General features: G+C 35.5%; 11 protein-coding genes across 27 annotated transcripts; 5 read left to right on the forward strand and 6 right to left on the reverse strand.

Annotated features, from left to right (window-relative positions):
• Window positions 1-1,153: 1,153 nt before the first annotated feature.
• Window positions 1,154-5,473, forward strand: LOC122314800 (probable serine/threonine-protein kinase PIX13). 2 transcript variants are annotated; one of them, XM_043130397.1, is made up of 6 exons: window positions 1,154-1,425; window positions 1,754-2,094; window positions 2,713-2,848; window positions 2,948-3,087; window positions 3,216-3,339; window positions 4,492-5,473. In XM_043130397.1, the coding sequence occupies exons 1-6, from the start codon at window positions 1,353-1,355 to the stop codon at window positions 4,974-4,976; spliced, it is 1,299 nt and encodes a 432-aa protein (XP_042986331.1). In that variant the 5' UTR covers window positions 1,154-1,352; the 3' UTR covers window positions 4,977-5,473. The 2 variants fall into 2 exon arrangements, with proteins under 2 accessions (XP_042986331.1, XP_042986332.1); XM_043130398.1 differs by having other exon boundaries at window positions 2,951-3,087.
• A 29,649-nt stretch (window positions 5,474-35,122) lies between these two features.
• On the forward strand, window positions 35,123-54,501 carry LOC122315630 (NPC intracellular cholesterol transporter 1-like). 2 transcript variants are annotated; one of them, XM_043131658.1, is made up of 39 exons: window positions 35,124-35,321; window positions 35,879-35,955; window positions 36,274-36,373; window positions 36,669-36,776; window positions 37,084-37,200; window positions 37,710-37,860; window positions 38,622-38,869; window positions 39,021-39,209; window positions 39,878-39,954; window positions 40,034-40,151; window positions 40,440-40,523; window positions 41,034-41,129; window positions 41,294-41,395; window positions 42,038-42,106; window positions 42,678-42,773; window positions 42,862-42,969; window positions 44,550-44,663; window positions 44,858-44,941; window positions 45,097-45,225; window positions 45,477-45,675; window positions 45,793-45,936; window positions 46,096-46,139; window positions 47,185-47,268; window positions 47,380-47,448; window positions 47,538-47,614; window positions 47,932-48,001; window positions 49,469-49,618; window positions 50,334-50,399; window positions 50,545-50,689; window positions 50,847-50,911; window positions 51,006-51,071; window positions 51,371-51,464; window positions 52,171-52,207; window positions 52,333-52,390; window positions 52,503-52,613; window positions 53,246-53,313; window positions 53,674-53,740; window positions 53,834-53,902; window positions 54,036-54,501. In XM_043131658.1, the coding sequence occupies exons 1-39, from the start codon at window positions 35,250-35,252 to the stop codon at window positions 54,123-54,125; spliced, it is 3,912 nt and encodes a 1,303-aa protein (XP_042987592.1). In that variant the 5' UTR covers window positions 35,124-35,249; the 3' UTR covers window positions 54,126-54,501. The 2 variants fall into 2 exon arrangements, with proteins under 2 accessions (XP_042987593.1, XP_042987592.1); XM_043131659.1 differs by lacking the exons at window positions 52,171-52,207; window positions 52,333-52,390; window positions 52,503-52,613; ... (2 more) ...; window positions 53,834-53,902; window positions 54,036-54,501 and having other exon boundaries at window positions 35,123-35,321; window positions 50,847-50,907; window positions 51,371-51,469.
• Window positions 54,502-55,734: 1,233 nt separating this feature from the next.
• On the forward strand, window positions 55,735-58,240 carry LOC122315374 (pentatricopeptide repeat-containing protein At3g24000, mitochondrial-like). Its single transcript, XM_043131246.1, has one exon. It carries the CDS (start codon window positions 55,928-55,930, stop codon window positions 58,076-58,078), a length of 2,151 nt encoding a protein of 716 aa, XP_042987180.1. The 5' UTR covers window positions 55,735-55,927; the 3' UTR covers window positions 58,079-58,240.
• Window positions 58,241-58,996: 756 nt separating this feature from the next.
• On the reverse strand, window positions 58,997-65,087 carry LOC122315373 (protein NLP4). Of its 5 annotated transcripts, none has more exons than XM_043131242.1 (5): window positions 64,478-65,087; window positions 63,087-64,100; window positions 61,708-61,755; window positions 60,791-61,622; window positions 58,997-60,380 (listed from the first exon to the last, which is right to left on the reverse strand). In XM_043131242.1, the coding sequence occupies exons 2-5, from the start codon at window positions 63,948-63,950 to the stop codon at window positions 59,515-59,517; spliced, it is 2,610 nt and encodes an 869-aa protein (XP_042987176.1). In that variant the 5' UTR covers window positions 63,951-64,100; window positions 64,478-65,087; the 3' UTR covers window positions 58,997-59,514. The 5 variants fall into 5 exon arrangements, with proteins under 5 accessions (XP_042987176.1, XP_042987174.1, XP_042987179.1 ...); XM_043131240.1 differs by having other exon boundaries at window positions 63,087-64,105; XM_043131245.1 differs by having other exon boundaries at window positions 60,791-61,619; window positions 63,087-64,105; window positions 64,478-65,085.
• Window positions 65,088-69,105: 4,018 nt separating this feature from the next.
• LOC122315685 (catalase isozyme 1) lies at window positions 69,106-73,514 on the reverse strand. Its single transcript, XM_043131760.1, has 8 exons — window positions 73,372-73,514; window positions 73,045-73,141; window positions 71,692-71,969; window positions 70,495-71,271; window positions 70,240-70,329; window positions 69,783-69,850; window positions 69,587-69,680; window positions 69,106-69,448 (listed from the first exon to the last, which is right to left on the reverse strand). Exons 1-8 carry the CDS (start codon window positions 73,384-73,386, stop codon window positions 69,389-69,391), a joined length of 1,479 nt encoding a protein of 492 aa, XP_042987694.1. The 5' UTR covers window positions 73,387-73,514; the 3' UTR covers window positions 69,106-69,388.
• On the reverse strand, window positions 73,373-82,549 carry LOC122315687. Of its 10 annotated transcripts, none has more exons than XR_006244086.1 (5): window positions 82,336-82,545; window positions 79,500-79,892; window positions 79,307-79,390; window positions 78,092-78,244; window positions 73,373-73,662 (listed from the first exon to the last, which is right to left on the reverse strand). XR_006244086.1 is itself a non-coding variant. In XM_043131763.1 (5 exons), exons 2-4 carry the CDS (start codon window positions 79,864-79,866, stop codon window positions 78,118-78,120), a joined length of 573 nt encoding a protein of 190 aa, XP_042987697.1. In that variant the 5' UTR covers window positions 79,867-79,892; window positions 82,336-82,549; the 3' UTR covers window positions 73,373-73,662; window positions 78,092-78,117. The 10 variants fall into 10 exon arrangements, 8 of the variants coding, with proteins under 8 accessions (XP_042987697.1, XP_042987696.1, XP_042987700.1 ...); XM_043131763.1 differs by having other exon boundaries at window positions 78,092-78,239; window positions 82,336-82,549; XR_006244084.1 differs by lacking the exon at window positions 73,373-73,662 and adding an exon at window positions 75,850-76,339.
• A 733-nt stretch (window positions 82,550-83,282) lies between these two features.
• Window positions 83,283-87,250, reverse strand: LOC122315684 (catalase isozyme 3-like). The gene is made up of 8 exons (XM_043131759.1): window positions 87,092-87,250; window positions 86,052-86,148; window positions 85,222-85,499; window positions 84,321-85,097; window positions 84,098-84,187; window positions 83,941-84,008; window positions 83,745-83,838; window positions 83,283-83,632 (listed from the first exon to the last, which is right to left on the reverse strand). Exons 1-8 carry the CDS (start codon window positions 87,104-87,106, stop codon window positions 83,573-83,575), a joined length of 1,479 nt encoding a protein of 492 aa, XP_042987693.1. The 5' UTR covers window positions 87,107-87,250; the 3' UTR covers window positions 83,283-83,572.
• A 7,051-nt stretch (window positions 87,251-94,301) lies between these two features.
• LOC122315178 (U-box domain-containing protein 15-like) lies at window positions 94,302-97,642 on the reverse strand. The gene is made up of 4 exons (XM_043130967.1): window positions 97,062-97,642; window positions 96,845-96,961; window positions 95,820-96,245; window positions 94,302-95,581 (listed from the first exon to the last, which is right to left on the reverse strand). Exons 1-4 carry the CDS (start codon window positions 97,410-97,412, stop codon window positions 94,526-94,528), a joined length of 1,950 nt encoding a protein of 649 aa, XP_042986901.1. The 5' UTR covers window positions 97,413-97,642; the 3' UTR covers window positions 94,302-94,525.
• Window positions 97,643-113,233: 15,591 nt separating this feature from the next.
• LOC122315563 (BTB/POZ domain-containing protein At2g30600) lies at window positions 113,234-119,761 on the forward strand. 2 transcript variants are annotated; one of them, XM_043131542.1, is made up of 13 exons: window positions 113,234-113,399; window positions 113,959-114,859; window positions 114,976-115,305; window positions 115,946-116,176; window positions 116,546-116,707; window positions 117,249-117,461; window positions 117,558-117,605; window positions 117,709-117,767; window positions 118,118-118,250; window positions 118,389-118,463; window positions 118,548-118,628; window positions 119,199-119,267; window positions 119,430-119,761. In XM_043131542.1, exons 2-13 carry the CDS (start codon window positions 114,062-114,064, stop codon window positions 119,646-119,648), a joined length of 2,418 nt encoding a protein of 805 aa, XP_042987476.1. In that variant the 5' UTR covers window positions 113,234-113,399; window positions 113,959-114,061; the 3' UTR covers window positions 119,649-119,761. The 2 variants fall into 2 exon arrangements, with proteins under 2 accessions (XP_042987476.1, XP_042987477.1); XM_043131543.1 differs by having other exon boundaries at window positions 114,015-114,859.
• Window positions 119,762-121,867: 2,106 nt separating this feature from the next.
• LOC122315565 (small nuclear ribonucleoprotein SmD3b) lies at window positions 121,868-124,387 on the reverse strand. Its single transcript, XM_043131544.1, has 5 exons — window positions 124,136-124,387; window positions 123,112-123,164; window positions 122,928-122,994; window positions 122,783-122,839; window positions 121,868-122,168 (listed from the first exon to the last, which is right to left on the reverse strand). The coding sequence occupies exons 1-5, from the start codon at window positions 124,292-124,294 to the stop codon at window positions 122,106-122,108; spliced, it is 399 nt and encodes a 132-aa protein (XP_042987478.1). The 5' UTR covers window positions 124,295-124,387; the 3' UTR covers window positions 121,868-122,105.
• Window positions 124,388-134,428: 10,041 nt separating this feature from the next.
• On the forward strand, window positions 134,429-141,650 carry LOC122315999 (1,4-alpha-glucan-branching enzyme 1, chloroplastic/amyloplastic-like). The gene is made up of 14 exons (XM_043132396.1): window positions 134,429-134,640; window positions 135,122-135,238; window positions 135,445-135,655; window positions 136,041-136,110; window positions 136,208-136,477; window positions 136,774-137,680; window positions 138,165-138,281; window positions 138,578-138,640; window positions 138,874-138,981; window positions 139,453-139,554; window positions 140,058-140,125; window positions 140,263-140,344; window positions 140,463-140,579; window positions 141,199-141,650. The coding sequence occupies exons 1-14, from the start codon at window positions 134,575-134,577 to the stop codon at window positions 141,424-141,426; spliced, it is 2,526 nt and encodes an 841-aa protein (XP_042988330.1). The 5' UTR covers window positions 134,429-134,574; the 3' UTR covers window positions 141,427-141,650.
• The last annotated feature ends 822 nt before the right edge of the window (window positions 141,651-142,472 follow it).

A 142,472-nucleotide genomic window follows, 5' to 3' on the forward strand; every position in this document is an offset into this window, starting at 1 on the left:
TGATTAACAAGAAAAATAATTTTTTGCGCCACTTAAATTCATTGTAAAAAATACAAAACGCATCCTTAATAAATAATCGCAACTATTTTATATTTTTTTACGACGAATTTAAGTGACGTAAAAAGTTATTTTTCTTGTAAATTATTTCATCTAAAATCCAAAAGGATCAGCTTAGCAACAAATGAAAAGATGAAATTATTTATATGTCCTTCATTTAACATGACATTCTATCGACTAATTACATCCCATGAAATAAATCTCATGTGCCTTTGTTATTACCGAAATTAATTAACTACTGCTCGATCGTTAAAAGAGAAACTAATGTTACAGAAATATTATTTCCTACAAAATGTTAGCGGTGCTAATGTTTTTTTCCTCTTCCCCTCCTGCACTCGGTCCTTCTACCGACGACATTTGACTCATGAAGGACTATTTAAGTACTTCACAACTACATGGTACGGTGTTGCGTGTTTATAGGACATTACATTATATATATATATACACATATATATTTATATGAATAAGGTGATTTGAAACTCAGAGCACGTAAAAATTTAAATTAGCTATATATTGATGTAGGCCTATAACCAAGAATAAAGAGAGATCTAGAGATCAGGAAGTGGGCATTTTATCGGCAACCTATCCAAAATAACAAAATGCAGCGTATATTATCCAATTGTATATATATAAGAATAATACTAATATGTATTCTCGTTTTGTCGGCTCATATATTTAATTTTTTTAAAATTTTTTTATTTCTTAATTAAGAAAGTAATTATTAGTGTATTTATTTTTTTTTGAAATATTAATTTTTTTTAAATATTTAAAATTTTAAAAAAACGTACAATTTGGACGGCGGGACAGCTATATAAAGGGGACCAAATAAATTAATTGGTCTCAAATACATGTTTTTAATAATGTATATACTGTATATTATCATAATGCTTAATTAGGGCGAAAAATATTGGGATGAGCCTTACAATTAATTAATGGGCCCAACTGCTCAAGAGATTTTCGCTTAGCGATTGGTCCGGTGATTAGACTTTCTTGGTGTTTATCTTTTATTATTGAAAGGGACTTCCCTCGTGCACCAAACCGGACCGGACTCATTTTCAGGTTTCAAGTGTGTACTCTCCCTTGATAAATGATTTGCACGACATAACAATAAACGACAAGAGAGAGAGAGAGAGAGAGAGGGAGAGAGGTCCAAGCCCAAGGTCTCCCTATACCAGTTTTCTCTTGCTTGGTAATTTCTTGGCTCTTGCTTCTCTCTTTGTAGGAAGTTGGAGACTGCGGAGAACTGCATAAGTACCTGAGTCGAGAGAGACTTAAGGCGAAAAAGAGTTATCGTCATGGGAAACTGCTTTGCAGCTCCGGTGAGTAACCACCATAGCCCAGGCACCACCAAACCTTCTAGCCCATCTGGTACGTACCCCTTCTGAATTTACCAATCAATTCTCCCTTTCTCCTTTGTCCTTCCATAATCTGTCGGATTCTCGATTTCCGTTATTTTTTGTGATTTTTTTTCTCGGATATCCTTTGTATTTCTTCACGTAAATTTCTCAAACAAAGTATCAGATCAGTTTCTAACACTCACGTTGTCAGCTTTGTCTATTTTGTACGTTGTTAATTTAAAGGTTTATATTAATATAAAAATAACAAGAATATCATGGAAAGTTCGAGGTAGCTTTTGAAGCGCCCGAGGACTCTGCTATTTAACGCGCACTTTTTCCTTTCCTTTCATTTCATGCAGAAGTATCAAGAAACATTAGCAAAGAAAGTGGGCGATGGACATCACGAAGCAACAGCAATGCTACCCAAAATGGAAACCTCGTTCAAAGCAACTTGGAGGAAACGACGCCTCAGACCGGAAGGGTCATAACCCCGAATCTGAAAGTGTTCACTCTTGAGGAGCTAAAGAGTGCGACACGAAATTTCAGACCGGCTACGGTGCTGGGCGAGGGAGGTTTCGGAAGAGTTTTCAAAGGTTGGGTGGACGTGAACACGTACGCGCCATCCAAGGTCGGCTCTGGCATGGCTGTTGCCGTCAAGAAATCGAACCACGACAGCCCCCAGGGGTTGAAAGAATGGATGGTAACCTCCTGATCTAGTCGTCTATCTTTTCTCAGTGTTCGTTCGCGATACCATTGACTGACTGACTCGGAATGAATTAAAATTTAAAAGAAAAGGACGATTTTTCTTTTAAAGTTTGGCAATTCAGATTTTTCAAAAGAAATGGCTTTTATCTGTACCATTTTAGAGTTTTTGTCATTCAAACTAACTATTGGGAGGCCCCGCTGCACTGGGACAGTTTTTTCAACATGTCGAGTTTTCCACGAAAACTTTTTTGAAATTTCATCAAAGTTGTTAAAGTTTGTAAACAATATTCTATTCATCGTTTAACTTTTAAAATTATTTCATCTTACCGTCTACCGAAGCCCATAGAGAATATTTTGACTGGGCATGTTTAAGCACTTTTCTATAAGATCATTTGCTTATGCCGGAAATGATGAGAGCCCAGAAATTTGTGGGGTTTTAGGTGACACAAGGAGCTGATAGAAATGGATAGACAAAACAATAATATTCTGCCTACCTACGTCGATTTTTTCTTTTAAGTATGCCATTTGTTTATTAATTTGTCGAACCGGAACAGTAATTTTGACCCGGAAAATCGAACCATTTTAGACCTTGTCATTGTGTTTATGGGCACAGGCGGAGGTGAAATTCTTGGGGAAGTTTTCCCATCCGAACCTAGTCAAGCTCCTGGGGTACTGTTGGGAAGACCAGGAGTACATTCTTGTCTACGAATATATGCAGAAGGGAAGCTTGGAAAACCACCTTTTCAAAAGTAAGAACTAAGAACCACTTCCAATCGATCACAACTATGGAGTTTTCCATGCAAATTTTGCTTCATTTCTTTAAATCTGTATACGTGTGCCTGCCTTAGAAGGAGCTCCAGAACCACTTTCATGGGATAAAAGGCTTGACATAGCCATAGGAGCGGCTCGGGGGCTGTCTTTTCTGCACACATCAGAGAAATCTGTCATCTATCGCGATTTTAAGACATCCAATATACTGCTGGATGGGGTAAGGTTTACATTGTGATTTGAAATTGAAGCCACTTCAACAAATTTATTAACAGTTGGGGTGGTTTTTCTTTTCTTTGCCATTTTCTTACTTGTTGCTTTGATTGTATGTTGGGTTTCTTATCGTAGAACTACAACGCAAAGCTTTCGGATTTTGGGCTGGCAAAGTTGGGCCCGTTAAATGGCAACTCGCACGTGACAACGATTGTCATGGGCACTTATGGCTATGCAGCTCCTGAATATGTTGCTACCGGTAATGCCCCAATTTTCAATTATTAAATGAGTTTTGTGAAATTAAAAGATTGTCGATCGATTTCCCTTAGAAAAATGACACTGTCTTCTCTTAATGTATGTCCGAAACTCCTTCAAAAGAGGGGAAAAAAAAAAAAAGTGTACATTTAAGAATTAGTTAGAGCCATGCACATAAATTACACTCAACAGTACTCCTAGTCCTAGAAACTGAGACTCAATTTAGAAAGATTAAAAAAGTGTACATTTAAATCTGAGTATAAAAATTGTATTTAACGTGCATAGATTATTTTAAACAATACTATCATTCATTCCAAATTTTATTATTCTCAGTCATGTTTGTTGATGTGATACATTATAAATAGTTGTTTATGTAGATAATGGACATGTAAAACCACTTCAAATGCATTGTATCAATAAAGGTCCATTTGAAACCAATTTAGTTTAATTTTAAGTCGAGTTTAACATTCAAACATTCAACTCTCAAATCACTAAATTCATCTCAATTTAAAATCTTTTTACATATGGAACTCACAACTTTTTCAACTTAACACATCTTTATCTGCGAGATCTATAACCTTTTTCTACTTTTTATAAATATATCTAAACTCATTTTAATATCCAAACACATCTAAACTTATCTTAGGTAGATTCCACAAAACTCATTTCATAATTGCAAATAACTACTATTCATAAATGACTCAACTTATCTTAACTCAGCTCAACATTCAAAATAAAAAATCTCATCTTTTCTCAAATCATCTCATCATTACAGTTTTTTCAAATTTTCACATAAAATATAATAAACAATTCAATTTTTTTAAATTTCAAAACAATAATAGTATTAAAAAATAATATTTTATTCAACTTTCAACTTTGATCTCAAACTAAAACATCTAATCTCAACATCCAAACCTAACCTAAAGTGTTACCGAAGATAACAAGATATTACGCAAAGAACAATTTTATTTCTTAATTATTGAAGTTGCATAGAGTTATAATTTTGAGATAGAGATTTAACTTTTCACTTGTAACCATTTACTTCAATACTCATGAATAGTTTATATCTCAAGATATGGGATTAACATAAAAAAAAATAAGAACATAATTTTGATCATCCCATTCATTCATATTCTAACAAAACCCTTATCAACAGGTCATTTGTACGTAAAAAGTGATGTCTATGGATTTGGGGTCGTATTGCTAGAAATGCTGACAGGCTTACAAGCATACGACACAAATAGGGCCAGTGGCGAGCACAACTTAGTGCAATGGACTAGACCCTCTATGTCCGACAAAAAGAAGCTCAAGAAAAAAATGGACCCAAGGCTACGTGAACATTACCCACTAGAAGGTGCATTCCAAGCAGCTCAATTGATACTAAAATGTCTCGAATCAGACCCCAAAAATCGTCCATCCATGGAAGAAGTATTAGAAGAGTTAATGAAGATAAGTGCAATTAAAATGACAGCGAAGGAAACAAAAGCCAGTGCAAAGCATGGTGCCAATAGACGCCAAGAGGTAACAAATGCCAACCATCGTCGGCCTCCCATTCACCATGACTCCCACCATGGCAATCGGTCTCCCATTCACCAGAGGCACGGTGCTATTGGCAGCGGAGTTGGAGCTTATCGTCACTAGCTCCTCCGGCTTAGATCAGATCTTAAGTATTTCTTCTATGTAGTTTTTGAGTTTGTAACATACACGTCCAAGCTTGTATTAGAAGCTTATCTGAAAGCACATTGTTGGCATCTCTAGTTTGTGGCTACTTCACCCTGAAAAATGTCTTCAACGAAAGGTAACTACAACAGAAAGTTGGCTACTTCCTCCTGGCAGCGACGCATCTGCTTCGGGCCTTCGCCTCCGTCACTCAGTCTACTTAAACATTGGGTCTATTGCCGGTCCATACGTATGCTTGGAGTACTGAACACGACCATGAGTCCATATTTTCCAAAAGCGCTCGCTTTGGTTCTCATGGAAAAATATCGCTCAAAGTTGGAAAAAGATAGTTATATCGCTCAAAGTTGGAAAAAGATAGTTATATAAAGTAAGTTTGAAGTATAAATCTATGCATCTTTTTGGACATAATTATATGTTCAATAAACACTATAAAATCTATTTTATCTGTTTGTCTCTCATTCCGTATTTGAGGAGTATGTTAGAGTTCTATTTAGATTGACTCTCTTACTTATTAAGTTTTGATAAGATCTTATCTATTAAAAAGATTAGATTTTATCTGTTAAGAAGTTTAAATTTAAATTTAAAATAGGGGATTAAGAGTTTCATTTTAAACAACTAGTAATAGATAAGCCATATCTATTACTTAATGGAAGGAATAGTTCAAGTCTAACTTTGTTAGAGGGTCCCTAGCCTAGCCTATAAATAGAGGGTCTGTATACAACATCAGTATGTCAATCAAAAGGCATAGGCCAGAATATTCTCTTCCTACTCAAATATTTCTTTATCTTTAAGGGAGTTTTCTTTAGGCTCTTACTTGTTCTTGAATCACCATGACAATAGATATGCAATTTATTATTTTTGTTGTTGTTTATTCAGTATGTTATTATTCTTACATGTGGTATCAGAGCCACCTTCACGCATGTCGATTCAGATTTTTGAAATATATGTATTTTCTTGTTTGAGCATGAAAATCTAATATTATTGTGTTTTCTTTGTGAGATTATATTTGGTTTGATATGAGAAATTTTATGACCTATTGCTGTGGGAGTGTGGATACGTACAGTTTAAGACAATTTTGTCTAAAAGATTGGAACTTAAGTGGGACCATTGTGACCCTCCACTCTTTCCTGTGAACCTTGAAATTCTGTCTAAGAAAAAAGAATCTTTTCTGCGAACTTACTTAGTACTACTATTTATTTCTACCGTAAAATTCATCAAGGCATTGATCAGCACTGTTTAAATATATATATGAACCTCAACTATGGATTTACTTTTTGTTTGTTTTGGTCTTCTATCAATTTTGGCCTAATAGCGTTTTAAACTTTCTTGGCCTTATTAGGCCTTCGCTATATGTTCAATAAGTATTGATCCACACAAAACAATTTTGATCAGCCCAATTTAAATGAATAAAATATTTATTTATTTTTTAAAAAAATGGTTTTATTCTTGGGCTTATTTTTGGATTGTTTGTTCATTGTATGAATTTTGGGTGGATCAATATATATTGTTTTTCCTATGGTAAGATGCTAGAGGATTATTTGAAATATTTTGGGAATAGCCAAAGCATCCCTATTTATTGAAAAATAATCACATAAGGCCGATTATTGGAATATTTTGGGAGTAGCCAATACATCCTAATTTATAACAATAACCATATAAAGTTTTAACTTCATAAAAATATATTAGCATCTGTATTGTAATTAAATCATTATTTTAGTGACGCGGCCCCAAAGGGAGTTATTATTTTGTGGTTTAATTAGAATAAGATAGATGGTTTCATGTTGGTGATAGATTTTCCTATGCCCAAAGGTATGGATAATTTATTCATTAACATTGAATTATTCACTAGTCTTATTATTTATATATTTAGTAAATTTTTTTGTGATGTAACCACTATTTATAGTTGGTTAAAATTTACTATTGGTTAAATTAACATTGGTTGATTTAAATAAAGTTAAAATTCATAGCATTAAAGTGTTTTATTGGTTATTGCAATTTTAACATTTCCCACTTTACCTTTTGATGATATTATTCGTATTCTAATGCTAAATGGTGAATCGGTGATAATTTCTCTGACTGGAAAAAAAGATTTCTTCTAAAATTGGGGTGCTTAGAGCTTGATACTTGATATGACAATTTGTGTGGATGAACCACCCGTCCTAAAGGAATCAAGTACGCCAATACAGATTTCTAATAATGAACGGTGGGAGCGATCTAATCACTTATATTTGTTGTTCATGAAATCTCACATCAACAAGAGCATTTAAGAACCCCTGAAACTGATAAGGCTAAGGCATTCCTGAAGGCTAGTGAGGAACAATTTGTTCGTTCTGACAAGGTTTTAGCCAGTACCCTAATGAAAAAACTATCAAGTAAGACTTTTGATAGTATTAAAGGTGTGCATGAGCACATTATGCAAATGAGAGACATGAAAGCTCAACTTAAGTCCCTAAAGATTGAGATCTCTGAGTCATTCTTAGTACATTTCATTCTAAACTCTCTCCATTTTGAATATAGTCATTTCAAAATCTCTTACAATACACATAAGGATGAATGGTTAGTTAATGAATTATTGACCATGTGTGTTCAAGAAGATAAGAGATTGAAAAATAAGAGGCCTGAAAGTGTTCATATGGCCACTCATACTAATGGAGAGACCAAAAAAGGCAAGGATGCCCAACTGCATAAGCACAAGGTGTTATTTAAAATGATAATAAGAATTCTTGTTTCTTCTATAAAAAGAAATGGCATATGAAGAAAGATTGCCAAAAGTTAAGATATGGCTCGAAAATAAAGATAATCTCCTTTTTCTAGTGTGTTATGAATCATTTTTTGTAGAAGCTCCTCGAAACACGTGGTGGATTGATTATGGTTCTACAATCCATATTGTTAATACCATGCAAGGATTTATCAAAACAAGAAAGTCGAAACCAAGTAAACAATATGTATATTCAAGAAACAAGATGCGTTCACAAGTGGAGGCTGTTAGAATCTTTAGATTTTTTTAAAAAACTTGTCTTGGACCTTGAAATTATATTTTTTATTCTTGATTTTTCTAAAAATTTGGTTTCAGTTTCAAAGTTGATTGGGATTGACTTTGAGTTTAGATTTGTTAATTCTACTTTCAGCATTTTTAAGAATAATGTTTACATTGATGGTAGCATAAAAGTTGATGGTTTATTTAAATTTGAGTTAGATCCCAATTTTGAAAATAATTAATTATCCTTGTATATTGATGTCGGTATTAAACGAAACATCATAAATGAGAACTCATCCATGTTGTGGCATAGGAAATTGAGACATATCTCCATAAAGAGAATTAAAAGGTTGGTGAATGATGGAGTCTTACAAACTCTTGGTTTTACTGACTTTAGGACTTGTGTGGACTGCATAAAAGAAAAACAAACCAACAAGATCATTAAAGGTGCCACAAGAAGTTCGAGTATTTTAGAAATCATACACATTGATATTTGTGAACCTTTTCCTACTCCCTGCCTAAATGGTCAGAGATATTTTATCTCATTCATTGATGACCATATAAGGTATATGTATCTCTACCTTCTAAATGAAAAGGCTCAAGCACTAAATGCTTTCAAAACTTATAAAGTTGAAGTAGAGAAACAAAAAGAAAGTAAAATCAAGATCGTAAGATCTGATATGGGAGGTGAGTATTATGGTAGGTACATAAAAAATAGACAAATGATTGGTCCATTTGCAAAATTTCTTGAAGAATGTATTGTTGCACAACACACAATGCCCGGCACATCACAACAAAACGATTTAGTTGAAAGGAGGAATCACACGCTTATGGACATGGTAAGAAGCATGATTAGTAATTCTGAGTTGTCATTATTCTTGTAGAGTGAAGCCTTGAAAACCATTGTATATATCTTGATCAGAGTTCCATCCAAGACTGTCTCGAAGACACGTTTTGAGTTATGGACTAGACGAAAACCAAGTTTGAGTCATTTACATGTATGGAGTTGTCCTATTGAAGTGAGGATTTATAATCCTCACATAAAGAAATTGGACCCAAGAAAAATAAGTGGTTTTTTCATTGGCTATCTAGTAAACTGTTGAGATATGTACATATGAGTTAGTTAGAGTTAGTTAGCAAGTTTTCATTTTAATTATAACACGTGCTGTAATTAGTTTTCTGTATAAATAGGACATAGGTCAGCTTTGTAATACACGGAATTCTTTTAATCAAAAGCAGAGGAAACTTTCCTTTTTTGCCTTTTAGGTTTTATGTGCGTAGTGTGAAACCATCTTTTCTACATGGTATCAGTGAAAGAGAAAATTACAATTCTGCATTAAATGGAGTCTTCTTCCTCTGAATCTCCTATCAATCTTACGGATAATTCATCCAGTCCTTATCATCTCAACAATGCCGATAATCCTGGCATTGTGCTGGTTACGCAGCCATTAACTGGAGATAATTACCATGCTTGGTCTCGATCCATGCGAATTGCTTTACGATCTAAGCACAAGCTTGGTTTCATTGATGGAAGTATTACCTTGCCATCTAATGTTTCTGATCCAGCGCATACTGCTTGGTTACGTTGTAATGACATGGTTTTCTCGTGGTTACTCAATTCTGTATCAAAAGAGATCGCAGCCAGTTGTATCTACATCAACACAGCACGAGAACTTTGGTGTGATTTACAGCAACGCTATTTGCAAACTAATGCGCCTAGGATTTTTCAGCTCCAGAAGGAAATTGGAGATCTGTTGCAAGATGATCTGTCTGTAAGTGCATATTTTACTCGATTGAAAACTCTTTGGGATGAATTGATGAATTACATGTCTTTACCTTCTTGTATCTCTTCAAGAAATTGTAATTGTGAAGTTTTAAAAGCTGTTCTTGACCACCGGCAACGAGAATATGCAATGCGTTTTCTGATGGGACTTAATGACACTTTTGCAAGTGTTAGATCACAAATTTTGTTGATAGATCCATTTCCTGATATCAACAGAGTGTTCTCTCTGATCTTGCAAGAAGAAAGACAGCGTGGTATTCATTCCATTGTTAAATTTGTGAATAATGATTCTGCTGCTTTGGTTTCCACTACTCAGCAACAACATCCTCATAAATTCACTCCAAGGAATAAATTTTCTTCGAAACCTAAACCAATGTGCAGCCACTGTGGAATAGTGGGCCATACCAATGAGAAATGCTATAAACTCCACGGATATCCTCCTGGATACAAATTTACCAAATCTCGGATTAATTCTGTCAATGGTAACCCTTCTGATAATGTTTCACAGGAGGCACACACTTTTGAAGGATCTTCATTACCTTTTACTCAAGAGCAGTGTCAACAACTGCTTTCTATGCTTGATTTACACAAATCTTCAACCAAACCTCCAGTGGTTTCACCCGTAGGTACTCATCACAATCCTCAGACATTCCTTCATCAGTCAGGTATATTACCATTTCCCTCACATAGTGTTTTTACTGCTCTTAGTTTTCAGCATTTTTCATCCTTCATCCATAAAGTTGAAAATCATCCTTCTAATGCACCTTGGATCATTGATACTGGTGCAACTGACCACATGGTCAGTTCTGTTTCTTTCTTAAATTCATACTCCTCTGTTCAATCTACCTTTGTGACTCTTCCAAATGGTCACAAAGTCAGTGTCACACACATAGGCATAGTCAAAATTTCTGATACCTTAATATTGACTAATGTTCTATGTGTTCCATCTTTCTCCTTCAATCTTTTGTCAGTTAGTAAACTTGTTCATTCTACTAACTGTGCTGTGTTTTTCTTGAACAAATCATGTATCATTCAGGACCTGTGTGCATGGAGGACGATTGGTCTGGGTGAACAACGAGATGGACTTTATTACTTGCTGCCATATAAGACATCAACCCCTGATGTAATTGATGATTCTGTTTCTAGTGTATTTTCTAATTCCAATAATGCATTTTCTGCTTCCAGTATTCCTGCACCTCTTGTTTCAAGTCCTCAAACTTTAGACATATGGCATTATCGTTTAGGACATCCATCCAATGCTAGACAATGTTTGTTACATAAACAAGATTCTCTTATCAATTCTCCTTGTACAAACATCTGTGATATATGTCATTATTCTAAACAGGCTCGTTTATCTTTTCCTCTGAGCAATTCTGTCACTACAGAACCATTTGATCTCATCCATACTGATATATGGGGTCCTTTTTCTACTTCCACTTTAGAAGGTTTTCAGTACTTTCTTACAATTGTGGATGATTTCTCACGAGCAACTTGGGTCTATATGATGAAAACTAAATCTGAAACTAGACCTAAGTTACTTTCATTCTTTGCTCTTGCTGAAACACAATTCAATCATAAAGTTAAAACCATTAGAAGTGATAATGGTCTAGAATTCAATATGACCAATTATTATGCTTCTAAGGGAATCATTCATCAAAGGAGTTGTAATGCCACTCCTCAACAAAATGGAATTGTGGAACGTAAGCATAGACATTTGTTAGAAGTGGCTAGAGCTCTCAGATTTCAAGCACATCTTCCTTTATGTTTTTGGGGTGATTGTGTCTTAACAGCTGCTTATATCATCAATAGATTACCTACTCCACTTCTCTCAAATAAGTCTCCTTATGAATTGCTTTTCTCTACAAAGCCTTCATATTCTCATTTCAAGGTATTTGGATGCCTTTGTTTTGCTAGTACTCTTTCTGCCCATAGAAATAAATTTGACTCTAGAGCAAGAAAGTGTTTGTTTCTTGGTTATCCCTATGGTGTAAAAGGATATAAACTCTATGATTTACAATCTCATACAGTTTTTCTATCTAGGGATGTTATTTTCCATGAACACATTTCCCTACAAGAAAAATCTTGTTCATTCTTCCTCACAACAAACTGTTATACCTATGGAGTCTTTTGTTCTTCCAGTTCCAGTTTTTGATCCTACAATAGATTCCACATTCTTTTCAACCACTATACAGCCACCTCAAAATCCTACTCAAAATATTGATTCTACAAATGTTTCTTCTCTTAGAAGATCCACTAGACAGAGACATCCACCAAACTATCTACAGCAATATCATTGTCATCTTACTTGTTCTCCCTCAGATCATAGTTCACTTGCTGCAGCATCCTCAAAGGTTAGTTCTCACTACCCTTTGTCTACTTATCTTTCTTATTCTAAATTGTCTCCTGCATACAAAGCCTACACAGTTTCTTTGTCTTCCAATTTTGAACCCAAATCATATTATCAAGCTGTCAAATTTTCACATTGGCGTGATGCCATGTCAGTTGAGTTAACTGCTCTTGAAGAAAATCATACTTGGGTTCTTACTAGTTTACCTCCTGATAAACATCCAATTGGTTGCAAATGGGTGTATAAGATTAAATATAAGTCAGATGGTACCATTGAGAGATACAAAGCTAGGCTTGTAGCTAAGGGGTACACTCAACAAGAAGGATTGGACTTTCTTGATACATTTTCTCCTGTTGCCAAGCTCACCAGTGTTAGGTGTTTGCTTGCCATTGCTGCTGCTAAAGGATGGTATTTACATCAGTTAGATGTAAATAATGCTTTTCTTCATGGTGATTTAAATGAAGAGGTTTACATGACACTTCCTCAAGGTTATGGAAGTGAGGGGGAGACACGAGTATGCAAGTTGACTAAATCCTTGTATGGACTCAAACAGGCTTCTCGCCAATGGTTTCACAAGTTATCAAACTGTCTTTTAAACCATGGTTTTTCACAATCTAAGTGTGACTATTCTCTGTTTACTAAAGTCACTACAAGTTCATTCATTGCCTTGCTTGTCTATGTGGATGATGTCATAGTAGCAAGCAATGATATTCAAGCTGTGCAAGACATCAAAAATATTCTTCATGCTGAGTTCAAGATTAAAGATCTTGGAGAATTAAAATACTTCCTAGGATTGGAAGTAGCTCAAACATCTAAAGGCATTTCTGTTTGCCAAAGACACTATGCTCTTGAAGTGTTAACAGATTCAGGTTTTATTGGCTGCAAACCAGCCAAAATACCTATGGATCCTAACCTGCGCCTCATCAATACAGATAGTGGTTCATTAGAAGATCCCACTGTCTATCGAAGGTTAATTGGAAGGTTACTCTACTTGACTATTACAAGACCAGACTTGGTATTCTCTGTTCACATTTTGGCTCAGTTTATGAATAAACCAGCACAAGTTCATCTTGATGCTGCATATCAGGTTTTGAGATATATAAAAGGAACTCCAGGGCAGGGTATATTTTTGCATGCATCTTCATCTTTACAATTGAAGGCATTCACGGATTCAGACTGGGCAACATGTCCTGAAACAAGAAAGTCAATTACAGGCTTTTGTGTTTTCTTGGGTGAATCTCTTATTTCTTGGAAATCCAAGAAACAAAGCACTGTGTCAAGATCATCAGCAGAGGCTGAATACAGGGCTCTCGGTTCCACAACATGTGAATTAATTTGGTTAATTGCCTTGCTTAAAGACTTTGGGATTAATCACAACTCACCAGCATTACTTTACTGTGACAGCAAAGCTGCTCTACATATAGCAGCCAACCCAGTGTTTCATGAGAGAACGAAACACATTGAAATTGATTGCCATTTGGTTAGAGAAAAAATTCAAGCTGGAATACTGCATACTCTTCATGTGAATTCAAAGCATCAGCTGGCAGATTTTTTTACAAAGGCTTTGGCCTTCCCTCAGTTTACATTTTTCCTTTCCAAGATGGGAGTAATAAATATACATACTCCATCTTGAGGGGGAGTGTTGAGATATGTACATATGAGTTAGTTAGAGTTAGTTAGCAAGTTTTCATTTTAATTATAACACGTGCTGTAATTAGTTTTCTGTATAAATAGGACATAGGTCAGCTTTGTAATACACGGAATTCTTTTAATCAAAAGCAGAGGAAACTTTCCTTTTTTGCCTTTTAGGTTTTATGTGCGTAGTGTGAAACCATCTTTTCTACATAAACTCCAAAGGTTTTAAGTTTTATTGTCCTTCAAATAGTCCTAAAATTGTTGAGAGCATAAATGCCAAATTCCTTGAAGATGCTGAACCTAGTGGGAGTGCTTATCCTCGTAAGTTACAATTTGAGGAAGCACAAGAGCAAACTAAAACTCCTTCATATGAAAGACGTATGATTATGTTAAGAGAGGATCAAATTAATTGCTCTAAACAACAATCATTTCTAGAACAGTCTACTAATGAAGAACAAGTTCAAGCAAAACCTACTCCTAGTTTACAAACTACAGAGGAAGTAGTATTAAGAAGATCCTCAAGAGTAAGGAAACTAGCAGTTTCTAATGACTATATGGTTTACCTTTAAGAATATTACTTTGATGTTAAACCTAAAGAAGATCCAAGCTCGTTTTCAGAGGCCATGAGTGGAGATAATTCCACATCTTGGTATAATGCAATGAAAGATGAGATGAAATCCATCGCTAAAATTAAGTTTGGGATCTCGTTGACTTACCTAATGGAACAGTAACCATTGACTACAAATGGGTTTATAAAACCAAAAGGTATGCTTCTGGTAATGTTAAACTACGCAAAGCCAGACTTGTAGCTAAAAGATTTACTCAAAATGAAGACATTAACTACCATGAAACTTTCTCTCCAATTTCTAAGAATGATTCATTCAGAATATTCATGGCATTAGCAGCTCATTTTGATCTAGAGTTACATCAGATAGATGTGAAAACAACATTTTTAAATGAAGATCTTGAAGAGGAGGTATATATGTTACAACCTGAGGGTTTTAAAGAAAATAGTCATTGACTTTGCAAATTAAAGAAATTCATATATGGACTTAAACAGACCTCCCGCCAGTGGTATGTAAAGTTTCATAAGGTTATTAACTCATTTGGATTTATTGAAAACCTTATTGATCAATACATATACCTTTAAGGTCAGTGAGAGTAAATTTATTTTCTTAATCCTATATGTAGATGATATGTTGCTTGCAAGCAGTGATTTAGGCTTGCTTTACGACACCAAGCAGTTTCTTTCTCAAAACTTTGAAATGAAGGATTTAGATGAAGTCTCTTATATCATTGGCATAGAGATTCACAGAGACAGAGAATAAAGAATTTTAGGATTGTCTCAAAAGGCCTACATTGAAAGAGTTTGGGAGAGATTTAACATGAAGAGCTGTAAGGCTTCAGTGACACCTATTGTCAAAGGGGATGCATTTAGTAAAATCCAATGCCCTCAAAATACATTGGAGCAGGAGCATATAAAAGGGATACCGTATGCATCTGCAATAGGAAGCCTAATATATGCACAGGACTGCACTAAACCTGACATTAGCTTCGTAGTAGGATTATTGGGTCGATATCAAAATAACCCATGATTGGGTCATTGAAAAGTTGCAAAGAATAGGGGTGTAACCGGTCTGGTTCGGTCCGGTTTTATACAAAATCTAGGACCGAACCAGTAGGCACCGGTTTTACATTTTTCAAAACCGATTACGCACCGATTTTTTTCCTAAACCGGTATTCCGATTTTACCGGTTTTCGGTCCGGTTTGATCCTGTTTTCCGGTTTTAATAAAATACAAATTTTTTTATAAAAATTCTGTTTAAAAGAAAAAACTGATTTAAAAAATTCTGTTTACCATTTACAAAAATCTGCTTTGCAAAAAAAAATCTGCTATGTAAAAAAATTTTGCTATCAAAAATCTGGTTTATAAAAAAAAAAATCTGCTATGTAAAAAATTCTGATATAAAAAATCTGCTTTATAAAAAAAATCTGTTATATAAACAAAATTCGCTATATCAAAAACTGCTATAAAACAAAAACTAAAATAAGAAATCTAATGTAAAAAAAAAAATCTGCTATAATCCTATATTAGACGATTAGTATTAGTATATATATATCAGTATTAGTTATAGCTATATAATATATTAGACAATATAATAGTATTAATATTAGACTATTAGTATAGCTATATGTTAGTGTTAGTTTTGATGATTTAGTATAACTATATTAGTATGAGTATAACTATAATCTATATTAGAATATTAGTATTAGTATATATGTGATTATTTTTTATGTGATTAAAAATTATATATAATATAAAATATATTATATATAATATTAATATATAAATAGTACCGGTCCGGTCCGGTTCGGTCTGATCTAAAACTTACCGAAACGGAAACCGGACCGGTTCCGGCCGGTTTTTCATTTATGAAAACCGGTTCCGGACCGAACCGGTCCAAAACCGGCACAACCGGTCCAGTTCGGTTTGGTCCGAGCCGGTTTTCCGGTTTATTTTTACACCCCTAGCAAAGAAATTTATACGATATTTACAATGTACCAAGGATTACAGATTGACCTACAAACATACTGACTGATTAGAGGTGGTTGGTTATTCAAACTCGGATTTTGCCTAATGTGTAGACACCAAAAAATCTACTTTGTATTTTTCTACTTGCTGGGGGTGCTATATAAAAGAGGAGTTATAAGCAAACTATTGTTGCTACGTCTACTATAGAGGCGAAATTCATATCATGCTGTGAAGCTACTACACAGGCATTATGGTTGAGGAATTTCCTCAGCAGTCTTAAGATTGTTGATTTAGTGGATAGGCCACTAAAGATCTTCTGTGATAGTATTGTTGCAGTGTATATAAGTACTAAGTTGATGATTGCAGATCCCATGACCAAAGGCTTATCGGTACTGCAGTTCAAAGGTCATGTGAACAATATGAAACTTGTCAACTTATTTTATGTTTAGTTTCTCTTTATTTGGTCTATAGACATACAATATTTATTTTATTTTGGAGAATAAAATTGTTTTGCGTATATTATTTTTATCCATGGGGATTACATAAATAATGGCTCGAATGACTTATTGGAAGTTCATTCATAAAATTATTTGCTCATATGGTACTTATTTAAGGGAAATTGTACATGTGATACATGGAAGGGATGACTTAACTTTATAAAGGCTTTACCATCATGATTTGTGTATAATTTTCTTTATCTGACTGTGAGTGTTTTATAACTAGTTGAAATAAATAATGTTTGGCCATGTTTATTTTTTTAATCACCCTATATGGAAACTTGTGTGACATGATGGCCAAGTGGGAGAATGTTAGAGTTCAATTTAAGGTGACCCTCTTGCCTATCAAGTTTTGATAAGATTTTATCTGTTAAGAAGTTTAAATTTAAATTTAAATTAGGGGAATAAGAATTTCATTTCAAACAATTAGTAATGGATAAGCCCTATCATATTCTTTGATGGAAGGAATAGTTCAAGTCTAACTCTGTTAGAGGATCCCTAACCTAGCCTATAAATAGAGGACCTGTGTATACCATCAGTACGGCAATCAAAAGGCATAGACTAGAAGATTATCTTTCTAGTCAAATATTTCTTTATCTTTAAGTAAGTTTTCTTTAGGCTCTTGCTCGTTCTTGAATCACCATGACAGAAAGTATGTAATTTATTATTTTCACTACTGTCTATTCAGTATTTTATTATTCTTACAAGAGTCCTAATCTTTAGACATTGGAATCTTGATCTCCTCCTTGAAGAGAGGTTAATCTCTTTTAACCTTTAGGATCCATCAATCCCTATTGAATTAAAATCCGATGATCACGTAGAAGATTCTGCAGCAACTAAAAATCAGGCTGAACCTCAACAAGCAGAGAAGACATAGCAATAATCCTGGACCTTTATTTTCGGTTCTGTTATATGCCGTGATTTATGTTTCCAGATTCTATTTTTTGAATTTTGTATATCACTTTAGTAGGCGTCAGTTACTAATAGGTGGATTATAAATTCATATACTCTGTACACAATTACACGATGAAATATAGAAACTTTTTCAGTCATCAATTTGTTAAATCCTACATGGTATCAGCCAGAACGACTAACGTCCTTTCCTAAAATTCTTCCTCTCTGCTCCGACCTCTCCTTTCTTCTTTCTAAACTTCTTGCCTGTTTCCCCTCGCAGCCACCATGGCTGCCTCCCCCAATTCTTCCTCTACTTTTGATAACACTCCAAACACTCTCCCTCTCTTCAATCCTTCCTCTAGCATCAATATCACTAAACTTACCCGCACCAATTTCCCAACTTGGAAAGCAACCATGCTTCCCTATCTTAAGGGTCAGAAAGTGTTTGGCTATGTTGATGGCACTATTAAAATGCCTGCACAGAAAGTTCCTCTTAGTGATGGCTCCATGCAACCCAACCCAGCATTTGATATTTGGGAAACTCAAGATAATCTTCTTCTCAGCTGCATTAATGCCTCTCTTACTGATGATGTACTCGTGCAGGTGGCACAATGCACTACTTCTCACGAAGTCTGGACATCACTCCACAATGCTTTTGCTACACAGTCCAAAGCCAAGGCCATCCAAGTCCGTTCGCAGCTTGCTACTGCTCGGAAAACCACTCAATCTATCACAGACTATTTCATGTATGTGAAGAAGCTATCTGATGACCTTGCTATGGCAGGTCAGGCTCTTAAATGTGATGAGATCATCACATATCTACTCGCTGGTCTAGGACCCGAGTATGATTCTCTTGTCACTACAGTCTCTGTTAAAGACAATATCACTCTAGAAGAGGTGTACTCTATGTTGCTCACTTGTGAGGCACGTGTGCAGCATCACCAACAAGCTCTCTTGTCTGCCACACCGTCAGCCAATGTTGCTACCAAGCAACAATCTTTTTCTGGATTCCGTGGCCGCAACAACAATTCCACCTCTCGAAGCAGGGGACGTGGCCAATCATTCTCACGTGGTAGAGGTAATTTTCAAACTGTTTCCCGTCCAAATAATAACTACACTAATATTTGGTGTCAGCTATGTGATAAACCTGGCCATACTGCGGCTCGATGCTTCAAGAGATTTGATACTCAGTTTCTTCCACAACCTCCTCGACCCAATCCTCAAGCCAACTTTGCCTCCAACCAACCCACTCAGCACTTAGTGGAGCAAGAATGGCATGCCGACACTGGAGCTACGCACCATTTGACTAACAACTTCAACAATCTTAATGTTCGTAGTGAAGAGTATGCTGGCAATGATCAGATTCAAGTTGGAGATGGCACAGGTTTGCCCATAACTCACCTAGGCAAGGCATCCTTATCCACACACTCTCACTCGTTTGTTCTTGATCAAATATTAGTTGTTCCTCAAATTACTAAAAATCTGATTTCCATTAAGAAATTCACTGAAGACAATCCTGTCTATTTTGAGTTTCATGCTTCCTTTTTTTTGATCAAGGATTACTTGGGGAACACCCTGCATAAGGGTATCGTCAAAGATGGTCTCTACTGTTTTTCACAGCCTCTTCAGCATTTATATCCCAAAACTCTTGTTGCTGTCCGTGTCTCAGTCTCCGATTGGCACTGTCGTCTTGGGCATGCATCTTACAACACTGTCAATCATGTTATCCGTGCAAATCAACTTCCATTTATTTCCAATAAAAGGCACCGAATATGTCCTGAATGTGAGATGGCTAAAAGCCATAATTTACCGTTTTCCATTTCTGTACCTCATGTTACGAAGCCCCTGGAACTCATTTATTCAGATGTATGGGGGCCTAGTTCCGTGATTTCGAGCTACGGCTCTCGTTATTATGTTTGTTTCTTGGATGCTTTTACAAAATTTATTTGGTTATTTCCTCTTAAGCAAAAATCTGATGTTGAAAATATTTTCTTACACTTTCAGACGTATGTTGAACGCCACTTTAACACCAAAATTAAGGCTATTCAAACTGATTGGGGAGGTGAGTATCGTAGACTAAATACATATTTTTCTAAATGTGGTATTCAACATCGTCTAGCTTGCCCATACACGCATGAGCAAATGGGATCCGTTGAAAGACGACATCGCCAAATTGTTGAAATGGGTCTCGCTTTATTGGCCTATGCTAATCTTCCAAAACCATATTGGGAGGATGCGTTTTTAACTTCTGTATATATAATTAATCGTCTTCCCAGTAAAATTTTGAATCATTGCTCTCCCTTTGAAAAAGCTTACAATAAAAAACCAAATTATAACTTTATGCGTGTTTTCGGCTGTGCTTGTTGGCCAAACTTACGTCCTTATAACAAACATAAATTTGATTACAGATCGAAAACATGTATTTTTATTGGCTACAGTCTCTCACATCAGGGGTATAAGTGTCTCGATTTGTCTACTGGCAAGATCTTTGTGTCCCGTCATGTCATATTTGATGAAGCCTTTTTTCCTTACAAATCTCCCACCTCTACATCCATAGTTACCGAGTCAGACACTATCACATTACCTTCCCATTTACGTCCAAGTGTCTCGAATTCTCTCACTCTACATGCAGGTGATATTACTAGTGCCAATCATGTCTCTCCACATGCATCTGATCTTATGCCAGCTGCTGTTCCTACAACTGTTGTTTCGAATGCGATGCCACCTCCAGCAATGCATGCAGTTCGACCTTCACTTGCTGATGCACCTGCTCCATCCACTATATCAAGAAAGATGACTACCAGATCTCAGACAAACTCTCTCAAACCGAAGCAACCATATGTTGGTTTCATCAAATACCCACTGCCTCAAGCGCTTATTGCGCAATCCTACCACGCAATGGTTGAACCAACCTCCTTTACTGAAGCTTCAAAGGACCAAAAGTGGAAGGAAGCAATGAATATGGAATTTAATGCTCTCTTACAAAATAATACTTGGGATCTTGTACCAGCTAAATCCAATGTCAATCTAGTTGGCAATAGATGGGTTTACCGTGTCAAAACTCACGCTGATGGAACTGTGGAGCGTTACAAAGCACGACTGGTCGCTAAAGGTTATCATCAACAGCATGGTGTTGATTTTCTGGAAACCTTTAGTCCCGTCGTCAAACAAGGAACAATAAGGTTGGTATTGTCTATTGCTCTCTCAAACAATTGGTATATTCGGCAACTGGACATCCAGAATGTCTTTCTTCATGGACTGCTGGATGACGAGGTCTATATGTGTCAACCTCAAGGGTACGTTCATCCAGATTTTCCCACACACATATGTCGCTTAAAGAAAAGTCTATATGGCCTTCGTCAGGCTCCCTGCTCTTGGTTCTCTCGGTTGACAGATCAATTGATTCAATATGGTTTTGTTGGCTCAAAATCAGATCCTTCTCTTTACATTCTACGGACTGAAAATTTCCAGTTACTCATACTTATCTATGTTGATGATATAATAGTCACAGGTTCTCACTTTGCGGAAGTCACCAAATTAATTTCTTATCTTGGGCGTGCCTTTCCTGTCAAAGATTTGGGTCCCTTATCCTACTTTCTCGGAGTTGAAACTCTACGTGATAGTGGTGCTCTTATTTTGACTCAACGAAAATATGTCATTGACTTGTTACGAAGACTCAAGTTAGATAAGGTAAAACCTTGCAGCACGCCAATGTCTACAAGCTGCAAACTGTCCAAATTTGAGGGTGTTGATTTCGATGACCCCCATTTATATCGAAGTACTGTTGGTGCTTTACACTATCTTGGTTTTACACGACCAGACATTGCGTTTGCAGTTCATAAAGTGAGCAAGTTCATGCATCAGCCCAAAGATGTTCATTGGCAGGCAGTAAAACGAATACTTCGTTATCTCAAACACACCGTAAACTATGGTTTACATATTACCAATCAGTCAGATCATATTTTACAAGGCTTTAGTGATGCCGACTGGGCTGGTGACAATGATGATAGACGAAGTGTAGGGGCATATTGTATTTTTCATGGTTCCAATTTAATTAGCTGGAGCTGCAAACAACAGCAAACGGTAGCACGCAGCAGCACTGAATCGGAATATAAGTCACTAGCCAACACTGCTGCCGAATTACAGTGGCTTCAATCACTCTTGAAAGAACTCCAAATGCCTCTCCAACGTTGTCCCACTCTTTGGTGCGATAATATTGGAGCAACTTATCTTTCCTCTAATCCAATGTTTCATGCTCGTACGAAACATATTGAAATTGACTTTCATTTCGTACGAGATCAAGTTGTGCAGCAGAAACTTCAAGTTTCTTTCTTGTCTATGCGAGATCAGCTTGCGGATTTGTTGACTAAACCTCTGGCTACCGCACTGTTTAATAATCTAAGAGCCAACCTTCATGTGCAGGAGCTGCCCATTCGATTGAGGGGGTGTATTGAATTAAAATCCGATGATCACGTAGAAGATTCTGCAGCAACTAAAAATCAGGCTGAACCTCAACAAGCAGAGAAGACATAGCAATAATCCTGGACCTTTATTTTCGGTTCTGTTATATGCCGTGATTTATGTTTCCAGATTCTATTTTTTGAATTTTGTACATCACTTTAGTAGGCGTCAGTTACTGATAGGTGGATTATAAATTCATATACTCTGTACACAATTACACGATGAAATATAGAAACTTTTTCAGTCATCAATTTGTTAAATCCTACAATCTCCTTCCAGGAGATGGGGTCTGCAGCCTGCAGCTCCCTCTCCCACACCTCTATCCGAATTTCCTATAATTTAGGCAGGAGACTCTTGAGGCCTGAGTCCATTTCAAACATTGTTTCCTTGTTCACCAAATGGATCTTGCTTTTATTTAAATCTATGCATTATTGGGGGTTCATGATTAATGAAACCGACCAACTTTGCTATTAAAGTATAACTAGCTCCTAATCCTACTAGAGATCCCTAAAAGAGTTGCTATTTTCCATAGGCATGACACAGGAATATTAATGGTTGAAAAACCTTAAACGGTCGAGGCCTTAGATTGTGTTTATTCCATCTAGTTTATTATACAAAAAAGGTATAAAAAACTTCAAACTTTCACGAGTTCCCATCATAAAATGAGATGTTTTCGTTAAGGCCCATGCTCCTACACGTGGAAACCTTACTTACAAAAAATGAAACCGAAGTAAACGCGATTAAGAGACATGATTCCACATGGCGCACGCCGATCTCCACTAAGGCAGGGCAAGCTTTTTAGTTGGAGTGCTACCATTTTTTTTTTCAAGTACTCGATCTCGCATATTCCATGCATGGTGGACCACCCCGGCGGCTAAACAAATGGGCGTGAATGTGAAGTTCCTCCGGCCGCTGTTTTCTTTTAGTATCGTTAGCTTTAATCATGATTGCATGATGATTATAATGAATTGATGGCCAGCCGTCTTGCTTAGACTTCATTTAATTAGCATGCAGGATTTGGATATCTTTCGGCTCTACGGGAGTAGATATGTTGAGTTTTTGCTGCAAAGTTCAATCAGTTAGCTTGGGATGGTGACACTACTGCTAATTGTGGGGAAACTGGAAATCTCCTAGGCGTCTGATTGGGTTCAAACTTTTAGGTGCTTGTATTGATCTGCATCCAGTGCAACAAATAATCTGTCTCTCTTTTCTTTTTAATCTACAGTTCATGCGAGTTTAGATCCCATATTTTTTACGATTTACTTATTTGGATATCTAAACTTCATTTAATATTTATTAATCAGTATAGATTAGCACTTAATAAAGTATTAATATAGTATAATTCAATTTAAAAAATAAAGTTTAAAATTTAAATCCCACTATCAAATCTTATATGGACGGTGTTCTACCAGCTTGAGAACATGACACCACCTAGAACGAATGTAATCTTGGGACTCCCGGGGCTCACCGCTCAAGATCGATGCAAATGGACACGCAACCCTATATAAAATTTGAATAATGACAACCTTACTACTATTTTACCACTCTTTTACCATTTTTTTTTATTTTTTATTTTTTAAAATTTTTTTTTTTACTTAATGATTAAGCAAGTGACTATCACTAAAATTATATATTTTTAAAATTTTTTTTTAATGGCTAAGGATGTTAAAAAAATACTTAAAAGAAAATGATAAAAAAATAAATACACTACAAATAGTAAAATAGTGATAAAATAGTGGTAAGTGTATCATTACCCATAAAATTTTCAGTAGCACAGGACCCGAGTCCTTGGATCTCTAGCAAGCAATCCCTTATCCCATGTTGCAGACTGTGCTGGGACCACTTTTCAAAAAGAACATCAGCGTATAAATAAAAGTGAACAAAAGAGATATAAACAGGAAGTTTAACTTCAAGGACCACACTACTACTACTGCTAGTACGAAAGGGTCCAATTCCTCCTCTCCTTGTATGCTTCGTCCTATCCATTTGGACCTTAGGTTTTTGGGCCATGCAACGTAATTAATCATTTTGAGAAGGGGAAGGACTTGTAAAACAAAAAGAAGCTCAGTCCTCTCAAGCACAGTAGATTTGACATTAGCTTCAAATTATTAGTTGTGATACAGTAATTACTTCAACAACTAACCTTATTCACATTGAATATTGCGCGATGTTGATGGTAGTCCAACGTATCTAGAGAATATGGTTGTCCATGACTAGGATTGGGTAGGATTTGTGAGGATGCAAATTGATTTTATCATCTTTGAATAATCTGACATGATAGGGAAGTTTTGTCCATTACAAGCATTATCCAAGGTACTTTGCTTTTCCATCAACATAAACTGGTTGGCGGAGTTTTGGTCTACATGTTCGGTGCATTGTGTAAGAAATTCGTTTATATTTTTCGTGCATCTTTGTCTCTTTTTAGATAAGATTGGTACATTTCTTGGCTACGGGCCCCATAGCTGGTATATTTGTCAACGTTAACGCGGTATGACCCATTTCTTATTCCTATGTGCTGTATTTCGGCCATTGGGTTTCGTAAATAAATATCTTCTTCATATGAAAATATCGTTGATGGAATGAAACTTATTTCTTTGTTTTTGGAATATATTTAATATGATTTCACGAGTTAAATAAAATTAAAAAAAAAAATGAAGTTCGATGTCTCAATTTAGAAGCGTGTAAAAAAAAAAAATGATACTGCCATAAAATATTTTTATAAAAATAAATTTGCAAAATTGTCATACAATAATAAAAGTAAATTGCAATCTGTCTTGTATGGGCGATAAGTTAAATCTAAGAATAAAGCTACAGTCGACAAAAGCTATCAATTTAATTTTTTATTTAATAATTAAATAAGTATTTTTTTAATATTATTATAAATTTTTTAAAAATGTTTAATAATATAAAAAATGTATGGAAAAGCAAATGATTTAGCCTTATCAGTAAAATATCTCGCGCAACACGACTCTTAAGGCTCGATTTAAATATAAAATGTATCTAATCCATCTTATTTTATTTTATTTAATTATTATAAATTTGTATATAAAATATAAAAATAATTTATTTTTTTAAATTTTAAAATAATAATAATATTACAAAAATAATATTTTATTTAAATTTCGACTAAATCAATATCTCAACAGCACCGAATTAAAATATTTGTTATCAAATTTCTCAAATTCTTGGGAAGTACGTTCACTTGTAATTGTCACAGGCTTCTGCCTCAAGTTGAGTGGCGCAGCTGTCCTCGGTCTGCCGTGGCCGTCCGGCTTGGATAGTGATATTTTTAAGGCTAAAATATAAATAAAAGTTCAAACAAAGTCTTCTTTATCTGGCAAATTTTAAAGGTGCACAATCGCATTTGGGACAGGGAACCACTTTAAAGCAGTGCAGAGAAGGGGGCTGGTTCTCTGTCTGGTCACCAAAAATTTCCATCTTAAATATAAAATTTTTATTTTATTATTATAATTTTTTTAAATTTTCATATAAAATATAATACATAATTTAAATTTTTTTATTTTTTAAATTTTAAAATAATAATAATATTAAAATATAATTAAAATATTTAATTTTAAAATTTAAAATTCTTATATAACAAATCTCAATAACTAAAGAGAACCGATTTGCTTGTGTGTAAAATAGGTTGCGTTTGGTCAAAGTCGTCACGGTTGAACGTGCAATTGATGATGCAGGGGACCCTTCTGTTCTGTGTATCCCCCCCCCCCCCCCCCCCCCCCCCCCCCCCCCCCCTTCTCTCATCAAATACGAGGAAAAGTATGATTTTCTCCGATTTCTTTCTGAATTTATATCAACTTGGTTGCGACGATGTTGTGAATAAGTAATAATAGCTGACACTTCCCAAACACTGCAACCCTTTCACTTAGTTACTTCAATTTTGCGTATCATTTGACCAATGACTTTTCTTTCTTACAAGCCATTAAATGATCCAACGCTGGTGACAATGACATGGCCTGATTATTGCCGTATGTTCATCTGCTCGCTGACGTATATTTAAGATCATAGAATGATGTGTGAATAGTCAAGTCGTACGGTGACCACCATAAATGTGGATAGTTGGGCCTCGAGGGAATGTAATTGTAGTCCCCATTTCGAATCCTTTGCGGCATTAGTATGGTCAAATTTATTTTATTTAGTTAATATTAATATTTTTTTTACTTTTATTTATTTTATTTAAATTCAATTTTTATATTAAATTAACTATTCATTTTCTATATAATAATAAAATAGTATTAAATTAATAATTTATTTATTTATTTATTTTAATTTATCACATTTTATAATTCTATTAATTAAATATTAATCATAATTATATTCTAATTAAATTAATATTAAAAAAAGTATTATTAAATTTTAATAATAATTATTATATTATATCAATATTATTATATTCTAATTAATTAATATTAGAAAAAGTATTATTAAATGTTAATAATAATTATATTGTAATTAAATTAATATTAGAAAAGGTATTATTAAATGTTAATAATAATTATATTATATTATATTAAATTAATATTACAAAAAAGTATTATTAAATGTTAATAGTAATTATATTCTAATTAAATTTATATTAAAAAAGTATTGTTAAATGTTAATAATAATTATATTATATTCAATTAATATTAAAAAATATTATTAAATATTAAATTTTAATTATTTTTTAATTAATTTAATTTATTTGTTTGGAATGAAAAATTAATATTTTAATATTTGATGAATGAATAGTAGTCTTTTTTCTTTAGCCAACTACTGTAATAAAAATTCAAATTATTTTAGATTTGTCCAATCTAATATAAGAGATTTTTTAGCCAAATTATGTAAAATTTGGCCAAGCCAATGAGGATACCCTAAGGGTAATGATACACCAACAATTCATTTATAATTTATACATAATTTTAAATATAATAATATTTTTTATTATATTTAAACACATCAAATTAAAAAAAAAAGTTAAAGTAAAATTTAAAATAATATTATTTTATCACATAATTGTATACAAATTATTAATTAGAAGTAAGTTTATTATTTTCCGCCAATAATCAAGATCTTCAATTAAAATTTATAAGTAACTGTGGATGGTATTTAAATAATTTTTTAAAATAATACTAATTTCTAGGAAAAAAATTATATAATGAACCAAAAATAATTTAGCTTATAAACAGACTTCATAAAATAAAATTTATAAAATAATGTGACTTAATAGGATACATTAAATTATAAAATTATTTAATTATTTTTATTATAAAATTAAAAAAATTAAATATAGTGTGGAATATATAAAAATGATGATGAATAAAACTCAAACCGAAATAATCAATTAAATGCGGTAGTTAGTACAGAAGTCGTGCCAGCAGGCTTTAATTAATTAGAACGACAGTTCATATGGGAGGGGCAGGGGGCCAGGGGCGATGGGAAGGGGTTATACTTTTAGACAAGCACGTTGGGCTGGAGAGTAAAGAGGGGTCTGAATTTTAGAAATTGCGGATCTAAGACAAGAGCTTTCTTAAAGCAGAGAGAGGTAAAGCACCAGTACAAAATATTATTGCACATATCTCATAAATCATAAATGTGGAGTGATGAAAGATATCGATCGGATTTGGTTGAAACTGCAGTAATTCATGAAATAATTTTGAAATAATTTTACCCTCCTCTCCTGGAGTCGAGTGAAAAAGGTTTAAAGGTGGATGGATGATGGATTCTGCTACCAAGGAAATAAAACTATAAAAATAATCTCTGGCCATTCATAAATCATTTTAAGTACTGTATGCATGTGGACTTGGATCAGTTTACACTATCACAGCTCCATGCCCTCGTATTAAATCCATCTTCGAAGGGAAGGCCATAAAAAATAAGAGTAAGTACAAAAAAACCCGTCCGGCATTCCCACTTTTGACTTGCACTGTGTGTGAAAGTTGAACTGAGAGTCTGAGACCCGTTTGGAAGAGAGAGAGAGAGAGAGAGAATCTGCTTTATTTTTTTAAGGCCATGTCTAGGTCCATTTGGCGTGTGGCAGTTTTGTATGATCGAGGCGTGGCGCCGAGCATGATGATGAGAGCAGATGAGTGACAATCATGACAATGGATGGGGTCTCGACTCTCACTCTCGCTTTAGGCTAATCTAAAGGACACCCCACCCCACCCCAAAAGGCCAAGCCCCGCGGGGAGTGTTCTACGGTGGGTGAGGTGCCTCTTCTTCCCTTTACCCGCCCAACTGGCCCCACGTCTAGAATCTCTTCCCCAATGACTTTTGTATGCTAGTTAGTCCCCACCATCACAATCACCATCATTACTCCCACTCACTAACCCCTAACTGCTAATTACCCCATTTAATATGTCTCTTCAATTGCATCCAGCTTTTCTTTCTTATTTTTCTAAAACTCCCGTCCCCATAAAAATTTAAAACAATATATATCCGATATCGTACTAAAAGCTCAAAATGATTGATAAAGCGACTGTTTTCATTGAATTCTCCTATTTCAGATCGAAACATCTAAATGGGTTGCAATGTGCATGTTTTTGTTCTCGAGGTAAAAGACGCATGAAATGAGCAATCAAATGCTAAGATCCAATGAATTATTGCCCTTGCCTTCTTAAGTAGTAGTATTGTTCTTTTGCATCGCTTCCTTACTTGCCATCCTGGGGGTTTATCAGCATTGAGGTGTACTGCTATATTATTCATTGTTCGCGGGAAACTGTTTGGCTTGGAAGAAAGAAAAGTGGTTGACTCCTTCCGTGCACACCTCTTGCGTGACTATATTCAGATGGCTATGCATACGAGAATCGAAATTGCTATGTTGCCAAATAAAAAAAAACAAAAACAACAAAAGTTGGTGCAAATGATAGTCTGGGGGATATAAAGATTATTAACAATGATGAGTTTTTTGCCATGGGATATAACTCTTATGATTTCACTGTCTATATATTTGACTTTTCGTCATTTATATATTATTAGAAGCCAGGAAGATTGAAGAGCTTCTTCTTCCGTTCAATGAATTTCCATGACTCTTGAGTCCACTTCAATGCAGTCCTAGCTGCGCACGACAGCACATCCAACTTCCCACTCTCGGAGTGGGGGGCATTAGACCGAGAATAGTTTGTTTCATTGGAGACATCATTTGAATAAATAATAAATCAAAGCGAGGTCTGGTCGTGCCAGTTTCATAACGATTATGATTGAAAGTTATAAAGAAACAGCACTTCTGTACAATTGTTTTTTCTGTCTTGTTTTTTTTTTTTCTAAACGTACGTATTTTATAATTTGTTTACTACTTTGTTTTAAAAAGAGAATATTCTTACAATTCTGTTTTATAAAAAAAGTCCTTCTATTTAAAACAAAATTATTAAAAACAAATAATACTAAATACAATATTAAATATTGTAAACGTTAATGTTTAGTGTTTTTTTTTAAAGAATTAGAACACACGATTAAAAAATGAGTTTTTTTTTTTATATTCATTTTATATTGGTTTAATTTTTTTAATAGGATGGGGAGAGATTGCATGCAAATTATTTTGTAAAAGAAAAAAGCTACACAACTTCTTATTATTTATATAACTTCCATACATTATATTTTTTTAATTTTTATTAAATATTTAATATATAGATAATGAATAGAAGAATTTAATTAATTTAAGAAGAATTAATTTAAAAAAAATTAAAATTTTTAAATTTTTTAGAAAATATAGTGTATAGAGATAAGAGTGGCTGAGTAGAATTTGCTCACGTTGGGTAGAAATATCTTTCGTTACTTTATTTTCGTCTACGGGAACTATAATAGCATGTGATCAACCGGAGACAACAATGTCTATCTGGAGGCTGGTGTGAAAATCAAGAAAAATTCTACGTAATTTTGTACTATTCATACAATCTCTACATATCATATTTTATTATTTAATATTTAATATATTAATAATGAATAGAATAATTAAATTAATTGAAGAATAATAAACTAAAAAAATTAAAAATTATTAAAAAATTTAAAAATTTGAAAAAAAAAAAATGTAGAGATTAAGAGGTGGCTTAGGATTGCTCGAAAATCAATGCTTTCATTTGTGGCCGATGTAAAGAGCCTTGTAAAAGAAGGAAAGAAATTAGAAAAAGACTAGCTAGCTAACGGCCAATTTGATGACCCAGATGAAGAATCTGGAACGGAAAGGAGGATCCTTGTGACGACTGACGTGATCTAATTGCTTATTTTAGATATTCTGTTTGAACAGAACAAAAAGGAGCAGGCTGAGACACTGAGTCTGAGTTTAGATATTGTGTTGAATTGAATTTATTTTATGAATATTAGTGAGTTAAATATGTAGATTAAGTTATGTGATATTTATTTAAAATAAGTTTAGATATATTGAAATTTTAAAATAAATTTAGTATTATTTATAATAAATTAAAAAAAGTTTTGCATCTGATTTATAAAAAAATATTAAGTTAAAAAATGCAGCAGGTTTTCACGTAAGGAGGTTTTGACTCTTTGAATTAATATGTATTTAGTAATTAAAGAGTTAGGTATTTAAATATTAAATTTAATTTAAAATTAAATTAAATTGAGTTTATCTCAATTGAATCTTGCAACTAAACGAAACTTTAAACATTTTCATCAGCTAAAAAATAAAATAAAAAAGAGAGAATTCTGCTTGGTCACTAAGATTTTTCATATGAGAATTTTAAGTTTTAATATTAAATATTAAAATATTATATTTTAATATTATTATTATTTTAAAATTTGAAAAAATAAGAAAAAAGTTGAATTGTTTATTATATTTTTTATGAGAATTTGAAAAAGTTGAAATAATGAGATAGAAATTTTATATTTGAAATGAAAATTTTTTGTGACCAAATAATACCGAAGAAGTTCGTGAATGATTGAAAATGGCAAATACTAACGAAGTATTCTGCTCAATTTTACTGTAAACGAATCATGCGTAATTATGTCTAAATTGATTTTTTCTTGATATTGGGTGAGTGTGTCTTCAATGATTGGGAATGGCAATATTGCTAACACATTATCAGTGATGGGATACCTTAAGTCGGGCATATTATTGTTTCTTGCTTGAAGTAATTAACTTCTTGGTGGAGTGTACATTTACGTGTTTTTAATTCTTATAATTGTGGAAATTAAGAAAAAGTTTATTAATTCATGTCCTAATCGAAACGTGAATGGGGAATTGATAATTAAGAATGTCTATTAACTTAGCAAATAATCAGGAAAATGGGTTGAATTAATGATTTGAGACCCACTTCCTAAGAGCATCCCCATCTGGGTCTGCATATGGATGTTTTCCTTATAATTTAGAGATTTTTTTAGGATTTTGTCATAAAAACACCCCACATCCCGTTCCCCATTTTACGATCTATGTTTCCGGTCTGTACAGGAAATCCCCATCTTTGGGGACTTACTGTACATCCGCATCGTATATTTGGCTCCTGTTTTCCCCTTCCGTCCCGCGTGTTCTTCCCTCTCGCTAGGGTGAACGGTTTGCTTCCTCCCTCAACCAGATTCCTGACTTGTAAGTTCCGTAAATCTGACAATGGAACCATCCAAACCACTGGTGAGGTTTACAATGGGAAAGCAGTCGTTGCTGGCGCCGGACCGGCACACGGATGACGAGGGGTCAATTACCGAGAATGACGAAGTTGCGGAGGGGATCGATCCGGGGGTCTGGTTGATGTACCTGGCCAATGGAGGCGACCTGGAAGGGATCCGCGAGCTCCTCGACTCCGGCGTTGACGTCAATTTCAAGGACATCAAAGGTCGGAGCGCTCTTCATGTCGCGGCCTGCCAGGGCTTCACCGACGTCGCTGCGCTCTTGCTTGCCAGGGTACGATACAAGCCTGCAACTCGGCGAACTCGTCCGCTCCCCTCCGAATCCGGACGAGAATCGACGTCTCCTTCTCCACTTAGGCGTCGTGAAGAACCCTCTGGACGTCGCTCTTGCCGTTCTTGAACGGGGCTGTGAAGAGGAGGAGCGTACCGGAGGTTCCCATTCGGCGGGAGGAGGAGTTGCCGATGCGGAGGTCCTCGACTATGTCGCCTGTCTGGAGGAAATCGCCGGTCCGCTCGTCAGCTTTGGAGCTGCCTTTGAGGCACTCGATGGAGAGGACGGTTGGGGAGGACCTTGAGTCTGAGACGGGCTGAACTCGTCTATTTGGGAATACGACCCACTTCCTTCCTCTACTGTTTGGGAATCCCGAAAATCATCCATGATAGATCTCTAAAAAAATATTTAGTAGAATTTGATATTTGGAAAAAAAAGATAATAAGACAAAATAGTTAGTAGTTAAGATTGTAAATGGAAGAGAGAGAAAAAAATAATAAAAAAATTTTTAAAGATAGGGATGGGGAATGAGATGTAGGAGATTTTTAAAAAATAAATAAATTTTAGGAAATAATTTAAAAAAATGAGTATTTGAGTTAAATTATAGGGATGAGGATGAAGAACCCAATGTGAATGATCTAATTGGAGTCCAGGAATCTCCTTGCAACAAGGGAGCTCAATACGTGTGTACTTATGGTGGTGGATGGCTAGTACTTGTCTTCATCATGACGCCTATGATCGTACTTTTTTATTGGACGACAATCTAATGACTAGCTTGCTTCGGTCGATTTCAATGTGGTTTAGTTAGAAGCTGTATTTTCAATAAGGAAATCAAATTCGAAAAGAACCTAGTACGTACTTATTTGACTGTTTATGTGTTCCTTAGATCACTAGTCATTTTCAAGTACAACATTTGGATAGAAATTGAGGATCTGGTTTAGCCAAAATTGTTAAAAAAACTAGTCCACATTCATCCATTCTAAAGTTAAAATAATAATAAAGTTATGTTATACACAGTTACTTTATGTATTTGTTATTCACTTTACTGATATGATTGATTAAAACAATTATTTTATATTTAAAATAAACGATGTAACTAATCACGTTAGTAGAGTTCACAATGAATATATAAAATGATTACACATAAATTTTTTTTGATAATAATATAATATTATGTATTTTAATAATAATAATTTTTAAATACATTCCATATATTAGTTAAGAATTTGATTTTTATTTAAAATTATTGTTTCTTAATTATTTTTTTCCACAACTTAATTTTCTAACATTATATTTTTTAAATATTTTAAAAATAAATAGTAGCTGATCAAATTTTAAAATATAAATAACTTTACTATAACTTAAAAGTAGAGTCTTTATATTATATAAATTGAATGCAGATAACTTCTACTCAAATTAGTCATAATTTGATTAGACATTAATATTTAACCATATCAATGTCAGAGCTATAAGGAGTGCTCGTTTAGTTGTGCTTTTTTTCTGAAAATGAAGATTTACTGTGTGTGATGAATCCTCAACTTTCCATGACGTAGATAGGCCGTGTGGACATGTCTTTTTCGCTTACCGACCACACTAATTAGAATCTAGTTCCTTCCTAATGACAACAATTAGAGATGGGCAATTGTAATCTTTCCTGATTATCTGATTGAATTATAATATTAAAATATTACAAGATTTATCTTATTTTGATATTCATTTGGTATTATATTGGGAAAATTGGTACTATGGCTCTAATTATGTATATCTACTCATATATATTTTTTATTTTTTTAATAATTAAAGAAGTAACTAGAAGTAAATTTATATATATATTTTATTTTATTTTTCAATAGTTAAGGATGTTTAAAAACATTTATATTTTTAAGGATGTTTAAAAATAAGAAAGCGACTAACATGTTAGTATGTATTATTACGTAACTAAAAATTATAAATGCAAATAATATTTTTTCTATATTTTACGAGTACGATACATGCACAATATTTTTTTTATAACTCTTTTTTATATAATTATATTTTAAAATTAGGATATTAAGTAAAATAATATTATTTTTACAAGTTATTTTTATAAAAAATATCTCTCACTTAAATGATAATTGTATAAGAGATTATAGAAATGATTCTATGTCTATGATTTTATTATTTTTATACCCGTGCGAGAGAACTGTTGTGCCACGTAGTGCACTGCACCGTTTAAAGCTCGCATGATTCTGTCTACGTAGGTTTCGGTCTCCCCAATTGTCGTTTGTAAATTACTAAGTTCTACCATCACTACTAACCTGAATTACAGGAACACCCTTAAATTGACAATCCATAAAGTACTCAAAGAGCTCAATGAAGGGTCGGCTACAGGAATAAACCACCCGACATAACGCCTGAAAGCAAAGGCTGATATTGTAAACAATATAGCATGTGGAAAATATATAAATTCCCTATAATATAATTAATATTATGAAATTTTAGAAGTAAGTGAGAGATAAAGAAACAAAATAATAAAGACTTATCGCCGTCATTTTTAAGAGGATTTAATTTAACAAATAAGACTATAAAAAGAAGAACTTTGCTACAAATAAGTCCACATATCACACTTTATTTATTTATTTTTATTTTTTAATTTTTTTTAATTTATTAATTTAAACTAATTGAATTCTTTTACTCATTATTCATATACAAAATATTTGATAAAAGTAAAATAAAAAATAAAAAAATAAATATGATATTGCAAATGTAAATGAGAAATTATATTTATAAGTCAGTGTTGATAATATATTTAGTAAAATACTTACATGATATATTTTAATATAAAAGATAAATTTTAAAATTTAAATATTTTAAATCAAATATTACTATTTAAGTGACGTAGAAGATATACTGTAAAAATTGGTTTGAGAATAAAATAATTTATTTTACTATATAGTTGTAAAATATATTGTGAAAATTTGTATTACTCTTTATTAAATCTATTATTAAATATGAAGTTTAGATTTCAACCGTTTCAATTCTTAGAGAGGTCCAATATTTATTGAAATTGAATCCGTTAAATAGAAAGCAAGCCATGAATTAATATATCTACGTCAAAAGGACAGCCTGCTTGGGCGGGTAACTATAAATACGGAGTTTGACTCTCCCACTCTGTATACAACCGCAACGCCTCTTCGCTTTTACTTTCGTCTCACACTCTTCACACACTCTCTCTCGCACACAGACATACAGAAGGATACGCATAGCTCGCGGTTTATCTCTCCCAGATGGAACTCTGGTGCAGGAGTAGGACAATGTGGCTTCTTCTAGGGTTTCTCATTTCTGTTTCTTTGTTCCAGGCAAGAACTCCTCTGTTCATGCTCCCTTCTTCATTTTCTCTTCCTCCTTTACTTTTTCTCCCAACTTTTTCCCCCATTTTGCTGCGATCTCTTTCCCTTTTTCTTTTCGTAGCTTTCTTCCTTTATTCGTTTTAAGAGGATATGGTGGAAAAGGAAACTATGAAGAAAATTAAAATTCTTATTTCTTATATTGGAAGATGTTGTTCTTTTTGGAAGGAAACGGAAAATTTTACCTCTGCCAAGCCTTCTACTCGAATTTTTAAGCGAAAGCGGAGGACAGAAGCCAGTTTTTTTTTTTTTTTTCTCCGTCTTCTTTTCGTCTCTAATTTGTTAAGTTTTCATGTATTTTTAGAATTCTTTCGTCCTCTTCTATTCTCTTTTCTCTTCTTCGCAACCAAACGAAGTTCTAAATTATATGTAACTCCTGACTGTCTAATTTAGGCAGGTTTGATTTTAAGTATAAGATATAGATGTAGAGTTGTTCATAAGATGGAGATATGCAAGGGAATGGGACGGTCTCTTTGATTAATTTGTCCGAATATGGATATTATGTGCAGGTCTCAATTACCTTATCTGTAGTGAACGCAGAGATGTCAGACGCGCGGTTTCTTTTGACGTCCGCTGCCACATCAGGGTGAGGAAGTCATTTCTTTTGTTCAATCACCGCAGATTATATACAATCAAATTACAATGGTTAGATTTATGATAGAACCAAAAGTTGCGATAGCGGCGCGCCCTGCTTCTGTATGGTATATACTCAGTGTTGCGTATACTGACATGAAGTGAATTATTTGCGGTCAAAAATAACGAGCGTTTTCTTTCTTTGCAATTCTGAAAAGTCGAATTGTTCTTCCTTACCGAATACTTCTCTAAATTTGATGAAAATAACTTGATTATGTTTGTTTAATTATATCTGGATGCTTGAGAATTTATAATTCTCGATGTTGTTCAGGGAAAGACATACTGAAGACCATTGTGCGATGTATGACATATGTGGAAAACGTACGGATGGAAAAGTTTTGAACTGTCCTTTCGGTTCCCCTGCTATGAAGGTATGGTATAATCGTCTATTTCCGTCCCAGTGTTTGCTCGGCTGGATTACTATTACCACAGCGACCGATATAACTATTGTTTTCTTATTATCTAATGTATGCATATGTCTCACTTTATTATACAACATTTTTGGCCTTGTTTGATTACTGGGTTAATCCCTGTTTCGAAAACAGGGTAGGTGCCAGTCTAACTTACCTCCAGTTCTGCTAGTTCAAGTTTTCTTTTCTATATTTCTTGAAGCCATGAAGGCTGTAATTACCTGATGATTACGTAATATGTTCTCATGCTTACCAGCCAGATGAGTTGCTTTCGTCAAAGATCCAAAGTTTATGCCCAACAATCACTGGCAATGTTTGTTGCACAGAAGCTCAGTTTGACACATTACGAACCCAAGTCCAGCAAGTAAGATTTTTATTGAATCCTACCATTTGTGCCCAGTCTCATTTTTCTCTCTTTTTTTAATCAATTTTGTTAGTTTGGCTAAGATGGGCGGTGGCCACTCCTGTATTATTTGGTATTCAATGTGATAATCCATATTTCTCATTCGTTCATGAAGCATTTGTTGTAAATTTTTTGGTAACTGAGCCTGAGGTCTGCTGAGTTTTAGAGCTCTTCAGATATGTTTGCCCATCTTGCTCTTTCTTTTTCAAGCTCTTCAGTTCCCCCAAAATACTGTCGTTGTGTTTTATAACAATTATTTTTCTTGCAGGCAATTCCTTTCCTTGTAGGTTGTCCAGCTTGCTTGAGAAACTTTTTGAATCTGTTCTGTGAGCTTACCTGCTCTCCGAATCAGAGTTTATTTATCAATGTGACTTCTGTTTCCAAGGTCAGGAACTCCCACTTATCCTTCCTGGTAATGAGTGCAAAGGGTCTTATTGTTGTCATTCCGTTGTGCCCCTTATCAGGCAATCTTGTCTTCCATAACGTTGGAAAGGATAATAATTTTGCAACAAGTAACATTTTATAAGATTGGCAAAATTTTATACTCTTATTTGGAATCTTGTTATTTATAAACAGTTTCTTGTTTACTAAGTTTGAGTTGCCAAAGCACCAGTTTTACCAGTGATCCTATGATCTTTGATATTCTCCTTAGGTATAGATAATGACGTGTACAATATCTATAGTAATCCATGTAGCTTCCCTTTCTATCTTATTGTTGCTCGCTGCAGTATCTTCTATCGGATACAAGTTTGAAATTGCTAAAGCAAATTTTAAACAATTCGTTTTTATTTGAGGAAGTGATTGCCAGAGGAGTATATCTCTTATTGGAGAGGCACATAATGTTGTATATGAATGTGTATATCTATTTATGTGAACTTATTAATTTTTTTTCAGGTTAATAGCAATTTGACCGTGGATGGGATTGATTTTTATATAACTGATGCTTTTGGTGAAGGATTATATGACTCCTGCAAGGATGTAAAGTATGGTACCATGAACTCCCGAGCTCTAGAATTTATTGGTGCTGGTGCTCAAAATTTTAAAGGTATCTGATCCTTTTGAAATTGGAACTTCTGTGTGTGTGCGTGCGCGCCATACGTTGTATGCAGTAATTTTATACTGTAGTGGGGTTGAATAACAAATATCCAATAAGATGCCTAATCTATTAATCATGTTTGTGAATGTGAAATCTTGAAGGCTATCCAAATCCTTGACTATTGTAAATAGCTTGGGTGCTGTCTATAAATCCCACAGTTTTTAGAAGGAAATTATTTGCTGAAAAATTTATTTTAGATTGGAAAATTTCTCAACTTCCTCTTTAAAGGATTGTATTTGGATGCAATCTCATCAATTGGTTTTTTAAGGTTTATGTGGCTGCATAGATATATAGAGGCAAATATATAATTATTGAGAAAGGAAGAGATGTATTTGTTCCTAGGTATTATGAGGCCTCCATGACTAGGAAAAATTATTGCGGATAGGTTTTTTATTTTTATTTTTTCTCAAAATGATAGATGAAAAAATGGTGGAAATCCCCGCATTTTATAATAAAAAAATATGTGAGGTTTTAGAAAGGAAGTACAATATAGTTTTAAAATTTTTTCTGCATGTACAGGAGCAATATTGACATTTAATTTTTCTTCTTCTTTCATGCCATTACTTCCTTACTAAGTTGTTTACATTTTAATCATTTTAGTGGCAAGGAAGAACGTTTTGGTCTTTGAGGTGCTAAGTGCTTTTACATGTTTTGTAATTATTCATGCTGTTCTATATGTTGTACTGCTCATACTATAATTTTTGTGGCAGAGTGGTTTGCATTTATTGGTAGACAGGCAGGGCTAACTTTGCCAGGTTCGCCATATGCCATTATGTTCCGTCCAAATCCTGCCGAGTCATCTGGAATGAAACCTATGAATGTTACTTCTTATTCATGTGGTGATATTTCAATGCGCTGTTCTTGTGGTGATTGTCCTTCATCTCCAGTATGTACTAATACTTCTCCTTCTGCTACCCACAAAAGTGGTTCTTGTTCAGTGAGAATTGGGTCTCTTAAGGTGAGAGCCTATTGTACTGTAGTTCCAAACATTGGCAGCTGCTTTGATTTATATGTTCATTCCAATTCAAATTCTTTTTGGCACTAAGTCGTGTAACCTCATATAACAGAGATGACTTCGCTAATATAGTTTCTCTGTTTGCCAACTGCAGGCCAAATGTATTGACTTTGCATTAGCAATCCTGTATGTCATACTGGTTTCTATATTCTTAGGATGGGGTTTATTTCATCATACAAGAGAAAGGAACCCGCATTCTAGAACAAAACCAGTGTTGAATGCAATGGATGTTGGTCAACTCCATTCTGTTAACAGGAAAAAGGATGAGAACTTCCCCATGCAGGTACAGGCTGATTACCTACCATTCCCAGTAATTAAATAATCATCCGGGCTAAATTAGTCAGATATAATAATATAGCTTGAGGGCAAGGCTCATTGGTCACTAGCTGTTTAAACAATGAAAAGAAAAAAAATACTAATTCATTGGCCTCACCTAGTTTAATAAAATTACTATTTACTGATAAGAAAAAAATCCTGTGGCTTGTTTCTCTCAGAGGAGTTTATGTGTTGTGTGTGTGTATATTTGATAAATGGGGTAGATTTTATTCAAACTCGAAAAAGGGAATAACTAGAAAATCCTAAAAACCATAAGCAAAAGTTTGAGTTGCCACCTTATAATCCTAGACTCTCATTAATTTATTAATTGATATAGATTTTCCTAGCCAAGGACCAAAAAGAAAGGAACCTGAACTCACTGGCCACACTCATTTACATGCTTTTGCTTTTTAACGTTCTTTTGTCTGACTGAATAAGTACCGTACTAGCAACCACAATACTGCTCAGCTTTGCTCATTATCTGGCTCATGATGGACTTGGACATAACTCTCTTCTATTATTCCTCCATTTTTCTATTTCCTACAAAAAGAATTTATGCTCCATTTTTTTAGAAGTGTACTTTCTGTTCCTTTCATTTTTTGGCTAATCTTATCGCATGTTTTCTTTGAATATCAGATGCTTGAAGATTCTCCTCAAATTAGAAATGGGGTCCGGCTTTCAGTCGTGCAAGGATACATGTCAAACTTTTACAGGTAACTGTCATTTCCACTAATACTTACGATTCTAAAAGCAGAATGATTTTTGACATCGTGTACATGTTTTCATGTTCAGGAGATATGGAACATGGGTTGCTAGAAATCCGACCTTGGTTTTGTGTTCATCATTGGCTGTAGTTCTTATGCTTTGTTTCGGTCTAATCCGTTTCAAGGTGGAGACGCGGCCTGAGAAGGTATTGGTTTGGCACATAAATGAGCTTTATTTTCAGTGGAATACCATCTTTGTTAAATTGTTTGTGGATTAATATTCTCATTGTTTCATTCTGTATACATGGATTCTCAAGTGTATATTTAGCTTCTTGGAATCTTTTATTCAACATTAACAGCTTGATCCTATCTCTAGCTTCCTGAAGGGACTGGCTGTTTCCACTATCTAGTACAAAATTTTTACTTGTATTTTAACGTTGTTACTATATTTGTGTTGTCTACATTTATGTCATTTGATATATGCACTGTTTCAGCTATGGGTTGGGCCTGGGAGTAGAGCTGCAGAAGAGAAGCAATTTTTTGACAGCCACCTAGCCCCTTTTTACAGAATTGAACAGGTTCTACTTTGATGAGCTTAGAAGTTTCTTTTTTCACACCTTATTTCTTTGAGCTTCTGTCATTGTATTCAATGGATCTAGTTTTCATGAGTTTCTTGTATCATTTTCTAGCTCCTAACTTGTAACTAGGTGTTCTCTTTTGTATACTTCCCTGTGTACTTAGGCAATGCCTGGTTACCTGATTCAAGAAAAAATTATTTTACTTATTAAAAAAAATTTGTCACCTTATCTAGTCTTTTGTTATACTTATTATAATTTAACTAGGTTTAATAACTATACATTTACACGGAAATACTTTATTTATGGCCTTAAGGAGACCCAATGTCAGTTTTCACTGATACTATTCATGGATGTTTCCCATCACTGGTGGAAAGATCCTGACTCCGCCACTGACCAAGGAGTTGATAACAGTGCTGGCCATTTTTTACTTCTTACGCAGCACCATGGTGGGGGATTGTGGTATTTATTTCACTTCAAAGAGCTAATAATGTTCTGCATTTTTCTTTCCAGATTATATTAGCAACAATCCCAGATGCTATGGATGGTAGATCACCAAATATAGTGACTGAGAGCAACATTAAGTTACTGTTTGAGATACAAAAGAAGGTATACATTGCGGTGGTTCTTTTTAGATGTGACTTGCAATGGACTATGATTTTATTTTAATTTTCTTTCTAGATATTTTTTTCTTCATTTTCTTTATAAATCATTTGTGAGTGTGGCCATGTAATTTTTTCCAATGTCACTTCTTTTTTTTTTCTTTTTTTCAGGTTGATGGAATTCATGCAAATTATTCAGGATCAATGATAAGCCTCAGTGATATTTGTATGAAACCACTGGACCAGGATTGTGCCACTCAAAGTGTTTTACAGGTAAACTTGGTGGTCTGTGCTTGGGTACCGCACGCTATTGGATCTAATGATGGAACTCATAAAATCTTTTTTCTTTTTATGTTTGTGTAGTTAAAGTCCATTTTAATAATACTTTTTTCCATGTTTGTTATTGGGTGCTTTAAAGAAGTCTAATATGAGAAGAAAGACTTGATATGGTTACACTAACCTAGTTTTTCTTTTATACATGTATATATGCCAAAAGAACTGACCTAAAGGCCCTTTATTTCTTTATTCATTTGTTTTTCCTTCTGTTCGTATTGATACATTGGCAAGTTTTTGTGTAGGACACTTGGCATTGGTGAGCAAAAATTAATTAATTAATTTATGATTTAGAATATAAGGTAGCTATTTCAAATTGTTGTTGGGCTTCCATCTGATATTGCCTGTGTTATTGTTTCATTGTGTAACAGTTAACATATCTCTGTTTTTTTTTCAATTTGGCATTGCATCTTGCTAAGATTTTCATCTGTTGTGATCTGTTTTTGTTGAAGTGCCATGTTATATTAATTCTAGTTATGGCTAAAGCTCCTTGATATCTACTGTCATGATTGGTTTTTTTTACAAGTATATCTAATGTATGAGATTAACCTACTTTTTCCTGTTTTCTTCTCTTCGTGACAGTATTTTAAAATGGATCCTGAAAATTATGACAATTATGGGGGAGTTGAACACCTTGAGTATTGTTTTCAGGTATGCTTTTTTGGTAATTTCCATCTTCATTTTGTATAAAGCTGTAGAGCTTAGCTTTGCCGTGTCCGTTTACACTTACATTCCAAGCATTTTCATGAACTCTTTTTAATCCAATTGTTTATGATACCTACTATTAGCGCATTCGTATCTTTTTTTTTTTTCTTCATAGCAAATACACACGCACTCACACACACACAGACACATGCTCCAAAAACCAGGTGCCAGGGAGTTCATAGGAGAGAGAAGGCATGGGTGAATATGCTTCATTTGTGTTTAAACACAGTATATTAGTTGTTCAAAAGTAGTAACTTTCTTTTGGAGACATGATGCTTTCTAAGGTGACAAAAGATTATGGGACGAATGGAACATCTAAGTTATGATCTTCATGAGCTTAAATAGTGCTATAATGTCAATGTCAGATTGACCAGCCTCAAACACTAATGTGCTGACATTATATTCGTAGGGTCAGTGTGCTTAGATTTTGATCCTTAGCTATGATGAAACAATTATTTGGCATCATGGCTAGAGCTCTAAACTTTTTTTTGCTCATTCTGTACCTCTATTCTTTCAGCATTATTCCTCTGCAGACAAATGCATGAGTGCATTTAAAGCTCCTTTAGATCCAAGCACTGCATTGGGAGGTTTCCCCGCAAACAATTATTCTGAGGTAGTAATCCTTTTCATCCCTTTTAATTTGGCAACTTAATTGGATTGTGGGAGCATGTGATAACCCTATGGTGATGATTCTGTGACAGGCTTCTGCATTCATAGTTACTTATCCTGTAAATAATGCTATTGACAAAGAAGGAAATGAAACTCAAAGAGCAGTGGCTTGGGAGAAGGCTTTTATTCAGTTAATGAAGGTTTGTTCTTTGTACAATTTTCCCTTCAATGGTTGTTTCTTGTGCAATTGTGTTTTTTCTGAAGTATTGGGTTTCTTATTTCTTTTGTTAAGTAAGTTAATATTAATAATTGAGTGGGGGGAGCAACCTGTGTACAGAGAAGTGTACTAACTAGAAGTTGAAAAAGAACACGAGTTCATAAAATCAACAAAGCTAGCAAATTGCGAACTGTTGTGGGCAGCCATTCCCAACTATGAAGAGATTTGAGCATAATCATAACTCTAGTATTATCTTCTCACCATCCTCAAGGTTCTATTATTACACTCCTACCAAACGCACCACATTAAGCACAAATGAACTTCCTCCAGATTTTGATGTTACTGTGGCTCCCCAAAAGGTTTTTCTAACAGGCCGGCATCTCCACCACACAGCTGAGGCATGATCCAGTTGTATCCAAAAGATGAAAGATCAAAATGTAACTCCATAACCGCCTCATGTTGAATTAGGAGATGATCGATGCTTTCTTTGCCTTGTTTGCCCATACAACACCACCCCATTATGGTGATCAGTCTTTTTCTCAAGTTGTCCTCCATAAGAATCTTCTCAAGGGCTTCTATCAAACAAAAAATGCCTCCATTAGCTCTTTCAAAGGAATGAACCTCCAGCTTGAAGGATGAGCGCGTGGTAGAAAATTTAACCTCGAACGTCTTTTTTTTTACAGAATATTACTCGATGCAGTAATGAAGAGATATCCTCCACCTCCTGGTCATATGCTGATCTGATAAAAATAATATTTCACTGCAGTTTGTTGTCAGAAAACTGCATAAGTTCTGCTACTGAAGCATCCTTACAGCTTGAAATGCTAAACAGAACTGGGAATACTACCTTTGAAGATTGATTTCTACACCAAACATCATACCAAAATCTAACCTTCAATCAATTTCTCACCTTAAAACTGACGAAATGTGGGTGTTAGCGCTGTAATACTATATCTGTAAGTCCTAATTTATCTTTGTGCTTAGTCTAAGAAATTTATTAGTGAGGGTGTTATTGTTTATTTGGTTTTTAGTGACTTTCTAGGTCATCTTCGAGAATAAGTTAGAATAGCTAGTGAAAACCATGTTTATCCAGGTTAAATATTTAACTTTTTTCAAGACTATAAATATGGCTTCTAGCAATTGCAGAAACAAAGCTTGGATTTGCTAGTGCCATCCTAGCCTGCAGTTGGTCTTAAGATATGAATGTGTGGACGTAACCAAGTTCTGCACTCTAAATGTAAACATCCCAACTTCTGCATTGCAAAAAGGAAATGTGCCATGATTATGAGCAAATTCATGGCAGCCTATGATAAAAACATCTGGCCCTAAGTGGTCAAATAAGTGGAAATGGATTTAGTTTGCTGACCCAAGTTGTTGGGATAATGTTATCATCTTGCTGTGCTGCTTTAGAAAGCAAGGCTGCCGATTTTGAACTGTTGATGTGATATGATTAGATACATATTCCCGCATTAGCATTACTAATTTGTTGGTGGTTGGAACTCCTTTTTATTTTTATTTTTTATTTTTTTTAATCTCTTCTACTTAATTTCTTGTTTCTGTTAGGATGAGTTGTTGCCGTTGGTGCAGTCTCAAAATTTAACACTTTCTTTTTCCTCGGAAAGCTCTATTGAGGAAGAATTGAAAAGAGAAAGTACCGCAGATGCCATTACTATAGTGGTCGGTTTTTCTTTCCCCCCCTTTTTCCTTGAGTGTGGAAAGATTTGGAAACAACTTTTAAAATATTCCCAAACTCATTTATTTTCTTCATTGTATAGGCTTGTGGCTGAGCCATTTTTCTTCTATTATCTTCATATGTACTTTTTAATCAAGTTACAATTTCTTGTCTATATTTATTACTTTATTTTTTGCAGATAAGCTATCTCGTGATGTTTGCTTACATTTCTCTTACTTTGGGTGATACACCTCGTTTATCTTCTTTTTATATTTCATCCAAGGTATGGTCTCATCCTTGGTTTAATTGTTCTTCTATCTTGATGGAATTTTTGTTTATTCTGGAGTCCTGCTCTTTAGTGTTTGGAATGCTGAATATCTGCATAGGAAGCTTACCTTTCTCTAATACAATTGATATCATATGATGGGTGAATTCCAGATGTTGCTTGGTTTCTCTGGAGTCATTCTTGTCATGCTGTCCGTTCTTGCATCAGTCGGATTCTTTAGCGTCATTGGAGTAAAATCGACACTGATCATTATGGAAGTTATTCCTTTTCTTGTTCTAGCTGTAAGTTCCTTCCCACCTGTATCTTTTAAATTTCATGCGTTATTTCTACAACATTGTGATTACCCTGTTCTTGACTGGAAGGATATACTCAATCCTGTTTTGTTGTGCAGTAGCTGCAAAATGTTCATTAAATTTGTCGCTCATCTTGCAGTTAACTTTTCATCCATTTATGGTGATGAACCCCACCATTTTTCTCTCCCCATTGTTGTGTCAACATCATCTTTATATGGTCGATCTTTTTTTAATATCAGGTGGGGGTGGATAATATGTGTATACTGGTGCATGCTGTCAAGCGGCAACCATTAGAGTTGCCTTTAGAAGGACGGATAAGCAATGCACTTGTGGAAGTAGGGCCATCCATAACACTAGCCAGTCTCTCAGAGGTTTTAGCTTTCGCAGTTGGAAGTTTTATTCCTATGCCGGCTTGCCGTGTGTTCTCCATGTTTGCAGGTTAAAAGTATTCATGCATTTCAATATCACCTGCGAGTATGCTTTCATAATTTTATCATATCATGATATTTCATCCCTGGCAATATGTTTAAACTCTGTTTGCACATTCTTCTGCAGCATTGGCTGTTCTTCTCGACTTCCTTCTGCAAGTTACAGCTTTCGTTGCTTTAATTGTTTTTGACTTTCTCCGAGCTGAGGATAGGAGGGTTGATTGTTTTCCATGTATAAAAGTTTCTTCATCAGATGTGGACTCTGATAAAGGTATCCTTGGTACTTTTATAATTTATGGTTAATTGATGGACAATCCTGATTCTCTCAGATGATTGTAGATTGCAAAATATTAGCTTCTTTTTCGTTTTTAGTGGTTTACCTCTTCTTGTACACTTAAATCTAATTGAAGGCTTTCTTATGGAAACATAGGCATTGGGCAGAGAAAGCCAGGATTGCTGGTTCGTTATATGAAGGTAATTGGCTTTTAAAAAATTATGGAAATTGTATTTTTTTAATAAAATTGCGCTAAACTATAATCTGAATGTATAAATAGGAGATAATAGTTCCCCAAAGTAAATAAAATTTGAGATTGAAAGGAATTATAGAAGTAATAGGAGAGAATGAGAATATTCAGGGGTTGCTTAAAACATCGTGAACTGCAATATATCAGAAATCTTTTGCTAACATGGGATTCCTATAACTGAGGAGAAAGCGCTCTTACCTCTCCTTCTTAAGCCTCATGGTATGTATGCCCCATCCCTAGGCCAAACGGAACCAGGTCAAATTTTGAACGGTTGCAGCATGTCTAGTATAATTAGTTGTCTCTATTTTGGTAGGCTTTTCATGCTCCTTAAGCATAAGCCATAACTCTTTTCATGCCTGGTTGATCATTCAGTTTGTGGCACGTGTAATAAGTTTCTGATATTGCTCAATGTATCAATATTATGCAGTTCAAAGCAATTTATTGTGTATCCTAAAGATAATATTAAGTTTTCTGCTGGTAGATATTTTCCAATCCTAGTGGAGGTTTTTCCTAGCGTGCCTCACTTAGATGTGGAAGCCTTTACAGACTTATACTATATATCTGTAAGGGACCATAAATGAAAACGCATAATTTTTAAACATGAATTCTAGTTTTATTATTCAATTACAAACTCAAGCACTAAAGGCACGGCATACTCTAAAAGTTTACAACTTTCTCATGTGGTGACAAATAGATCACAAATGATTGCATCAAGCTCAGGCAGTCGGGGAAAGGGTATGATTGCTTCAAGGTCAGGTAGTCAGGGAAAGGGCATGAGGCTTTGTTGAGTAGCATGCTAAATGTTATTGTACTTTCAGTTACTAATGGTGGACATTGTCCCTACTAATTCCAGGAATTGTTCGTGCTAAATATTTTTCCTTTTAGAAAAGGATCATTATTGCCTGGTGGTTTGAATTTCTTTTTTCTGGTTACAATCTTGGTGTTTATTGTTTACCCTACTTTCTAATCTTGTTGGGTTCCAATGTTCATTTCAGGAAGTCCACGCACCCTTCCTCAGTTTTTGGGGAGTAAAAATAGTTGTCATTTCAGTCTTTGTTGGATATGCATTGGCTAGTATTGTAAGTTTATTTTTTCCTTGATCATTTTTTGGCATTCTGTGAGATTATGAGGATTTATCTGTTTGTTTCTCCTACTTGTCTGAAACTAACCTCACTCTCTCTGAATCTCAGGCATTATGCACTAGGATTCAACCTGGTTTGGAACAAAAGATTGTTCTTCCTCGAGACTCCTATCTTCAGGTTGAAGTAATTGAAATGTTTTCGTTACAAATGGATCATAAGAAGAAGTATTTACTCGTTATGCTAAGACTACATTTCTATTTCTACAGGGATATTTGAATGATGTTTCAGAGTATCTCAGAGTTGGACCCCCGCTATATTTTGTTGTGAAGAACTATAACTATAGGTATCTTATTGTCCTTATATTCCCTTTTGCTGCCAAGTTGATCGCTTTTGTAGCTATATCATTAGTCTTGTTATGATACCCTTGCTTCTTTACCTTGATGAAAAGAGGAAGGGATCAATTTCCAGCTGCCTGTTTTGTTTTTATACAATATGATGAAGAGGAAATTAAGCTTTTAATCATGATACCATTTGATTTTAACCTGTATGTCTCCATGATGTGCTTTCATGGGAGAAAACGTGTCGAGGGATGAAACTTGATTTTGATTGATGTTTGTCACCATGTTAAGACTGCATTACTGATGTTGCTCTACTCCTCAGCTCAGAATCAAGACATACAAACCAGTTATGCTCCATCAGCCAATGTGATTCAGACTCCCTTTTAAATGAGGTAAACCTTCCTCTTTTGACACATATGTCTTAAGCGCTATTCGATCTACATATCAAATGCCTCCCATATTCTTTTGATAATTTCTTTTGATCCTCAAACTTTTGCACAAGGTGACATATACGTTCATATTATTCTCTACTTATTTGAGCCTGTTCTTTTCGGTACATCTTTTACATTCCTCAATTTCTTTCACCACTTTCTCACTTATAAAGAAAATATATCTTTCACATTTTTCAATAAAAAATTATTGTATATATTCATGTTAAACTCTCTTTGGCTTTCTATCCGTATGATTTTAGAAGCTGAGTTTCTTCGAAGATTAATTTATTCTAGAGGCTCAATAGCAAATTACTTTGCCATGTAGTGTTTTTTTATTGGCACTGGGTCCCAAGAATAACGTCCTGACTAATCCTGGGGGTGCATAGGCCATCGGCAAGGAGTTTCCCGCAAGTGCACTTCGGGTAATTTAAGGAGAAAGTCCCTCTGTCCGATGTACCCTAAAGATTGTTTGCACCCAAGGGGATTTGAGCCTTAGACCTGGGGGGAGCATACCCCCAATCCTAAGGCCTTTACCACTTGAGCCAACCCCTAGTTCTAAACAAATATAATTACACATATTGATAAATGGTCCAAATTTCTTATAAAAAAGTAAACAAATATATGCAGGGAGGCATATTTGTCATTTGATTGTAAATTTATCCTTTTATCTTTAGTATTGAACAATTGTTTGAAGAAAAATTGTAGTTATTATAGATTTCCTCATATCGTATTGTATTTCCACCTTTAAAACGTTGGACTTTTAAGGGGAATCATTTAATGCATTGTCTTTGAAATAAATTTACAAATTTAAATGAGCAGCCCCCCTTAATTTAAACTCAAATAAAGCAAATAAAAAGGTTTATTGACTTTTCAATGAAAGTGTAAGGAGAGTTATAAGAATTGTGTTTATTGACCCTTCTAAGTGGATAATTACTTGGTATATCCCAAAACAGAATAATAGACAATATGAGATGAAGATAGCACACACATATAGTTTATCTAGCTAATTATGTCATTATATATTAAAGTATGCCTACAAAAAATATATGTGAGTATATTTTATATTTATCAACTATATCAGAACTCGGGTGGAAAAGCACAAGTTTGATAGCCATTTTTAAAAAAATTGATATTAAGGGCCTATGGTATTGGATATCACATGTTAATAAGGTTGTATATTACTCATTTTAATTCATTCATTATCTGCTAGGACCATGAAAATATGGGATTAATGTATTATTGTTCAATGTGTTATTCTTATGACCCGCTTTATTTATTTCATAGAGCACATTCATGTGAATATGAATCTTTTATAAAAGGTGAGATATTGACTAGTTTGGTTTGTTGGACGTTTGCTACTCATTTATCTTTGGTTGCCCACTTAGTTCATCCTCTTAATTTGAATTATTTGTCTTTTTGCTTCTTTAGATTGCCAGAGAATCCTTAACACCAGACTCAAGTTACATTGCTAAGCCAGCTGCTTCATGGCTTGATGATTTTCTTCTGTGGATGTCTCCAGAAGCATTTGGGTGCTGTCGAAAGTTCACGAATCAGAGTTATTGCCCCCCTGATGACCAGGTCTTGATCCAAATATTCTTAAAGTTCTTTTTCTTTTTTCTTTTTTTCTTTTTTTGGTTGATGTGGAATCTTACCAAGGTAGTCTGTCGGTCCCTTGGACACCCCACCCATAAAAATTCGTGTATTAATCTAGGGGAAGTCCCACTGTGCAATCAAACTCAAGATGTCTGAGTCTGCATCTCATCTCAATTCCACCCTTTGATTACTAGGCTGCATCTTGACGGGTCAATCTTTCTTAGAGTTATCGCTTCTTTTTTCTAACATTAGTATGAAATTTTGGGGTTTTATTTTTCTAATTAGACTGCTTTAGATTAGGCTTAATCATATTACTTATAAAAAAAGGATTAGGCTTACTCGTGTCTATAACATTAGACTTTGATGCACAGAGGTATTGGAATTTGGACTGAATAGGTTTGAAAGGCTCAGGTCAAAATTATTTCTCTCAAAACAGTGAAAATTCTTTCCACTTCAAAAATATAGATCTCAGTTTTCTAACATTTTTGGTAACAGGCCTCCATTTTTTAATTATAAAGCAATGGGCTTTTTTGTATTCAATATCTTGCTTGACTATGTATGAGCCACATCATGGTAACGGTGATCATGCAATAAATCAAATCATGCTTTTCCTGTAGGTTTTTGGACTTGGCCACTATTATTAATTTTGTTCTGTGTTGCTTTCATACCATTGTAATCACTGAAGTAAGTTCTCTTCCAGCCTCCCTGCTGTTCTCCTAATGAAGTTTCTTGTGGCCTGGATGGAGTATGCAAAGATTGTACCACGGTAATTTACAGACTATAGATTACAGAAAAATCTTTTGAATGAATCTTCTGCGTCTTTGCTTTATACTATTACTCAGTCTTTGTTTGTGAAATAGACATTTTTAAATTGAGGGGTCTTATTTACTAACGGTTTTGGAGCTGTCCAGTGCTTTCGTCACTCAGATTTGCATAATGACCGTCCATCTACAGTACAATTTAAGGAGAAACTCCCATGGTTTCTGAATTCCCTACCCTCTGCTGCTTGTGCCAAAGGTGGCCATGGGGCTTACACTAGTAGTGTGGAACTGAAAGGTAGGTAGGATCAAATGTTTTTCTTCCATTATTTGTCTTCTTTAAAAAATATCCAGTATTTAGACATGTAATGGTTTACTCTTTGAGCTCATAGTATGTGGCCCAAAATCTAAATTTGGTATTAATTATATAATTGTTATTAATTGCATATTAACAGGATATGAGAATAATGTTATTCCAGCATCTTCATTCCGTACGTATCATACACCCCTCAACAGGCAGGTACGGCGGTGTCTTTTATCATGAGAGTCAGACTGCCTTTTGTTGTTTTTTTTAATCCTGTATTACAGAGGGGCCCCACTTTGTTATATTTTAGATCGACTATGTTAATTCAATGAGGGCTGCTCGAGAGTTCACATCAAAGATTTCTGATTCTCTGAAGGTAATATCAGTGCTCCCTGTCTCAATTCTTTCATCTATCTTTTTGGAACTAATTATGAAAAAAGAATTCTCAGTTAGTATTAAATTAATTTTGCACCATTGTCAGGCGGTTCTCACCAATACTATTGACAGTAGAATACAATGATAGTTAATCACTTTGACCCCTACAATAAACAAGAATCCCTACAACATTTCATATAAGCCTCTTTTCACCTTATACAAGAAAAAGATTTTTTTGCAGAATGCACCGTGTAATAGTTTATCTTGCACATCTGTTAATGACATTTCTTCTTGCTGCAGATTGAGATCTTCCCATATTCAGTCTTTTATATGTTTTTTGAGCAATACCTTGATATATGGAGGACAGCTCTGATCAATCTCGCTATTGCTATTGGTTAGTGAACTTGAGGACTGTCAATGGAAAACTGACGTGTATTTATGTTCTCAGGACAAATAAATGTGATCTATGAGCTATGCTACTAAGTTATGGTTTCAATAGTCTCATTTGTTTTTGCACAAAGGACTTGGTTGACCATCTAGAAGCTACGGATATTTAATTGCCTGCTACGTATATTATTGCCATGATAACCTTTGGCATATTTGTGTCTGTGCCCCTGCATGTGTGTGTTCTGTTTTTCTATTTTGTGGGATGGTTGTTGCCAAGAAATATTACTTCCCCCTTTTTTGTAGATTTCTGTATAGTTCGCCATACTTTTTAATGCTTAATGGAAGAGGATGTTTCGTAGGCTATAACATCATTCTTTTCCCACCATGTAGATTTTTCATATAGAATAATGACTCAATGTCTTTTTATTTAAGTTAAAACCACAAGCATGAGGCAAGGGATGAGTAAAAGTTTTTGGTTAGCTGTCTAACCCCTTTGACTATCAGGCAGCTTGGGGCTGAGATTTTGAAGAGGATACTATTGTTTTATTTGTTGAATTAAATAAAAAGGATTAAATTCTTTTGATAATTTGACTTTTTACATGAGATTTGGATTTCAGAGTGAATATTAAATAATCTAGCATAAATGTACATGATTCAACTCATGGTTATTTTGACTAACAAGAATTTTAATTAGATATGTTTGATGTAAACAGGTGCAGTGTTTATTGTTTGCTTAGTCATCACATGCAGGTGAGTATTAATGCTATTAGGCTATGCTTTAGATAATAGCTTTCTTTTCTCCTTGTCAGTGATGTTCTATTCTTTCTGAAATAACTGAGAGATCCTGTTTCTTGTTCTTGACTTATCATTTGTAGTTTTTGGAGTTCAGCAATTATTTTTCTTGTGTTAGCAATGATTCTCGTAGATCTCATGGTAATTTTCTTCCTGTATACCTGGTTTTTTAACTTTGAAATTGTGATGTTAACTATTACTTAATTAATTTGTTGTTTTCCTTTTGCTTCGCTTACAAGATTACACTGTACAGGGTGTGATGGCAATTCTGGATATACAATTGAATGCAGTCTCTGTAGTTAACCTTGTTATGTCAGTGGGCATTGCTGTTGAGTTTTGTGTGCATATGACACATGCTTTCTCGGTCAGTATCACTCTTTCATTCTATTTTCTGCTTGTAAAAGGACATTTCCCCATTGGTGCTTGATCGACCTGTGCAAACTTAATTTTTTCATACTACATTATGTATTTGTTTCAATGGTATAAAATACATTTTGTTGAAATCTATTCCTTTTCCCACACATGATTTACTTGAATCTTAATATCAAGGGGAGAGAGGCCAAGCATATACTTGATACCATTTTAAATAAGCCACAAAATCAGACCAAAATAAAATGCCATTCTTGATATCATTACACTTAGAAAGGAAATGGGAATGGCCTAGATGTGGAGCTAAGCAGCGCAAAAGAATCCTTTTATCAACCACAATTACATGGGATTATGGTTTACTTGATTTGAGTTTCAATATCGCTACAACCACATTCTTGCTCATGGAATATGAAGTGTTAAATAATGGAGTGTAGTAGCAGAACTTTGAATCTTTTAACTATTTTTGTAGTTGTGAAAAAAATTAATTTGTTTTGAGAGTTATGGTTGGTGAGTCACCCCCTACTGAATGCTAGGACATTGTCTCCTCTTTCTTCGGCTTTATAGTTTTCTTTAGTGCCACGATAAGGAAATTTCTTCTGTTAGTCTACTCATATATTTCTTGTGCAGGTAAGCAGTGGAGATAAGGAACAACGCACTAAGGAAGCTCTGGGTACGATGGGTGCATCTGTCTTCAGGTGCTATTTTTGTTCTTCAGTGGCAACAGAGATAATGTCCAGGATCCCAAAGAAACTGCGCATTACTCTCTGACATATATAAATAGACTATAGTGTACTTCCTCAAAATAACTGTAGTATTCCATATTTCTATTTTTAAAAAATAAAATTGTAGACATGAATTCAGCTTCTAATTGTAGTCCAGGCTCCTATTTTGTCCAGATAATGACATTTCAGGTCCAATGTCATTGTTGTCTTCTTGACACTGCTGCCAAATGAGTTTTGCCCTATTTACATGCCACAATTTCAGCATAAAGTTTTTTCTGTCAACCAGAAACTATCTCAAAATTTAAATAATCTGTCTTCAACATAATTTTGCAGTGGAATTACGCTGACAAAGCTAGTTGGGGTGATCGTTCTTTGTTTCTCAAGGACAGAAATTTTTGTGGTATTAATCCCTCTCTAAACTTCGCTCTCTTAATGTTTTTATGGTCAATAATTTTTGGTGTCTTTAATATGTTCTCTGCCTATGTCATCCCAGGTCTATTACTTCCAAATGTACCTCGCATTGGTCCTCCTTGGTTTCTTGCATGGACTTGTTTTCTTACCTGTACGTCCATAATATTCCCCTTATTACAATACCACAATGTTTTTGTCCTGATGTGATTCCCATTTGTCTACCAATCGAGAGAGGTGAATAATGTGAGGAAGTCACGTCTCTTCTTGGCTTTTTATGTTCACAGGTATTTTTGAGCATATTTGGTCCACCGTCAAGATGCGTGCTTGTGGAGCAGCTAGAAGATCATACGTCTTCTTCTTCATCACAGCTGTAGTCAGACTTTTTTTGTAGGTTATAATCCTTCCCTTTGAAATTTCATGTATCATTAGTGCAAGAAAATATCTCCAGTAGCTTCCAACACGTAGTATATAAGGATCTTTCGACAAGGAAAAATAAAAGGGGACAAAAAGGCATCGAATTTTACCTTTTATGTCACTTTAGTAATGGGAGCTATGGAAAGAGAAGTAAATAACTTTTGTTTGTCTTTTGGTCCATCAAGGTTGATAGGTTCTTTTCTGTACGGCTAATGGCGGTGACATGCACTGACCCAGATGGCAATTAGAGCACTTCTTGATGTACAATTTAGATGAACTAGAAAAAAAAATTGTGATAACATCTATGAAAGAATTCAAAAATGAACATTGAAAGCATGAGTTTAATCTCTCTCTCTCTCTCTCTCTCTCTCTCTCTCTCTCTCTCAGTTGCAAGTTTTTCTATATCCTCTCTGAGTTTAACAAGAAAAAAAAGAACATTGAAAGAATGAGTTTAACTGGACGGAATCTCTCTCTTTCTCAGTTGCAAGTTTTTCAATATCCTTTGAGTTCGTCCATGGACTTGTATGATCGCAACTATTTTTAATGATCAATTTTATAGACCCTCTTTGGTGGAGCACCACCGGCAAATTTGGATCAACATTTCTTTATAATCTCAACATTAGTTTCTGATGATCGGGGTTTAATGTTGATTAGGTCATTCTTGCAACTGAGAATAAGTGGATTAAATCAATGATGCCCTTTGGATACGTTTAAATAAGTAGAGGCAGATGCCAATTTCTGGACATGTATTACGTTTGGATGTTAAGATGATATGTGAATAATAATGAATAGTTTGTAATTGTGAATAGTAGTAAACTGTTTGTAAACAGTTGTGAAATCGTAAAAAATTAACGGTTTTGAGACACGGCACTTATACGACCAAAGTCTCGTGAGAGGAAAGGTGGTCCTCATATCAAGATCTCCTGCACTTATAATCTAACGTTCAAAATTCATGATGAATTGACCCATTTTAACAGTAAAAAAGGTGACTGGAATCTTGAAAGTTGAGCAGTTCCACCATTACATAAGTAGGATATGCGTGAGGCAGAGCACTTTGACGAAGTGTGGGCATTATTTTATGTTGTTTGTAAGATCTAAGAAAGTGCATGCGTGAGCCACCAACGTTACACATGGAACGATGTTGTTGTGCCCCATCGAAACAGCAGTGACTTGAGGTCGAAGTCTGATTTTGCACGAAGAGGAGAGTGATTTTGACGCCACAGTTTCAGGGCTGAAACTCACCCTCAGTCTTTTTTATGCTTGATGGCTGCAGACGATGATCACACACTAATCGAGTTGGGTACAATCATTGCCGGAATGTTCATCATGCAACCATGGCATTTCCAACTGTAAAGTGGGTCAGGAATTTTGTTCAACCCCACAAATAGTGTTAAAATCGAGTCTCATACAACTCGAGCAGGACCACTGGGATACACACCTACCCACTTTACTTTTTGTACTTTTTTAATCTGCCCGCCCGGCCCATTGCACGGGCGGGACAGGCCGGATAACCCAATTCCTCTGTCCCTCTAGATTTAGGTTCGCGCCTTTTAACTGTTTTTTTCAATGGCCTCATGTTTTGAAATGAAGCAACTTGGACCCTTCATTTGTAAGTGCTTTATTAAGTATATTCTACCCCTGACGTAAGAATAGAAAATTTTTCTAATAATGTTGGCAGCATAGAGAGCCCTGCCCTGAACTTGTCATGTTCCGTTAAGTATATCTCGTACGATGCGGCCCTCATTCACTCTGTAGTCTTATTATGAAAGTTCCATTACGTCTAGAATTCAATAAAATCGACACAATCTTCCACTCCACTCCGTCTCCTCTCAATCTCTCCCACCAATCATACCGCCAAATATCGTTTACCCATCGTTCCACTAATCTCAACAATCTCCTCAACGCCACGCTACACACCAAGCACCTCAAACATGCCACCCAAATTCACACCCAGATCATCACGAACAACTACACTTGCCTCCCTTTCCTCCTTAACAACCTACTCAACTTGTATGCTAAATGTGGTAACATCAACCGAAACTTACTGCTTTTCTCAACTAACCATGGTGGGTTTAAAAACGTTGTCATTTGGACCTCTCTTATTACCCAGTTATCCCGCTCTAGTAAACCCTTTAAGGCTTTGACGTTTTTCAACAAAATGAGAAGCACTGGTATTTATCCAAACCACTATACCTTCTCTGCCATCTTACCTGCTTGTGCTGACTCCATGATGGTCGAACATGGTGAACAAATGCACTGTTTAATTTGGAAACATGGGTTCCAGACCGATATATTTGTTGGCACTGCACTGGTTGACATGTATGCAAAGTGTACTGATATGACCTCAGCAGAGAGAGTGTTTGCTGAAATGCCTGACAGAAACCTTGTTTCTTGGAATTCTATGATTGTTGGGTTCTTGCAGAAAAAGTTATATTATCGGGCAGTTGAGATTTTCAGGGAAATTCGTAGGCAGGTTTCGGATAGTCCTGATGAAGTGAGTTGCTCGAGTGTGCTGAGTGCTTGTGCTAATATAGGCTGCTTGGAATTTGGGAGACAAGTTCATGGAATTGCTTTCAAGCATGGCTTGGTAGCATTGACTTACGTGAATAACTCATTAATGGATATGTACTGTAAATGTGGATTGTTTGGTGATGCTCTTGAGTTGTTCAAGACCATAGGAGATAGAGATGTTGTTGCATGGAATGTGGTGATAATGGGGTGTGTCCACTGTGGTAAATTTGAGGAGGCTTGCAGATATTTTTGGTTCATGAGGACGGAAGGTATAGCACCTGATGAAACTACATACTCTTCTGTCCTTCATGCTTCTGCTAGTCTTTCAGCACTGAATCAAGGCACTTTGATCCATGATCAGACCCTAAAAACAGGTTTTATGAACAATGCATGCGTTGCAAGCTCATTGATTACAATGTATGCAAAAAGTGGGAGCTTGGTTGATGCCAATCGCATGTTCGAAGAGATTCAGGAACGAAATTTGGTTTGTTGGACAGCGATGATTGCTGCTTGCCAACAACATGGCTGTGCAAACCAAGCCATTGAGTTGTTTGAGGAAATGCTTGGGAAGGGAATTGAACCTGATTACATTTCGTTTGTATCTGTTCTATCAGCTTGTAGCCATGCTGGTCATGTCGAAGAAGGATTTGTTTACTTTTCTTCCATGACTGAGGTTCATGGCATGAATCCTGGGCCTGAACACTATGCCTGCATGGTTGACTTGCTTGGTCGTATCGGTAAGTTGGAAGAAGCTAAGAGGTTTATTGAGTCAATGCCAATCAAACCTGACTCGTCTGTTTTGGGAGCCTTGCTTGGGGCTTGTAGGAATTATGGCAATCTTGAAATAGGAAGAGAGATTGCGAAGAGACTTTTTGCGTTGGAACCAGACAATCCCGGGAATTATGTGCTGCTTGCTAATATGCTCATGCGGAAAGGGATGATGGAGGAAGCTGATGAGGTTAGGAGGTCGATGGGGATCAATGGAGTAAGAAAGGAACCAGGATGTAGCTGGATTGATGTTAAGAACATTACATCTGTGTTTACAGTGCATGACAGATCACATTCTAGGACAGACGAGATATATGAGATGTTGAGAAAGTTGGAGGAGTTGGTGATTAGAAAAGGTTATAAGCCTGAAACGCAATTTGCAGTTAACAGTGTGGAAGGATACAAAGAGCAAAGCTTATGGTATCACAGCGAGAAACTTGCCCTTGCACTTGGGCTACTGGCCCTTCCAGTAGGGGCTCCAATTATAATAAAAAAGAATCTGAGGACTTGCGGCGATTGTCACACGGTTATGAAGTTTGCTTCAGAGATATTTGGGAGAGAGATTATTCTAAGAGATATCAATAGGTTTCACAAGTTCACTAATGGTTTGTGTTCTTGCAAAGATTACTGGTGAATGAATTCTGTAGAATTTGAATGGACAGAAACATAATTTATTGTCTTCCCCCTCTGTATCCAACTTTCATTTACAGGGGAAAAAAATTATTTTCATTAATGTTTTCTGCAACTTATACAGCTAATTCAACTTTGGGTACTATAATCCCCTTGTGGTGTTTCACCTCGAGTATCTTTTTTTAGTCCCTCGTACATTTATTTTTCCCAAGAAACATTTAAGACCTCGTTATCAACGTTTGTGGTGCAATTCCTTGGTGTGCTACTTTGTCTTGAGTATGTTCAAGTTCACCCTTAATATGCAGTCATGATTTAAGAAAGAAAAACAGTAAAATTTGGAAACTTTTTCTTATAGGTAATTGCTAGTTTCATAATACACCTCTGCTCTTGTTTATATAGACAAGTAGCACACTTAGTATGAAAATACATTACGAGGGAATGCACCCTGGGGGAATGATGGGGAACTTCTGGAACAAAAGATGGATGATCTTGGTGATTTGGGTTAGGGAGATGATGGAAGGTGTATCTTGACTCAGCTTTGTTGTTCTGACTGCACTTGGAACTGTTTGGGCATGTGCATGAGTTACGTTTGGATCCTTATTAGGCAATGATACAACAGTAGGGTTCGAACTAGAGGAATTTCTGGATGGGCAATCAGTAATAAAAGCTTTTAAGCCGAGCTCTCTCCTGATCGGGAATGGGAACTGGTATCCTTTACATTATTGTAAGAGTGAAAACAAATATATTATATATATGAGTTCAAGTTACACTCCAGGTGTACCACTTGTCAGGTCACATTCCACAATTATTACACAAACAAAATCTTCACCTGCAACATGGAGACTTCAAAAAGTAAGAATGAGTGGAGAAAAAAGAGGGGGGAGGGGATAGACTCTCCACTTGCATCCGTCTACAATCTACATTTCCCAAAAAGGACAGATTTCACTTTCATTTCAATTCTCGACTAGTACACCATTCCATTAAAATATACAATAACTAATCAACTGGTAAAGAGAGAACATTTAAGTTCCTTTTCTCGGTGAGGTTTTTCCTCTTAGAGAAAAAGGAAGAATGTTTGATTCTACATGCTACACTACTGAGGATGTGCTATGATTTTGAGTCGACTCTTGAGGTATCTGATTAAGATACCACAGCTGTTGTGGCTCACAGTGAACAATCAAGATTCACTGCTTCCAACCACCCCCCCACCCCTTTCCTCCGGACATTCAATGGCCACTAATTCCAGTCACCAGCCCAAAATCACTGGAAGGATTGGAACCATCGTGAACTGGAATTTCTGAAGACCTCATCATCATACTCAGATCGTTTTACAATGAAGATTGGTTACAGCCCAAGGAATTTGCTAACTAATGATGAGAAACTTCCATTTTGAACTTGAAACTCTGCAGACCTTGTCATGACTACTCAGGCATTTTACAATCAAGAAGGGCCGCTGATGCCTAAAGACTTTCCCAAATGATGATGAGAAACTTGGAGGGAGAGTTTGATAGTGTGGCTATGTGATGATTGGCAAACATCAATACATTCCTCCCAATCAGCATCACATGTTAATAAGATCCACTCAGCATCATCATCCAAGTACTTGATATAAAATCTACTCATGTCTTCGATATTGTATCGCCTGGCAATCTCTAGCAATAAATCTGTGTAACTCCAATTGTTTTGCATGCGAAAACGGACTTTCTCGTCTCCATATGCGACTTTTATTTTCGGAGCAAATCCTTCTTGAAATACCCTAGCGCTATTTTTCAGTGAGGATGTAAGGTTCTTGGCATTGAGAGATTTATGGCTCTGGGATCTTGGCAGGAGCTTTGGTCCTTGATTTGTGGCCTGGATCTCTGCTTCACTACTGATCCTCCTTAGCAAACCATCACCGTGGTTTTCTCCAACCACTTCACAACCACCAACGTTACACATAGGAGGATGTTGCTGTGCCCCACTGGAACAACACTGACTTGATGTTGAAGTCTGACTGCACGAGGAGGGTGATTTTGACGCTACAGCTTCAGGGCCGAAAAACTCATCCTCAGCCTTCATGCTTGATGGCTGCAGTTGATCACTGAGCTTTGAAGCTGTAAGTGAGCAGGTTCCCGATAATTTTGGAGAGGTTAGCTCTGTGAAGTTTGTGTACAAGGGATTTATTTGAAAAGCACCAGATGCACCCTGGACTGAGTCGATTACAAGTTGGAGTTTCTGTAAGGAGTGCCCAACCTTCTTAATTTTTCGAGAAGGCCACCGTTTAATCCCATGTTGTCGGCAGATTCTTTTCAAAGTCGTTGGACATACTGGAAGTAAATAATGGTTAAAAATGTCAAACTCGAGACTGATAGTGGAATTTGTTGACACAGCCTACCTTAAAGGGGGGGAAATATCTAGAATTCTGAAACACCAATAAGGTATTGAGCAATGCAACTGCCAACAAACCTGATACTAGTGATTCTATATATGGGAGAAGTTACTTTGTTGTATGCAAACACACAACTTATGCAACGGACCTTTCCTAGGATAGGTGCAGAACAGACTCATAGTGTGCCTTCCATCTTGCTTCTCCCTTATTGGGTTAAATTCATATCGTTATTGAAGATAAGTGGTACTTCTTTTTTTATTTTTTGGTTTTGTATTTTGTTTTAACATTTTAAGTCACCAACAATAAAGCTTCAAAATAAATATAGCTTCAGTTGCAATGAAGCTTTACCTCCAATACCGTTTGCAGCATCTTTTAGACTGCCAGCAAAATATTGCCGAAGAACTTCTAAGGTGATGTTTTTCTCTGCCTTGGTACGTCTTTTCTCTCCTGCTTTACCCATACCCATACCCATACTTGGGAAGCTACCCTTGTCATATGCAGAACACTCTTCACCAAATTCAACATTTCGTTTTCGGCTAGAATCTGTTTGACATGGCCAAAACTCTGTGGACTTCTCATGTAACATATCTTCTGTACTAGGTTTGCCATTAACAGGCAAATAAGTATCCTCCTCTAGCTCCTTATCTGTTACAACCCGTAAACTCTGGCAAACCTGTTGTATAATAATGGACAATGAACTGAGCATATTCTTTTGCTCCTCAGGATCAGTGCAATTCATGGGCAAGAAGAACTCCAAAACAAAGTCAGCTGTACCAGTGTGGATGCTGCGCAGGTGTATGGCAACAGCAGCATGCAATCCAAACACCCTTGCGTGGTGAGACAGAGGGTACTCTGTCTTGCTAAATGATGTTATGTCAGTTGAGAAACATGGTTGATTTGTCCTAAATGCTCCCCCAACAATGCCTTGACCCTTTAACAAATGATGCTCAGAGCAAGCCTCGTGAAAACCCAGCATATTGGGATCAGCTACAATGCAAGCATGATCCACTGTGGAAACACAATCCACATAGTTGTCATCAGAGTGCCGGCAGCCCTCTTTACCTTGTTGAATGCACGGAACCCAAGTTTGAGCTAAGGGCAATCTATGTGTCTCACAAGCAGATCTCAAAACCTCTTGAATCTCAGGTAATGCAGCTTGGTAGGCCGTGTTGCATGCCTGCTAAAGAGAACCCCAACAATGACATTAAAAGAAAGAATTGGATATTTCTATTAACTAATTTCCTTTTGCAACAATTATCCAGTACCTTCACATTATCAGTGCTCAAAGTATCAGAACCCCTAAGATCAACGGCCTGCAAATTAACAAGTTGCTCCAATCAGAAAAACAGTAATGTGAGTTCAGCATTGAACTTGCACATTAGGCATAAAAACCAGTTAATTATACAAGAGAAGCTACAATCTACTGTAGTTTCAGATTGAGACCTATCTTTGGTTTAGAGAATACAACACAAATTGAGACAATAAGTAACAGTACAGTCTCTCCTAGAGATGGCCAACACGAGACAAGTCACCGATATTCACTATTGAATACAAATTGATGGGCCTTAAGGTGGACCGAGTTTTAAAGATTCCTTGCAAGTTCCAGATGGGCCAATCACTAGGTCAAGAGCTAAGAAAAATAAAGAAGCAATGTAAGGATTGATGCAATCCACTTGGGACAAGTTTAGCAAGAGCCCAACAATCAAGATGAACTTGAAGGATGAAGAACCAGTTTTGATCCATTTGATACAAGTTATGAAAGAGAACAACATGACTTAAAGGTCTTAGGCAATTGAAGGCTTTCAACTTGTTTAATTCATTTGAAGAACCTATTTTATTAGTTTAAAATAATTTGGTTTATTATGATAAGGACTTAAGGGCATATTATGAAAGTTATTATTTTGTTGAACTAGGATTTCAAGAGAGTTACTGTAGCTGCAGCACTATTCATGCAGGGGCATTTTTGGAAGATGGAGCTTTATTTTACCTAGAGTTTTGTGAGGTTTTAATTTAAATACTCTTAATTGCCTCATTTTGAAAACTGGTTCTTCATCCTTCAAGCCCATCTTAATTGTTGGGCTTTTGCCAGACCGGTCCCAAGTGGATTGCACCAATTCTTGCATTGCTTCCTTATTCTTCTTAGCTCTTGACTTAGTGATTGGCCCATCTAGAACTTGCAAGGAATCTTTAAAACTCGGTCCACCTTGGAGCCCATCACAAACTCATTCCTAGATTTTACTCATCTGCAACCATAAACGTTTTGAAGATCAAATTGTAGATTTAAGTTCTTAAATGCCACGACCTCAACAGAATACACAAGTCCTTATTTACTGGGCATGGCTAAACAAGATATCTCCATTTGACACCACACCTCAAACCAAAGAGAGGGAGAAACTGAAGATCACTACTTAAGCTGTCCTGTATCTTCTAGTAAGTTCTGCAGTCTTCTTCACATTTTCGTCCTTAAAGAATTTATCATCAGAATTGCACAGGTAAAGTTCTTTTGCACATGGTTAGCATAACAAAATATTACGATTCCCTAGGAAATTCCAATATACTTTCACAAGAAGATGGAAAAAATTTCATGTGGAGATCACAACAAGAATACAAAATTCTGAAGAGGAAAAAAGGGAAGAAAACAGACCTCAAGTGCCTCACGGACACTTTCAAGCTCATGGCGAATCTTGATCTGCTGTGTAGTCATCACAACCTCAATAACTCCCAAGCAAGTCCTACTACCTTGTTCAAAGATTGGAAGGGCAAGAGTTCCACAAATGTTAAACTCTTGAGCATGATCAACTCTTGGGTACTCGTCACTTCTAAAGAATCGAACATCAGGCGTCCACTCAGGAACCTTACCCAAGAAAACTCGACCGGGTAATCCCACCGACTCCTTAGAATCCTCCTCGGCAGAGAAATGAAACTTCCCAGAAATATCCCGGTATCTTGCAAGCCTTGGACAGCTGGAATAAAGAGAGTATGGCTGATCACTGGTTGTTAGAACACGTCTACCCCCTCTATTCACAGGCACCCATATCTGTATAAGAACATCTTTATTTCTTGTTAGTTCTCTAAGGTACTCAACTGCCATGATTAATCTCTGTGTTACAGAAGTAGTACAACCTGGATTCCTGCTGGGTGCAATCCACCACCTCGTGCCCGGTTCAGAACCTTCAATTACATTATTTTCTGATTCACGAGACCACCCAGCAACATTAATCATATTCTGTTCGAGAGATATGGCATTGACCAAACTTCTTTCTTGTGATTCATTGTCCCTTTGGGATGGGTTGGCTCTCAAGTTGCCATTAGCCTCCAAAGCAGGCCATTCAAATGAAGGGACTAAGAGGGCATCGGAAATAGAGGGACTCTGAAGAAGGAATTCAGATCCATCTGTCGCTTCCAGCCAGCATCCATCGAAAAAGAGATTGTCCATGAAGTCCAAATCCATACCTGAATCGGGCAGAGCATCCAGCATGGTACCGGGTGATAAAACGCCATCTTCCATCCTGATCCTTCTTCAAAACTCCACTGCTCTGAGATTTTATTCCTCTGAATTTTAGAAGTTCGAGGTTCCGCAAATGATCTAAAGGAGGTAGAATATCCAATTGAGGGAGTTGTGGGGATTCTCTAGTCTCCACTCTTCCAAGTTCAAACACTACTCTGTTCAAATTGGTGAAACATAGTCAAACAAGACAGACAATTAGAGGAGAAATAACCAACAAGTTTTTCTCAGAGAATTAAGACCAAGAAGCTTCACTAATCAAAAGCCGAACACAAAAAAGAATAAGTTAAAACTAGCAGAAAACCCCCATATCCTGAAAGTTTGAGTTAAATGAAAACTCACTCTGCATAGATTCTTCAAGATTCAAGTTTTCAACAAAAGAAAAATCCCAAAATTCATTTCCATAAAGAGATTAAAAATAATATAGCATTTCAAGAGAGCTAGTTTTACGACTCAAAACACAAAAACAGATGAAAGCCAAGAACAGAAAACACGAGAAAGGGAAAAGGATAAGTATAAGAACTCCATACCATGTAAAGATTCTAGAAGATTCTTGAGTCGGGTTGGTTTATTTATTTATTTTCTCTTCACTCTTACCCTTTTCCTGAAATACCCCAAGAAAAATCTGTCTCAGGACTCAGAGACAGCAACATGGGAAACAAGCGAACTCACAAAAGCTCTCAGGAGCCTTGCACTTTGTGATATCATCTCCACCGAACTCTTAACAGCCTGGCTCTGTTATGATATTTCCTCCACAAGACACGACACAGCCCTTTTTTCCCCCACAGTTATTCGCTCGCAGTACAATCTGCGTGATTCACAGTCTTTTATGAATCCTGGCCATTGGAGAAGAAGATTCTCTCTCCAAAAGGGCGACCCCACACACACGCCCGCACACGCACGCAGAGGCTGGCTCTCGGGCCTGCAGACTCTTGATGGAAAGTCAACTAACAGCCAAGCGTTTTAGGGTGGGGGGGAGATCTCTATCACAGCTGATGCAATACATGATGCTGCTGTTTGCTGAATTCCGATGGCGTGGTATTAGTAGTATAATAGCTTTGTTAATCTATGTTGTTTAGCGATGGAATCGGTGAGAAATATTAGTTTTTTCAAGGGGGATCTAAAATGGGCGGCTTGTGCCTTTCACCTTGCACAACTGCTGCCAGATGCTCTAAGCATCCCTGTCCGGTATGTCAAAGTATTATATTTCTCATAATTTAGAATTTATTTTAAGATTTTGATCAAAATATATTCCACATCCAGATTTTTATTTTTGAAAAAAAGTTTAGAGGCTAAACAGTAAGTCTCCATATATTTGGAGACTTACTATTCATTCCCTAAATTATTTTTATCAATATTTTATTTTAATATATCAAATAAATAATTTTTCAATCATCTACACTTTCTCTCATACTCATATTTATTATATTTTTAAATAATAGTTTTAAAAATAATTTAATTAATTACAAAAATATAAAAAAATTGATTTTAAAAATATTCTCATATTCACAAAAAAATAATTTAAATTTTTGTTTAAAATATTCACTAGAGTAATAGTTCAAAAAATAAGAAAAAATATTGAGTAGTTAAATTTGTAAATAGAAGTGAAAGAAAAAAATAATAAAAAAGAATAAAAAAATATTATTTAATAGAATAGAGATAGGGATGGGAAATAAGATGTAGAAGGTTTTTTAAAGATGAATAAAATTTAAAAAAATTTTAAGGAAATGTGATTTTGAGTTAAATTATAGAGATGTGGATAAGAAATAGGATGTAGATGCTCTAAGTGATTTGTCTGCATATAAAAATAAGAGTTTTGTTACATATAATTAAAGTCCTATATTAATCTATATATTAATACTGATTCATTCATATTTAAAATTTTAATTAGCACTATTTTTAATAAAATTTACTTTTTAACTAATTACAATAAATTAATATACATATTAATATATAATTATATTTGTAACTAAATTTTTCCTAAAAATAGAACATATAGCCAACCACTGGTGCTCGCTTCTATAGGATTAAAAAGAGTTTAGAGTTTGTCTGTCACTTTTCCTTTTCTTCATCTTTCTTTTCTTGCTTCTCTTCTGTATTGCATAGGGATTTTTTTTTCTTTCGATTCACGGCCAACAAGTTTGACTTTCAGGATTCCATGGATTTAGTTACCTGAACGACAGAGTGAAGATTCATTTGACGCAGACCTTGATGTTTTGATGTTTAGTTGGACAGCCATTAATGCTGTTTCATGTCCATATCTAATATCGGCGAATATGTTTTAAGTGATTTTTATATTTAAATAATTAATTTATAAAATCATTTCAAATGTATAATTATAACTAAAAATAATAAATTTTATAATAAAAATAATATTATATTAGTATTAACCGTAAAAATAGATATATCAATTTAAAAATTACTATAAATATAAAAAAAATTATATAAAAATAAACTCATAAACTGACTTTGATAGTCTCTTTATATTTAAAATATTTCTCAATAAAGATGTTTGATTATTTAAAGATGTGCTATATAACCAAAAAAAAAAAAAAAAAATGACCTTCTAAAAGATTTAGACTGACCCTTTATCTACTCTTACTTATAATCATAATATTCAAAAGAGTTTTGCTACATACAAACACAGTCGCGTACTAATCTGTGTACCAATAATGATTTATTCATACTTAAAATTTAAATTAACATTGTTTTTAATAAAATCTACTTTTTGACCAATCACATCACATTGGTATACAAATTAGTGCATAATTGTGCTTACAACTATATTTTTCCTATTCAAAATAGTAGAGATTATAAAATGAAGAGAACTTTTGCACTAAAACTCATAATAAAATGTAATATTACTATTGATATTATTTTAATGATATTTCTATGATGGATTGTATGGGTTATATTTTAACCTTCCATTTATATAAAATAATAAACATTTGAATCTTAATGGTATGACTTGGAATTCTACTTGTCCTATTTAATTTAAGCAATAAAAATATTAAACTCTTGGATGACGTATTACTTTTATAGACAAATTAACAAATGTTTTAATGGTACAACTCTATTCCTTTTCGTTTCTAGTGGACATGATTGATTGAGATTTTAATAGAAATGAGAGGACTCACTAAAAATGTTTTTAGACCCACAAAATGTACGAAAATATTCCATATGAAATAAAATAATTATGATCTAAAAAGATTTCTGACATTTACTGAAAAGTACGAAGATTCGTACCGCTCTGTGAGGACACAACGGATTCATATAATGAGAAAAAAATAAATTTAATCAATTAATATAATAATATAATTTAATTAAAATTAAATTAAATTTTATAAAAATTGACTAGCAAGAAGTTCATATCCTGAAATTTTTAATCCAATTCAAATAATAAAAAGAAAAAAAAATTAGATAATAAAGTAGTAATAAACGAAGTATAAATGTATCATTACCCAATCAATAATTGTTCAAAAAATTTAAGTTAATAATAAAAAATAAAAAATAGATTTATTTATTCATATTTATTTTAACACTCGCTTACACTCATGTGTGTATAGAATTTTTTTTTTAATAAGTCAGTTCAATACATGAAATATTTAATTAAACAAGATAAAGCATAAAATAAAGATTTAAATTCAAAACTTATATTTTAATACTATATAAAATTATCATTAATTCAAAAAAATTAAATGGATTAAAATAAATAAATTTAATTATTTATATTTTATCTTAACAAATGTGAACAACAATCTCAATGGCTTAATCAGAGAAATATGATTCCATAAAAATACTCAAAGCTGAAAAATCCGAATCTTCTCAAGCAATCTTTTTATATAGATTGTTAATTTATGAAATTAATTAAAAATGTAGCATATGTGTGAGCATCATTAAAGATGGTGAATAAATAATAAATCATAGAATATTCTGGTTTAGTTTTTTTTTTTTTTTTGAAAGGAATATTCTCGTTTAGTTAATCTCAGATCCAGGTCATACAAATAATAAATAAATAAATAAAAGTTTGACCAAATTAAAAGCATAACTAGAGACGTGAAGCCGTCGAACACATTCATTTTAAAATTCAACGACCAAAGTGGATCAAATTGCAGGTAAGGTTTTACTTTATGGCAAACAAATGCAAAAGTTTGGACAAGCCAGGGACCATCACTTTTTTTTAAGTTTCCTACTCCACTCCATCTCTCCATTTTCTCATAAACCCACCATCCAAGTTATCATCAAACGACCAAGATGTCTTTTTTTTTTTTTTTTTTTTTTTTTTTTTTCCCGGGTTTTTAGGACCTGAGTGGAAATCATTTTTAAGGTTGTCCAAACACTCAGTTATTAGTTTGCATACGTGACAGTCTGCAGATAGGAGGCTGGAGGATAGTAACAGAGTCAGGCAGTGAATAATGAGTTATAACTCAGGCTTACGTGTTATACCATAAGATAAAACCATAAACCTATAATATAGAATGCATGAATTATTGCTTTATCGGTTCTTCGGTTATACAAGTTTTTTTCACATTTCCAGATTTCCTACAGTGTTGTTGCATTTTGTTTTGTGTTGGAAGTAGGCGTAACTTGGTCGGTCCGGTTCGGTTGATGGGCCGAAATTTCATTTTGTTTTGGTTGATGGCATAAAGTATTATTTTTTTATTCTTTTTTTTTTCAAATAAATTAATAAAAAAAGTATTTAAATTACTAAATTAAAAATAAGTCAATTATTAATGTCAATTATATAATTAATTCATTAAAAAATTATTTTTTATGTTCAATAATAATAAATTAGATAAAAATTACATAATTAATTATACAATTAATTTTGGGGACCCATTGAAGTAACTAGTTGAAGGAGAGTTTTGAGGCCCTGGTATCACTGATTTGTGCCCTTTCTTGTTCTCGTTACTTACTTGGTTGTACAAGGCCGATTTAAGGAAGAGGAATAGGGGATGAAATGCTATTCATGATCACACTGGTTTTGAGCAAGAAAATTTGAAAAAGGAAAACTGACTATTGTAACATTTGCAGAAGTAAAAACTGCGAAATCCTATCGAATTTTATTGTAGCCACAAAATGTTCAGCTGGGCCTCGATGCCAATCCAAGTGACTACCAAACCCTCGAATGCTGGGCAGACGGTTGGAACACGAGATATAAAGCATAATGTATTGGTAAATAATATTAAACATACAGCCACACAGTATCCCAGAAAATGACAGGGTAAATCAACAGATTACATTTTAAATAGGTATTTGCACATACAACCGGCATTATTAGATCGAAGCATCAGGTTAAAAAGACACAAGATTCAAGGTTTAGTATATGATTACACAGGAAACATTGGACTAACACAGTTTATCCTTCCAAATGACCGACATCCTCTCACGTTCCTTTCTTTACTCTCTCCAACTCAAAAGTTCCAGCTTGCATCCCTCCTTCACATGGTTGGTCTCACATTAAGACGAGATGCTAGCTTCTGACCCAGAGACCTGTCAGCCTGTAGCCAATGCCAGCAGCAGGAACACCAAATCAGCAAAATATCACAAATTCATTTCACAAGACCTTTCCAATTTCGGCCTTTCAACTATAATTTTGCAAGCAACACAGAGAGAGAGAGAGAGAGAGAGAGAGTCACCTGAGACCAGTATGAGATCCAGATGCTACGGATCTCATGGGTGACGCGTGGATCAGATAAAGCACCTACCCATCGGGAGATAAATCGCTCTTGCCTGAAAAATATCACGACATAAATGCAAACAAACAGTATTAAATTAACAGAGATATATGGCACATTTATATTTGGAGTTGAGACAATGGAGGAACCCAGGTACCTGTCTGGTGCCCAGGATCTGTATCTCTCTCCGGGTTGTTTGAAGTTGTTTTCTTTCTCAATGATGCACTGCATTAACCATTAACCAACATATTCAGTGTGAATTCCAATATGCATATTCTCGTGTTTCAGCCATCTACTTAATTTATGTGTAAAATCCATGGAAAATAAAACATTTCTAATAGTTGGGGAAACAATTAGGAAAAAGGAGAATAAAAGGCAATTAATTATTATTGTTATTTGAATTGTTATGTTTCTCATTATTGTATCAAGAAGATCAACCATTAGCTTCACTGTAAGAATTAGACAGATCTCATCAAGAAGGTAACAGCTTTGCCAAACCAAAAATAAATAAAAATGTAAGGCCCTCAAAACCTTCCCCTTAATGGGTGAACTCAACAACCTACATGTGAAAGTCTCATTTTGACAAAAGGTTGATGAAATTAATGGAAACTGACCTTCTCACGCTTTCCAATGCAGACAGCAGGAGGAATGGGGAACCTCTCAGCATGACGAACAGGATCATATCTCGAGGGGAAGTAATTGACCTAAAAATTAGTATCACAGCATCTGAGAAGACTAAATCTACATGAAATGGAAAAGCATAAAATTGCAAGACCACCTTAGCACCTTATACCATTCAAGGTTATAAGGCACTGAGGTTTCATACAGGTCTCAATGACTAAAATATGCAGTATAACCAGGTTAAGTACCTCCTCATCCCTGTGCATGAAATTCATGAAACCCTCATGGTGATTGTTGTGATGAGCACACTTGGGAGCATTAGCTGGGAGCTGCAGATAGTTTGGTCCAAGACGGTGCCTCTGAGTATCAGAATAGGAAAAGATCCGAGTCTGGAGCAACTTGTCATCTGAGTAGTAGATACCAGGAACCACAATGGCAGGGCAAAATGCAAGTTGTTCATTCTCAGCGAAGAAGTTATCAATGTTCTTGTTTAAGACCAAGCGGCCAACTGGTTGCAGGGGCAAAATGTCCTCGGGCCAGGTTTTGGTTACATCAAGTGGATCAAAGTCAAATTTGTCCTCATGATCAGGATCAATAGTCTGGATGTATAGTTTCCACTCAGGATAGTTTCCAGCTGCAATTGAGTCATATAGATCCTGTGTGGCATGGCTGTGATTAGCTCCTCCAACCTTAATAGCCTCGTCCTCCAACAAACACTTAACCCCACAAGTGGGTTTCCAGTGAAATTTCACATAATGTGCTTTCCCAGCCTTGTTGATCAAGGTATACGTGTTAACACCTGCACCTTCCATATGCCTGTAATCTTGTGGAACACCCAAATCATCAAAAAGGAAGGTGAACATGTGCAGGCTTTCTGGATGGTGGGAAAAGAAGTCAACAATCCTCCAATTCTCTTGGATATGAGACTTAGGGTTGGGTTTCAGGGCATGGACCATGTCTGGAAATTTCATACCATCACGAACAAAAAAGACAGGGAAATTGTTTCCCACCAGATCAAAATTACCCTGAGGCCACAAGAAAAAAGGTCAAGATACGAACAAAAATATCTTGAAAGCTTAGAGACATGAACCTTAATAGATTCGAGAGAAATTAATTCAGTTGCATGAAATAAACTTTCTGAGATATATTTTAAAGCAGCTAACAGTTCCAGGAAATGTTTTGCACCTAGATATGCCGTCAATTTTTTTTTTTCCTCACAGTATAATTAAATATGCTGTAAAAAGCATTTTCTTGCAGGCCCCTACAAATATGTTGGCCAAAAAGATTTCGGATGGTAGTAGTATGGTTATATAATTAAGTGGCTGTTTGTAGCTTGTAACTGCTACATTAACATTGATTCATCAACATATCCACAAAGAGTAATGCTAGAATACCATCCAATACAGTCAACGCTTTAAACTCACCCAATATTAGGTGAACCTCACCTCTCTGGTATAAAATTTCACTGCAAAACCTCGAGGATCCCTCAGGGTTTCAGGGCTACCACGCTCATGGATAACAGTTGAGAAACGGAGAATAATAGGTGTCTGAACTCCTGGGGCACGCAGGAAATCAGCACATGTTAGGTGAGATATGTCATGGGTGACCTCAAAGAACCCCTTGGCACTGGCTCCCCTAGCATGGACAACACGTTCTGGGATCCGCTCCCTATCGAACTGTGCAAGTTTCTCCACCAGATGATAGTCCTCGAGAAGAATTGGTCCTGTGATAAAGAAATAGAAACAGAGAAAAAGTTAAATTAGATAGAGCTTCCCACCTCTATTTGTTTATGGGGAAAAAACTCGAAAGACTAAACCAAAGTTTAATAACGACCAGCTTCATGCTAAAATTACATCATTTCCAATACTTTATGCCTTTTGTAGAGTGAACACATGCAGAAATAAATTCGCATGAAGAAATGAAAAAGGTTTGTCAACCTTAAAGAAAAAAAAAGGCAAGGGAGACGGCCTATCTAATCATTTGGGCAACTGATGTAAATCATATTCTTCCAGCTCTATTCAAGGCCATTTTCCCGTAAAATTTATAAAGTGATATGTTTTTCCTATCAGGAACAAACTCATCCTTTTTGTCTAACCTCATCTTTGCAAGTCCACAAATGTGAAGTACAAATACCTACACCAAATAACCGCGAACGAATATGATAAAAAATTGCAATAGGATGCAGAGGCGCTATTGTGAATGTCTTGATATCCCCAAAAAAATTTCCAAAGAGAATTACATAACGTGATGTGAAGAATTAGAGTTAACATGAATATATATTTCTGTTCAGAAAAAGATAACTGTCAGTAATAATAAAACCAAAGACACACCATTTAAAAAAGTCGCACGATTTGGAAACACGAGACATTCTAAAATCTCAAACTTGGTCCAACTTTGGTCCGTCATTCATAAGATGCTTAATTTTGATCCACTAAAACCTCATCTTATCTCACAACCTTGAATACATTCATCACGTAAACTCCAACACCCACACAACAGCAAAAGCAAAAATAATATTCGTCATGGTATAAGAAAGAGTCAACAATTACAACAGCTACGTAATTGATAAACAACGATAGGGATGATGAACGGTATATTTCCCAGGGACCAAAAAGCAAAATCAGATTGATGTTTGAAAATCCATTAAAAATTATTCACAAACTTCAATTTGACAAAACTTTTTGACAAAAAATAACGTTAATTAATCCAGAGCTGCCTTGATTATATCATATCCTCATAGCAGCAACAACAGCCACGTCAATCATTCGGAAAAGCCAACGCAAAACACATCCAATTACCTCTGGACCCAACGGTCAAGGACGAGTTGTTGTTCCAAACCGGAGCACCGGAGTTCGTAGTCCAGAAGGGTGAGTTGTAAGCACTTGAGGGACGGTACTGCACCATACAAAACGTATTCAGCCAGCTCTAGGCTAATTAAACAATATTATCAAACAAAAATAACGTCCGCAACGATAAGACTCCACTCGATTGCTAAGAATATCGATGAGATAAAAACCATCGACCAGAAATGAAACCAATCCAACACGAAAAAAAAATAAAGAAGAGGTGCCGAACCGATTGATGATAAAAGAAAAAGGAAAATCAAATCCAAAATAGAGTAGTACCTTGTAAGGATCCATGGCGATGGGCCAAAAGGAAAGAGGAAGGAAGAAGTTCCTGTGTAATTGAAATTTCGGTGGGCTAATTAGTGGGGTCTGTCTCTAGATTCGGAACTTTTTATAGAGAAACCCGAGGCTCGCGCTTTTTGTGTTCGTTTTCTTCTTTTTTTTCTTTTGCCTATTTCCGTAATTTCATCTCACCAATCCTAATCTCCTCGGTTTTCCCAACAGACAACCAAAAATGCGGTCGAGAGTCAAGAGAGAACATCCACCCAATTTAGCGTCTCGCGCCTTTATCTGTCAACATTACTCGGAAATGTTTGAACAAAAATCTTCTGAAAAAGATAAATTGGCTAAATTTGATGTATTTTATTATAAATTTTTTATTATATAATAAATCTGATATATCTTATTTATAAATTTATTTTTAAGTTAAATCATTTTATAAACTTATTTTTATAAAATCTATTTATAGATCTAGCATTTCTGAAAAAATTTAAACTTATATATGGATATTGAAAATATTCATAATGGCAATTATGCATGATATAAAAAGAAATTGGACTAAAGGTTTTTTTACAATTTTCTAGAAAATATACGTTACTTTGCAAATAAGTAGTTTTCAAAAGATATGACACTGAGCTTAAAGCAATAAAAAAAATGATTTTAAATAAAATTGTGGGATATAAATTATTTTTATTATAGTTCATAGTTATTGTTTCTAAGCTCGTTATTTCACTTGATGCGTTCCACGCATTTAAGTAATTTACAGAAGTAGATATCTTGAATGACAGATTTATCCTTATTCGATGAATGGTCACGCTTCTAAGCATTTCATTTGAAAAACAATTTTTTCTTCAAATAATATTTAGGGAATATCAATGAAAAATTTATTTTTATGAAAAGGAAATGTAAAAAGTTGAAAAAGAATGAAGATTTTCGTTCATAATATCAAAAAGGGTCGTCAAATGGGATGTTAAATATCATTTTCCTCCCTTGAATATGGATTATGTATATATGGGTTTTATAAGTAATTTTAAATAATTAATAAATATTATAAAAATATTTTATATCTTTATAATTGTTGAAAAACTCTAAAGAGAATTAGAGATATCAACTTTTCAGGTCCGCTAGAAAAACAAAATGATATACCTAAAATTATCGCGAAGAATGGGTGATATATTGAAATCAACGAAAAAATGAAAGGGCAAGGGCCCCATTTGGAGATAGGGGTTGTTGTGTTCTAAGGATGACATAAATCATAAAATTTGTGGGGAAAATTGAGAATGTCAAGGACTGATGCTTCCTTATCCTGGTTTTGGCTTCTTCCTCTTATTTATCCGCAGCCACTTATGGGAGTCTGTGGTCTGGGCCACTGAAAACTTGCCACGTTTGCCCAAAAATGCCTTGAGACGCGTGCCTTCTTAGCCGCAGAAAGTACTCCTGATATGCTTCGAAAAGCCAAAACCCCGTTTTGGAGTATTACGGAAACGCAAGTGTGAAAGGAAAGCTCTGGGAATTATGCCGATGGAATTAGAATGGGCCGTGACCGTGAGGTGAGCGTTAGCCACAAGACTTCTGGGCCCCATCAAATTTTGTATTTTTTATTCTCTCTCCACAAAGTCATGACAAATGCGTGGATGTCACTTCACCAAATGCTTAAACACAAATGTTTGGTGGTTGAAAAGCTTGCCACGTCAACTTTTAGCCAAATTCGTTAACAATTCAATGTCCCTTGACCATTTACATATATATTTTTTAAATAGAGAAATTTATTATTAAAAATTAATTAATTTTTTTTATAAATTTTAAATTTATCTATTTTTTCTAAATAAAGTATGCAAAATTTATACACCATCCTCGTCCGAGTAAGTATTTAAATTCTAAAAAAGAGAGGCAAGGATGGATTGAATAAAAAAATGTCATGTTTAGATCTCAATCTCTACTGTCTCCACAATGCATGGCCAATCACTGCTCCATGCCCCAGCTACGATTAATCCTCATCACTCAATAGCCGTCTAATTATTAGTAAAACATGCAAATAGAGATGCAACGAAAATAGATTTCATGCAAGAGCCACCCACATCGTTCAACAACAACGGCATGTGGGCCTCATTTGTTGTCGATATGGCATGGCAAAAGTCTAAAACTAGCGGAACAAAGGCTCAGGACCATGGTTGGCTAGGGGATATGCGAAAAGCAACGTCCAACTAATTACATCGAAACAAAAGAAATAAAAAAGGAAAGAGGAGAAAAATTATGGAGAAATGGAGAAAATAGAAGAGGGAGCGAGAAGAAATAGGGGAAATAAAGTGGGTAGTCGGGTCGACCCACCCGACCAACCAGTTAATTTTGTTACCCAATTATTCACTTTTTTCTAAGAGTGAATAAAAACCGGTTAAACCGACCCTAATTGACTCAAACTGGCCGTCAAAATTTGAAACAGGCCAAAATCAACATAGAACCAATCAACCAGCGGTAGAATAATGTCAAAACCATCATTGGCTAGTTCAACCCCAATTTGATGTTGCGACCAAATTCCTAAATTGACCGATATCTTATATTATATGTTTTTAATTATACATATATAAAACAACATTGTTTTACTTAATTAGTGAAATGACATTGTTTTGGAACGTAAGTTTGAAAAAAATATAAATGGCACCGTTTCACCTTAGGGTATAAACACCTCCCTTCCCTCTTCTTCTCTCCATCAACTTTCTCAGTTCCTCTCAAGTCTTAGACATCAGTGCATCACGGCATCTCTCTCTCATTGTGCCACCGAAGACATTGTTGAACCGATAAGATTTATGCCAAACCCGATGTTGACAGCTTTCTCCCCATTCATCAGCCGGTTTTGATCGAGATTTAAACATTTTCAAAATATCGATTAGGTTTCGATTTTGCCAAAAATCTACACCCAAAGTATCAATTTTCACCATTCCTTTTTCCTTATAATCTATGGCAAGTTTGCCTAGACATAAATACAAACGTGAGTAATAATGTGGTTCAACATATTTATTTCATGTCATGAGAAAAACATCATGGTAGAGTAAACAAGAAATCTACAACACGTTGGAACGACAAGAGGACAAAACGGTTTATTTTTTTATTGACATTACATGAACTTTCGAATCAATAGGTCATTTTCAGCTACTTTAGTCCTAGCAATGAAACAATCAAAATCTGCCACGTCGTTGCATGCCTTTTGGCTTGGGAATTTTTGGTTTATGTTTCAAATGTGTTGGTCGGAAATTTCTTGGTGGCGTGGAAACATGGTGGGGGCGTGAAAGCTCGCTTTTAAAATCTAGAAAATACCTACGATTGGGATAACAACATTTGGCGGCCATAGGAAAAATTAGACCATCCTTGTCAGTTGCGAGAATTATATCATAGATTCTCTATTAAACTATCAATCTCTTTATATATAAGTGGTCAACGACATGCACCATTTATATTGTAAAAACCTCTCTTTTAAGACCCATGAGAAGCTTTTTGCATATGATTTTTGGACCCACTTCGTGTTTTTCTTCTGCAGGTATGGTTGTACGATAAATGATATTTATAGTTATAGACTAAACAAATTTTATGCAATTTTTTTTGAAAAAGAAATAAATACAAAATTTATATAAAAAAATTAATTTTTAAATAATAGATCTATTTTTCTCAAAACGATTGTGTAATGCTTACATACTCACGACTATATATAACATTACTCTTATTGTATAGGCTATCTAGTGATTATATAAATTAATTTCTTGCTCCTAAGATTTAGGAGAGAATATGTTCGACTTTAAACCCCAAAGAGTTGGCCCAAGTGGTGAAGCCCTTAGTCTTGGAATATCACTCCCTTCAAGGTCCAAGGTTCAACACCTCATGGGTGCAAACAATCCTTTGGGTTCACACCCCCTAGTGAAAAACCAGTGATTTAAGTACGGTATACAAGACAGAGATTTACTCTACAAAGATAGATCCAAAAGGTACTGCCTTGGAGAGGTTCCTCCAAAAAAAAAAGAAAATTGAAAAAAAAGTGTCTTTAGGTGCAGCTGAGACCTTTACTTTCGCTTTTGCTAAGTCATTCTAGGTCGACCGACTCACATTATAGTTTCAATAGAATTTTAAAACCCATGATTTCTAATGGCAGTAGATTTAGGGCTTGTTTGGGAAGAGATGATTTCATCTCATCTTAAAACTTCTCATAATTTCTTTTCCAAATACTACTCAATCACACTTTTCTATTTCAAATCTTCCACTTTTTCATCTAATCATTACAATTTTCTCAAACTTTCAAACAAAATACAAAAAACAATACTACTTTTTCAAATTTCAAAATAAAATTATATTAAAAATATAGTAAAAAATTATATTCTAATAACATTTTAACTTTGTAATATTTTTATTTAATTTTTTCTCTCATTTCTCAAAATCTAATAAAACATATTAACTCAAACCATTTCAATCAGCCATTCATTCCAGTTAAGAAAACAGTAGAGACTGATATTGATAAGACTTTCTTCATCCACCGTGAAAAAAGGGGTCATATTGAAAATTATTCCCGATCCCTCACTAATTCTACCGCTCAAAGGTAAAAGATGACACAGATTATAATTGGTAAATTCCGATCCTAAGCGCAAGGTTCACAGTAACCAAAAAGAGGTAGATTCGTTTCAGGCCAACCAAGAAGATGGAAAAGGAAAAATGAAGAAATTGAAGCAGATTCATTTACCTGGTCATCAGCAAAATCACTAGAATCTAACATATTTGTATCGAATCGCCATTCATCTTTTGGTTTGAACTTGTTGAAATGTTGGCGAGGGATGGCTGGCTGGTGAAGACTTTCCAAATATATTTAGAGCATTCATCCTTCTGATCTCCTTCACTGCAATGGAGTTGAGTTAATTGCCTTTTTCATCATACCAAATACCATTGATTTCTATGGTTAGTTAAAATCCTTTGGTATGAAAGACTCCATTAAACTTTCTTGAACAATATAATTCAAGCAAGCAAATATCAAATGGGGCACAAAGAAAATAGGAGGAACAGACAATTTTTTTATGAGATCTGTGGTCTTGGCAAAGTTGCATATATAATTTTTTTTCTAGAAGGAAGATGTTTAAAATGCACTTTCTTCAGATAAAACAAAGACAACTCGAGTCAACATTTTTTTGATAAGTGACAGCTTGAGTCAACATACAATTTATACAAACTTTCTTTTTTCCCAACAAAAAAATCAATCAATGAAATATCCTATCAAACAAATATAATAGTAACAGGAGACTTCCATGAACCAGACGCCTGCAAACCCTTCTCGTTGTCTAATTTTAATAGACGGTTTCGGCAACTTAACCAATCTCCTTGTTTTATGATCATTTTACCTGCCTTGCTAGATACCTACAATCCTAAATAAAGTGCAGCTCAAAAATGTATTTCAAGGCTAAGGAATAATGTGCAGAATATGCATGCATTACATATGGTGCTCGGCAAGGGTGTCACTACCACTTTGAAAGTTAGGGGGAAAAGATGTGATACAGTACATCATGTTTTGGTTATAAAATAACTCAATTCACATTAGAGATAGTGCCAAAGTAGTGTTCTATCATAACTAAAAGATACATTTTACATTGCAGTCGCATATATAATGATGTAATTCAGGATAAAGATTTCATTTCAAAAGCCCCTTTCATATTTAACTTGCAGTGTGCAGTGAACTTCATGCTATTTACGATTTTATGCTGATTTCAGTTCAACGCACACATGCATATAGAAATAAAAATGCATACCCATAGAGATGTACCACAAAGAAAAAAAAAAACAAAGTTCCATGCATAAGATGTTATACTTCCATCTGTCAAGTGCTTACCTTTAGGGACACAATATAGTATTGAAAAAATAAGAGACTCCCATTGAAAATTGAAATTTTGTCTCAAATTAATAGAACTACCTTCCTCGATTGATAGCTGGATTGATCTTTTCTCCAAATCGATGGCATATCTGCTAAGCTCAACAGATGATAAATGACAAAACACTGATGAAATCACATACAAGAAAAAACATTTTCAGAACTCTCAAGTAAAAAGAATAAAAATGGAGAACAGAAATTGGATAACATTCTAAAGCCGCACCACTGGACTTACTTTGAATGTTATCCCTCTTATCATACTCTTCGTGGAGGTTCAAAGGCTTCTGTATATATAGTAACTGTTCTTTCCTTTCGTTATCAGTGTTCCCCCTAGAATCAGCTGAATGAGGTACGCCGTGTTCAGAAGTAAACCGAAGGTGATTGGATTCAGCAGCTTGACAACAATTTCCAGGCTCTTTAAGAAAAATAGAAACTGGTTGTATACCGGGCAAAACGGTTATCAGAGAAGCTATAGGAGTTGATGCAGATGCAGATACACACGATGTATTTTTTTCCTGCTCATCAGGATGTTGTGGGGGCAGTTCCAACTGGTTGGGGAAATATTTTCTCGACTTCAAAAAATCAGTTTTTCTGACAGGCATTTCTTGTACTCAACTATTGCCTAGTTCTGCATCAAAACTCTTATCAGCATATGTGAAGTGTTAATTTGCACCATTACTTCTCCAGGACTTGAAGCAAAAAAGTTTTAAAGCATTTAGGGGTAAGTCTCATATTCCCAGAACCGTTTCACTTATAAAAAAAAAAGCCTCTCATTCACAGAAACCTTGAACTCAAGGGATCATTCTGTGTGGAGCTCCTAATATCATTCTGCACATCTCTCAAAGATATCTTCTTCATGGAAATTGGTGATTGTTTATTGTGAAAAGGAAAACCGGTCCAATATTTTCCTAGTCCCTTTTTGAGTAGGGGTGAAATTTTTTTGGTCTGGACCAGAAAAACCGACCGGACCGGACTGAATTCACCCCTACTCGATCTCGGTCCATGGTGTCTCTAAAACTCAATTTTCGGTCCAGTCCCGGGTTGTGGTTTTTTTTGGACCGGACTAGACCGAAACCAACCGAATGACTTGCATATAAATTTTTCAAATATTTTTTATATACATAATATATTATTTATATAGTAGTTGTATAGGTTAATTATGTAATTTTCTCTAATCTATCACCAATGACCATATAAGATGTAAAATAATATATGCTATCAATTAACTAATATACCATACAATAAATCATATGATAATATATGTTATTATATGTAGATACATACTCTACTAAAGTACTTAGTAACTATTAACATCATAAATATAATTATAATTAATTATTTTTTTCATGATTTGATTACATAATCCACATTAGAGAACTCACTTAATTTTGATTTTACTAATCTAATTAATTTTTTTGTATTAATTTATTTACCAAGAAAATAAAAGAGAAAAACAATGTTCCTAGGTCATATGGACCAAATTGGACCAATAGTTAATGGTCCAGTCCCAAAAAAGGATGGACCGAAATTTTCGGTCCGTGACCACGGACAGGACCAAGCCAATTACAACCAATTTTAAGATTACAGTTGATCATTTGTGGAACCAACTGAAATCAACTTGGGAAAAATTCCTAATGAATAAATACGAAAATACCCTTGCGCCTAGTACTTCGTACATCATACTGATAAGGACTACACAGGCACATGACCAAGAATCAAGTTTAAGTGAGATGAAATTCTCCATAGAGGTATCAATAGATTCCCTATATAAGCTTTGGTGCTGCCAAGATAGCCATTTTACATCACTTTAAAAAATTATATAATAAGTTTAAAACTATCAATTAAAACTCTTTATTTGGCTGAATAACTACCAATTAATACTCTTTCTTTGGCTGAATAACTTGACTAATGGTGGCGGGACTCACTCATAATAGTATCATTTCAAACATCATTACCCGAGTGATGTGGTAAAATAGTTATTAAAAAAAACTATCTTGAATTAGAAATAAAGCATGAGGTGAATCTCATGAATGAAATTTCTTTTCTGGGAAAGTTATATTTTGCGTTCAAGTTGCCCATCTGATATAGCGGAAGTGATAGAAATGAAACATCTCTCCCTTAACATTCGGTTTGGCATATAAAAATTCTCATCTCAAACTTATAACTTTCCCAAATCCTTATACAAAATATAATAAATAATTTAACTTTTTCTTAACTTTTTCAAATCCCAAAACAATAATAATATTTCATCTTAAAACTCAAAATTCTCATTTTAAATTTCTCTGCTAAAAACCCAAAGTAGAAGAGAAAAACTTGCCCAAAATTGTCCTACGTCACAACAGGACCAATTGTATCTGCTTTTGACGTATTCCAAATTAGGAAAAATCTATTTATCATCCTCACACTTCACACACCACACTTATTTTAATTTTTTTTTTCATTTTTTCTATAATAAATATGTAGTGTGTGGATGATAAATAAAATAATTTAATTAGTTTAATAAGAATAAAATAAAATAAAAATATATATATATATTTTAATATATAAAGTGTGTGGTGTAGGATGATGTGTAGCATTTCTCTTCCAATTATAACGAGGATGCTACTCTATTTTTTCCCCAAGATACTATATTTTACTGGCAATTCCAATAATTTAAAGCTGAAGAATTATTCAAAATCCTTAATATGAGTAAAGTGTAACTTTCTAAATTAGAAAACGCGGAAATATCGACACAGATATAAGGTTCAACTTCGAACTGGGTAATATATTCATACTGTCTTGCAGTTCGTCTGGTTTTTTATTAAAAGATAAAAATAATGAATTCAAACTTTTCTTCTTTTTTATAAGTTGAAAACAACGACTTCTAACTTAAAGAACCTTATATGCAGCATTCACGAATTCAAACTTAAATAGCACCAGTAGCCAGTAGTGTGCTCTACCTTAAACGTCAGAGAAAACCCCCAAACCGAAGGTGTAAGATAATTATGTTAAAGGAGAAACAAAAGGTTAGGATCTTGACGGAAAGAAAAATACCAAGAGGATAAAAAAAAAGGTTAGGATAGAAGAATTACCATCAAAACAGCAAAGGTTTCGCAACCTTCCACGGGGAGTGAGGAAAAGAAAGATTTCAGATTTGTATTTTGCGTACTCGAAAAGAGGCAGGAAACGCTGGCTCGGATGGAGGCGTGAAGGGTTATCTCTGAAAAATATTGAAAACTTATCGCAAACCTCGACCCTTGATATGAAATCCATCGTAATAAGAAAAGGAGTACACGGAGAAATAACTAATGTAAATGTTCGGGATATCTTAAATCCAGTACATAAAAAAGAGGCCCATCACACTAATTCAAGAACCCAAGTAGAAAGAATAGAATAAGAGCCCAAGCCATGCCTAGGAGTCTACACAAGACTCAAGTCACTCAACTATGAGATTAAGCCATAATAATTAAAGAAGACATAAGGAAGTCTTACACTGTATATTTTCATTTAATTAATATATGATTTTTTATTTTTATCTTTTTATTTATACACGCACATATTTTAATATGAAGATAAAAAAATAAAAATGAAGATGTGTATTGTAAGACTTCTATATTAAATTTCTCATAAAAGAATGAAAGTGCTACAACTATTAAGATATTACAAAAAAATAATTTTATAAATTAATATAACTTAATATAATATATTAAATTATAAAATAATTTTATCATATGAAATCGTGTTAGGCTTGAAAATCCGTGTTAGGCTTGAAAATCCATGCAAATGGTAGGATATCTCAGTCTCGGATTTACTTTGTCAAAGTTGGGCTATCATAATCATATTAGGTTTGACTCTTTTGGACATATTTCATTGGACTTGGTTCCAATTGGGCGATGTATTGGGTTAGAGCAAATAATTGGCTATGAATCAGAACTTGGAAACCTTTCAACTTTCCTTGATAACTTTTTTCTATGAGAACAAAGCTTAAACATTTCTTGGTGATGACCTTTGGAGCATTAAGCATTGGCATAGCCGCATATGGTAGAATTCGCTTTACATATTAAGCATAAAAGGAATTACTGAGTCCAACCATACGGTTTACAAGGAAATGACAGGACAGAAACAGAACTTGCACATACAACCGTGGCATTTATTGGATTGAAACATAAACATTACACGACAATATACCAAAGGTTTTAGCATATGTACGATATTAAACAGAAAATATAGGATCAACACTGATTTGGTCTTCCTCTCCCATTTTAGTCTTTCTTATTTTGACGAGTCCTCTTTAGCTAAAAGGATAGATGCAGCAGCTTGCATCACTCTTCACATTAATGGCCTCACATTAATACGAGATGACACCTTCTGACCCAGAGACCTGTCAGCCTGCAGCCAATCGAAGAAAGAACGTTAAAAATCAGTAAGAGAAACCATTAAAGTCGACCATCCAAATTATCTCATATATAATCTTTGAAGGACAGAGAGATAAAAGGCTCACCTGAGAGAGATATGAGACCCAGATGCTGCGGATCTCATGGGTGACACGTGGGTCAGACAAAACCTCAACCCATCGGCGGACACACCTATCTTGCCTGAGAAAACATCCCAAAAGAGATGAAAAAGAAGCATATATTAGTTTGAGACATCTTATTTAATTCTCGTCTATGGTTAAATCAACGGGGGACCGAAGGTACCTGTCTGGTGCCCAGGACCTGTATCTATCTCCTGGTTGTTTAAAGTTGTTCTCCTTCTCGATGACGCGCTGCATTAAACGGTATTTCATGATCAGGGGTGAAAATTCAACGACATATCGAAGGTACATCTCAACAAAAGAAGAACGGATCAACTAACCCGGTCACGTATTCCAGAGAGTATATCACGAGGAATGGGGAATCTCTCAGCAGCACGAACAGGATCAAACCTCGAGGGGTAGTAATTGACCTGAAAATTAGCATTACGGCATCCGTTCAGAATAAATATACAATATTTAAACGAGTATGAGGTTGCATAAATACAAGTCTGAGTCTGATTTGACTAAAAAAATTATGCAGTAACCAGCTTATTAATTAAGTACCTCCTCATCCCTGTGAATGTTATTCATGAAACCCTCATGGTGATTGTTGTGATGAGCACACTTGGGAGCATTAACTGGGAGTTGCAGATAGTTTGGTCCGAGACGGTGCCTGTGAGTGTCGGAGTAGGCAAAAATCCGACCCTGGAGCATCTTATCATTCGAGTAGTAGATACCAGGAACCACATGGGCAGGGTTAAATGCAAGTTGCTCATTCTCTGCAAAGAAATTGTCGATGTTCTTGTTCAAGACCAAGCGGCCGACTGGCTGCAGGGGTATGATGTCCTCGGGCCAGATTTTGGTTGTATCAAGTGGGTCGAAGTCGAATTTGTCCTCATCTTCGGGATCCATTGTTTGGATGTAGAATTTCCACTCAGGATAGTTTCCAGCTGCAATCGCGTCGTAGAGATCCTTGGTGGCATGGCTGTGATTAGTTCCTCCAACCCTAATAGCCTCTTCCTCCAACAAACACTTGACCCCAAGAGTGGGTTTCCAATGAAATTTAACGTAATGCACTTTCCCAGCCTTGTTGATCAGAGTATAGGCCTGAACACCTGCACCTTCGATGTGCCTGTAATCCTGTGGAATACCAATATCATCGAACAGGAGCATGAACGTGTTCAAACTTTCTGGATGGTAGGAGAGGAAGTCGAGAACCCTCCAATACTCCTGTATGTTCGTCTTAGGGTTGGGCTTGAAGGCATGGATCACGTCTGGAAATTTCATTGCATCACGGACGAAGAAGATGGGGAAATTGTTTCCCACAAGATCATAATTACCCTGAGCGTCAAAGAAAAAATGATCAAGATATTAGCAAAAAGGCTATCGCAATTCACTATCATCATTAATGTCAAACACATCTGCTTGCTTAGTTATACGATAAAACATCAAAGGAAAACCTCACCTCTCTTGTGTAAAATTTGACAGCAAAACCTCGAGGGTCCCTAATGGTTTCAGGGCTGCCGCGCTCATGGATAACAGTGGAGAAACGGACAATCACAGGAGTCTGAACTCCGGGGGCTCTCAGGAAATCAGCACATGTAAGGTGAGTAATATCATGGGTGACCTCGAAGAACCCCTTGGCACTGGCTCCCCTGGCATGGACAACACGTTCGGGGATCCGCTCCCTCTCAAAGTTGGCAAGTTTCTCCACCAGATGATAGTCCTCGAGAAGAATTGGACCTGTTAGAAAGAATCAGAGTCACAACTTTAACATGACGCTTCTCAACTCGATCTGTTTCCACAAAAAGAGGGATCTTTTTCACGAGAGGTAACGAGACATACGAAGATGAGGTATGAAGAAGGTGTACACAAAAAAACCAAGAAACCAAGATGACCCAAAATTGCATGATTTGCATTAGAATGCAGGGTGACCATAGTGAATGTCTCTATATCTCCCAAGAGGAGAGAGAATTCCAATGATCTAAATCTCATTGGAATCTCGTGACAGAGGCACAAGGAAGCTAAAAACAAGAAATAGGGAAAAGATCGAGCGACCATGAGGATCCAACTATGTGGCTTGAAGCTAGACTCTGCGGTAGACGCACAAGACGGAAGAAGGTCGCATGAACACCCAACAAAAAAATAATAATAATAACATATGATCTGACGAAAAATTTTTCAATTCAGAACACTATACTTTCTAAAAATCTTCTACTTGCACTTGGTTCATAAGATTGTTTAACGTTGCTAAAAAATAGTAGCAACTTTATGATAGTAAAAAATTAAAAATACCTCGGGATCCAACGGTCAAGGCGGAGTCGTTGTTATAAACCGGAGCACCAGCGTTCGTGGTCCAGAAGGGAGTATTGAAAGCACTTGAGGGACGGAACTGCCATGATCATATAACGCAAACATCATATTCAACAACCTCTTGGCTTAGGGATCAAAGATCATACCAAAACAACGACGACAAAATTAATATCCAAAACATTAATCAAGTAAACACTCCTCTGCTTGATTGCTAAGTATTTAGATTAAAAACATGCTAAATTTGGCATGTCTCAGCCTCAGTCCGAGTCTCTCAGTATTTCCAAATTAAATACAACATGCGGTTGGGACACCATAAATTCGATTCTCATAATTAAAAATAAAAAATAAAAAAAACAGGAGTCACCATCAAGCTAAGCCAAATGGTCAAAACCGTGCGTGCAAACCACACGCTTCTTTTAATCAGTCCATTCTCTATTCATCACGGCTAAATTAGACAGATCAAGAATCTCAGGAGATCCCAAAACATTATAGATGATGTGTTCCAAATTCAAGATCGATCTTACTTACACAGTCACGTCGAATCGGATCCTTTTAAATATCCGCCTGTCGAATGATCATCAGCTTTGATACCATTCATCACTCGGGATATTTAGCACCCCAGTGAGTCTTTCCGGGAGATCTTAATATATTGTTTGGATACTACTCAAGTTGATCAAAGCTTACGCATATACTATATTAATTAACTAGTAATTAATTAGTGACATGATCTTGGACCTTTTCACCCAGTCTGGATGTTTTATATATTAACAAAAATCATTATCCATATATAATTTTATTTTGCTTGCATAGCTAGCATCTTTGTTTCCTGGATCTTAATTCTGGCAACCAGATCCGCAAAAATAAAATAAAAAACATAGATGAGTTAAATATAGACCAAAAAAAAAAGAACCCAAAATAAAGAAGACCCAAGATCAAACTCCCCTGGAATTAGTTCAGAAAGTGAACAATTAATTCAGATAAGGGAAAGCAGAATCAAATGGGAGCTTGAGTAGCACTAGTACCTTGTAGGGATCCATGGTGCAGGTGTCTAGAGGAGAGAGAAAAGAGAGATGATCAGGAAAAGGAGGAGAAAGTGTGGCAATGCCTGCTCTTGATGTGGAAATATTTATAAACAGAAAACCTTGGCCCAGACGCTTTTTCTACTTACAGGGTGTAATTTTACTGTGTAACATTATCGAAAGTATAAACATTGGTTTAATCTTTCCACCTCAGAGTAGCTGATCAATATTTGTCCATGTCTGTAACTTTCAAGCAACAGTTGCAGTAGAAGCTAGGAGGACCTCCGCTAGGCTACTGAAATGGGGTATTGGCCCGCTGAGACTATTCAATACTCATCGATCTAATTTATTTCTGAAAAAATAAATTTTATTAAAAATAATATTAATTTAAATTTTAAATATTAAAAATTATACATAAATTAGTATGTAATTCTACTTTTACAAAAATATTTATTTCTGCCGTATTGTCTGTTTCTCTCACGGACCCACATTCACGGGCTGCAAATTAGTGGGTTTTTTTTTTTATTATTTATTTAAAGCAATTGGGGTAGAAGTGATATTCGATCATGACATATTGCTGATGAAACTAGACAGTTTATAGTGATTCATTAATGGATATTATAAATGAGAATTTCCCATCTAAAATAATTTGAATAATTAGATCAAAGAAATAAATGAGAATAGTTACGAATATCTTGACCTCTAGATAACATATAAAACTATTTTTATATTTTGAAGAGATGGATAAATGAACATGTAATTGTGGAGCATTTTCGTAATCAATCTCTTTGAATTTTATTTATAGTTGTTATATTTTGCATGAAAAAAAAATAAAAAATAAAAAATCGCTCAGGCATAATTTATATAATATGTACCAGAAAAATAGTGAAGGAGAAAAAAGGTTGATAAAATGGAGACTCATACACGTTGTAGTTTGTGGACTTAATTCAAGTATTCTTAGCTAGAGAAAATAAAAGGAAGAGAGCCATTTTTGGATTTTAAACATCGATAAATATATGAAAAGTTATACTCATTATCTCATATATTATTATGTAATATTTTTATTTCTTTTTATCAAATATGTGATCTGTAGATAATAAGTAAAAAAATTTAATTAATTTAAAAAAATAAAATTAGAAAAACTTAAAATAATAAAATAAATATAATATATAATATATAACGATGATGAATAGAAAAGGTCGCAGCTGGCAGGTGGCCCCAACCCCATTTGAAATCCACTAGATAACTCAACAATATTATAATATCATTTATTTTTGCTCCACTTAAAATTAATAAAATAAACCTTCAACCTTCAAAATACAAATAGAAGAAACTTCCTAGCCCTTAAAAAATTCTACAAAAATATTATTCTATGGAGATATAACCCTTAACTCCAAAAACAAAAATCTACCAAAACTACAAAAACCTCACCTCTACCCTAAAAAAATAATTATTTGCAAAAATTAAAATAACTACTTAAGCCTAAAAAATCCCATAAAATATAATAGAATATCTATAAAGAGATTTTGTAAAACTAGAAAATCTAATCCAATTCTTTACTGGAATCTACAATTATTTAACTCAAAATATGTATTGTGAAATATATTAAAAAAATATGTTATGTGAATATCAGTGTTATGACTTCTAACAAAAATAGAAAATCAAAATTTATATATAAGAAAATAACTTTTTATAACAGAAGTTTGATCACTTGTCAAAGACAAATTTCTTGCAAAGAAAATAGAGAAACGGAGTGTTTTTTTTAGGCTGATATTATCGTCCAAATTGCAGACTGAGGAGGAGGAAAGTTAGTTTTGTTGAAATAATTGAGAAATACGAGTTAGTTGGTACGGATAAGATAGCGACTGTTAAATACGGACCTACACATGAGCGTACATTTTGGTCTTTTTCTTTCTTGAAGAAAAATATCTACAGTGCATATATAATTGAGAAATGCTATAGTCACGCGTGCTTTTTCAGTTTTTCCAACCAAAAATCTTCTATTTTTTTTAATTTTATTTTTATTTAAGGATTACGGAAATATCTTTTAAAGATATTATAATTTTTTTATTTTTAAAAATATTAAAAAAAATTGCCTTGACGGAATCCTAATTATTTCCGATGTGTAGCTGTAGAGCTATTAATATATAGATACATGAAATGTAAAACTTAATAATAAATTATTATATATATATATATATATATAAAATAATAATGAGCTTATTACTTCTTATTATTTATTTATTATTTTTTTAATTTATTTATTTAATGGTTAAAAAAATTACTATTAATTAAATTATATATGTTAAAAAAATTAGTTATTAAAAATGCAAAAAAAATATTTAAAAGAAAATAATAAAAAATAAAATTTTAAATATATTATAAAATAATAAAAATGTGACAAAAGAATAATATGCCTATCGTATTTTGTAAACATAAATATATATATATATATAATCAAGAAATCATCTTGTCGACGTGGGATTGAGACGCTGATTTCGTAATTATCTTCATCCTTTGTGTTTGGACCCTGGGGGTTCGAATAATTGAGGGGCCCACTTTATTAGAAAACGTGTTGATTAGATATTAAAATAAGGAAAAGTATAGTTATAAGTATAATTGTGTATTAATTTATACAATATGATGTGATTGATTAAAAAATAGATTTTATAAAAAATAATGTTAATTTAAATTTTAAATATAAATAAATTAATATTGATATATATATTAGTGTACGACTATGTTTATATATAATAAAACTTTTGAAATAATTCAATCACTATTACTCATTTTTTTATTTTTCTTTCGCTAACCTGTCTCAAACGGAAGAAATAAATAATCTAAAAATATCATCACTAACGTACGATAGATCTAAGAATCAGTAACCTTATCTTGTCCAGAAAATAGAACGCAACCTTATCCTTTGAATTTTTTTCTGTGTTTTAAAATTATGGAGCGGGTCCCACTTTAGACACGTGCTGCTTTCTTCTGTATTTTGAGAGATTTGTAGAGATAAAGGAGAGAGTGAGAATTGAATTTGAAGGGGGCTGCTTACCGGTTGATTTTGGTGGTTAGCTAGAATTTTCAAATTTCAAACCACGTGAGAATGGGCCACTTTGGGTTTCCAAGGGCCACTTGCTAGGTCATGACCAGGACAAATCGTTGAATCTTGGCTCCACCGATTCTCGTTCAGCTATTTTCTTTCATTTCTTTTTCATTTTCAAAACCAATATCTCTTTACGTTTTTGTCTAAAGATTGGATTCTCTCCATTTTACAAGAAGTTAACCATATTTTAGTTTTGTTATTTAAATTGATCACTTCGACGAATACTTTTTGAATTAAAAAATAATATTTATACTCTTAAGATATGGTGTATAAATTTTACGTACTTTTTAAATAAAATTAATAAATTTAAAATTCATATAAAAATATATATTTTTTAAAATATATTATATATATTTTTTAAAATAAGTACGTGATGAAATCAAATTTCTGTTTATCATATATGGATTAAATTAAGTTTCAAATAGATGCCAAATATAGAATGATTAAATTGATTTTCCGTTTATCATATTTGGATTTAGGCGATTATGGATGCCCATTTGAAGTTAGGTTATGATGAGATGTGACATTTTGTAGCATACCTCTCTTGGAAATAATACAAGGATCCACATTCGATCAGTTTTAAATCAAGGGTGATATATTGCACATATTGTTTTCTATCACTGTCAAGCATTATACTTACTGATAAGATTAATAAAGATGTAAACAGATAAAAATAGTGTTAAACATAATTTTAAAATGTATAATTTTTGCTTTTTTTTTTAAAAAAAAAAGAAAGTAAAATTTACTTTTAAAATATAAGTTTTTTCATGTGAGTATTCTGATTTATTTGTTTCTTTTAAAAAAATATAAGACTATATAAATTATTTTTCATTAAATAATCTATCTATGTTGAATTTTCGAATATCTCTCAAAACTATTCTCACTTTTTTTTTAATATATGTATTTCAGGTGGATGGTTTTAAATATCAAAAGTTTATTTTATTTATTATTTTAATTCTCATCATCTCATAATATAATATTAAATAATTAAAAATTATTTATTATATTTTATTTTTAAATTTATTATTTAATATTATATTATAAAATAACGAACAAATGATTAAAATTAAAATAATGAATAAATTTTCTCTTTTAAAAATTAAGAATAATGTCAATAGCGAAATTATTTTGAAGTAGATGCCATGTGAAGATATTTGTTCGGTTATCGAGTCTAATCGTATCTTTTTATTTATTTTATTTTATTTTATTTTATTTTATTTAATGACAAAACATCAATAGCTGGCACACACCATGCATTATTTGTCGCTACTGTCCAAATATTTTAGCATTGACAAACAGAAATCGAGAAACTTTGCGTCCACTTGATGAGGTGTAGGGCATTAAGTGCCTGCCAACTTTTGTTCATGAGCTTGGACTTCCAACACGTGCATTGTCCGATTCTAGATATGTAATGTAACAATGACCCAAGAAAACAGCAAGCGGCTCTTTGGCAGCTTCGAGATTGAAATTTCTGCACATGAAAATTGATCTCATTAGTCATAGACTCATAGCCTTACACCTCTTCCTCATTTTTTTGTTTTTTGTACTTCATAATTAAATTAAAGAATTATTTTTTAACGATGTTATAATTTAAAATATATATTTAAAAATATTAAAAATTATATATATTAAAAAATAATCTAAAAATAAAAATACTATACATAACTAATAGTAGCTCTCAACAATAGTTAAGAGCGGTACACATAACACCGTCCTATAATTTAACAAATTCCTACCAAAAGAAGTAACGTCATTGCTCGATAAAACTTAGGCACCACTTAGATTTTTAGTTTTTTTTTTTTAAATAATAATGAGTTGAAATAATAAAATAAATTTTGTAAATTTATTTAAGATAAATTTAGATATGTTTTTTAGAGATTAACATGAGTAAATATATTTATGAAAAATTAAAAAAAAATTACGAATTTTATATTTAAAAAGGCGTTGAGTTAAAAAATATTTATAAATAAATTTTGAATTGCTGTGAATTTAATAATTTAAAAGTGGAGTCTTTAGTATGGGTGTAATTGGTCTGGACCGGTTTTGAACAAAATTTAAGATCGAACTAGCATGTACAGGTTTTACATTTTTTAAAACCTATTACGCACCAGTTATCCTACTAAACCAATACTCTGATTTTATCGATTTCTAATTTGGTTCGGTCCGATTTTATAAGTTTTAATGTACTATATTATATTATATATAATACTATAGTGATAATATATTGTAGTATATTATAATAAGGAATATAATGATATATTATAGTATATTATAATATATAGTGATATAGTATAAATATAACTATTAATATGTACTATATAATATTAGTATAACTATTAATATAATAAATAAAATGATATAAAATTTTAAAATTTAATATTATATTAATCAGTAATTTATCATATAATATAAAATTATTTTATATATAGTTATATATTATATATAAATATAAAAAATAAAATATGTGTATAAATAGATTCAATTTAAAAAAAAAATCGAAATCAGATCGATTTTAGCTAATTTTCAAAAAAATAAAATCGATACTAAATCGAATCAAACTCTAACTAATCGTACCGGTGATCTGATCCAATCTAATTTATCAATTTATCGATTTTTCTTTTACACCCCTAGTCTTTGGGCGATAAATTTGCCAAGTTTCAAACGGCGCCTTAGCCACCCGAAGACGAGGGATTTCAATTCAAGAGCTTCCTTCGTGTTTAATGGGCAGGCAGTACTGTGCAGTGAACCTAGCTAGCGCTTTTGATGGTTCTATGCCGATCTTTATATGCAAATGCTCAGTGCTCACCACATGGACTAAGGAAAAAAGACAAAAAACAAAGAAATAAATGTTCCTATTCTCCTACTCCTTGGCACATCTGCTAAGGTCTTGAACAAGAGATCGAAAAAATTACAAGCAACAGCAAACATTTTCAGTACTCTGATCAGAACTGAAAAAGAAGTAGATAGAATAGATAACGTTCTAAAGCAGCACCACTGGCCCATCAAGTACTGCTTCAGAAGCTTCCGCAGATGTGAAAGGTTTCATTTCCACAGGAGTAGTGATTCTCTTAGAATCAGCCAAATTCAGATCCTCGGATGCAGAACTAAGCCTTTTAGGCGTTTGGATTCAGCAGCAGGCAAAGAAAGGCCAGGGCTTTTGAGAAACTAACATAGAAACAGATGGGTCTACGTGTGGGGACAAGATTACAAGAAAAGCTGTAGGGACTGGTGAAAATGCAGGGACACGGGATCTCATACTTCTGGGCCACGTCCGGCCGATAATATAAAATCGTTCTCAATTCTTTTTTTAAAAAGATCAGTTTTCGTTAGACGCCTCTTGAACTGTTGTTCTGTCGGTGCAAAACATTGCAGTTGCAGGAACGGATGTCGTTATGAATTATGATGTGAAGGATGACAATCAATGAGAGTAGTTTGAAGGGAATGGTACTCTGCTGCAAACGGGAGGACGTCGTGAAGCCCTGAGCGATAATATTAACATTGTTACACGCTGTTTTGTCAACAGGAAAGGCAACAAAATTAAAAGAAGATAATAGTTTGACGTATAAGACTGCAAAGGTTTTGTGAATCTTAAACTGATTGGAATATCTTTCTTCCATAGTTGATTATGGGTAGTTTCCTCGTGAAGATTTTTTTCAATTGTTTTCTATTTTGTCAACAAAATCTAGCGTGCCATGATTTTTTTTACTTTTAATATTGTGAGTTGTTGATCTGTGGTTGCTTAGAGCTCTTAATTCTTTAAAAAAAATAGAAAAAATAATTTGACGTCTTCTCATATCTATTCTAGATTTTCAAAGAATAATGATCTGTACAATATCCAAATATACACCTATCGTGCATTAATTTTATAAAAAAAGGGGGACTTCATCATGAAAAAATAAAAAAAAATTACATTTTCTAGTGAGATTCACTTTTTTACATAAGGTTTGGGCAATATTTGCATATTTTGAACTTATATCTAACACCAGTCATTATTTTCAACTATGAACATGAATAAAGAAAAACATAATTAACAAATTGGAAATGTACCAGTATGACTAACGGTGTATGCATGTTTGCTTTTGCTCATTATTTCATATACATCACAACTGAAGAACAAATGCTCACAGAAATCATTCAATATAAACATGGATACTTCAATCAAAGAAAAGCAAAAAATCACCAAATTGGAACTACTGTAACTTTAAGGAATATGTTCAATCTTCCTTACCACTTCATATACATAACACACTGAATAACAAATGCTCGCTGCAGGCATTCATATGAACATGGGTACTTAATCAAAGAAAAGCTAAATAACCACATTGGAGATCTTATGGAATTTGTTCACTCTTGCTTATCAGCTGTAAAAGTGTGTTTGCTTTCCTTTGAGCTCTATTGGTTCCACTCTTTGCAACCTCTGTCAAGTGCTCATATACTCCAAACTGAAGTGCTGCCAATATGAAAGAAGAATTGTTTGATCCCAACTCAAGAAGAACTGATGTTGCACACTCCTTGTTCTTGGGGGTTCCATCTCGGATGAATTCGACAAGAGTTTCAATAAATGAGAGTTCACCAATCTCTTGTCGTCCATCCGGATGTGATGCAAGAAGTAAGAAAATGGAAAGGGCCTCATCAACCATGCCCAAGTTTGTGTCCTTGAGTAACTGAAGTAAGGAGGGCACAATGCCAGCACTAATGGCCCTGGCCTTATTTGCTTGGTTGAGAGATAAATTGAAAAGTGCAGTGACTGCATCTTTTTTCCCTCTAATTGTCCCATTCTGCAACAGATCTACCAGTGGTGGAATGCCACCTGCTAACCCCACAGTTACTTTATTCTCATCCAGCATTGATAAGCTAAACAAAGCTGCTGCAGAGTTCTCTCTAGCCTCAATATTTCCTTTCTGCAAGACTTCTATTATAGATGGAATGGCTCCTTTTCTAGATATGAGTTTCTTATTAGTCTCATCAATGGATAGATTCAACAGAGCTGTTACAGCATGTTCTTGAATTTTAGAATCTGGATAGGACAGGATATGCACTAATGGCGGGATTCCTCCACTCTTAGCAATTAGAACTCTGTTCTCGGGATTCTCTTTTGAGAGCATACGGATCTTCTTTACAGCCTTTCTCTGCACTTCCAACAGATTAGAAGATAGGCTCTCAACCAAAGACAAGACTTCCTCTTTGAGTTGTGCTGAGGAGCCCTCCTGGCACTCACAAATGTCTTTCTTAGGAAGCTGAAAATTGTTCTTCTCGCACCACTGCAAGATCAGATTTTTGAGAGCATAATTTGGTGCTAGTGATAGGTGAACCAGAGTTTGCCTTGTCTTCGGACAGGTCCGATGGTTGGAGTCGAACCACTTCTGTATGCTTTCTCTCTCGTATGTCTTTGATTAATAGCCAGAGAGACAAGGGTACAAAAATAGAAAATAAATATTAATTTCCATAAGAAAATGAATTCAACTGAATACAGCCCTTTTCTTCCTAACTACTTGTGCCACTTATATTCCATGTTCATATAACTTATTGAACTACTATACTATTGGTTAACTGGCAAATTAAAGTATTCTACTTACCCAAACAAAGAAAATGAAAATACAAGGGGATTAGGCACTTAGAGATTACCTGTCCACTTGCAACAATAACAGGATCCGTCATTATCTCTAGTGAGATCGGGCAAAGGAACTCGTGAGGGATAATTAAAGATGTGCACTTCTCAAGCATTTTAGGCATTACAGGATCTTCAAGAACATTTGTGACTTCCATGCCTGCAACTTGTTTGAATTTGTTAAGAAGATCAATGATCTGTTGGGTAGTCTCTGCATTTTGCCGTCCTCTTTCTCTAACGAGGTTCCTCACAGCTATTGTCTCTATCTTAAGGTCCTCGATGGTATGCAGCGCCAGTTTTTTTGCTAATCGTTCTATTATGGCACTGTCAGCATTCCGGTCATCCGTTTTAGAAAACACCACCATCATATCCATTGCTAGTTCTATGTCCTGTGTATCCGTTCGCTTCCTTGCTCTTCTAAGTTGCACGCTCATTAGCTCAATCTGAACCACAGCATAAGCACAACTTTTAGAAACTTGAAGTGAAGAACAATATTATCTCATACAATGTTAAAAGAACTGGCTTAGATTATATAAACTTATGATCTACATCGATGCAATCAAACTACTTTGTTAAATCTCTTCAAACCCTTTCATATCTTTGTATCTCTCAGTTACATTTCAGTTCCCAACATCGAAAGCCTATAAGGGCTTACAGAAGAAAAACAGGGGACAAGAAGAAAGAAAAACCTTGACAATGCAAATATTCTGAACAGATGATGCTACATACTTCGAATGATTTATTTAGTTTTTTCAAGATTTTAGCGAAAGTATTAATTGAAAACACAAGTAATTGAAAATAAATTAACTTTTTCTATGTAAAATCCATTGCCTTCTACAGAGTTCAGAACAGACAACAGATGAATCATTAGCTGCTTTTAAAATCACAACTTTTAGCCTATGAGCTATATGGCTAATTCTTCGAAAACCAAAGGCTGATAATTTCTCACCAAGACAACAAAGACAAGAACAAGATGCACGTTATGATTTGACAGAATATAATTTCATATTGGGGAAAAAAGGGCGATGCTGATAGAAAATACCTGCTCTTTCATTTCGTCCGAGACCTCAAGCGCCTCGCTAGGGAAACCATCCAAAGCTTGACTAAACTTTTCATAAACGGCATAAAATTTGACTGTGACCGCCTCGCTTTCCAATGCCTAAATTGACAGCAAACCAGAATATATGAAAAAAATAAAAGGAGAGAAAAAGTTAATCCTTCTATGAAAGAAGATTCTCAAAAAGTTTCAAAGTCCTAACCAGATGGATCTTGCTACCCTCATTGCAGGTTTTCAGTAATTTCTTTGCCATGAGAAAAGCCTTCTTCAAATTCCACAACCAAACAACACCAGCCTCCGGAAGCGGCTTTTCGAGGTCCCTGATCTCTTCAAAAAGCGGCAACAAGACCTTCATGCGCCTAACAATACCGCAGCATTCTTTCCTCTGCGTCCTTCGGTAATCGCCAAACCGAGCCACTGATTCAACCACCCCCACTAGTTCTTCAACCACATCCAACTTGTCCGGCTGGTTCGAAGCGCCATGCACGTTACCTTCCTCTACAATTTCCACTACACCTCCTTCTCCCTCCTCTCGCTTTACATCCATTGTCATGGATCTGCAGCCACTGCACAACCCAGAAAGCTAGGGTTTCTGGGGTTTTTATATCAAGTACTCTGCCACTGAAATAGAGGTTCTAATTATTTTCCCTCCTTTCTACCACAGCATAATAATGGCCGTGGTCGGGAAGGTTGAGGGAAAGAGAAACGAGAAGAGAAAGAAACCCTAACCCTAATATCCAGTGTGTAATTACAGGGCAGCGGTGCTTCTTTGGTGGGTGGTAAAGAAGGTTTTCGCGGGCTTTTCGGGTTTCTGTTCCTTTCGTGAGGAAATGCTTTTCGCGGAGCCTAAAATAGAAACCAACTTTTTTGAAAGGTTGTTAGTCTCGTACAACGGCTAGATAGTTCTGTATAAATATGAGGTGCTGAATTGTTAAAATTATTAAAGGAGAATCCCTCGACACGTGAGAGAAGTGTTTAAAAATAGACTTCACATTATTAAATTTATTTATTTATTTATTTTTTGGTTGGTTTATAATTTTGAGCAGTTTAAAATTACTTAATAATTACTCCATACTAACGTTCACGCAACATTTTAATATCATCAAATTTCGGCGATCTACCAATGTTTCAAACATGGGTAAGATATTTCTGTCATGGATGCTGATATAAAAAAATCAATGAATAGTAATAAAATAATTTAAGTTAAGATATTTTATGAAATTTTAATAAATGAAAGAAAAAAATTAAATAAAATATTATAAAATTAAAATATTATTATAATATAATTTATTTTGTAATTAAAAAATTAAATTATTTTTGTGTTTTATTTGAAAGTTTGAAAAAATTATAATGATTAGATAAAAAAGTTAAAAACTTGAAATTGGAAAGTGTTTATATATGAGTTATGTTTGAATGTTAAGATAAGATTTTTCATATCATCTCGCCACCCAAACGGGGCCTAAGGATTGTTTGAGAACACAAACAATTTCAAACTTCTTTTATTTCATCTTAAAATTTCTAAAATTTTCTTTTCAAATATCACTTAAATACAAATACTTTTCAATTTCAAGTTTTTAACTTTTTCATCTAATAATTACTTAATCATTATAATTTTTTTAAACTTCCAAACATTATACAAAAAAATCATACAACTTTTTCAAATTTTAAAAACAAAAATAATATTAAAAAATATTATTATAACTTTATAATATTTTTATTTAACTTTTTCTCTCTCTTTTTCCAAAATCTAATAAAACACTCACTTCATCTAATCCAAACGAGGCCATAGTGCTTATTTAGGAACACAAACCATCTCATATCATTTTATATTATCTCAAAATTTATCATAATTTCCTTCTCGAACATCACTTAAATACAAACACTCTTCAATTTTAAATTTTTAACTTTTTTATTTAATCATTACCTAATCATTACAATTTTTCCAAACTTTCAAATAAAATACGAAAATCATACAACTTTTTTAAATTTTAAAAACAAAAATTATATTAAAAAAATTAAATTCTAACAATATTTTAACTTACAATATTTTTCTTCAACTTTTTGTCTCTTTATTCCCAAAATCTAATAAAATATCTTAACACAAACAATTTCACTATTATTCACATATTTCTTATATCATTTCATTTCTCAAATATATCCTATTATTGAACTAGTTAAATGTAAAAGAAAAATTATATTATCAAGTCATTGTGTAAATCACACCTAATAAAGTGCTTATTCGAGAGTAGAATACTCAATGTGTAATATGTATCTCATGGCAAAACATAAGAAAACTAGGTTCTTCGTATAGTTTGTAACAGCCCGCTAGAAATTTAATTGTGAAATTTCTATTAATTTTAGAAATCTCGTGAAAACCCCATAAGTTTTCACGAATCCATTAATCGTATAGGTTTTTGTCTAACTACATAGTTAGTGTTATTATTTACTATGGTATCAGAAGTGTGTTTTTGATTATTGGAGATAGTTAGAAGTGTCAAAATGTATTATGATTTGTGCCATTAGAATCGGAAGGTTATTTAAAGTCTTATGGCGCAATAACATTTTTTCATATTTTCGGACAAAACGTCTGTTCAAAATTGTAGATATTATTGGATAAAAAAAAATATCTTTAGGTAATTTTCGTGAATATTATTGGGTAAAAATATTTTGAATTTATTTTTATAGATATTATTAGATAAAAATATCTTAAGTTGATTTTTGTAGATATTATTGGATAGAATATTATGAGATAATCTTTTATAGATATTTTGGGTAGGAGAAAACCACACTCAACTCTCAACTCCAGCTTTATCACCTCCCTTATCTCGTCCATAAATATGTCCAGCCAGCACCCATGAACTTATCTTCAATTACACCTTCCAATAAAAGATTATCAAACACTCTCTCTCAGACAGCTTTTAGGAGTTCTTTTGCACGCCCATTTCGAAGTTGTTATAAGTGTTTTATCATAAAGTCTCCTTCATATAAATTGTTTCTTTTTTAGTCTAGTTTACATGGATATCTTATTTGCCCCATTTGAAGATCATTTGGTCAGTAAAATATTGTGTAAACTATAAAAAGGTCATTCTGAAAGATAAACTGGAGAATATGTTATAGTTTGGAGTTTTTGACCAAGCTAATGGATAGATATTGGTCCGAAATTTTTATGGAGTATTGTTAACATGTATATGTGACTATTGGTTGAGGATTTTTGCATGATTAAAGGTTTTGATGAAAGATTTTCTTAGATTTAGAAACTTAGAAACTGGAAGAAGAAAAACAGTTTCTGTTTTGAGAAAGTTTAACTCTTTGGTGGTCTAAACCTATTCTAATGACTTTAATAATTTTATTGGAGGATCCTAAGTATCTTATATACATGTTATATTATTATTTTGAAGATATTTGATGTTAGTTTCAAAGATATGAAATTTTATGCAAAGAGATATTCAAATAAGTCAAAGTGTGGATATTCTTGGCTAAATTTATGTTTTTGTTAATTTCTAACCATGCGATCTTGAATTAGAAGCTTATATATGTTTTAGGACATCTTTTTAAACCATGTGATGGTTTGGTTTGAAGATCATATATTTATAAGTCATAGATCAAGAGATTTATCAAAACTAGTTGAGGAAAAAGTTTCTGTTTTTGGACTAAGTGTAAAACCAAAAACTCCAAATGTTATTTTGTGATTTTGGTGACTTTGGTTTGATGATTTAAAGCATGGTTGATGTTAGGATGATATTATGAATATGTTAGAAGTAAGATTTGATTTTTGAAACTCTTGGAGATGTTTTGATTTAAGGTCAAAACTTGTGATTTAAGTGCTTGGATCTTTTTACAAAAAAGTTTGGTGTTGATTATTAGCTTTTTCTAAATGGATGTTTTAAGTATGATTTTGAACTTAGGATTGAAAGATGTTTGTTGCAAAATTTTGGTTTAAGCATGAGTTTTGAAGTTGAAAAGAATTGCAACAAAAAAATAAGGGAAATGGCCTATGGATGTTTCGGACATAGTGTGTTTTCCATAGTTGTGTTTTGTTTTAAATTTTTCTGAGTTGATATTTAAGTCTAGGACAAAATTTACATGAGGAATGTAAATTTTGGAAACTTTTGGAGCTAGTATGCAAAATCCTTAAGTTATGGGTAAAACGGTCATTTTCCCACATGTAGAGAGTAAAATGAAAATTTTACTCTTTAAGTTAGTATTTTCCATATTTCAAATTATTAGTGATTTAGTTCTAACTTTTAGAATCACTAATTACAGTTCCTCGTGATCGCACTTGAAGTTTTATAAGAAACTCGGAGATCGAGGTAAGTTAGCTTTTAACTTACTAGCAATCTACTGTGTATGTGTGCTAAGTAAAGGAACTACAGTGTATGTATGTATGTTATCATATATGTCATGCCATGCCAAGTTATCACGTAATTATCTATTATACAGAATTTATTCTGTCATCAATTTTTATCTGTTACATAATATATTCTGTCATGTATTACTGTACATTACAAGTATGTCATGTTAAATATGTTGTCTATTATATGTTATGCCATGTTACGAAATGTTTCTATCTCAAGTTGGTCATGTATTTCAAGTTATATTCAAATCACGTTATGTTACGTCAGGGCTCCAGTCCTTTCGTTTTCCAGTCACGTTTCATCTTGAGTACATTCAGTTTGTGTAAAATACATGGGGCCACAACAACTGTGGAGTATGTATTTAACTGCATTGTGATGTGTAGAATACATGGGGCCACAACAACTGTGGAGTATGTATTTACACGTAGAATACATGGGGCCACAACAACTGTGGAGTATGTATTTTTCATGTTAAGTCAAGTTTGCGTAGAATACATGGGGCTACAACAACTGTGGAGTATGTATTTACACGTAGAATACATGGGGCCACAACAATTGTGGAGTATGTATTTTTCATGTTAATTCAAGTTTCAGAATAAGTTCATACTAAGTCAAGTTTCAGATCAAGTTTATGTCAAGTCAAGTTCAATTCATGTTTCAATTTAAGTTATGTCAATTATGCTATATTGTACGCTAAGTTATGCTTTAATTATTTATGAATTTAATTATGCATTTATGCTTTTACTGTCATCCATGCATCATTAGCATGTGTGGAAGTTTTTTGTTAACTTGCTGAGATTTGAAATCAAATCTCACTGTGGTAGTCCCAACTACCATTCCCCCCGAATGGTAGATCTTGTTACAGGACCTGAAGGAGGATCAGGAGCTGACCAACTAGACACAGTCGATTGAACGACGGTGCGTCGTTAATGTTAATATAGTAGTTAAATTACTACTTGTACGATAGAGTTGCATCTCCAGTACTTTTGGATCATAACTATTTTGGACTAGTATTGTGATTTTAGTTGTTCAATAGGTTTTTATGTATGGAGTATGTTTTAAGCATTTGGGATATTTTCAATTTGGTGTATAGTATTGCTAAAGAAAAAAAAAATTATCCGCTGCGAATATTGCATATTTTTATATGCATGTTAGGAACATTGCATCTTATATGTCATGAATGGGGGCAGGTAACCTTGTGTTGCATGTCTCGACGCTTCAAATTTCCGTTCGATCCCAAACGGAATTTGGGGGCGTCACATAGTTTGTATAATTCATCTACTTAAGCCTAAGGGCAAGTCTGGACACATCTACTTAAGCCTAAGGGCAAGTTTGGACATTATGAGAATTTTTAAAATTTCTCATAATTACATTTACAAATATCACTCAAATATAAAACACATTTCAAATTTAAATTTTTTATTTTTTTCATTTAATTATTATTGAAATCCAAAAATTAAAAACCCCAAAACCCTAAATCCCACACCCTAACCCCTAAACCCTATACCCCCTAAAACCCAAAAGCCCTAAAACAAACCCTAAACCCTTAAACCCAAGCCCTAAACCCTAATCTCCTAAAACTCTAAAACCCCAAGCCCTAAACCCTAACACCATAAACCCTAAAACCTAAATTCTAAGTCCTAAATTTGAAACCCAAAAATCTACCCTTAAAGCCAAAACCCCAAGCCGCTAACCCCCAAACCCTAAAACCCAAATCCCATGAACTCTAAACCCCTAACCCTAAACCCCTAAACTCTTTTTGCTGGTGGGAGCTAATTAACTTCTTATAGTGGGAGTTAATAAGTAGCTTGCAACTTCCTCACCCATGTTCAAATGGATTATGAGATATTCATTTACTAATATCTCTCACTTGTCCACAATGGATGTTGCCGAAGCATGCGACTCATGATAAGGCAATGGTAGGAGTAGATCAATCGTGCCACATATTGTTTGTGGTAGAATCCGAGTTGTTGAGAGCCTGGCCCAAGACCAAAGACTTGAGTTGATGAGAGCCTGGCCCAAAAGTGTACAAAACATGACGTTAACAGTGGCGTTATCTATGGGATTGGTCATAGATTTCATGTGTCATTCATATGTCTACGACAACCTGTTCTCAGATGACTTGGGGTAAGAGGAAGCAACATCAATAAACATGGATGCAAGATTAGCTACAATGGAACAATTGGTGACGTTAAGTCCATAAACACTAGAGGGAATGGTGACGTGGAGGAGGAGAGGATGAACATGCAAAAAGAGCTGCGTAACCTTAAAGAAAAGTACGAGGAAATGGTGAGAAAGATGGGCATCTCATCATCGGTGGACCACTACTCATGGTGAGAAAGAGCCTAAATGCATACTTGTCTAGGTTCAACAAAGAGCGCATGATGACAGATGACTAGGACAAAAAGATAACTCTGGCAGTACTACTAGGAGTAGTATGACCTCAGTCCTAGTTCATAGTAAAACTAGCAAGGAGGACCCCAGCCACACTGCAAGAGTTCAAAGATCTAGCTGACAACTTCATCAACATCGAAGATATGCTCCACGCCTTGACCGAGCCAAGGAACAAAGAACTAGAGTGGGCGTATAAGAAAGGTAGGGCCTTAACCAAGGGCAAAGCTTGTGAGAAGATGTATCAAGGGCTGCACAACGGGAGGAGAGAACAAACCCCCTCAAGGGTTTGGGATTTCAGCTTGACTGGTCAGTGCTTGCCATCCAAAAGGACGACCGCCTGCCCAACCAAGATGACTGCTACAAGGGCAATAACTGCCGCCACTGCACCTACCACCAGTCCACTACTCATAACATTGAAAGACTATCACTCTTTGAAAAGGGGAAGGGACCAGGTGTATCAGCCAAGGCAAAGGGAGGTCCCGGGATGAAAGAAAGCCTAAGGCGAAGAGAAGTCAAGCAAAGGCCCCCCCGCGTGGTCGCCCTAGTCGCCATGTCAGGGAGGACCTCCATTGGGGGAGATTAGCACCATCGCATGGGGGTTCGCGGGCAAAGGTGAAAGGCACATACGCTAGAGAGGCTCGACACCGAGAAGTGTACTCGGATGAGTACCACCCCGCCAAGTATCGAAGGAGCAAGTCGGCTCCCATAATCTCCTTGGGAGAAGGTGACAAGGAGGGGGCCCTTTACCCGCATGACCCCCTTGTAGTGATCATGTTGGTCGCCAACTTCACTACAAGAAGGATTCTCGTCATAACAGCAACTTAGTAGACATCCTTTTCTAGTAGGAAGCCTTCACTTAGATGTAGAGGTGAAAATTTAAACTGGTAAACCGAAAAATCGGCCCGGACTGGTTGGTCCGAGACAGGTTTCTACATTTTAAAAAACAGTTAAATCCGATCCGGTTTCAGTTTTTGGCTTTTTGGGACTGGACCAAACCGAATTATAAAATATATAAGTTAATTTTTTATATTAGATAAAATATTATATATATACTTTTTATATATAATTATATATAAAATAATTTTATACTACAATTTATAACATAAAATCTTAAATGTTAAATATACATTTTTTTGATCATATGTTATTAATATACAATATATATATGTTAATTACATTTTATGATCTAATAAATTCTCAACATATTCTGTTTGATAAATACATAATATATTAGCAATACTAATATAGTATATTAATTATATTTTGTTTTAATTAATTAGTATACATTCAAAAATTATATATATTTTTAATAACATTGGCACTTGATTAAAACTGAAAAATTGGACCAAACCGGACTGGAACTGGAAAAATTGGAAGTACCGGTTTAGGAGAGTAACCGGTCTGGGATTAGTTCTTGAAAATGCAAAAAGAGTGTCAAAACCGGTGTATATCGGTTCAATTCAAAAATTTGTACAAAATCGAACTGGATCGAACCGAACCTATTACACCCCTACCCAGATGCCTACCCAGATGGGGATAGACGCCGCTCGAATCCAGCCAGCCAACTCTCAATAACCTGAAGGCGATCACCTCCACCTTTTACCTGAAGATGAAGTTCCCAACCTGTCGAAGAATTGGGAGATCTGAGGAGAACAAGTCCTAGTGCGAGAGTGCTACGTGGAGGATTTAAAGCCCAGAGCTAGTGAGGTACACATGGGTCACCCCCTGGCCATTTAAGAAGATGAAGCCTCACATGAGGAGGTCAGCGAAAGAGGTTAGATATGCACCTCGCATGAAGTTTCAACCAATCTTCATCAACGACTTCCCCTGCTGGGCTGGATGAGGAATGAGGGGCACATATCACAATTAGCAAAGGGAGCAAATCGCCTCACTCCTTCAAGTTTTGTAATTTGTAATTTACATGTCTGTCAGTTGTGTAAACTCTATTAAAAGCATGAATTTTTCAAGAATATAATATGTAAATTCGATATCTCCATCAACATAAGTCTCTATCAATTGAATCTTCAACAACTTACCTCCCTGCTGGACACCAAAGGGATAGATCATGCCTAAATGCTACTTTATCCTACCTGCAGTAGGGTGTGGGTCCACCTTCAGCTGCCCGACAACATACCTTTCTCATGAACATCAACAGGTGGGAGTGGGTCTAGTTCCAGACTGCCTAGTAACTTATCTCCCAACAAGGCTCCAATGGGCAAGATAAGCCTTAAAGCCACCTTTTCCCTCTCGTAGGGGAAAGCAATCTTGCCCTTTGGCCATCTGAAAACTTACCCCGACCTCCGCTACGATGAAGAGTGAGATCAGCACTAGCCTGACCCTTAGTTACCTTCTCTGTGATGCCAACGGATGAGAGTGGGTACAATCTCAAACTGCTCAAACAACCTACCTCCCTGCAAAGTAAATAGGCAGGTTCACCTCCCCCTCCAGGCAACCCAACTCCCTCCCACAGTGGAGAGCAAGCTCATCCTTTCAGTTGCCAGAACAAATTATCCTATCCCCATCATAGCGAAGTGTGGATTGGCTGCTCAGTCTTAATGCCTAAGGTTGCTTTATCCCTTCTGCAGGGAAGTGTGGGCCAGTTCTTGACTGCTCAACACTTACCTTCCTTGTGAGCATAGGCGGGAGTAGGTTCGGCCCCATATTGCCCAGTAACTTACCACCCTGTGGGGCTCCAGAGAGTGAGGTGAGCCTTAAGGCCATTTTCTCCCTCTCACAGGATAGAGCGGATCTGGCTCTCTGGCCACCTGAAAACTTACTCTGACCTCTGCCATGACAAAAAGTGGGATCAACGCTAGTCTGGCCCGCACTTACCTTCCTTGTGATGCCAACGGTCGAGAGCGAGCTGAGTCACAAACTGCTCAAACAACCTACCTCCCAATGAGGACTGACAAGCAGGACCAACCCTAATGGAGGTCTAACCTCTCCACGGAGGAGAGTGGGTCCAGCCTCTTGGCTACTTGAACAACTTACCCGGCCCCATTACAGTGAAGTGCAAACCAGCTTCTCAGCTATCTAACAGACTACCTCCTGGGGACTAAAGGGCCTAAGGCATCACAACCTCTCCCTCGACGGAGTGCAGATTTAGTCATTCGACTACCCGACACAACTCTGGAACGCTATCTCCCGTAACATAAAATCTCCAATTTTCACCACACCTCAGTAAGACAATTCAAGTTTGTGAATTTTAGAAGTTACTTATACTAACTGTTTGACTTTTGCTGTTTGAACACACCACTCCTACTTATCTTCTCGATGAGGACCAACAAGTCAGTCCAGCCTTAAGGTAGCCTGGCCTGTCTCAACTGCCCCAACATAACCCAAGGCGAGTTCAGCCTTAACGAGCTACTTGACCCCCTTGCCTAGCGCAAAGATCAACAAGGTGAGCAGTGCATCTGAAGAACTAAGTTGAGTCACTTGCCTTCAGAATGCCTAGCGTGTCACCATTTTCAGGAAAAAATTAACAAGTGGGAAAGGTCAGGGACTGCCCAACCACATTCATGAGCACTCTGTGCGGTCAAGACCATCTCCAGCCTAACTCCAGCTATGTGTTGAAGTAGCTAATTGTGTGACAACTCACCTTCCATGAAGAGGAACTTGGCTCAAGGCATCCCGACCTCTCTCCCCAAGGAATAGAGGTCCAGTCACCCTTCGGAGCGATTTAACTCCCTAAGGTTGTGGTTATTCAATTACAAAAAGAAAGAAGAGGGGGGGGGTCAAGCTCACTATTGAATTACCCATGGTGCCAACAGTGACATCTCTTACCCGACACGCCCACTTGAAGCCTACAGAATATATGTGCAAGGTATAAGTAGGAGAAAGCGAAAGAAACGAGCTTAAGAAGTGGTCGGTGAGGAGAGGCTTAACCCCTGTCTCCACGAACTAAGGAGACAAGGAAATCAGGGTTTCAGCAGACCCATCAAGACGGCCAGCGAAAAAGTAAAGCAAAGGCAGCAAACTAAAATGTAGACAACAAAAAGAGAAAAAAGAAATAAAACGCAAGTTATTCACAATTGAAGTGTTTACAAAAATGAAAAAAGAATTGGAAAATCACATAGAAGGAAACGAGCTTAAGACGCAAGAGAAAACGAAGGAAACAAGCTTAAGAAGTGGTTGGCGAGGAGAGGCTTAACCCCTGTCTCCGCAGACTACTAAGACAAGGAAATCATCAGCGGACTCATCCGGACAGCCAATGAAAAAGTAAAGTAATGGCTGCAAACCAAAACGCACGACAACAAAAAGAGAAAGAAGAAACAAAACGCAAGTTCATTCACAATTGAAGTTTTTACAAAAAGGAAAAAAAAAAAAGGAAAATCACATCAAAGTGTTACAAAGAAGGAAATACAAAATTATGAAGGGGGTGTCAAGATCCGCCTCAAACTCAGTGGGATTGACCTCTGGAGCGTTAAGGGTCGCCTCGGGCACGGCAACATTGACCTCTGGAGCATCAAGGTCCGTCTCAGGCACAATGGGGTCGACTTCAGGAGTGACAAGGAACGGCCCCCTTAGGATTAGCCACAGAAGCATCAGGGTCGGAAGGAAAGGCATTGAGGATCCTGTCTCAGCCCAAATTACAACCATGCTTATGGGCGTCAGGATCTGGAATGAGCTCGTAGACGTCGAGGGCTCACAAATGTGCCTCGAATGCCCTTGAATTCGTCCGAGGGTTCTCAATGACATAGTCCCACATCCTCTTGAGGCCTTTGATGTACCTGTATGCCCAAGATTGGTCACGAAAGAATAGGGTTGACCTCAACTGCCCTTCTAGGTGGGAAACAACCTCCGGGACTTGGGATATATCACTCCATAAATCCGCAATGACAATGTTTGGGGTGGCCATCTTGGATTTTCTCCAACTCCTTTGAAGCCTCTTCGGACCTCGTCTTCTCGTAGTCAGCTACGGCCTGAGCGGCCGACAATGAGTCCTCCCCCCTTTAGAGCGTCTAAGAGGGATCAACATTCTTCTTCTAGCAGCTTGAGCTACTATGCCTCAGAGTCTTGGCGGCCCCTCAACTTAGCGTTCTCCACTTGAAGTTGTTGCAGCAACTCATCGAGGGCCGTCACCGTGGTTGTCAACATGTCAACCGACTCCTAAGCTGAGATGGTCACTGTCGAAGCTGTCAAGACGTCATTACGAGTCAGCTCGGCCTACTCCATCGTCGAGGCCAACTCAGTCTTCAAGGTCTTCCGCCACTGATGAAGATGCTCGACCCATTCTTGACTCTATGAGCATGCAAGCTGCGCCCCGCCAGCTCAATCTCCAGGTTCCCTTTCTCCTCTCTCTCTCTGCGTGCACAACGGTGGGCCAATAGGTTGGGTTCTCCTATTCAACTACCTTCTTTCTACTCACTATGAAAGCGACTAATTGATTTGCTCCTTGTCACCAACAAAAAATTGAAAGGAAAAAGATAGATCAATGAGAAAAAAAAGAAAAAAAAAAGAAAAAAAAAAGAACCTTAGTGAAGAAGCCCATCAGGGACTTAGTCATCCACTCTAGAGACTCTGCCTGAGCTCTCCCAGCTTCAGAACGGGTGGACAAAGGGATGGCCTCCACTAGGCATCCGCTGGAGATGGCCACGCAACCACCTACACTCTCAATTGCGCCCACAACCTCCTTAGTTGAGCCAATGACTAAAGAATGAAAAGGGCCCTTAGTGGCGAATGGCTGCTCCTCTCTAAGAGTCGGGCACTCCCTTTCCTCACTAGAAGCGCGCAAACCTCCTTCCTCGGACCTTGTATCCATGGCAACATCCATCTTAGCAGCTGGCGAGTCGGCGACAAACTATGGAGAGGCTAGAGGGACTGGTGCCTCAGCTGCATGGTCAGAGACTGTGGCCAAATTCAAATTGGCTCCCCCTTCAAAAGCCTGCTCAACTAGCTTCTCGACAAAGGTCGTCGTATGCTCGACGACAACAATAGCAAGCATGGCACCCTCTCCGACGGTTTCGATGCGAAAAGGCTTAGCTAAAGGCGCTCTCGCCTCGTTTAGGCTAGTTGTCTCCCTTTGGTTTGCGCAGAGGATTCAAACAATGGACTGGGGGAGCTAGGCGCAGAGCAGGCATCGCGGGCAACGACCGTCGCACCTCGACCACCTTCGATGATTGGCCTGAAGGGAATTGAGGAGGGAGTTGCGTATGACAGCAGGGCTGGGGGAACGTTTCCTCGCTAGGATGGCTGGCGACCGAAGGGGGATCCCACGATTGCCAAAGATGGTATGGCTAAGGGGAGGCATAAGTGCCATTATGTTTTCCTCCCCGAGGTAGGCTTCTGAAAGAGCAACGTTTGGGTAATTCTTCACACATTCCCTTGACGATAGACATACGGCGCAACTCGTTTGTGGAAGTCGCACTGCCTTGTCATAAGCGACAACCCTATAGGGTCCTAATTGGGAACTCCGCATGGTTTATTTGCTCGATGGGAAATTCTCATCCTCAGTCCGGCATGAAGAAAAACTTCTTGGTCCAGTTTTTGACCTTGCAGTATCGAGGTTCGAGGACAACAAGAGTGTGCATCACCCTAAAACTGCAGAGATTCCCATCACGCCTTATAAAGTTGTGGGTCAGAAGGAATTCGTGACTAGTCAATTTGATGTGCTCTGGGTCAGACTTCAACAAGCCACGTCGCCACAAGATGCAACAACATATTAGAATCTGCCAAGCATTTGGGTGAGTTAGAGGAAGCCAACCCGATGTGGTCCAACACGTCGCAGATGGGGTGAGAAAATGGTAACCTTAACTCGCAAGAGAACATACTGAGGAAGAGGGCAACATGTGAGGCGGAGCCCTTAATGTCAGCTACCCCTTTCCATGACCAAGAACCTTAAAGACCACATTCTCAGGGACGTGGTAGGTAGAAATTAGCGATGCCAAGAAGTCAGGGGTGGCTTCTGAGCAGCAGTGATAACCAGCAAGGGTTTGTTCAACAATACGAACCTCAGGCCTATCTAGCTCCCCAAGGATCTTGCATTGGATGATATTATTGGAAGCCATTGGAGTTGAGAACAAAGACAGTAACAGAAAGAATGAGGAGTCAAGAGAGAAAAAATGAGAAAGTTAGGATGCAAGGATAATGCAAATTTGGTAAAGAGGGAACGAGAAGAACAAGATGAAACTTATATAGAAAAGTGACGGTTGGTTTTCCACCCCCACGAATGAAACGTGGGATACTGAATGATTCACATCCATGGGAATACGTGGCATGACGCGACGTGGAGAGAGCCGCCTAACAACCATTGAAAGGGACAAAACAAGCACAATCAAATGCAGGAAACCAACCGTTAGAAAATGTGCTAATAAAGTCAGGAAGGGAGCCATCGCATATCTCATCAAATGACGAAAAGACCTAATAAAGGTGACCTTGGGCCTGACACGTGGAAAAGCCGGGAAGTGAAAAGGTCACGCCCTCCAAGGAGAAAGGATTTCAAATGACAATGGTTGCATAAAGGTATGGAGACAAAGGCAATAAGAAATTTTCATCGAACTAGTCCAATAGAAATTGGCAAAGTAATTGTAAAGGGATTTTTCTTTGGCCTAGAAGACAAGCCCAAACATAGTGAACTTGGCCGAACTAGGCGGCCGCTCGGCCCATGACCATAATCACATGGGAAGACCCTTTCCCCCTACAACGCCTAGTATCAGATAGTATTGTATAGACAGGTAAGCAAGAAATGCATAAAGGCCTTGATCTACTGACAGTGGAGGATGAGCTTGACGGTGTGCCACCCACAGGATGGAAGGGACATGGAGCTATGCTACATTAATTGTTTCACCCCAGAAGTCACGCCACATTAATGGAATCTGACTAAAGGAACTGGTGAGAGAACACATCCCCTAACACGAAGTATGGGCAATTAACTCTCAAAAATCTAGTATAAAAGGCAATCCACAAGTACAAAGAACTCTCTCTAAACTCTCTATTCATACAACTTCTAAATAAAGTTGTATTGTTTTCCATATTTTGTTTAGAAGTTTGAAAAAATTATATTAGGTTTTAGGAAAAAGTTATCCCTTCTGACAAGGTTTCGATTGTTTTTATTTTTTAACTTTATAATTAAGGAAATATTTTTAATGATGTTGTGAATTTTTTTTTTAAGTTTAAGGGGATTAAAAGACTGCATTAAAAAAAAAAAAAAAAAAAAAAAAAGAGGATTACATGTCTTGACCCAGAATCGGGACCCATTGTCGATAGACGTAGCACTACCTTAGGTTTTATTTTTGGATAATAATTAAATGAAAATTTGAAATTAAAAAAAAATTATATTTAAATGATATTTGGAAATGAAATTATGAAAAGTTTTAAGAATATCTTAAAATACCTCATTACCCAAACTATACCTTAGAGTATCTTATAATTTTTTGAATAGTAATAAAATGCTTTAGGGAGAATATTTTATTGAGTTATGAGAAATGATAGAGAAAATTTTAAATAAAAATATTATAAAATTATAAAATTGTTTGAATGTAAATTTTTAATATGGTTTTTATTTTAAAATTTATAAAATTGTATTAAGAGTGCTACCTGCACCATACGGTGAGGGGTAGCCTCTTCCCTGCATCCCACATGGGGCGGGTGGCGGGGGTTTTCAACCCAACCCCTGCTGGGTTGTCTATAAATTATTTTTTGGTCTATATTTTTTTTAAACCCAAATTATAACATAATTTAATTTCTAAATTAAAATTTATACATTCAAAAATAATATAAACTCATTAGTTTATTTTGGATTGTCTTGACTTCCTAAACCAACTTTTATACATGAGGCTAAGGTAATACCTAAAAAATGTGGGACTTGTTGGATCTCCTATACTAATATTTATATAGGAGGTTAAGATAATCCATTAACTTGAATTCAATTTCATGTTTTTAACAAATTGTATATATCTATATACAGTATATTTACATAAATTACTTATATAAATATTACAAATATAATTTTTTTATCTTAAATAGAGGAGGGGTGCAAAGTGAGGGACGGGACAGGACTCCGTTGGGGTCAATCTACCCCTGCTAAAGGTCTTCCATGCGGGGTGGGTAAGGGCGGAATATCCACCCTTAAATTATATTGATTTTTATGTTTTATTTTAAAATTAATAAAAATTGTATTGATTTTTATATTTAAATGATGATTATGTAATAATTATATAAAAAATATTAATTTATATTTAAATCATATTTAAAATTAAAATTATCAAAATTTTCAGAGTCGAAACAAACCGTGAAAACAATCTAGATTCTCGACCTTAGGAAAATTCGTAGGGTACACAAGCTAGCTTGTTTTTTGCGCGTGGAGCCCAGTTGCTGAAAAGATGGCAGTGGATCTTTGAGGTCGACATGCGGTGTCATACGTGTAATTATGGAGTTGCGGTGTCCTGAAATATAAATATAAACACATCGTACTTTTTGTAACATATTTTATAATGATATTTTAAAATAAATAGTATTATTGTCAAATTTCGTATAAAAATAATATTATTTTATAAAAATCTCGCTTCCTACTTCTATCTATGCTCAGCTGCCACGCACTATCTGCCACGTTTCACTCTCCATATGTCAGTCCGACCCTTTAATGGCCAGCTATCGATTTCTGAAGATAGTCCACCCATCACGCATCCTACCCCAAATGCCAACCTTCCAAATTACCACTATCTTTATCAATAGTAACCCACTAATGCATAATTGTTCTCCAATTTGTAAAAATATCCGTGTTTGGGCACTGGTCCTGGCTCTGATTCTGTTTGCCTGACAGACAGAGATGGCCCTCATGAATCTTTAATCAGGTAAGAGAAATACCCGCCACGGAAAACAAAGTTCCCATTTTTTTACGCAATTTTGAGGTGGGTTTTGATCCATAACTGATTTCCACCCCCCACCCCACCTATTGCCATCAGCACCCATAGCTTTTCTTTGTCATTTCTGTGTTTCTGGTGGCCTTAAATGGAGTTTTTCTTTGAAGATATTTTTGTACCATCGTGTACCTGGATAAGAACGTGGTGTAGGATTGATAGCGAGTTTCTGAGTGATTCTTGTCGTTGACGTGGTTTAGATCTTTTTGTGTCAAGTTGGGAGGTTTCTAGCGATTTCTAGGTTATCCGTAGATAGAGATGTTTTTAACTTCCGCAAATAATTTATGTCAGTTTCTTACAGTAACAGTAATGGTCGAATTTTAGCGCAATTTTTACATTCTTGTGCCTTTTTTTTTTTTTTTTTTGTTGTTTGGGGGCGGGGGGGGGGGGGGGGGGGGATTGGATTTTCACATGAGCCAGCTGTCTTAGAATCTAAGATGTTTGTCTTGTTACTCGAATAAAAATCTGTCCTTTTTCTTTCTTTCTCCTTCAGATAGTCGTGTCTCTCTCAGTATGTGAGGTTCCTATTGATATTGTTGAATTTTCCAGTTTATAAGTGCCTCGGGAGCGTAAAAATATTGGGTTATTGCTCAAGAATGATCGAAATGAAAGAGAAGAAATTCCTCACTGTGGCACCCTTCGAATGTGCTTGGAGAAAGGATTTGAAGTTTCGGGAAGCCGGCCGGGGCTGTGTAGCTTTTGAAGCTTTTGCTCACAACGATGTTACCCTGGTGTTCCGGGAGAATGTGGGAAGCCAGCACTACCATTACAAAAGAGATAATAGTCCTCACTATACAATCATATTAGGTAGTCACAGGAATAAGAGGTTGAAAATTGAGGTAGATGGGAAAACTGTGGTTGATGTGGCGGGTGTTGGGCTTTGCTGTTCTTCGGCGTTTCAAAGCTATTGGATCAGTATCTATGATGGGTTGATTAGCATTGGCAAGGGAAGATACCCTTTTCAGAATCTTTTCTTTCAATGGTTAGATTCGAACCCGAATTGTAGTGTTCGGTATATTGGGCTTAGTAGCTGGGATAAACATGTTGGATACAGAAATGTGAATGTATTGCCGTTAACGCACAATCATATATCTTTGTGGAAGCATGTGGATTGTGGTGAAGTAGAAGGTGAGGAGGATGGGGAAGAAGAACTTAAAGATGAATTCATGGGGTATGCGAACTGGGGTCTTGAGAATTTTCTTGAGAGTTGGGAGTTATCGGATATGGTTTTCGTTATTGGTACCGAGGAAAGGCATGTACCTGCTCACAAGGCTATCTTGGTAGCATCTGGTAATTGGCCTTTGAGTTCGTCTGAAGATGTTGTCCGGCTGCATGATGTAACTTATCCAGTTCTCCATGCACTTCTTCAATATATCTACACAGGCCAGACCCAGGTACATTAATTTTCTAAATTTCGATTGCTTTACTTTCTAGTCGCTCAAATATGGCAACTGTAACTTTGTTATGGAGACTTATACAATAACAATGGTCGGGTCTATGTTTAATGCAGATTCCAGAGTCACAACTTGGTCCCCTGAGGGCTTTGGGCTTGCATTTTGAAGTGATACCATTAGTGAAACAGTGTGAAGAGACCATGGAAAGGTTTAAACTAAATAAAAAGTTGTTTGACTCAGGAAAGAGCGTGGTATTATCATATCCAAGCAGTCAGCCCCACTGTTGTGCAACCTTCCCCTCGGGACTTCCAGTAAATGTGCAAAAGCTCAAACAATTGCTCTTAACCGGAAAATATAGTGATGTGAAGATCGATATCGAGGGTCATGGTTTTGTTGCCCAGCCACATAAAATTGTTCTTAGTTTATGGAGTTTTCCATTTGCAAAGGTGAGCCAAATTCATTCTTGTGTGACTCCCTCGCCCCTTTCATGACATAAAGGATCTTTTATGATGAAAAGTTCCGAACCTTCAATAATTGCAATCTTCCTGTAGTCTTAGCAATTCCCTTCTGAACAGGGACAGCTAGTATTTTCTGTCTGGTGAACTGGATTCATATGAAATAAATAATTTTAAATGGGTTAGATATTTTATGTGCTTCAATTATTAAAAAAAAAATGTACCAATTGAAATTGTGTAATAATCTTTCTGAGCCCCATAATTATCTTTTATTTAATGCTTGTAAAATTCAAAATTTTTATGACTCGACTACGTTCCAATAAATTTATGACAAACCACAGATAATCCTTTTGTATCTTAAATGGGGCAAAAATGTGAATTTTCTTTCAAATTCTATTCTCTTGGGTCGAACAATGCTGGTAATCTGCTTGTGTCCATATCCAACGCACGGGTGGTTAACAGAAACTACTAGAAAAGTGAGGCATATAGATTTAATGGAGTAACAAGTTTTTTTTTATGCACGTACTTTGAAAGATGACATTTTAATAGTTCATTGCTCCTTGTGCATCTGGTTGGTTTTTCTTTTACCGATTCACATGATTCTCTATTAAACAAAAAGTTGAACTGGCAGATGTTCACTAATGGAATGAGTGAAACCATGTCCTCAGAGGTTTCGTTAAGGGATGTGTCACCAGAAGCATTCAAAGCTATGCTCGAGTTCATGTATGGTGGTGAACTTGATATGGAGGCAATAATGGGTTCTGGTGCCTTATTGCTCCAACTTCTACTTTTGTCCGATCAATTTGGAGTTGGTCTTCTCCATCAGGAATGCTGCAAAATGCTTTTAGAATGCCTTTCGGAGGTAGATTGGTAACCCTTATCTTGCCTCATAATTTAGTTTTCTGATAGTGGTTAAAATCATCATTTTTGTCTGTTATTATTACAGTAAGTTACTTCTATGACTAGAAGTAAAAGACGGACAAGTGACTTGGGGTTCCAGACTTCTGAAAAAAAAAAAAGAAGAGAAAAGATCCGCTTTGTGTGAATGAGTTATTAAATATTGATACCTCTCATGTACATATTACATGCAGGGATGGAGTACTCCTAGTGGAAGAAGGTCATACAACGAGTTTTTCTATTATGCACAAGTTTAATGGACGAGGAAGCAGACAGTTTTGGCAAAGTAATTGGACTGTTGCTTTTTCAAGCTAACCATTGAACTTTGTTGCAGGACTCAGTATGTCCAATTCTCGAAGTGGTTACATCAATACCATCATGTAAACTTCTCGAAGAAACATGCCAGAGGAAATTTGCAATGCACTTTGATTACTGTACAACCGCAAGCATTGACTTTGTCTTACTAGATGAGACAATTTTGAGCAATATCATTCAGGTTGGTTCTCACTTTTCATGTCACTTCTTAGTTTTGATATTGGTGTTCTAGGATTAAGATAGCTAGATAAGAGCAGATGTACTCTCCTTGGAAGAAAAGTGTGCTAATAACCAAAAAATAGAAAAGAACGATGCTCCACAAATGGAGTATGGTTCCAGCTTGATGAGTGGTATAATGATCGGTTTGGTAACTTAAGTGTACTGGACTGAAGAGCGTTTGTCACACAAGTATACCATGTTGGTTAGTTGTTGGAGAAAATGCTGAGAATGTTCTCAAATACCTTGATTGCAATTTAGATGTTTGGACCCATTTATTTCGGATGTTGAGATAGACTACCATTACTTGGAGTTGAGAAAGGAGAATTCCATCTTAAGCTAAAATCACAAGTACAAAGTAGATATAAGAATACTCTTGTGAATCATTTTCTTTCTGATAGTTTGGGCATCCTAGTAATAATTCTCTTAAAAACTCTATATCTGTACTTCTGAAAAGTCAGTTGTTAATATTTAATATTGTGTACTCTACATTGTGGGTATTACAGCATCCAGATTTGACAGTCACTTCTGAAGAAAAAGTTCTCAATGCAATCTTAATGTGGGGCTTGAAAGCAAAGGAATTTTATGGATGGGAGATGGTGGATGAGCTGATTATAACTTCAGCCCCTAAACAGCTTTTTGGGGAAAGGCTTCAGTCAGTTCAGGATCTGTTGCCATTTGTGCGATTTCCATTACTTCCACATGCTTTACTTAAGAAGGTATTAATGCCCCTTGATATAGAGAGTTATCCGCCAGTGTACTGAATGTTTCTGTTCATTATTTTTACTTCATTTGTATTTGTAATGATTTTTCAGTTGGAGAAGAGCAGCATTAGCAGGCATATTTATAATTTTGATAATCTTGTAAGTTATTTCATTTTTTTTTTAAATTTTTCCTGATTGCACTATTTGGTGAGCATATGGAACTTTTGTTTCCTACTGATTTTCTTCAATGCTAATGTCACAGGTGAAGGAGGCCATCTATTGTGTAGAATATAGATTGGCCAGGCCAGAAGATGGTCAAAAGTAAGTCAAAAAAGTATATTATGTTTGTGTTATTGATGGTTTCTGATCTCTGGATGCAAGGGGCTTCCCTGTAATGGCTTAAATTGTTACTTTTATCTAAGAAAGATCCATAAAGCATGATGACAATAGTTTATTTGCCTGCCAAGGACAATGAATTTGGCTAAGATTCCTACCTATCAAAATGGCTAATATTCTTTCCGTGGACACTTTTAAAGAGCATTTAGCTGACATTGTCTTTTGTATTATTTCGTTCTGTAAGGTAGAGCCAGAATGTATAACAAAGAGTCTGGCTGATATCCGTTCTGTAGATCTTCAAATACAAGTTAGCTGACACCGTCTTCCTTTTGCAGTGTGAGATTTCAACATCGGCGATCTAGTTATAAGGAGCTCCAATACATCTGTGATGGAGACAGCAATGGAGTTTTGTACTTTGCAGGCACATCATATGGGGAACATCAGTGGGTAAATCCCGTTCTGTCTAAGGTAAAATTCTTAATTCTTCTTTCTTTCCTGTCAGTTTCTTGTTCTTCTTCCCCAGTTTTTTCCTCGTATCAAGATCTTGATAGGTTATCAATCATTTTTAACACAGCTTCCAATCCCTTGTAAATTTGAATTTTTCAGAGAATCACCGTCACAGCCAGCAGTCCCCCTACAAGATACACTGATCCCAAGGTTTTGGTCTCAAGAACTTATCAGGTATAATGAATGAAATTTTTTTTAGAAGTTTGTTGCACCATAAGCTTCTCTAAACGGTAACTGAAAACTATTTCCCTATGTAAGGGAACGTCTTTTGCTGGGCCTCGCATGGAAGATGGACATAAATGTGCATGGTGGGCAGTGGACATTGGTGAAGAACATCAGGTTTCACTCTCTTTACTTACTCAGTATAATGTTAGAGTATCAGACTATTAGTGATCTTCTTCTGATGTCACAAAATATAATCGGTGTTCTTCACACCAAGTTTCCTCTTCCAGGCACCATAGAAGAATGTCATTATCAGTAGAGCAGCATGCTTTTAATAGCATATAGAAATTGACCATCAGCTTTGTTTGGGCCTTGTTAGATGATGGTATCATGCCCCCAATTCCATGAACTCAATTAAGCTTATGTGACACCCAGTTTGGGCTGATTCCTTTCTTGATTAGTGAAGGTCCTGTCTTTGAGTTTTAAGCCCATAAAAATTTAAAATGGGGAATGGAAGCTCATACTCTGGAAGCAAGAGGATATTGGGAGAAGTTGAATAAAGAAACTAGCTGAATAAAATCAAATCAAATACTACAATTTGATTAGGGTGGCAAAAGATGGCAGTTGTAGAGAGATTGTCGGTCTAAGTTATGGTTTTTCCTGCAACAACTTCATTTCATCAGGGTGTAAAAGATGCTTTTAATTATGTCTCTTAATGTATCCTGATGCAAGAGGTTATTGATGCAGCTCATGTGCAACTACTACACTTTGAGACAGGATGGGTCAAGGGCTTTTATGAGATCTTGGAATCTCCAGGTACAGGCACCATCTCCCGGATATAGGATCAAATTTTCTTCTTTTCTTTTTCTTTTATATTTGTTCTTTTTTTCAGAATGTTAAATATATATTTTTTTACCTGAAACGCTAATGCGGGTGAAATATTTACAGAAATGTCTTTCTCATGGATTTATATTTCAGGGCTCTCTGGATGGGAAGACTTGGACAAACTTGAGAGTACATGAGAATGACCAAACAGTGTGCAAAGCTGGTCAGTTTGCATCGTGGCCTGTGGTTGGACCAAATGCTCTCCTACCCTTTAGATTCTTAAGGGTTATTCTGACCAGCCCCACCACTGATGTTTCTAACCCCTGGAACTTCTGCATTTGCTTCTTAGAACTTTATGGTTATTTCCACTAGTTTCACGGGAATTACGTGCCTCCCTGACTTCTGTATCATACTTGGTACTATCCCCACATCGTGTACATTGGCTTGGTTGTGCGAATAAAGCAAGAATAAACTCTCAAAAGTCATTTTATTTGCATCCTACACATTGGGCCAAACATAAACTCAACGCATGACCAATTTTTTCATCCAATACTTCAGTAAATCTTGTAATAAAGTAGTGCATCGAAAATATTTCGAAGATGGCTAGCCAGAACCGTGACGGTTAGGTTTGGTGAAAAAGACTAAGCTTCAGGTTAGCAAGTAGAAAATTTTTTTGGCAACGAATAATTTGGTCGAAGAGGTAGTTACCTTTTGATTTTCTCGCCTTTCCCCATAATTTTTTTCCTTTTCTTTTTAAATATTTTCGATAGGATAGATAGATACGGTATCACATACTGGCACACAGGCCTGCAACCCGATCCACCAAAGGCAGTTTTGGGTCCGACCCGAACCATAAACTAACTGAGGGTAAAACGGTTTGATTTGACCCGGCATGTTGCGGGTCGGGCCAAAACTTTCAGAACTGCATCATTTTACCTCGTTTTGCTTTCAGTTCTTCTACAGGCAGTCTATTTAGCGCACACCTTGCGCACCCTCATCGATGTGGCAGTATAATTTAAAAATTAAAAAAAATGCCCTTGAGCCTAGAACAAAATTTGGAGGAAAAAAAAATTGAATCTGGGTTTTGCACAAACCAATTTTCATTTCTCTCTCTCGTCTCCGCACGTCTCTCTCGCCACCAACACTGAATCTGGGTTTTGCACTCACGTTTCTCTAACTTTCTTGCTTCCTGTATTGATGTGAGGAAGATAACACTTGGAAAAATAGAAATCGTAGATCACAAAAATGCTTATAAGTTGTTGAGGTCGCCGGCGCTGCCTTCCTTGGGTATTCTCGTCTTGGCTTTCTGCTTCTTCTTCGCTGGAACCTTCTCGTCAGCCGGCTTCTTCTCTACCTTTCCCAGCGCCATTGATAGACTAGAGAGAGTGCAGTGTGAAACTTCAAGACGAGACAGATGTGGCAAGGCTCGGGAAAGAAAGCAAAAGTTCTGAACTTTGATGGATGGGACGTTTAATTAAATCCGTGGCAACCAGCTGGTTTCATGCGCAAGGGTTCACAAAATGGTCTGGATTTAGCCTTTTCCTTTTGCTTTCCCCTTCTTCCTTTTCTAAGCGAAAAAATCTAGTTGCAAGCATAATTGTGCACTAATATGTGCACCAATCTATTGTGATTGGACAAAAAGTAGATTTTATTGAAAACAGTGCTAATTTAAAATTTAAGTATGGAGGAATCAGTATTGGTACGCAGATTAGTACGCGACTTTGCTTGTATCTAGCAAAACTCTTTCTAAGCACCGACACCCCACCGCCACTAACACCAACGTAAATCCCCAGTACCAATTGCATCAACAGACCCAGAAGCTCCACCATCATCAACCAAGTTGTTACTCATCTGATGCCAAAAGGAGACTAGAGGCTGATTAAGAGGAGTTTTATGTCTTGAAAGAAACATCCTTTCGAGGCAAAGCCCAAGAGAGATCAGACAAAGCCACGAAAATAAACATCTTCTCGATTACGGCAGGCATTAATTGTACGTAAATCCTTCAAACTAATCCCTTGAATTCACAGTAGCCCACTGATCTTTACGAGCCCCAATAAGTTAGCTCTCGCCACCGTAAGCCGAGTTGTTGCTGGAGCACCTCCCACTGCTAGTCAATCTGACCACTGCGGCCTCAGGGAGATGAAATCAAAATAGCCCACAATAGAGACGAGAAGAAGAAGAAGAAAAGCTAATAACGTGAAGCATTAATATTCTGTGATTTACAATATGAGTTTCTGTTAAAGTAAGAACAACAACCTCGCACCTTCAGATCCTTCCGTCGTTCTCGCTACCAAAGAGTACCATCAAAAGTCATGCTCTAAGTTTTCGAATCTTCATATCTCCAAGTTTTCAGATCTTCAAATCGAGGAGAAGGAATCTATATTACTAGACAATCGCAACGGAAGTGAGGAACGAGATTAGTCGGATTCAAATTTCATCCGATATTAGTCGGATTGGAGGAACGTCGAAGCCGACATTTACTCAATCCGATTTTAGCGGGTTCAACCCAATCGAGTTGTGCGGGTTGTGCGGCCCAACGGATATTTTGCACAGGCCTACTGGCACATATGTAAGTAGTACATGATAAATGATTGAAAAAACAAAAAGTGTGACTATAACAAATTTGGCATAACATACATTCATACGTAAGATCAGTCCAAGGTTCAGAAATATTGTCTCCCATCTTTTTTTCTACCTAACCAAAAAGGCCCATTCTTTTCCATAAATTTTGGGGATATCGAGAGCAGGATCCAAAAGCTTCCAAAGGCAACTAACTGTGAGTCAATCGATGCTCTACAATGGAGAGGTGAGAAACCGTTCAGAGGTTGATTACCTCCGAACGGGTGGTACAATGCCCCTACCAGGTGCTGCTCCACGTCCAGCAGCCTGAGCCTGCAGAACAAAATAAGAATAATAATGCAAGTCAGGACACTTCCAATCCATTAAGGAAAGAAGCAGGTCGTGCATACCAACGAAATAAGATTTCAAAGTATTTTTTGCTGCTCAGCGCAACACTCAAAGATGAAAAAGAATAAACATTGCTCACGCACCATTCTACATGTTTTATGGGTAAAAGAAATTTCATTAAGGCAAATGAAACACAGCATTATAAATTTATGACGGGTTTCTCCCAATTTTCTCATGCATGACAAATTACACTGAATTATTTTTTCTTTGACAAGTAAGACAATGAAATTATCTTCGCTTCATTGAAGTTCTAATATACAGCTGTCAACTCAGTATCTCAAATCATACTTGCATTTTAAAGATGTTATTGGAGAAATGCTATTTGTAAGCCTTTTAATGAAACATAAATTCATCATTCCTTGACCTGTCATCAAATGATTGAAAACCTACTTGTGTGACTTTCATTTACATGCCAATAATTTGATGACATGCCAGAAGATGATGAAAGGACAACAATGAAAAGGCTTATTGATGTTATTTTTCACGTTATTGACCAAAAAGAAGAATGCTTAAACACACCAAAAATAGAAGAGTTTTACCTTAGCCCGCATAGCAACCGCTCTACCCCTGCCAACTCCAAGTGCCGCACCCTTACCCTTTAACAAGTCCAGAAAACATATGTCAGAAAAAGTAAAGCAATGTAGAATTCATAAGTATTCTAATTACTTCAAAACAGAAAGGTACCTTGATCCTGGCATCCAGACGCTTGAACATTGGAGCATTCTTCAGCATGTCCGGTATGACCATGAACCTGTTAAAATTTCAAATCATTAAAGAAAATTCCAGTAAGCTAGCAACAAGCACAAAAAGGTGACTTGAGAAACATATAATTTAAATCGTCTTATAAAACAACAGATGATTCGGATACCTGACTTTGCTGCCTCGAATAAAGACATGCTCAAGTTGTGAGACCTTCCCATCCTGTGGATGAGTCAACAAGAATGAGCAACAATTGGAAATAGAACAAGAGTATAAACAAGAGAAATAATTTATCTAAAAATCTATTTAAGTAATAAGGAATGACTGTATTAGAACCAAAAACCCATTATTTGAAAAGGCTCAAATATATGTACATAAAACTGGCATCAACCTACTTCTATGCCAATATTCGTGGTAATGAGAAGAATCGCATGAAAAGTATACAGGCAAGTGACGGCATTGGCTGCCCCAGATTTTCCACAATTGTAATTTAATATCTTGATATATACATACATATATATATATATATATTCTCATTTCATATATATACATATATGGTTATTACCTTCCCTACCTGCTTGTGTCCAAGTATCCCTCTCTATTTTTGTCGACCATGGTTTCCTATTAGAAAATAAATTTAAGCAGACTATAAGGTATAGAGATTGATCTAAATGAGGTGGGAAAATAACTTATTGTCTCAAATTAAACAGTGAACGATATATGCACGTATTCCTACGGGTACCGTCCATGCATCTAGAGGAAGCCATAATCTCTTTGATACCTCAAATTTATAATCTGAGAAGCGAAGAGTATGACCTTATGAAATTAGGAGGACATAAGCTAGTTTAAAGTGTGACGATAGACGAGCGACTTGCTGCCAAACCATCGCGCCATTTTATTGTTCCATATAAACACCATGCTCCACATGCATAAAGTATTTAGACGATTTCGACTCAACTTTTTTATTTTTTGGACGATTTCGACTCTAAACTAACCCAGAATTTCTGGAGTAAGCATATTCAAACCAATCATTCAAAGACTAAGGGGCCTAAAATGTTCTCATTAAAGCACTTTGACCTACCATAGAGCACAACGTCTTGGTGAAGCATAGTTTTCTGAACCACCAAACAGTAGGGTTCAAGAAACTCATACAGAGCACCAAAATTTGAGAAAAAAATCTAGGGTTTGGGTACCTTAGCAGTATAGGTAATGTTCTCGAGCTGGCAGTTCCAGTTGTCTTCGCACTCGATCATGCTACCTCTGTAGAGCTCTCCGCTCTTGAGCTCCACCGTCACCACGTGCCCGGAGGCCTCGTGTAGTAGCTTCACCGGTATCCCCAAGCTCCTGCTCATCCTGCCTCTCTCTCTCTTTCTCCTTCGCTGACTCTGTGCAAAACCCTAATTAACCCCCAAACTCTGGGCCCTTTTTCTCCCCGGACTATCGAATTGAAATTTATAGCGCTGTTGACTTGTTGAGTGTTGGGCTCGCAGCAACGGTAAGGGGCATTTTTATCATTTTGTAAAGTTTGTGGTGGCATTCTTGGTATGCAATTATCTGTACATGTACTTGTGGATTGTCTCAGCACAAGGTTATTTTCGTTTCTTAAAGCAATGAAAGCTGAGGGTTATCGTCTCAATAAGTCTCAGCGCTTTTTACGGCACTTTTTCGTAAGTTACACTTCATTCCCTTCTCTTTCTTATGCAATCATTTATTTTATACAAAAATCTAATTATAAGTATAATTATATATTAATATATATTAATTTAATATAATTAGTCAAAAATTAAATTTTATTAAAAATAATATTAATTTAAATTTTAAATATAAAAATTAATATTAATATATAAATTAATATGTGATTTTATTTATTTATATATAATAAAATTTTTTATTTTATAAGCTTTTATGGTACACCTTTTCCCCTCTAAAGTTAGGCAGTGATGGATGTATTGCTTTCTCGAACAAATAAACATGTAAGCTACATGGGTTGCCTAGCTCACGGAATCGCGTTTTCGCCGTCTAAATGCCACACGCGTTGCTATATTATAGTCCGTGAACTCTACTCTTCTACATCGTCACTCATTATTACTGTAGAAATGTTACAATTATAAAAAATTTCACAAAATTAAATTTATAAAATAATATAAATTTATATAATTCGTTATATCTATTTAATGATAGAAATATCTATATAATATTAAATTATGTTAATTTATAAATTTATTTTTATTAAATTTTTTTATAATTAAAATATTTCTCTTATCATTAATATAGGATCATATATGTAATACTCCATATTTTAATATATTTTAATAGAATGATTTTTTTTAATTTAAATATTAGTTTTCTTGTTTTAAATTTATCATAATTCTCGTTGGTTTATTTTATGATTTTTAAATTGTAAAATTTATTTTGATGTACTTTCTAAGTATTAATTAATATTTTGTAATTAAATTATTCTTTACCTTATTAGTTTATTATTGGGTTTTAAATTAGTGTTGTTGGATTTTTTTTATTATTTTATTTTAGCTAGTCATTTCGTTTAAATTATTTTGTTTAACTTACTATTTTTAAATTTTTTTCATTAGATTAATTCTGTGACCTAAGTTGTGAGCACTGGATCTTAATTCTTTCCATCCCTTTTTTTTTTCCCTTTTTAGTTTCCCTTCTTTCTTTTTCTCATTTCCTTCCTCTGCTTCTCTGCTCCTGTGCGCAACACCCCCCTCCCTCTCCCTCCGTTTGTTTTTTCAACTGCGCACAATGTGTTAGGGACCCCGGTCTTGTCCCTAACACTAAGAATTACGAGCTCATCTTGGTGATGTTGGTGACCGAGTGATTTTGCCAACTTGCTTAGTCTTCAACAAAGGGTAGTGTTTGAGTAGAGGAATGATAACAGATATGGTGGAATTGGATAGGCTAAATGTTAATTCGGTGTGTTTTGTGATGACCCGCTTTTACGTGTATTTTCACTGAATAAGTGTTTTTAATTTAATTAATATATTAGTTTATTTATTTTAAATTAATGTATTTTAATTGGTTTTTAATTTATTTGATGTTGTGTTTAATTTATTTTAATCGTTTTACAGTTTTAAAATCGTTTTCGGCGAATCTGTTTTTAGTTTTCGGAATGAGGATTGGACCTCATTTCATTTCTTTTCTCTTTTTCTTTTTCCCTTTTTCCTTTTCTTTTTCTTCTTTTCTTTTTTTTTTTTTCTTTCTTTTTCTTCTTCTTTCTTCCCCATTTCCTCTCTCCCGCGCGCTGCCACTTCGACCGCCCATTGCGTCGTCGTCCAACGACTGTGTTGTACACCACCCCCACCATTATCTTCCCCTTCCACCAGAGATCATCCCCACCAATTTTCAGAGCCATCGGACCAGCCGTTAGCCGCCACGACCCCCTGCAAGTCACGGCACCTGCTCTGTTTTTCCCCTGTCGCCGGTTGCTTTCGCAGTCCAGAACCGCCGCTTGCCGGCGGCGTGGCCTACACCACCCACCCAGTTTTCTTCCCCTTTCACCGGTGAACATCCCCACCAAGTTTCACCTCCATCCGAACCACCGTTAGCCACCACGAGCTTCTCCAAGCCACACGGTTTTTCACCGATTTCGGCACCGTCGCACCACCTCTGGCCACCATCTCTTCACAGTTTCTTCCCCTACCTCTTGCCGACCTAAACCACCCATTTCCGGCTTCGATCCATTGCTGGAGCAGCTCCCATGAGCTCAACTCCGATTTGAGCTTTTTCCGCTTCCTACGCCATTTCCACTGCCACCCACGGCCGAAACTCATTTCCCTTAACTTCATAAATATCTCAAAACCATTCCCTATCAATTTCGTGCCTTGATTTGTCACCGTTCAAAAGTGGGTAATTTATTACCCACGGCCACAGTGTAAATTACACTGTTACGTTGCTTTTCTTCCGCCGTTTGCAACGCTGCGAGCTTTTGAAAAATACCATATAGCGCTATAAGTATTTTTCAAACTCTACTTTTATATTTAAATGTATTTTACTTTTACAATAAATATTTATCTACTAGTTGGTTGATTCCGGACTGAGTCCGAGGAGTTCGGGGGTCGGATGGATTGAGGACGGAGTGTTTGGTTTTGGTTATTTGTGATTGCTTGGTTATTTGTGCCATGAGGCGTACGTTACATATTGCATACATATGCATTTTATTTCAATTGAGAAAATCTTGTTTTATTGGCATAAATGGATTTTCGGGTGCATGTGTATCACGACCCCAAGCCGGGATGGGGTATTATCTCGGTGGAGCTCATCTGGTCACTCGAGAGCATAATAAACTGAGTGACGTCCCCTGAGTTGTCGCTGGGCGACAATGGGAGCGGGGGCTAGAGGATGCTTGGTTACGAAAGCGCGGGGTGCAAAACTGGGCATTGCTCGTTTAGGTGTCACACGCGTGGTCGTTACCTGCGGTGTGGCACAAGAGCCAGGGTGTGCGGATGACCCCTAGGGGAGGTCATGGCGCATACGGATTAATTGATTAATGGTTTAATTCGGATATAGGACAAATGTGACTTTTGGCGTGATAATTGGAAAGGATATGTTTTTGGGCCAAATGAGATTTTTGGCGTGCTTGGAAAAAAATATGATTTTATGGGTTTTGAGCATTGGCATCCTTTCATGCATATTGTTTGAGTTTTATATGTTTTTATCTAGTGGTGTTTGGATTTTACTTACCTGCGACACCATTTTTGGTACCGTAGATTTTGGTGCAGAGTTCGAGGAAGAGGAGGAGGCTGAGCCTGAGGATGCGGCTCTGCCGAAGTTCTAAGTTGAAGTTATATCTTGTTGTTGTTTTGAATAATATTTGTAATTCGTAATATTTTATTATGTATGTTTTGAACAGTTTTGTATTATATTAAGAAAAATTCTGGTACTTAGTTATATGATTTTACTATCCGCTGCGTATTTCTTCGAGCAAATTTGTTGCTTTTACACACACTTGACACTCGTCGATAGGGTGGTGACCCGCGATGTCACCATTCGGACGTCTCGATTTCCCCGTGTCCGGGCGTGGGGATTTGGAGGCGTCACATGTTTAATGCAAGGTGGAATGACTTGATGGTTGCCCTTGATGTTGGGGTATCAATTCATTAAATTAAGGGATTAGAATTAGAGAAAGTCAATGCTCCTATAAGGAATGAGTTTCCTTACGGAGCATTGGGATAGACTAGGGCAAACACTATAGTGGACGACACTAAGTGCTTGGATGGATCAAATGAGGCAAATGAATAATGAACACCAAGAACAAAATGATGAACACTCAAGAACAAAGAAGAACACTCAATAATAAAAGTACAAATTTATGAACTTGAATGAACAAAGGTAACAAATCAACTAATGATTCATGGATTGCACAATAATTGAAATAAACCTCATGAATTGTAACTTGATAAAAACAAGAATAACAACAACTTGGATTCACGAATTGTACCAAGTTGCAAGAACAAGATAAATGAATCACACCTATTCACGAATTGCAAGGTGTGATCCTCTCTTTGGGATTAACGAATTGCACCCAAAAAGTCCAAGTGCAAGGCACCAGTTTGTGATTTCTCAAACAATAGTCTTCCCTCTAGGAGTTTGCCAAAATATGTAAATGCAAAGACTAAGGGTCCTATTTATAAGGATTACAATTTGGAAACTCTCAATAGACCCATTGGAAAATAAATAATTAAATTAAAATAAACAATAAGCAATAACATAGTTGGCATGAGCCAAGTTGACCCATGGCATGCATGAGCCCATGGGTGGGCTAGGTTGACCCTTTTCTTCATGGGGTTCTATCACAATGCCACTGTGCGCCGTCCGTGACCATCATCGCCCTTCCCATTTTCTTCCCCTCCGGCTGGCGACCTCACCCACCCATTTTCAGCTCCTCTCTCGTTGTTGTTAGCCCCCACTTGCAGCTCCAAGCCTTGGCCCATTTTCGTTCTAGCGCCACTGTTGGCCATCAGCTTTTCACTACACCACCGTCAGCCCTCAAGCCACCCAAACCACCATTCCTCAATTCCGATCCACCACCATTAAAACTCGTCTAGTTCAATATCCGATTTGTACTTTTTGTAGCCTTCAATCGCCGCCCACAGCCGACGACCACCACTATTAGCTTCACCAACACCTCTAAACTCTTCCCTAACCATCCTAAGTCTTCGTTTGTCCCCATTCAAAATTGGGTATTTTGAGACTTATATCCGTAGTTCAATTTATACTATTACGTTACTATGCCACTACCTCTTGCACCTCATTGATCCTTCAAAAATTATATTTTAGCATTGTAAGTCATTTTTCAAAAAAAAAAAAATTGAGATTTAAATATATTTGTGCACTAACAAATTTCATGCAGATTGGTTGATTGTGCTGGACTTTGAATCCGATGAGTATTGGGGTCGAGTTGGATTTGATGAAGTGTTTGTTTATTGATTTTGATTATGCTTGTGTGCTTTTATGTGGTGTTGGTGTCTTGATTATTTTATTGAATTATGACATGCATATTTATGCATTGTAAATAAAAACTGAATTTTCATGTGAGAAATGAATTTGACTAGATTCGTGATAAATGATTGGTAAGGGTTGAGAGAGAGGAAAAATAGACTGAATGAATGGTAGTAAGCAGGGAAGGTGGTAAGTAGGGATGGTGGCAGAGTCCTGCCTGTGATTCTCACCTATAGTGCTCTAACAGATTGAAAGAGAGGAAAAGTGAACTATAGGAATGATAGTAAGCAGGAACGGTGGTAGAATCTCGCTTGCAATTCTCGTCTACAGTGTTAATTGGTTAATGGGTCATTTTTTAAGAAAATTACGGTTTTTAATAAACAAATATGTAAAGGATTTTATGAAAAATTTGTGGATTTTATGATTAGACCATTGTTTGAGAAAATGGCGGTTTATTATTTTAATGACTATGTTTTGGGTCAAATGAGATTTTGGCGTGCGTTGAAAAATAATCATCTTTGAAAAAATGATGGTTTTGGGTCTAATACATGTTTCATACGGTGTATGCATACATGTTGGTTGCTTGAATGCATTTTTATCTCTTAAATTGTTTAGTTGATTACTTGCTGAGACTTAAAATCTCACAGTATTCGATACCCTACATTATTATTTTATAGTATCGTAAATTTTGATGCAAATGAAGATGTTGAGCCTGAGAGATCGGCTCCACTGGAGGAGTGATGTGATCACTTTAAATCGCAGGTTGTGCATAACTCTTTGGTTATGTAAATAATGGTCTTTACCTTACTTTCGTTGAATAACTGTATAATATTTAAAGTACTTTTATTTTGGTTTGTGTGTATTAAAAATTCTGGTACTTATTCGACTTATTTAAATTATCCGATGCATTTTTGTTGTACATTTTCTTCATGTACATACACTTAACGCTTATTGTTGGAATGTATGATCCGTATTACCATCATCACAGACATCTCGATTCCTGTTAATCCATACGAGGGAGTCGGGGTGCCACAATATAGCCTGACATGTCAATGCATTGCAAATATCTTAAAGCATCCCCATCCGGTTCTCCAAAGCACCATATTTTCCATAATTTGAGGTTTATTTTGAAGTTTTGATCAAAATGTCCTCCACATCCGGATCCCTATTTTAGAAAAAAAGTTTAGGGAATAAACAGTAAGTCCCCCAAGGGAATAAACAATTTAGGGAATAAAAAGGGGGACTTACTGTTTATTCCCTAAATCATTTTTATCAATATTTTATTCTAATATATAAAATAAATAATTTTCCAATCATCTACACTTTCTCTCATACTCATATTTATTATAGTTTTAAATAATAATTTTAAAAATAATTTAATTAATTACGAAAATATAAAAAAATTAATTTTAAAAATATTATCATATTCACACAAAAAAATTTAAATTTTTGTTTAAAATATTCACTAGAGTAATAGTTCAAAAAATAAGAAAAAATATTGAGTAGTTAAATTTGTAAATAGAAGTGAAAAAAAGTAATAAAAAAGAATAAAAAAATATTATTTAATAGAATAGAGATAGGGATGAGGAATGAAATGTAGGAAGTTTTTGAAAGATGAATAAAATTTAGCAAAAAATTTGAGAAAATGTAATTTTGAGTTAAATTATAGAGATGTGGATGCTCTTAGTAGTACTATTTTATATATCATCCATCTTCAAATGAGTATTTGACTACAAAGAAATTGGGGGCGCCACAATATAGCCTAACGTGTCAATGCATCGCAAATATCTTAGTAGTACTATTTTATATACCATCTGATTTCGAATGAGTATTTGACTTTAATGAAAGTGTAAAATCATATAAGATGGCATCAAATCAATCAATTGTGTAATAGATAAATAATTTTTTATAGCCATAGAATGCGTAAATGTCCTATACTTTTTTTTTTTAAAGTGAGTAAATTACAAGATCCATATAAAAATATAATTTGTTGATAATAAATTTTACTATTTTTCAAAAAGAGTGCACGATATTTATATAACTCATGACTATATCTAGAGACAAGTGTTTGCCTCCATGCATGGACAACAAACGGCAACATCGAGAGGTCATTTTGTGAGTGATCAAGCATGGCAACTTTTTGAGACAACGAGGTTTTGAGGCAATTGCATTGGTAGAGTTTTGGCACATCATTGCCAATAACAAAGCTCTTTGGGTGATAGATGTTGTTCTTTGTTGGACCTTTGTGTGTTTGCCATGGTGGGTAAGACAACATGTTGGGCAAGCAAAGAGGGCACCATGTATGGCAAGCTGCGTGTGCATGTATTTTATTTTATTGGGTGAGAGCAACGCCATGGGTACCAAGCTAGCATTGTGGTGCATGCATGGGAGGCTAAGGGGTGCCCTATGCTACCCATGACGTGCATGCGTGAGAAAGCCAAACTGACACTAGTAAGCATCGTTGCAAATGCACGCCAAGGGCACCATACTAAGAGCATTTTTATTAATTTGACCAAAGTTGATTGATAGCCAAAATTTAGATAATATAAAATATGTGCCAAAAAAATTTTAAATTGGATTGGACATCTTTAAAATAATTTAGATTTCAATTAGAGTGCTTTACTAAATATAACTAACTAAGGTTGCTTTATCAAATATTAAAATATTAGTTTCTCACTCCAATTAAATTAATTAAAATATAATTAATATTAATATAATTATTATTAACAATTGATAATACTTGTTTTTAATATTAATTTAATTAGAATATAATTATTATAAATATTTAATTATTAGAATTACAAAATGTGATAAAAATAAATTAAATAAAAAAATTAAATGAATAATATTTTATTAATATATAAAGAATAAATAGATAATTTAATATGAAAATTAAATTTAAATAAAATAGATAAATATAAATTTATATTAAATTAGCTAAGATCCATTTGATCAATAGAAAATAATAGGGCCACCGCTGGTGGCTCCCACTGGGGGCCACCGCTGGCCCTATTTTATTTTATTTTTTAATTTTTTCTTTTTCTTAATGATTAAGTAATTTTTTTATAATATTATTATAATTTTTTCATATATTTTTTAAAATATTTAAAAGTATTAAAAAATAATTTTAAAAAAAAAAAAAATTATTTGCCTAACAGTGACTCCCAGCACGTGCCACCAGCTGTGCATGTAGTACCGTCCTTTGATCAATTCAACGATAGAGAATATCTTCTAACAGGCGTAACCTGGACTCCCTCAAAAACGGCATTCAATTGCAATATGCCACGTAGACACTTCATTTTCAAAACTTGTGACCGCACGACAGAGGATCTGGTTTTCATCTCCCTCCCTCCCTCGCTCCCTCCGAATTCGGGCATCTGGTTTTCATCTCCCTCTCTCTCTCTCTCTCTCTCTCTCTCTCTCTCTCGACATGAGACCTGAGCCCCACCACTCCTGAATATCTTCCCGTCGAGCCCGAGCCCTTGCCCCTGCCCCACCACTCCCTCCCTCCTTCCCTTCCATCGAGCCCTAGCCACCCACCCCTGCGTCCCTCCCGTCTCTCTCTGTCCAATTTTGCCGCGACCCAACCCTCTCTGCCCTCCTCTCTGCCACTCTCTCCATCGTTGCTCCTGACCAGCATGGCTTTCCATTGCTCCTGGTATGCCTTTTAAGCTAATATGATTTTGGTTTTGAGAGTGGGTTTGATTATGGGTTTGATAGTGGTTCGATGTCATTGGATTGTTTGTGGGTTGATTTTGGCGTGTACTGCTTTGCTTTGCATAGGATCTTGCTTTGCCTATGGGTTGATTTGTATTAAGATCTTGCTTTGCTTGCTCTGTTTAAGTTCAATGGTGGACTTTGAAATCCTGTTCAGTGCAGCATCATTGTTAAATTTGAATTAAAATGAGAACTGGCAAATGGCTTATCAAGTGTTAAATTTAAAGATCTAGTAGCACCTTTCCCATCTCACAAATTTTCAGTTTTGCAAACTCCATATCATGAAAAAAAAAATGTCTTTGCCAGAACATCATCATATCATACGAAGTTAAACCCAAAACTCAAAATTACTCAAAACAAGAATTTAACAGATCTCCTACTCAAAACAAGAGGTTCACAATTTGAAAACAAGAATTTATTGGACAGTAAGCCAACCATGTGCAACGGGCTGAATGGCTGAACTGTGCGACGGGCTGAAGAGGTGGAAGTGAAGGCTGCAACGGGCTGAAGTGAAGGCTGCGACGGGATTGAGAGAACCGCGTAGTGTGGTATCTGATTTTCTCTCTGTTTGACAAATCTGATTTTGCTATCTCCTGTAGTCTAGTTCACAGAATTTAGATGGGGATCAATGACGTGTCATGCTCTTATTTGTTGCTGCTAAAGTGGGGAGAACGGCGTGACCGCCCAGAAGAGGAACTGTCAACGATAATGCTCTAATCGCTGTGCATGCGCGGGCACCCACCACATTACTCTTACAATATTGCTTCACCAATTGCGCCCTCGTGAATTGGATGACATGATGATTACGTTATAATTTAACGATGATTACAAAAATTTAAAATGAAAGAAAAGACTTTTAAAAAGCTTATGAATAATATTTATGTTTTAAGAAATAAATGAAAAATATTACTATCTTGAAAAATAAAAATAATTTAATTATAAATAAATTTTATAAATTAATATGATAAATTAAATTATAAAATTATTTTTAAAAATAAATTTAATATATTATATAAAATAACATGGATTTAAAATTTTATTTTTATAAAATATCTGAAGAGATAGATATGTCTATTTTTTGTTTTTACTAGATTGTTCATACTTAATAGTCGGCCGATTACCCACTCTTCTCTAAACGTGGCAACGTATAATAGGCGCAGGATGTTTCAGAAAAGTAATAATGACAGTGATAATAAATAATGATATTGTTTAATATTAGACGGTCAATGTGTTGCCACGTGGAGCATATCCTTTGCTTGTTGGGCTCTTGAGTCTTTTCCTTGTCATATCGGAAGCGAAAGAAAAGAACAAAGTAGAAAAAGCGTAGCAATCAATCTCTAACGTCTGGACTGCGGGCCCAGATGTTTCCGATTGACACCCGCCATGATTGTCGATCTTTAAAGATTCAATTTGAGCAAGCAGAACGAACTGAGGTGGTCACTTGGAGTCGAGGAAGACGATGGGCTCTCTAGGTTTTCTCCACTCACCTGCTCTTGGGTCTTTACAACTTCATTCCTCAAGCAAGGTTTACAGTTTTCTTAATTTTTTGTCTTAAAATTTTGGTTCGTTTTGTTTTCGAAGCTGCAAAATGTGTGATAAGAATTCTGTGAGCTGGTATGTACTGGCGCATTGGTGTTTATATCTTTTTATACTGGAATTAGCTTTGTTTTTTGTAATTATTATGCCTGCTTAATTTGGTAATGATCAGTCTAACTAACAATGCCCCTTTTGTCATATATGATGCAAGTGCATTGCTTTTCTGCAGATTGGGTGCCTGTTGTTTACGTATTTGATATTTGACGAAATTTGAATTACGGGTTCTTTTCGTTTTGTTATGATCTAGTTTGATATAAATTTGATTTAACCAGGGTTCCAGAATTTTAATGCAATTCAGTGTTCTTGTTTTCTTGCCTATTAGTTTACCTTCCGCAAGTGCCCGCACCTGTATGTCTTTCAATAGCTCAAAAATATTTTGGATCGATCACTTATTGCGATTGTTTTGACAGCCTTCAAGAAAGAACCAACATGTTGTCAAACAGCTAGTTAGAGCCGCCAGGGGGTCTCAAAAATTGCTTGAACGCCAAACCTTTCTTTCTGCATCAAGAATTGCAATACACAGGAGGGTATGTTTGACATTCCTATCATTGATTTTTTTTTTTTTTTTTTTTAAATTTATCGGGGCATAGTATTTCTCATATTTGAACGAAGTTTTACACTTTGGGAGGATTGTGCTTGCCATTTTTTTATTAAACATGGAGGTTAAGATATTTTTCCTGTCAACTATTATTTGTGAGTATATAAGCTGTGAGCGTTGCATTTTCTTCTCTAGGTACAGCACGGTACCATGATCTCAGCTGTTGTAACAGATGACAGCTCGACAATGACATCAACTGAGGAAGACGCAGACAATATTGGTATCTTGGGCATTGATCCAGGCCTGGAATCATTTAAGGACCACTTTGAATATAGAATGAAGAGATATGTTGATCAGAAGGCACTTCTCGAGAAACATGAAGGAGGTCTCGAGGAATTTGCACGAGGTTATTAGCTTTCATGAGATGTTAAAATTCCTCCCTTTCCACTTTATTTTTCCATTTGTGCGTGGAGAGTTGTTAAGAAGCACTAAACAACTGTATTTAACATTGCAGGTGCCTGTAATAAATAAATTACTCTATTTACAAGTGCCTAAAATCAATAATTCTGCTCCAAGATGGATTGATATATATTTTTTCATATACAATCAAGAGCATCATGTTGAGTGAATCAGTTCTTTTTCTTGCTTTCTTTTTCGTTTAATTGGTTATCTATTGGCCTCTATTAGGTTCATATCCTTTCTAGGTTCAGCAACTTAGCAAATTCTTTGACCTGCTTAGTAGTTTTCGTCTTCAGCGTAAAACCTAACTGTTTGCTTCATTCATTCTGTAGGTTATCTTAAGTTTGGATTTAACAGAGAAGAAGGTGGAATTGTGTACCGTGAGTGGGCTCCTGCTGTTCAGTGAGTTTGTTGTGAAGTTTCAAGTATAAAGTGATTATCTTTGCTGGCTATTGTACAGATCAATTGTTTCTTAGAAGTTATATTTCCTATAATGCAGAGAAGCACAACTTGTTGGGGACTTTAATGGATGGAATGGTGCCAACCACAAAATGGAAAAGAATCAATTTGGTGTTTGGAGTATAAGACTTCCTGATTCTGGTGGAAACCCAGCAATTCCCCACAATTCAAGAGTCAAGTTCCGATTCCAGCATCGTGATGGAGTTTGGGTTGATCGCATCCCTGCTTGGATTAAATATGCCACTGTTGACCCTACAAGATTTGGAGCACCATATGATGGTGTGTATTGGGATCCACCTCCTGCAGAAAGGTGCAAACACTTAAACCCAATTTGGATGAAGTGAATATTATTGATAGAGAAACAGGAGAACGAAATAGCTTTGGGGCCAATGCCATCATAGCAGGCATGGTTTTTCATTTCCTTAATCCATTAAAAATTTATGATGGCTATAATGGGAAAAAACCTTCAACAGTTTTTAAGGACCTCTCTACTGTTGCTTGGCCTAGTTTCATTTAAATAACGGAGCTATTGTACCATGATGTCTTAAATTTTATCTACATGAGACTCGACAGGATTGTTGAACTTTTCTTCCATTTATCATGCAGGTATCAGTTTATGTATCCCCGTCCTCCAAATCCCAAGGCCCCACGAATATATGAAGCTCATGTCGGAATGAGTAGCTCAGAACCCCGCATTAATTCATATAGAGAATTTGCTGATGAGATTCTGCCTCGTATTCGAGCAAATAACTATAACACAGTCCAGTTGATGGCTGTGATGGAGCACTCCTATTATGCATCATTTGGGTATCATGTTACGAACTTTTTCGCTGCAAGCAGTAGATCCGGGACTCCTGAGGACCTGAAGTATTTAATTGATAAGGCCCATAGCTTAGGCCTACGAGTATTGATGGATATTGTTCACAGTCATGCAAGTAACAATGTGACTGATGGCCTCAATGGCTTTGATGTTGGCCAAAGCTCCCAGGAGTCCTACTTCCACAACGGAGATCGTGGTTACCATAAGTCATGGGATAGCAGGCTCTTTAACTATGCCAATTGGGAAGTTCTTCGCTTCCTTTTATCCAACTTACAGTGGTGGCTTGAAGAGTTTAGATTTGATGGCTTTAGATTCGATGGAGTAACTTCAATGTTGTATCATCACCATGGAATAAACATGGCATTTACGGGGAATTATAACGAGTATTTTAGTGAGGCAACAGATGTCGATGCTGTTGTTTATCTGATGCTGGCCAACACTCTGATTCATAATATTTTGCCTGATGCAACTGTCATAGCTGAAGATGTTTCTGGTATGCCAGGGCTTGGTCGGCCTGTCTCTGAGGGGGGAACTGGTTTTGATTACCGCCTGGCAATGGCGATTCCTGACAAGTGGATTGATTACTTGAAGAACAAATCAGATGAAGATTGGTCAATGAAGGAAATATCCTCGAGTTTGACTAATAGAAGATACACTGAGAAGTGTATAGCTTATGCTGAAAGCCATGATCAGGTATGAGGTTTTGTCTTAGTTGTGTAGTTCTTAGTCACCATTTGCGGTCTTCCAACCTCCCAACAAGGTAAATGAGAGAAAAGAAAGGAGACAGAAACGGTGTAGTCTTCATGTTTTGTTCTCTCTCCAATTTTACCCTTTCCTCAATATGGGAAATTAAACTTTCATCCACAAACTACCACCTTTCATTGTTCCCTGAAAATTTCTAAAAGTTTCAATTTGCACATAAACCACCTATAATTTTCAATTTGTACCCTCGGTTTACATTGAACTGTTAAGATTGTGCCACGCAGCCAATTTTTCATTCATCTTAGCGGTCACATCTTATCTGAGGGTGCAAATTGCAAAATATTTATAGTTTAGCATGAAAATTGAAAGTTTTGGTGGCTTGAGGTGCAATGTAAAAAACAAATTTTAGTTTGTAGGTGAAAATATAATTTTGCCAATGTATTTTTTCCAATATCAATAAGCTTTACTGGTGCAGGCCATTGTAGGAGACAAGACAATAGCATTTCTCCTAATGGATGAAGAAATGTATTCTGGCATGTCATGCTTAACCGAGCCTTCTCCTACTGTTGAGCGAGGGCTTGCACTTCACAAGGTATGTTCATTCCAGCTTGTGTTACTGCTTTTTCGGGTTGTGGTATCTTTGACAGCTCAACTGGCTGATGTCTCTACTTTCTTTCCTTTTATGAATGCGGTTCTGTCTTTATCCCCAACTATAGGCCTTACAATTCATTTTTGCCCCCTTCAGAGGACTAAATAGTAACGATAGCCATGTCATGCATTGATTGTGGCATTGATTTACACACTGGAACCAGATGAAAGCTAATTCCAGTGAAAATGTCTTTTGATCAATTTTAATTTTTCTGTTATTGTTATATTTATCTTTTACAGATGGTACATTTTATAACTATGGCACTAGGAGGTGAGGGCTACCTTAATTTCATGGGGAACGAGGTAAGCACACTAGCCTGCACTCAAGATTGCTGCATGGAATCAGCGTGCATCCAGTTCTAGATATAATCTGACATTATATATTGGATTTTGGATTTGGTGACCACCAAGATTTCAAACTTTATGAAAATATATTTAAAATTACATTAGCAAGTAAAGAAGATTTTTTGAAGTTGTCTATGTGTATTGCATTGATTGTCTTATTTTTAAGTTATTTTTTAAACATTATTGTATAGTATGGTCATCCTGAATGGATTGACTTCCCAAGAGAAGGCAATGGGTGGAGCTATGAAAAATGCAGACGGCAATGGAATCTAGTGGATGCAGAGCACTTGAGATATCAGGTATAGAATCAAATCTTTGTTGGTTGAGCAATTCCATAATTTTTTTTTTTTTTTTTTAATTGAGCCCTTCACTTGACCCTACTGTACAACATGACTTTGGTAAAGTATGGCTAGCACACAACTGGTGACAAATCTCAGAAAGAATGCAAATTCATCGCTAGAACAGATTCTCACACCCAGCACCAATACCCAAAGCTATGTAATGGAATGTTACAAATTTTGTCTAACCCACTTCCATCCCACATAATTCCCTCGTGTTTAAGTGTTGCGCTTTCCTACAAACTTCCATTTTATGACCACATCTTTAACACTTCTTAGGTAATTAGTTGAAGTAATATGGAGTGTCTTGCATGATACATTTCATAGTTAATATGTACAACATTCCCGTTTACAGAGGAGTATATCTCTATTGTTGTTTCCATATGATAGGTTTTAACACCATCTTTTTCTCTTTCCTCCCGACCTTTACAGTTCATGAATGCATTTGACAGAGCTATGAATTTCCTTGATGATAAGTTTTCATTTCTGGAGTCAACAAAACAGATTGTGAGCAGCGCAGATGAAGAAGACAAGGTATAGATGTTCCCAATGATCAATATTTCTTTAGGATATGTTATGCTATCTTACCTTAAACTATAGGGTTGTTTTCAATTTTTTTTTTTTGATAAGTATAGGGCTGTTTTCAATTTTCCCTTGGAATTTAAAAAACTTGAGTAATTAATGCACCATGATAATGCAAATCCAGATTGGCTAATTGTTATCTGATAGCACCTGATCCGGTAGAAAATAATAAATGGGTAATTAAGGGTGACATTTAAACTTATGTCTCTTGATCACATTTTATTGGACTTAAGAAAGGGGAGCATTTGATGGGATTTTTGCATTGATTTAAAAGATTGCTAAAAATTAATCTCAGCTTTTCATTTACTTGGTGGTTCTAGCTGTCTCAGTTCTTTCATTTTTTTGGGGGGGGACAAGAACACATTCATATTGTTTGAAGTTGATTTTATAACCCCGATCATTTCATTTGGAAATTCTTCACTATTACACAATTGCTTGATTTTATCATGCTACAGGTTATCGTCTTTGAGCGTGGAGATCTGGTTTTTGTGTTCAATTTTCATCCAGAGAATACATATGATGGGTACGTTGTTTATAGTTATGCATGGGATCTGTGTTGTTTGCACGTGGAATGTGGCCTTGTACGCGAATAGCAGCATACCATGTTTTTTGATTTAGTGCTTGATTCTCGGAGTGACGTGTGTGATCTTGAACAAACAGGTACAAAGTTGGGTGCGACTTGCCTGGGAAGTATAGAGTTGCACTAGATAGTGATGCTCGGGAATTTGGTGGACATGGAAGAGTAAGGAACAACTTTTACATAGTCAAGCATGCATTTTTTGGCGAAGTTGTCTTTGCCAGTGTCTCTCTTTCACCGATTGTCATTGATCCCTTTACTGACTTGATGATTTCTTTGGCAGGTGGGCCATGATGTTGACCATTTCACATCTCCTGAAGGGATCCCCGGAGTGCCAGAAACGAATTTTAATAATCGTCCCAATTCCTTCAAAGTACTCTCACCACCTCGAACATGTGTGGTATGGTTTACCCTTTTTGGTCTTCCTAGTTCCTAGTGTTGGCATTTCTGGTCATCATTCATTTCTTCTTACCATAAAAAAATATAATCATAACGAAATAATATGGTGATTGCAAAATCAAGATCTCCTCACATTGCTTAATACCCGAGTTGATAATTGGTGTTGAAAACTAATTTGAGGTATCGAGCCCAACTGGTGTTAGCGTCGTATGACTGGCATTTTGGAAATCAAATCTCCAGCTTGGAGGATTTCGCAAATCTTTCAAACCATTTCATTTCATTTCAACATTCAAATACCATTCAAATACAAATATTTTTCAATTTCAAATTTTTAACTTTTTCATCTAATCATTATATTTTTTCCAGACTTCCAAATAAAACTTAAAAAATAATTCAATTTGAAAAATTATATTAAAAATTTATATTCTAATCCTCCTTTTAACTTTATAATTTTTTTTATTTAACTTCTTATCTCTCACTTTTCAAAATTCCATAAAATATCTTAACTCAAATCATTTTACTAATATTTATATATTATTTCAGTATTATTCACAGATTTATCATCTCATCTATAAAACCAAATAAAGTTTGCTCTGATTATTTGATTATATTTTCAAAAGGTTTATTATAGAGCGGAAGAAAGTGAAGAAAGCAATGCTGCTGATTTGGTGGACCTGGACAAGATATCAGCAGCGGAGGTTGTGGGTAAGCAGGAAAGTTTTGAAGCAGCTGCTCCTGTGGAAGATGGGAATCCCATTACAAGCAAGGTAAAAGGCTTGGAAGCAGAAGAGAAGGCCAAGATAAAAGACTTAGGAGCAGAAAAGATCGGAGAAGCGGACATCGAATGACTAGCATCAGTTCATTTGTCAATGGTTTCAGTGCCGGAAAGGTGGTAGAACACTAGAACTTGTGTGGATAAATAAAAGGATCTGAATTTGCGGTCTGTATATTTCCTTTTTATATAAAGGTATGACCTGCCTGTAAGTTGTATATATGTGAGAAGAAAGATATTGCGGAATGTAATATAATTTTCATAAATGGGAATATAGTCCCTTGTGTTTTCGCAGAGCAATCTTAGGTTTTTTAGCAGGTGACGTATCCCATTTTCTAAAAAAAAAAAAAAAAAAAACATTGGCATTTTTTTAATTTTTTGGATGATTTATTTTTTTTTAAATGTCGATTTTTAACTTAAATATTATTATTTTTAATCACACCAATTGATGTGTTACATTTCGGTGACTTGGCATAGACTTGGATGCAACCAGTGACTGGAATGAGAAAATTCAATATGAATTATAATATTAATAAGATAAACACACAAGACATTCATCATATATATTACCATATTAGACCATTGGCATTGGCAATGAGCTAGTTAAATGTAAATGTAAGTTTAAACTTTAGTTAGACGTGAGAAAAAGTTTTCACATTGGACTTGTTAAAAATTTAAAACTCAACACTTGATTTACTGTAAATTAAGAGGGCTCTTTAATATTGGAGAGTTATTATTCAACCTCTATCCAATTATTTTATTCTTTTCATCAATCTCTCACTCTCTTTTTATCACATTGAAATAAATTATCACGCTGAAATAAATTATATAAGTATCACATTGAAATAAATTATCATATTTTATTTTTTTAATAAAATTATTAATTAATATGTGAGTGTATTTGTAAAATATGTAAAAAAAATCAAATATTATTAAAATATATAATATTATATTCTTATTTTACCTTTAAGATGGCTAGTTTAATATAAACTTATTTAGTTAAAAATTGATGTTATGAATAAAATGTGAGATTTTAATTAAATTTTAGACTTAGCAATAACTAATTTATTGTCAATGCTTGAGCTTTGCTATCCAGTTGCTTATACTATACACTATATTTTA

This window comes from Carya illinoinensis, chromosome 7 (assembly GCF_018687715.1).
Source record: "Carya illinoinensis cultivar Pawnee chromosome 7, C.illinoinensisPawnee_v1, whole genome shotgun sequence".
NCBI lineage: Eukaryota > Viridiplantae > Streptophyta > Magnoliopsida > Fagales > Juglandaceae > Carya > Carya illinoinensis.

Excerpts from the sequence above, each read along its gene's own strand:
- LOC122314800 (XM_043130397.1), top strand. The coding sequence starts at position 1,353 with ATGGGAAACTGCTTTGCAGCTCCGGTGAGTAACCACCATAGCCCAGGC. Across the intron at positions 2,849-2,947 it reads GGAAAACCACCTTTTCAAAA|AAGGAGCTCCAGAACCACTT; the intron begins GTAAGAACTAAG and ends TGCCTGCCTTAG. Across the intron at positions 3,340-4,491 it reads TCCTGAATATGTTGCTACCG|GTCATTTGTACGTAAAAAGT; the intron begins GTAATGCCCCAA and ends CCTTATCAACAG.
- LOC122315630 (XM_043131658.1), top strand. The coding sequence starts at position 35,250 with ATGGAACTCTGGTGCAGGAGTAGGACAATGTGGCTTCTTCTAGGGTTT. Across the intron at positions 51,465-52,170 it reads CAATCTCGCTATTGCTATTG|GTGCAGTGTTTATTGTTTGC; the intron begins GTTAGTGAACTT and ends TGATGTAAACAG. Across the intron at positions 53,903-54,035 it reads ATGGACTTGTTTTCTTACCT|GTATTTTTGAGCATATTTGG; the intron begins GTACGTCCATAA and ends TTATGTTCACAG.
- LOC122315374 (XM_043131246.1), top strand. The coding sequence starts at position 55,928 with ATGAAAGTTCCATTACGTCTAGAATTCAATAAAATCGACACAATCTTC.
- LOC122315373 (XM_043131242.1), bottom strand. The coding sequence starts at position 63,950 with ATGGAAGATGGCGTTTTATCACCCGGTACCATGCTGGATGCTCTGCCC. Across the intron at positions 61,756-63,086 it reads GTGTCCGTGAGGCACTTGAG|GCCGTTGATCTTAGGGGTTC; the intron begins GTCTGTTTTCTT and ends GTTAATTTGCAG. Across the intron at positions 60,381-60,790 it reads TGCTGCAAACGGTATTGGAG|TATGTCCAACGACTTTGAAA; the intron begins GTAAAGCTTCAT and ends ATTTACTTCCAG.
- LOC122315685 (XM_043131760.1), bottom strand. Across the intron at positions 71,272-71,691 it reads TGAAATTTTATACCAGAGAG|GGTAATTTTGATCTGGTGGG; the intron begins GTGAGGTTCACC and ends TTGTGGCCTCAG. Across the intron at positions 69,449-69,586 it reads GGATCTCATACTGGTCTCAG|GCTGACAGGTCTCTGGGTCA; the intron begins GTGACTCTCTCT and ends CATTGGCTACAG.
- LOC122315687 (XM_043131763.1), bottom strand. The coding sequence starts at position 79,866 with ATGCCTGTCAGAAAAACTGATTTTTTGAAGTCGAGAAAATATTTCCCC. Across the intron at positions 79,391-79,499 it reads TAAGAGGGATAACATTCAAA|TGTTTTGTCATTTATCATCT; the intron begins GTAAGTCCAGTG and ends TGATTTCATCAG. Across the intron at positions 78,240-79,306 it reads CCAGCTATCAATCGAGGAAG|GAGATCAGAAGGATGAATGC; the intron begins GTAGTTCTATTA and ends ATTGCAGTGAAG.
- LOC122315684 (XM_043131759.1), bottom strand. Across the intron at positions 84,009-84,097 it reads TCTCTGGAATACGTGACCGG|CGCGTCATCGAGAAGGAGAA; the intron begins GTTAGTTGATCC and ends CGTTTAATGCAG. Across the intron at positions 83,839-83,940 it reads AGGTCCTGGGCACCAGACAG|GCAAGATAGGTGTGTCCGCC; the intron begins GTACCTTCGGTC and ends ATGTTTTCTCAG.
- LOC122315178 (XM_043130967.1), bottom strand. The coding sequence starts at position 97,412 with ATGACAATGGATGTAAAGCGAGAGGAGGGAGAAGGAGGTGTAGTGGAA. Across the intron at positions 96,962-97,061 it reads AGGGTAGCAAGATCCATCTG|GCATTGGAAAGCGAGGCGGT; the intron begins GTTAGGACTTTG and ends CTGTCAATTTAG. Across the intron at positions 96,246-96,844 it reads CGGACGAAATGAAAGAGCAG|ATTGAGCTAATGAGCGTGCA; the intron begins GTATTTTCTATC and ends GCTGTGGTTCAG.
- LOC122315563 (XM_043131542.1), top strand. The coding sequence starts at position 114,062 with ATGATCGAAATGAAAGAGAAGAAATTCCTCACTGTGGCACCCTTCGAA. Across the intron at positions 116,708-117,248 it reads TTTTGAGCAATATCATTCAG|CATCCAGATTTGACAGTCAC; the intron begins GTTGGTTCTCAC and ends TGGGTATTACAG. Across the intron at positions 118,464-118,547 it reads TGGTCTCAAGAACTTATCAG|GGAACGTCTTTTGCTGGGCC; the intron begins GTATAATGAATG and ends TCCCTATGTAAG.
- LOC122315565 (XM_043131544.1), bottom strand. The coding sequence starts at position 124,294 with ATGAGCAGGAGCTTGGGGATACCGGTGAAGCTACTACACGAGGCCTCC. Across the intron at positions 122,995-123,111 it reads ATTCGAGGCAGCAAAGTCAG|GTTCATGGTCATACCGGACA; the intron begins GTATCCGAATCA and ends AAATTTTAACAG. Across the intron at positions 122,840-122,927 it reads GTCTGGATGCCAGGATCAAG|GGTAAGGGTGCGGCACTTGG; the intron begins GTACCTTTCTGT and ends GACTTGTTAAAG.
- LOC122315999 (XM_043132396.1), top strand. The coding sequence starts at position 134,575 with ATGGGCTCTCTAGGTTTTCTCCACTCACCTGCTCTTGGGTCTTTACAA. Across the intron at positions 138,982-139,452 it reads CAGAGCACTTGAGATATCAG|TTCATGAATGCATTTGACAG; the intron begins GTATAGAATCAA and ends CGACCTTTACAG. Across the intron at positions 140,126-140,262 it reads CCAGAGAATACATATGATGG|GTACAAAGTTGGGTGCGACT; the intron begins GTACGTTGTTTA and ends TTGAACAAACAG.